The sequence below is a fragment of the Culex quinquefasciatus genome, chromosome 3, assembly GCF_015732765.1.
Source record: "Culex quinquefasciatus strain JHB chromosome 3, VPISU_Cqui_1.0_pri_paternal, whole genome shotgun sequence".
NCBI classification, from domain to species: Eukaryota; Metazoa; Arthropoda; class Insecta; order Diptera; family Culicidae; genus Culex; species Culex quinquefasciatus.
This window is the reverse complement of record NC_051863.1, coordinates 42,098,294-42,242,472: the sequence shown is the minus strand read 5'-3', so window position 1 is coordinate 42,242,472 and position 144,179 is coordinate 42,098,294. Positions and strand designations below refer to the sequence as shown.

At 38.8% G+C, this 144,179-nt stretch overlaps 6 protein-coding genes across 7 annotated transcripts; 1 reads left to right on the top strand and 5 right to left on the bottom strand.

The window, feature by feature from the left end:
* Positions 1 to 30,181: 30,181 nt before the first annotated feature.
* On the bottom strand, positions 30,182 to 76,791 carry LOC119770296 (extensin-3-like). The gene is made up of 4 exons (XM_038264906.1): positions 76,630 to 76,791; positions 55,676 to 56,015; positions 55,346 to 55,610; positions 30,182 to 31,342 (listed from the first exon to the last, which is right to left on the bottom strand). The coding sequence occupies exons 1-4, from the start codon at positions 76,639 to 76,641 to the stop codon at positions 30,418 to 30,420; spliced, it is 1,542 nt and encodes a 513-aa protein (XP_038120834.1). The 5' UTR covers positions 76,642 to 76,791; the 3' UTR covers positions 30,182 to 30,417.
* Positions 76,792 to 102,426: 25,635 nt separating this feature from the next.
* LOC6053275 lies at positions 102,427 to 103,767 on the bottom strand. Of its 2 annotated transcripts, none has more exons than XM_001869354.2 (2): positions 103,216 to 103,767; positions 102,427 to 103,151 (listed from the first exon to the last, which is right to left on the bottom strand). In XM_001869354.2, exons 1-2 carry the CDS (start codon positions 103,589 to 103,591, stop codon positions 102,625 to 102,627), a joined length of 903 nt encoding a protein of 300 aa, XP_001869389.2. In that variant the 5' UTR covers positions 103,592 to 103,767; the 3' UTR covers positions 102,427 to 102,624. The 2 variants fall into 2 exon arrangements, with proteins under 2 accessions (XP_001869389.2, XP_038120402.1); XM_038264474.1 differs by having other exon boundaries at positions 102,427 to 103,148.
* A 13,972-nt stretch (positions 103,768 to 117,739) lies between these two features.
* LOC119768934 lies at positions 117,740 to 119,356 on the bottom strand. Its single transcript, XM_038260754.1, has one exon. The coding sequence runs from the start codon at positions 119,354 to 119,356 to the stop codon at positions 117,740 to 117,742; it is 1,617 nt and encodes a 538-aa protein (XP_038116682.1).
* An 826-nt stretch (positions 119,357 to 120,182) lies between these two features.
* LOC6050691 lies at positions 120,183 to 128,080 on the bottom strand. Its single transcript, XM_001867220.2, has 2 exons — positions 127,795 to 128,080; positions 120,183 to 121,864 (listed from the first exon to the last, which is right to left on the bottom strand). The coding sequence occupies exons 1-2, from the start codon at positions 127,798 to 127,800 to the stop codon at positions 120,674 to 120,676; spliced, it is 1,197 nt and encodes a 398-aa protein (XP_001867255.2). The 5' UTR covers positions 127,801 to 128,080; the 3' UTR covers positions 120,183 to 120,673.
* A 12,374-nt stretch (positions 128,081 to 140,454) lies between these two features.
* Positions 140,455 to 142,880, top strand: LOC119769965 (atypical kinase COQ8B, mitochondrial). Its single transcript, XM_038263893.1, has 4 exons — positions 140,455 to 141,017; positions 141,077 to 142,154; positions 142,213 to 142,405; positions 142,467 to 142,880. Exons 1-4 carry the CDS (start codon positions 140,639 to 140,641, stop codon positions 142,824 to 142,826), a joined length of 2,010 nt encoding a protein of 669 aa, XP_038119821.1. The 5' UTR covers positions 140,455 to 140,638; the 3' UTR covers positions 142,827 to 142,880.
* Positions 142,862 to 143,741, bottom strand: LOC119769966 (general odorant-binding protein 19d-like). Its single transcript, XM_038263894.1, has 2 exons — positions 143,319 to 143,741; positions 142,862 to 143,263 (listed from the first exon to the last, which is right to left on the bottom strand). The coding sequence occupies exons 1-2, from the start codon at positions 143,379 to 143,381 to the stop codon at positions 142,895 to 142,897; spliced, it is 432 nt and encodes a 143-aa protein (XP_038119822.1). The 5' UTR covers positions 143,382 to 143,741; the 3' UTR covers positions 142,862 to 142,894.
* Positions 143,742 to 144,179: the final 438 nt, after the last annotated feature.

Genomic DNA, 144,179 nt, shown 5'->3' with positions numbered 1-144,179 from the left:
GATTAAATTGAGTGCCCGAGTGTCTGGAGTCCGAAGCAAAAGTGTCCGGATTTCAAATCAGCCTTTATCAGTGTCCGGGATTCACAACAAGTCATTTTAATTTTCAAATTCTGATGAAAAATTGTTAGAAAAGTATATGCTACTAAGTGTCCGGATTTCGAGTCATGACGTTACCTTAAACTTTGACGAAGACAACTCAGTTTTCATCCAAATGGGCTGAAATTTTGGCTAGAGGCCTCATTATGATTACTTTTTCTCGCCATATAATTTAAATTTTTATTTGAGCAACTTTAAGTTTCTGAAGCGGGATACTATTTATGTAATAAATGGAAAAATAGCAATAAACGCGAAAATGATTTTGTTTAACAAAATGGTTTGTCAATAAAAATTGAGAAGCCTAAAAAGATTTCCTGAATTTACCTCACTTGATTTGCTACATTGATGTAAATGACACGACAAAATAAACACTTCCCACTGCACTAAATTATTGTTACAGCCGGCACACAATTGCCATCGTTTGCAAAACGTTGAGTACAGTCATCCCACATATTCGGAACACCCACAAATTCGGAACACTTTTATGATGATTTGTCAATAGCATGCCAAAAGTAGCTTTTCTGTCGACCTTACTATTTTTAGAACCTTCATTTGGACATTATCTTGCTTTTTCACTAGTAACAGAGTACTTTTTGAACAAAAAACTTCATTCCAAGACTATTTTGTCCAGAGCAGCAAAACACTGCCTCCAAATGGCCTGTTTCATAATTGTGGGATGTTATTGTGCCTCCCACAATTGTGGAACACCTGAATTTAACTGATATTTTCACAAAAAAAAAGTTATCAAACAATGTATAAAACATCACTAAGCTTGAGTTTCATTGGTTTCAGTGTGTGAAGTCATTATTTGGTAATAAATATGCACTCCTGGAGAGATCCAAATTTTGTTTACATTCGTAAGAAAAAATTGTTCCGAATTTGTGGTTTTCAAGGTTCAAAGTAATTCTTCAAAAACTTCATATAAAAGTTAAAATTTGCAGATGTTCGATACAGCATTCGAAAGATCGCAAGAAAAGCTTTCAAATGAAGGTAAAAGCGAATCATTAAGTTCAATTATCGATTTGCTATGATTTTTTGAACATTGGCCGATCTGGAAACCGTTCCGAATATGTGGGATGACTGTACCTCGCTTAATTAAGAGCTGATTTAAAAAGGTGAAATTGACTGACCAGTGGCAGCATAGCGTGGAGGAAGTAAGCTGCTCTGCCTCACGAAAGCAAAGACTCCATCCACGGGGCTCTTCGGGGAGTCACGCTAGTTCCAAGTTATTGTTGTTCAAAATTAATGCTCGAATCTTGCTCAGGGGGGAGTGCTCGCGGTTCTTCAACACGCCGTGGAATCGGATATTCTACGCGCTAGACGGGGGTGCAAATCCACCTGGTAGCCCGTTCCGTGAGTACCGCTTATTGACAGCTAATTTAACTGCACTTTAGGGGGGTGCCGAGAGGGGCACTTTTTTTTTTCTTCCGAACCTGTTGCCCACGGATTGGTTGTGGTTACATGAAGTCCACCAGCTGCTTTGTGCCTCTTTCAGGCGGAATTTCGCGCGGACCTTCTCCGTAACTTGTTTACAAGCTCATCGATATCGGTTAGGTGCGATTGCTAATGGTGTAATAAAATAAATGCAACTTTATCAGGCATGGCAAGTTAATCGGTATTATCTACATTTTATTTGTACACACCTCGTGTGGATTAGATCAGCTCGCACTAAACGCAATAAATTAGAGTCAACTTGAGTTAAAAAAGTTATAAAACAATGTTTTACGAACCAGCCTGGCCAATTTCACTTCAAATCAGTATGTTTATCGTAATAAAGATCTTTTTATTTGCTCAGTACAAAGTAACTCTGGCATCAGTTCTGAAAATAAGCTTAGTCTGACCCTAACACCTACCTCAGCTTCTCAGAATTGGGCGATTCCAACTGGGCCCTAATTATATTCATTCTTGTATTTTGATCAGTTATGATATATTGCTCTGTTTTGTTATTACTAAAAAATTACCATATTTATTAATTAATTGCCCCTGCTCATGTTTGCTGTCAAGCTTGGTAGCTTCCGACCATCATTACACGCCCCCTTTCGAGCCCCTCCGGCAACAATCTCTCGAAGTTCATGCACTTTTGGTTCAGCACCTCTTGTGTAACCTCCGACGAGGTACATGACCAACCGGATCATTATCATCAGGCTCAAGCCCGAGTGGTGTCAACAATCGATCACGGAGGAATCGGCTTTTTGAGCGGTGACCAAAGCTGCATGCAATTTGCATGTTTCTGGCGTCTTCCCATGGCGGGCGCAAAAAGGGGACATTATTACCGTCCTCAGCCGCCATGAGGGCACTCCTTTGGGCTTGTATTATTATAATTTGAGCTACCCACTGTCGTGAATGGTGTGATCGCGTAATTTATAGGTTCGATTTTAGCGGATTCCGTGTTGATGAACCGGCGTGATTTGATACTCGGGGTTTGGAGTCATTCGAGCTCGGACTGTCGTCACCTTTCATGTAGGATAAAGATTTACGTGTTCCGGAGTAGCAATAACGTCGAATACATAATACTCCTACGAGCTTCGCTATTTTTCCTCTTAATTTCGCTAGCTTAGGTAGGTGTCTGTAAAAATATTCTCACGCACTGTTCTGGGGAAGAAAAGTAGGTCCTCGGCGTAGCTTTGTCGACTTGGTTTACATCGGTAGTAGACGCCACAGCGTAACATGTTGCATCACGCCCAAACGTAACGTGCTACGCAGGTCATAACATGTTTATCATCAACTAGACGAACCAACTTTGAAGAATTCGTACCTGTGTGCGCGAGCGCGTTTGGACCCATTCGGGTACAGCGAACGACACAATTCGGAGGTTCGCTGAACCTACTGGGGAACCCTATCGGCAACTACGTGACCTGCTGGATAAGGTCCGCTTTTTTGCTGTGACCCCACTATTTAAAGACCATAGCAGCAGTTCTGGAGGGTTAGTTTTGAGTCAGTTAGTAACACGGTAGTTCGGTGTGACGATGCTGCAGGTAGCTGTACGGATATTTGCGGTGGCTACCCTGGTGAATGGGGTTGTAGTGTTGAACGGTGCGGGGGATCCGGAGATTAACCTATCCAGTGGTTCAGCGGAAGCGGAGATCTTTTTGAGTCGTGATGAAGATGGAATGCCAGTGGTATCCAAGAAGATGGATACTCCCCAAGATGGGAAGAAAGTGTACATGATTAAACGGTTGAGCTCGATGGGTGGGCCTACAGTGAAGTCAAGTGATACGAAAAAACCATGGAGGAATCTATTTGACCGAATAAGTGAAGTGAGTGAGGAACATGGTCACATGAATCCACCGTTGAGGATAATTGTGAATGACGACGTGGAACAGAGTGAAGAGCTCAAGGACAACAGTGACGTAAAAAGCATTCGTGAACAAATGGAAATTGCTCAAAGGTGGTTTCCGATACTGCTGCGAAGAGCCATTGGTAACATGCTCAACAATAACACTAGAAAAGAGTTGAACGAAATCGTCGAGCAGCTGACCTTTCAAACCTGGAAGTCGGAGGACTTTAACGGTTCGGAACAAAAGTTTGTCGATTGGATGCTGACTGTACCGTTCCACGCTAGGAAGCGAAGCGAATCGGAAGAAGAGTCAGTGCAACGTCTGTTGCAGAAAAGGTCAAGTTGCTGCAGCTGTTGCAACCAGAACGAACGACCCAGTTGTCAACCGTGCGTAGTGAATATTTTCAACAACTCTCACATAGGCTGTGTGGTGGTGGGATCGGACAGCAAACTACCATGTGCAGGCTTTAGTCATAAGCCAGGGGACTTCTCCATAGTACTTCCAAACACGAGTGAAGTGTGTGGTCAACCAAACGCGTTCAACGTTGAGTACATACCGAATTGTGAGTGTCCACCAGTTGTTACCGAATGTGCTACAACAACTACCACAACAACTACGGAGTGCTCAACCACGACTACGGAGGCTAGTTGTGAAGATCCTTACGTGCGGTACGAAACATCGACTCCCGCTCCCTACAATTGCAAATGCTCCACCCCCTCATCCTATCAACCACCTCAACCACCGCCATGTCTCCGCGAGCAGTCCCCACACCCGAGACCAATCTACCCATGGTACAACTACCCCGAACCCGAGTACCGCCCCAAGGCGGCCAGCTACGGGCCCGCTAGTTTCGAAGATCACTACGATCCGTACAAAAACTTTCCGTTCGACATTCCGAGCGCGGAAATCGAAGACTGCAGCCGCGAGGAGTTGGACTACTCGTCCAACTATCACGTCAAGCGGGACCCGCAGTACATGGATAAAGACTGGATCTACCAACCACCAGCTCAGAAAACCACAAAGTACCCTTCGCTGAAACCCCAATCCGATGATGAGTCAGTCCGGCTGATAATCGACTTGCCACCAACGTTCCAATCGCAAGAAGTACGGCAGGATTCGAACCTGAGGAATACGTTGGCCAAGATTGGCCTCTCGCTGAACTCGGAACGACCTGCAGTGGGCAAAGCGCTGGCTTCATCACAGTACAACCGGAAGGATCGAACGTGAGCTTACAGCAGACCTGCCCCACCTTTTTTGGATTAATTTTCATATTTTTGACCGTCCTAATAACAATTCCGAATTTGTTGGCAAAAGTTTGTCAACATATTTTAAGTTGTCGTTTTTATGCTGAAGCTGAAATTTTTAAAATAAACGATTTGCAGACATATTTCTAACATTTTCTGCTAAAGTTATGTTCAAAGTTGATTTGAAAATTGAGCTAAAAAGGTTGGACAGAAGTCAATTGTACACCGTCAGGCTAATTGTTATTATTTTTTTTCTTTTCAGATATCCACCACTCCGAACCCAGCAAACTCCTCCAAAGTTCGACAGCTACGAAATTGGGCTGCTTAAAAGGCCATTTGAGTGATTTTAATATACAAGTTGTTATTTTATTTTTCTTGTTTCTTATTGTGTCCCTTTCACTGGTTTAGAATAGATTTCAATTGCGAATTTTTTTGATGTTGAAGAACGCATTATCGGTACAACTCCTCGGAGTCGGTAGAATTGGCACTTTTTGAGGACTCGGAGTTATAACCTCATGATTCGAAATCCGACACTTAGAAGCATATAATTTTTGTTATAGCTGGCAGATATGTTTTTTCTTACAATATTTCATCAGAATTGTAAAATTAAAATGACTTGTTTTGCTTTGAACCCCGGACACTGATAAAAGCTGACACTTCGACACTCGATTTAATCGCACAAATTTGGACTGAAATGTTAGTGAATGGCATTCTTTAGGTCTCAAATAAGTTGTTAATTTCAAAACAATCGATATTTTATTTAAAAAAAATGCTAGAATTTAAGGAAATCAAAACCAAAACATTCTTCTTTGCCTTCCCGTTGCTTCCGACGCCTATGGAATATTTCAGTGAGATGTTTCAAATATTTAATAAACTTATAATTTTATTTTATTATTTTTGGCATAAACTACAGCGTTCAAACAAACCTTGAATGAAAGTTGATGCTAGAACTCATCAAATAACACAGTTTTGACATTCATAACGCGAACTTATAACGTCATAATACAAAATCCGGACACTTACTAGCCTATCATTTTTGTTATTGCTGACAAAAAATCATGTATCAAGTTGGAAATGTAGAAATATCATCAGGATGTAGTATAAACAGTCAGTCTTAAGTGAATGCATGTCTTTTCTAGCAATTTTTCATCAGAATTTTAAAATTAAAATGACTTGTTGTGCTTCTAATCCCGGACACTGATAAAAGCTGATTTGAATTCCGGACACTCGATTTTTTTTATGAACCGCACAAATTTGGACGGAAATGTTAGTGAATGGCATTCTTTAGGCCTCAAATAAGCTGTTAACATCAAAACAATCGATATTTTATGAAAAAAAATGCTAGAATTTGAGGAAATCAAAACCATAAATTTCTGCTTTGCCTCTTCGGTGCATCGGATGACTATGAAATATTTCAGTGAAATGTTTCACATTTTTGGTTACCTTATTTTATATAATTGTGTTGGCATTAATTACAGCGTTCAAACCAAATTTTAAATGTGTTGATGTTAGAATTCATCAAATAACACAGTTTTGGCATTCATAATGCGAACAAATAATTGATAAAACATGATGAGGTGTCCGGGTTTCGAAGCGTCCGGGAATTCGAATATTGACGTTAGTCGGAGTTGACAAATTCATAAACGAAAAACATTAATCGGAGTTGGATTTAGAGTCGTTAAATCTTCAGAAATCGGCGTAAGAGTCGGCTTGTTTCCAACAACTTGAATCTATGACATTTCCCCGAAACCCACATTCCCGAAGAGACATTTCCCCGAATGCCACATCTCCGAAAAGACAATTTCCCGAAATGTCATTTACCCGAAAATCATTTCCCCGAACAATCCATTTCCCCGAAAGACCACATCCCCGAATGGCGACTTCCCCTAAAAACAATTTCCCCGAATGGCCATATCCCCGAACGGCCATTTCCCTGAACGCCACTTCCCCGAACCTGGTCAGGTGGGAACCGCGCGCCGTTGAATATTATCAACGCCGATTTTGCGTTGAAACAAACCTCGATTTTCTCAATTCCACAAAAATCTTTCGTTGTTTTAAAAAAGTTGCTTTGACGTCATGCTTGATTTTCAAATCAACAAAACGTTTTGTTGATTCAAATATGCCTTTTTTTCTGCGTGAACAAAAAAAACTTTTTTTTATGGAACGTGGATGGTCTCAATACCCCTCACTCTTGAAGCGTTCGCGTGGTTTATGGATGGCCTTCTACGGTTATTTGTTTTTTTAATCTTAAAAAACTCGTAGGAGAATTTAATATTAACGTCATACTTTTATAAAAAAAATCCCTTAACAACAATTTAGTTCATATCAAGGTTATCATTCGGGAGAATTGATTTTTCGGTGAAGTAACCATTCGGGTATATGTAAATTCGGGAAAACGACAGTTCGGTAAAATGGCCATTCAGGTAAATGACATTCGGGGATATGGAATTTTGGGGAAAATGATTATGTGGAATTTCCGGGAAAATGATTTTTGGGGAAGTGGCACTTTTGAGGAAATGATTTTTGGAGATGTGGAATTTTTGGGGAAATGATTTTCGGGGATATGGGATTCGGGAAAGTGGGATTCGGGGATAAGGGATAAAACCCTCCAACTGCTATTGGGTTGAAAAAGATGGAGATGAAAAACAACAAAAAATAATAATGTAGATTTTTTCGAAGAATAACTTAAAATGTTATTAGTCTGTTATTACAATAAAAATCCTATAACAAAATAATTATAACGACGAATAATAAATCTTGTTATAAATAACATAAAATGTTATGGGCTGACACTTTTTTTAGTTTGTACCCCGTTGGTTGGTCAAAGTCAAACTAAAAAGTGACGAACTGTCACTTTTTACCCGGCGCTTACGCTCACTATTAACACAAACGTTTGGCAGTATGTGTGAACTCCGTTTTAAAGGGGTGTCAAACTAAAACGTGACCCCGTTCGTTTGACAACAGTTGGTGTCAAAACATCGGGTTTTGAGTGTATTTTCAAACATCAAAAAATTTTATTCCCAAATTATTTCCGTCTGCTCTGGAAAGTCGGTGGAATCGATTGCTTTCGAAGACGCTACCCTTGTTTGCAGACCTGAGAATACCAAGAGTACAGATAACTTGGACTTTTTATGTACCCAACATAGATGTTATTGTGCCTCCCACTATTGTGGAACACCTGAATTAAACTGATATTTTCACACAAAAAAGTTATCAAACCCTGTATAAAACATCACTAAGCTTGAGTTTCATTGGTTTCAGTGTGAGAAGTCATTATTTGGTAATAAATATGTACTCCTTGAGAGATCCAAAGTTTGTTTACATTCGTAAGAAAAAAGTGTTCCGAATTTGTGGATTTCAAGGGGCAAAGTAATTCTTCAAAAACTTCATATAAAAGTTAAAATTTGCAGATGTTCGATACAGCTATCGAAAGATCGCAAGAAAAACTTTCAAATGAAGGTAAAAGCGAATCATTAAGTTCAATTATCGATTTGCTATGATTTTTTGAATATTGGCCGATCTTGAAACCGTTCCGAATATGTGGGATGACTGTATTTCAGGCGAAAAAGGAAGGTTATAGTTGCACTTAAACATAAAGTGAACCAATCTTATGTTTCAAAACCGTCGAACAAATCAACAGCTCAGCGAAACCTTTACGTTGCAACCCCGCACTGATTTACATTTACAACACGCCAAATCATGATCATTTTCGAATCAGCAACTGACCTTTCTTCCAATATTGATACAACTTTCAAGCCCTTCATCAAGAGGCATTTCGTTAAGCCCCCGCGCTAATTACCAGTGGAACTGGTTCAGATCGGACGCATGGATTCCAAAAATATCGCCCAAAGATGATCAAGTCTGCAAGTGATCTTAGGTGCACTAGTGAGAACCTTGAATCAACGGCCACCGCCGCCGCCGGTAGCCGTGAGAAATGTGATGCACACTGGTGGTACACCACATTGTGGTCCGTTGTGCAAACATCCAGCAGCTGACCGAGTCCAACCGAATTCTGCGCGCATCGCATCGTGAACCTGTCGCAACAACCCCGCGTTGTTACACAGCTACCGCTGTTGCTACTGTTTCTTTTCATTACCTTCGGATCAATCACGTCGACCTGCGCGGGGTTTTTTACCCACCACCCTCCGATCTGTGGTCTGTGGGCTCCGAGAGACAGCTGCTGCCGCCGCCAACACCGCTGTTATTATTAAGTTTGATTTAATTTGTTGTATTCGCTAATTGCGCCCGACTAAGAGCATCAATTAATGCGGCGATCCGCGGATACTCGATCGATCCGGTTCGACCCGTTGGTCTTGATCGCTGCGGTTCGCGATCGTACATCGCAGTGGCTCCACCAAGGACACTGCGATCCACTATGATCCGCCGGACCTTAGTCACGGGGACGGAAAGTGGTGCATGAGTCATGGCCGCGGAGCAATGTTTCGCAATGGTTTCGATCAGCGTGTACGCTCTGTTTCGGTTTCATCACACACGCGTGCATTCAATTGAAGAGGGTTGTTTGTTTAGTTGGGCAGTGTCCTCCGGGGTGCCAACCTCAATTGGATGAGCAGTTTGATCAAGTGTAGAATCCGCAAAGGACGTGGCTGATGTTTCAAGGTGACGGCACTTGCAGATCGCCCAGAGCAGTGACTGTTATGTGGATTTTAGGTAGGTGATTCTAGCCTAGAGCCAAGTTGTTATTAATACGAACACTTTTATGCAGTTTCTTATTATTGATTATTTTTTGTCCTGCTCTCTGAGGAAAATCTATACAGTTAATTTTTTTTTTAATTCTACGTAATTTCAGCTGAGTTTCAGTTTTTAAGGTGGTAGCTGGTAGATGGTATTTTTCATCTTTGGGGCAATGACTGTTGACAATGATGGTTCTGAATTCAGGGTCCAGAAATAGTAAAATGAATGAAAAACGAATCACTATATGTGAAATGTTTCTATAAACATCACAAAGAAAACCATTTTTTTATTGAAACATTCTGAATCAAGATTTGAATGTTTTTCTAAAACAAACATGGCCGCCAAATGGCCGATTGGGGATGATGCCCTCCAGAGCCTTAAATGTATTTTAAATTAAGATAATCCTATAAATTATATATAAAAACTGATTACATAATTTCAATCTTTCATTTGTTTTGTAATTGTTTGCAGTTTACTCTTATAGGTTTTAAACCATTATAAATTTCACTCTCCCAAAACGGTTAACCCCAAATCACTCAATCATTTACGACCATCCAACCATGCGCGACAAAGACCATTTTTCTGGGTCGTCAACAACGCGCTATATCCCATATGTCCCGCCAGCCGAGTGTGATAGTGATAAAAATCTTTGAACACTTTACGACATCTCGTTGTCACACCTCTCGGCGGCACAAGTACGCACAGCAGATTGTAACACTTTATCAATCAGGTTTTGGCTCGGACCCAGCCCACGGCATAACCGCACGATGACATCAGAAGCTCAGGGTGCTGGATAATGCGACGAACCACTTAAATTGCTGTGAACATTTTTGGCAATTATGACCTATGACTGCGCTCGGAACAGATGTTCCGATTACAACGATGCACAATTAGTATAATGCGTTGGCTGAGTACCTAAGTAACTGAATGAGCATGTTAAGTGGACATCGTCTTGTGTAACACGTTTAAAAAGAGTTGTCTTTTTCATCAGTGTGGGAAATCCAGACTCATTTCATACACTTCCCAATAAATGGCCTTGAAATAATTGGTCAATCTCTTGAAATCTCAAAAGTGAGAAGGCCCAACTAGCAACAACTTAATTTAATAAACATCTTAATTTTATCGCAATGGGCAGGTCAACTTGGAAGTCACTCAACTCGGTAATCTCTGTGAACCTGCCCAAACATCTTAACTAAGGCATTATTTACAAACAATGTGCAACGACGGTGGACGCTAAGTCGTCCAAAGTTTGTTACAAATACGGTTAATTACCGGACGCCTCTCGCGTGTTTGGATCTGTAGAAACCACCTGCCAAATGGGCGGGGTGGGCAACATAAACAAAGCATAAATTCATGATTCATGTGGAAACGGAGCTGGAAAGAAGCAGCTTGGTAAACGATGGCCGGACAGACTCTGCCGGACGGATTCGTTGCCTTGAACTACATTTTCAGGCTAATAAGCTGAAGCTGCGTTTGCCACCCCCGGGCAATAACCTTGCTCAAGTGGACGCTGCGAACTTGCACCTGTTGTTTGGTTTTCACAAGTTGTGAATGCTTAGAGCTCTGTTTGTTTGAACCACTTTAGAAAGGTTAACTGTGTTAGTGTAATGAATGAGTACTCCTTTTAATTGTTTTAATGAATTGTATTACCATGACAGTTAGTTACATACTCCGACTTTGACAGGCTATGTTTTTTTTGAAAAATGAAAAATATGTTTTAAATACAATCGAAATGGTATGAAACCGTACTGACCACGGTAGAAAAATGTTCAAAAAATCTCAAGAAGTAGTTTTCAACAAATTTTGGAAAGCTTTATAAGTTAGTTAACTATAATTATGAGAACATTGTCATGTTTTTCTCAATGAAAACAAGTCTAGGCTTTTTTTGCGTTTGAGTTAACGTCATGATTCGAATTCCCGGACGCTTCGAAACCCGGACACTTCATTTTGTTTTATCAATTATTTGAATATAAGTTCGCATTATGAATGCCAAAACTGTGTTATTTGATGAACTCCAACATCAACTTTCATTTAAAGTTTGTTTGAACGCTGTAGTTAATGCCAAAACAATTAAATACAATAAAATTATAAGTTTACCAAAAATGCGAAACATTTCACTTGAAATATTTCATAGGCATTCGAAGCACCGGGAAGGCAAAGCAGAAATTTATGGTTACGATTTCCTTAAATTCTAGCAAATGTTTATATAAACTATCGATTGTTTTGATGTTATCAGCTTATTTGAGACCTAAAGAATGCCATTCATTAACATTTCAGTCCAAATTTGTGCGATTCATAAGTAAAATCGAGTGTCCGGAATTCGAAGCAAAAGTGTCCGGATTTCGAATCAGCTTTTATCAGTGTCCGGGATTCGAAGCACAACAAGTCATCTTAATTTTGAAATTCTGATGAAAAATTGTTTGAAAAGACATATTTTGCATGCATTTTCTTGAAACTGACTGTTTATACTACATCCTGATGATATTTCTACATTTCCATCTTATTTCATGATTTTTTGCCAGCTATAACAAAAATGATATGCTACTAAGTGTCCGGATTTCGAATCATGACGTTATGCGGAGTAATGTTATGAATTCTGCAACATTCTTCAAGAAGACAAATCTCTTCAATATCTTTTGCAAAATTGTTCCCTGGAACACAAACGAGATGCCTATGAGATTTGAAAATATCTAAAATCGTTCAGGTATTGAAAACATTCAAAAAAAAAATCTCACTTCTAGAGCCAGGAGCCAGGTCTTTTCGCATTAAATCTAAATATTTCGATTTGTTCCCATCAATCCCAAAAAAAAAATAAAAAATCAAACCATCCACATTAACGACCCCCGGGTCTTTTGTGGTCTCTATTGCAAGTTTCTGCTCGAACCTAGGAGTCCGAAGGCTTGAATGGGGAGAGCACCCAAACCTCTTTTTACTCCAAGGAACCTTCCACCCCAGTGTTTGAACTGATGACCTTTGGATTGCGAGTCCAACCGCCGCCAGCGATTCCACCGGAGTAGGCTTGGTTTGGTGTGTTGTTTGTACTTATGGCATGGAGACAACTCCTACACCTGGAATGACTTAACGGCCTAACAACCAAGGCCGGGACCGACATTTTACTTCCTCATCCGATGGAAGGTTGCAGCAGATGGGAATCGAACCCAGAAACATCCGCTTACAAAGCGGACAGCGTAACCATTCGGCCACGCACTGCCACGCAATCCCATAGGCGTTATATTCTTGTAATGCCCGTAAAAATGAGTAATTTTGACCTTTTTATGGAATTTAGGCACACACAAAGTAATCTATGACCGAAATTCTTGTCTATTGCTTTAATTTGTCACATGATGAATCTGAACCAAATTTGAATCAGATTTTTGAAGATCTGACTTTCACCTCAAATCAGGAATTTTTCTGGTGCTTTTGTACCCAACCCTCTCCGATTTCAATGCAAATTTTTAGGCATGTTATCCTAGGCCTGTATAAGCCATTTTAGTGTATGTCTAGCCAATTGTACTCAAAAATGACATTTGAGAAGGTACGCCCTAATTTAAATATTTTTGTGTTTTGTAATTTAAAAACTACTGTATCTCGAAGCCGTTGCGTCGTATCAAAAAGTGGACAAAGACAAACTTGTTGGAAATTGGACGGGCTTTCTGAAAAAAAATACACTGAAAGAAAAATACACGCCTTTTCATGAGATTATTCAATTTTTAAGTTTGAAAGTTAAATTTAAATTTGATGCCACTATTTTTTTTCGTTCAAAATTTTTGTGTAAATAGCCTAAAATGTGATAAAAAGACTCACGAAAAATGCAAGATGGTTTGTCTCTACTAAAAAAATACAAAAATCATTCACTGGTACTGTTTTTTTTTTTCGAAAAGTGGTATATTAATCATTTCGAGAAAAATTAGAATCCTGCGCTCCAATTAATCGCCGCAGAAAGATATCGTCGCAATGGAAAATCTATAGAGAAGGCAAGAGAGTAGGCTTCGACAAAAATTTTAAAAACATGTTGATTGTCAATCTGAAAAAATAAAATCGTTGGGACTTTTGGTGATGGCTGTCGGTTTTAACTGACTGATCTTTGGTGACGGAATCTGCGGTTCTACGACCTTTGCGGCCGGCTTGTTGGCATCCGTACATGTGCCGGAATCTGCGACCTTCGCAACAAGCTGTATCGTTCCGTCGAACGGAGGCTCAGCGGGCGTTGTTGGTTTCGTCGGGCAGGTTTCCTCCTCGTTGGATAACCAGCTGCCCAGGCATACGCTAATCGTGGCATGCCCTGAGGAGAACCTCCATGAAGGTTACCCGGGCATGGCCTTTGTTTCATGCATACACTTATGGTTCTGGGGTCTATATGACACAGAAATGTTTTTGGCTTCCAAAATTCGGAATCTCAACCGATTTTGGATGTCTTGGCCGCAAATGAAAGGTTAGGATGTCTTCTTTGCGATTCTGACTGGCAGAACAGGTTTTAGTGGCCACTGTGGCCACCGGGAACCTACTACAACCGAAAAAAGTCATTTTTGAGGACCCGAATTTGAGGACCTTGCAGGTTGCATTTGACGGGTTATTACCTCAACTTTAATCTCACGTATAGATAATTTTTCCAAAGTGGAACCCGTGGAATATACTAAAACATGATTTTTACAGCTTTTGTTACAAAATCAACAGTGGGCCCATTTTTTCAAACGGATTTTTTTTTGTAAATCATCACATAGCTACACTACATACAGCCCCTGATAGTTTGAAATCGGTTCCAGCCAACTGTGGCCAATCTGGAACCGGTTCCAGGGTACCGCAAAAACGGTTCCGATAATGTTCTAGCTAGAAACTCGTCATGTTGGATATTAAGCTCCGGAACCGGGTTACCCGTGGCCACTGAAGGACAATTCCGGAATGTGCGACACATCAAACATCATGGAATTGCAAAATATAATCATCTGTAGTAATGCCGATATCCTCTAACCCAGGCTGGTCACTCCGGAACCGGAAACAGGTGGCCACTGGTGAACACGCCCGCGTTCTGCCCCCATCCGACCTGGTACGGAAACCGACATTTTTCTTAACATTTGTAAAAATGTGACAGCCATGGAAAGTTGAAATCTACACGGTTGCTGCGATGAATTTGAAATACGCTTGCGCTCCTATATTTGAGACCCCTACAAGAAAATCACCAAAACTGATTTTTTCTCAATACGCGCAATAAACGTCAAAATTTTTAAAATCCGATAAAGGGATTCCCCAAAATTTTTTATATAAGTTGACCATTGTCTTATGTCTAATCCTTGTAAAGATACAGCGGTTTTTTAAATAAAAATATTGAAAAATAGGGTTTTTAGTAGTTTTTGGCAATTTCTTTTCGACAGACTTGATTTTTCAGTCTCGTAAATATTTTTACCGAAAAGTTCGTCAAATTTTTTTAATATACACATAAGCTTATTTATTAACAAGGTATCTACCACACTGAAAAAAAATAAACTATTTTCAGTTATGAGTAATGTAATTAAGCTTATATCTGTAAGCCCATAAATCCAATTGAAATGCTATCAAAGACAAACTTAGGGGAGATGGAGGTAAGACGGCCACCCTAAGGGAGAAGTCTAATAAAATTTACCCAACAGATCTCAAATTACGTATATATTGTTCTACTACTAATCCATTATAGAAATGACATAAATTAGTTGGTCTAAAAACCAATTTTCAATACTTTTCAGCAACTAAAACAAAAATTGAAATCGTATATATATGAAATACGCGGGGTAAGACGGCCACCCTTATGGGGTAAGACGGCCAATGCTATTAATTAACTTAATAACTTTGTTAAATCCACCCAAACACCTACATGGTTGGTTCAACAGACTTCTCTGAACATCATAACTATTTTGGTTGAAAAAAATCAGGTTTCAAATGTAAAGAAAAATGCTGTTCAAAAAATTTCATATTTTGGCTCAGTGAATTTCATATTATTGCGACCACATTTTATGAAAATCTATGAATTTTTACTACAAAACAAACACAATTTGATACAAAAAAAAAATAGTTTGTGTATTTCGATTAGAATAAGTAAATCAAAATTATGTAAACAATATTAAATTAGCGATTTTTATGAAAAGTTTTATAGCATTTCATACTATTCAATGAGTTTTGCTATATCACAGTAAAGAATGTTGTCGAAACGGTAGTTAACAGCATTTTGATAAAAAATGGATAGTTTTATTGAAAATGCTTTTCCTTTATCTACAAATATGTTTTAATAGTCAAAAACCGTCAAAAATATAACCTATATCAAATAAAATCTACAAATTACGGGTGGCCGTCTTACCCCCGGAGGAGGTGGTCGTCTTGCCCCCAATTAAATTATTTTTTTAAACATATTTTATAAACAGTTTAATCGCATTTTTTGAACTTTTTCGAGGGACATAATCTAGGAAAAACATCAATTTAACATGAAAAAATATTTGAAGACTGAAAAACATATTGTTATTTAACAAAAATGCATAAGTTGTAATTCATGAAAATAACATCCAGTTCCAAGTTCCAAAAATATTTGTTTATTTTGAGCTATTTTTATACTATTTCAAACAATATTTCTGGCAAAGGTTAAACCATATGCATTATTTAGCATGAGGAACAGTATTGCTGAACATTTTAGTAATATTCATTAGTATACTTATTAAAACAGTGGGGTGGCCGTCTTACCCCGCCTGGCAGTCTTACCCCCAGCTCCCCTATGGGAAATTAGACAATCTTTTCGGGAAAAAATATATACAAGACTGAAAAACCAAGACTGTCATATATAAATTGCCAAACACCATCAAAAAGCCTATTTTTTAACATTTTTATTTTTAAAACCGCTATAACTTTACAACGATTGGACTTAGGACAAAGGTCAATATGGAGACTTTTATGTAAAGTTGTTTGGAAAATCGATTCTCATATTCGGTTTTTAAAAATTTTGTTGTTTAGAGCACTTTTCATAGAAACAGTATTAGTAAAGGATTTTTGAACTTTTTTTAGGAGAGTTCGTGAGTTAACAATTATGAATGATTGTGGGCTCACCTTCAAATTTGACTTTTAAATTTTAAAATCTTAAAATCTCATAAAAGTGGCATGTTTTTTTTCGGAAAACTTTGACCACTATTTGATACGATGCAACGGCTTCGAGATACAGCAATATTTAAATTACGAAATGCAAAAATTTTTAAAACACTCACGCCCTTTTCAAATGTCATAATTGGCACAATATACACAAAAATAGCTTACATAAGCGTATGTTGACAAAGTTTCATTGAAATCGGACAGGGTCGAGAAAAAAGTACCTTAAAAATTTCTGTTTTGGGCTGCAATTCATCCAAAAAAAAAAAAAAAAAAACAAAAACAAAAAAAAACAAATAAATAAATTAATTAATAAATAAAAAACAAAAATAGAGGTATTCCATATTAATTTAAAAGTCATAACGAGTCATTTTTCTATGGGTTGAGCATCCAAATTATTTGGTACTTAGAATTCTTGCACCTCACGATTCGAACTCACGACATTTGGGTAATGAATTTGATTTCCATGTTTGATGAGGCATGAAAATTGGTGACAGTGACGGCTATGATCAACGAAGATCAACTTTTTCAGAACTTTTTTTTATTAAATTGCGATAACTCGTGATGGTTACCAGCAAACCCCTTATGTTTATGCATAAATTTTTTTGTTATCTGCTTTACAACATTGTGGAACATTGTTACACTCTAAAAAATAACCTTGAAAAGTTAGAAAAAAACACGAAATTTGAAAATGATTTTTTTTAAATGAAAAAAATAGCCTTGTTTTTGCAGATTCAAAATGCACATTTAATATCCCTTAAAATAACATATTCCAACATTTTATAAAATGATAACTTAAGCTTGCAATAGGGTGACCACATACTAATAATATTCAATAGAGACTACGCGACCCAAAACTGAATTTATTGCAACCGATTCGAACTTTATACGGTCGATAAACTATTCTGATGAAGTGACAGATACGGAGCAAAAGTTAAAAAAATTAGCAACTTGGCATTTTTGAAACTCTTCACACGTGACAACCTGACTTACGAGTTAAACTGTTTATTATACACATCTATTTTGCAATCTATTGCGAAACTTCATCCTCCTCATTTCACAGGGTGTTGCCGCCTTCATGCCAGCAATGCAGCTAGACTTTTCCTGATTCCCATAACTCTGTGCCGCCGTTGCGACGATATGCCAAAATGCGCCACCTCTTCTGGCAAGACCACGGACAGCCAGCGGCGAGAAAAACCAAAAAAAAAAACCGGGTGGCACAGAAAAGCTGTGAAAAGTCAACCTCCAGTGCCGCCATGTGACGCGACAAGGAATTCTCTGCAAAGGGTGTTGATTTCTAAAAGTGATTGTTATTTTTTTAAATATGAGAATCTAATCTAATCTAATCTAATCGAGCACAAGCGCAGCCAGTCCGAAGAAAGCATCCGGGAAGAACTTATGGTTAGATTACGCCTCAAGTTCTTTCTTGTTATTATTAATGATTGCAGTACTTTCGAGAACCCCCGAAATGTATTACACTCACTAAAGCGGCCCGGACTACTGCGTTGCATTAACCGCAAGAGACAGATTCTATGAACGGAACCCACATTTCATGGAATCATTAGGGGAAGAAGAAGAAGTGGGGACATACCGTACCAACCACTTCAAGTTATTTATAGAATATGGTGTGTGGTGTGTGTAGGGGAATTGTTGGGAGAGGGATTGTTGTAATATTTTAGTAAATGACCTTGTGACATTATTTCACCACTACGGATTAATTCACTCAAGGGGTGGTAACCCCTCGGTGGCCGAGTGGCTAGAACATCTGATTACCAATCCAAAGGTGTGAGTTCGAATCCCACCTGATTCCATGCATTTTTTGTTCATATTCATAGTTCAATTATAGTCGAATAATTTCAAGGAGACCGGTCGGGAATCGAATCCGGAACCTTCCGACTATTTTTTTTAATATGAGAATCGTAGAAAAATTCGATATACTTTTGAAAAGTTTGTTAAATTTCATTTTAAATTTTATTATTTTTTTTCAAGAGAATTATTCGGTGGCCCAAGGTTCAATTTCTTTTTTTGAGTTATATACATACGAACCACGATGTTTAGGATGGGAAATGCAGTAAAATTGCTAGTTAGTGGCGTTATTGTTTCGGCATGCAAATCACAATTATTAGCTGTGTTTTGTGTATTGATTATTGCTGTGCAGAGCAGTTGTGTGTCTTTTACCGATTTTTTGTTGCCGTTTCTTGTGTGTGTGTGTTTAACAAAAATGCTCCGCCATTATTTAAATTTAAATTGCTTTATTTGCCGTGTTGTGTCACTTCGCACCACGTCTTCCAAGTGTCTATGGTTTTATGCAAAAAACATGCCTCAAACATTTGCTACTTGAATTGATGATGTGACAGTAAAGGTTTGAAAAGGTGTAGGGAAAGGTGGGGCAAGACGACCATATGGGGCAAGAGGAACAATCGCTCGCACGGCCGTAATTTTTACGATTTTGATTATTTCCAGTATGAGGAATTGTTGCTAGCAATGCAATTAACTGATTCTACTAGCACATAACCGCTTAAACGACGTAAATGCCAAGGGACATAAGATTTAGTGAAGTTTTTTTCAAAACCTTTGTTTTCTTATAATATTTGGATAGTACAAAATAAGGCTTAGGGTTCGATTTAAGGCTCATTTTATCAAACTGCTATTTTTCCTAGATCAGTAGTGTCCCTACTAATGACTTGCATCTATTATAAAGTACGATTTAACTTCTGGATATTTTTGCTGAGAGCTTTCAAAAAATCTTGTTCAGGTGGGGCAAGTGTGCCATATGGATTTTTAGTATGAAAAAAATACGAATCACTGCAACAACATATTTTATTGAGAAATAAATACATAAAAGTACTTAAAAACTTATAAACAATTGTAAAAAAAATGTCCATGCAAAATACAGTGATATTATGAATGTTTCCTTTTTTTCATCAAAGCATTAATTAATTTTCGTGAAAACGATCTAATTTTTAGCAAAATATTATTATTTAATCTAAAAATGAAAGAAACGTTTCAAATACATTCTAATCTGATGTATCTAAGTGATAACAGTTCTATTGTTAGCAAATTAACATGTTGTTTCATGCATTGTTCCTCTTGCCCCAACGCACAGTGGGCGAAATGGAACCCAAAATCGGACTTAATTGAACGCGGCTGGTTCCCTGGTATGAAACACAGTGTTTCTTATGTAAAAAAAATCGGGGAATCGATTGATGATGGTTTCATCCACCGCACGAAACGGCAAAGGGTCCATTTTGCCCCAATTCCCCATTTTTTACATTTTTTTCTTGAAAATTGGTCTGTATTTCGAGCGGAGGCTTTATGCGGCCATCCAAAATGCACTAAACTTATGTGAAAATGTCCCAGGAATCCAGTGAAAATAACCACTTGCACCGCAAAAATCATCTAGGATCCATTTAACCCCAATTCCGCTATAAAAGCATTTTTGGCCATTTCCAAATGTTAGGTCAGATTTTACAAAACTGAAAATATTTTTATAGGGAAGATCAGACAATTTTACAAAAGAATGATGATTTGCACCTGATAGATTAACATATTTATGTTGTTAAAAATAAAATTTATGTAAAAGGCAGTTTATTCTGCGTTTGGGTAAATTGGCCAAAAACTGATTCTTCAATCGTTTTATTTAGTTTTATTTCTATATCAACATAAATGTGTCAAACAATCAAGTGCAAATCATCATTCTTATGTAAAATTGTCTGATCTTTACGATAAAAATATTTTCAGATTTTTAAAATCTGACCTAACATTAGGAAATGGCCAAAAATGCTTTATAGCGGAATTAGGGTTAAATGAACCCTAGATGATTTTTGCGGTGCAAGTGGTTATTTTTACTGGATTCCTGGGACATTTTCACATAAGTTAAGTGCATTTTGGATGGCCACATGAAGCCTCCGCTCTTAATACAGACCAATTTTCAAGAAAAAATGTAAAAAATGGGGAATCGGAGCGAAATGGACCCTTTGCCGTTTTGTGCGGTGGATGAAAACATCACCAATCGATTCCTCGGAATTTTTTACATAAGAAACTCTATTTTTCATACCAGGGAACCTGTTGCGTTCAATTAAGTCCGATTTTGGATTCCATTTCGCCCACTGTGCAACGGGTTGTTCATCTTACCCCACTAGTTGAGTAGAACGTACGGAAAATCAAAATTTTTAAAATCAATTTTTACATTAAAAAACAGATTTTTTTTAAAACTCATTCTATCAAAGTCTTAGTCAAGACCTGGAATAAGATGATTATTAAAAAATCCGACAGATTTTTAACGTTTTTGATGGGTTATAACGAGCATTTCCTTAGCTTGTTACACTTGCCTCATTTTCCCCTAGTTTGATCTGGAATTAAAGTAGCAAAACAAATGTTGATTTGATAAAAATCTTGAATATAATGTAAAGAAAACGTTGCATAACTCAATCGTACGCAAGTGTTTTCCCAGTCATAATCTGAGTCATGTGCCACTAGTTTTTGATTCGAGCCATTTCATGTTTTACTATCGATTTATTTTAATGTTACAAGCTTCCTTGTCTGACCAGTTGAACCTGCAAGTCCAGCGTCAACCTTAATAATTTGTGACTCAATTAATTCGCCCACATTTCTGTCAAAATATTAGCGCTTTTCAACAAACTGACCACCGCGGTGTCTCTGGCGAACAACATCAACTACTTTTCAAATTGATATTTTTTAACTACTATAAAGGCTGCCATAAACCTCGGCTGCAAAACCAGGCTAATAAAACACTTTTAATTTCGCTACTGACCATCACTGACCAGTGCAGCCGTGCCGCCACACAGCTGATGCTGCTCTCTTGCGTACGTGTGCATTACAGTGCAGAAAAAAAGTGATTACGAAAGGCCATCTCAGCCGGGCGCGCGCGTTGTTAAACCTTTTGCGCGCGCTTTTTTTTCTCTCTCTCTCTCTCTTGGATATTTTTTGATATTTGCGAAAGGTGCATCTCATCTGCGATGCGATCTCCGAGATGCCATTTTCTGCAGTGCACTTTTTCCCCCCAGCAGCATAAAGACTGCGAAATGGCTACTCTGCGATTGCAGTAAAGTCGCGCGAGGATGAAGGAGATTGCAGCCAAAGTTGGGTGCATAGAAATGTAATGTTACATTGTGAAACATGTAGCAGTTTTTTCTTAAAGAATCACGGAAAATTGAACTTTCATCAACTCTCTTATTCGAAACATATGATTTAAAATTGTTCAAAAAAGTTAGTTAGTAGGAATGTGGAGTTGGGTAGTATTTTTTTGGAAAGTTCAGATAATTTTGCATAATAATGTCTGTTTGGACGTTGGTTGTGGTTCCTGCATTGTAAGAATCCGGATTTTATTTCTGAAACAACTATTTGTGTGGCTTGTTTCATAATAGTAGAAAATCCCCAAATACAAGCAGTGCATGCAACTTTCCGAAAAAAATAATTTCAAAAGCACACGATTTAGTTTATGAATTAAAAACTCAAAAAACTGCTAAACAATGATAAAAAATCTAACTTTTTTTTTGTGAAATTATGATAACTTATGAAGAGTACATGCAAACATAATACATCAAATTTATACAACAATTTTTTTGTCCGCTCTACAACTTTGTAGAACATTGTTACTCTTGAAAATAACCATGCAAAGTTACAGAAAATTAAATTCTAAATGAAAAATCGACCCTTCTGAATTATTTCAGATTCAAAAAGTACATTAAATTTTTCATAAAATGACATGTCTTACGATTTTTGGCAGTTGAGTAACGAGAAATGGCAGCGTTTTTAAAACTATTTTTAACTGTTTTGTTGATGAAAAATACGTTTTTTTTTTTGGAATTTGGAGTACGCCATTAAATCAGGCATCCAATTTTACACAAAAGCCCTTTTGATATAAATTTTTTGACTCTTCAGAATTTCGAGCTGCAAATCACCGAAAAACGTGTTTTAGTAATAAAAAAAGGGGTCGGGCCGCCCCACCGTCACGCGATATCGAAAAATGCACCTCGGGAACAAAATTACCCCTTGAAACAAAGTTTCATGAAAATCGAAGAGGGGTCGGGGCAACTTTTTTCGTGTGAGTTGGTGGAGAATTACTCTTATCGATTAGTTTTCTTCATAAAGTAATTTAACTCTTAAGCCCACATTAATTTGGAACCCCGCTTTGAACTTGAAGTCCTGTACGAGTCCAAGTTCATCGCGGGGTTCCAAATTACGTCATCAGAGTCGTACAAAATTTTACATTTTTGTATGACTCAATCTCACTCCGCAGACCCAATGGCAGAAAATAAGCTTTCAAATAAATTCGATTACCTTTAATAGGTATCTTATTTCATCATCGTTACAAGATAGCACACACCAGACGATTTGGGAAGACGACGATTTATTTTTTTGCCAGAATAAAACCAGTTTGGCATAGGGGAAAGTGGGGAAAGTGTAACAAGCTAAGGAAATGCTCGTTATAACCCGTTAAAAAATCATTCGGATTTTTTATAATGATCTTATTCCATGTCTTGACTGAGACTTCGATAGAACAAGTTTTTCAAAAATCCGGTTTTTTAATGTAAAAAAATTGATTTTACAATTTTTATTTTCCGTACGTTCTACTCAACTAGTGGGGCAAGACGAACAAACAATTTGCTAACAATTGAACTGTTGTTACTTAGATACATCAGATTAGAATGTATTTGAAACGTTTCTTTGATTTTTATTTAAAAAATAATATTTTACTTCAATTTGATTATTTTTACGAAAAAAAAATTACTTAGGTAATCAATATAATAGTAAGATTTCATGATATCACTATATTTTGTATGGACAATTGTTTTAACAATTGTTTATCAGTTTTTATGTACTTTTATGTATTTTTTCACAATAAAATATGGGTAATTCTCCGCCAACTCACACAGCAGTTGCCCCGACCCCTCTTCGATTTGCGTGAAACTTTGTCCTAAGGGGTAACTTTTGTCCCTGATCACGAATCCGAGGTCCGTTTTTTGATATCTCGTGACGGAGGGGCGGTACGACTTCCATTTTTGCACATGAGGTGTTTTTAATTTGCAGCCTGAAACGGTGATGAGATAGAAATTTGGTGTCAAAGGGACTTTTATGTAAAATTAGACGCCCGATTTGATGGCGTAATCAGAATTCGAAAAACGTATTTTCATCGAAAAAACACTAAAAAGTTTTAAAATTCTCCCATTTTCCGTTACTCGACTGTAAAATTTTGGAACATGTCATTTTATGGGAAATTTAATGTACTTTTCGAATCTACATTGTCCCAGAAGGGTCATTTTTCATTTAGAACAAAATTTTTCATTTTTTCTAACTTTGCAGGGTTATTTGAAGTGTAACAATGTTCTACAAAGTTGTAGAGCAGACAATTACAAAATTTTGATATATATACATAAGGGGTTTGCTTATAAACATCACAAGTTATCACGATTTTACGAAAAAAGTTTTAAAAAGTTGGTCGTCATCGATCATGGCCGTTCATGGTCACCCGCGACAGACACGGACGACGAAACAAAGAGAAACGCAAAAAGTAACTTTTTCAAAACTTTTTTTCGTAAAATCGCGATAACTTGTGATGTTTATAAGCAAATCCCTAATGTCTATATATCAAAATTTTTGTAATTGTCTGCTCTACAACTTTGTAGAACATTGTTACACTCTAAAAAATAACCCTGCAAAGTTAGAAAAAACACGAAATTTTAAAATGAAAAATTTTGTTCTAAATGAAAAAATGACCCTTCTGGGACAATGTAGATTCGAAAAGTACATTAAATTTCCCATAAAATGACATGTTCCAAAATTTTTACAGTCGAGTAACGGAAAATGGGAGAATTTTTAAAACTTTTTTATTGTTTTTTTCGATGAAAAATACGTTTTTTCGGAATTCTGAGTACGTCATCAAATCGGGCGTCTAATTTTACATAAAAGTCCCTTTGATGCCAAATTTCTATCTCATCACCGTTTCAGGCTGCAAATTATTGAAAAACACCTCTTTTTTCGCATGTTCAAAAATGGAAGGGGTCGTACCGCCCCTCCGTCACGAGATATCAAAAAACGGACCTCGGATTCGTGATCAGGGACAAAAGTTACCCCTTAGGACAAAGTTTCACGCAAATCGAAGAGGGGTCGGGGCAACTTTTCCCGATTTCGTGTGAGTTGGTAGAGAATTACCCATATGTTGTTGCAACAATTCAAATAAATCCATATGGTACATGGTACACTTGCCCCACCTGAACATGATTTTTTAAAAGCTCTCAACAAAAATATTTGAATGTTAAATCATACTTTATAATAGGTGCAAATCATTGGTAGGGACACTACTGATCTAGGAAAAATAGTATTTTGATAAAATGAGCCTTAAAACGATTCCTAAGCCTTATCTTGTACTTTTCAAATATTATAAAAAAAAACAAAGGTTTTGAAATTAACTTCACTCAATCTTATGCCCAGTGACGTCTACGTCGTTTTGGCGGTTATGTGGTAGTAGAATCAGCTAATTGCATTGCTAGCAACAATTCCTTATACTGGAAATAATCAAAATTGTAAAAAATTACTTCCGTACGAGCGATTGTTCCTCCTGCCCCATATGGTCGTCTTGTCCCACCTTCCCCTAAGACGTTTGAAGACGTTTGAAATGTCATTTTTAGAATTCCTGACTAGGTTTTGACAAATCTGGTGTTTTTTTTTTGAAAGATCCAATAAACCAATTTTTCAGTTTTTGTCTTTTGAGCCTTTTGAAACCGCCTTGAGTCAGGGGTATTAAAAAACACCCAAAAAACAAAAACTGAAAATTTGGTTTATTGGACCTTATCAAAAAAAAGTTCAAGATGGTATGTCAGAGACATAACCGAAAGACATAGGACCAAACAATTTGAATGTGTTTTTGGATTGCTAGTGAAATCTGAAATAAGATTATTTTATTTTGTTTCATAGATTTGTCGGCAAAATTGTCATAAATGTTCTCCCAAGGTGAACCTTCTATGAGGGCACCGGCAACTCCAGGTTGTGGCCACTACGGTCGAAATGTCAATTTTCATGTTCAGTATCAAAAACCATGAATTTTGATATCCATATTGCCACAACCAGAGCTGAAAATGTCAGGGGTCCTGACGCGAAAATCGGCGACGCATACACGATTTTTTCAGATCCATTCACTGAACCGCAAAACCGTGACATAAACAAACCTGATTCAGTCGTGAGTGCCCTAGCTCACTGAGCAGCTGCAATGCGAGGCAGTAGTCGACCAACGCTCATTCGACGTTGCACGCACACACATAGAGAAACAAGTTTTTACACAAAAAGTTGGTATTTATGCGTGAAAATGTAATTTTGAATATAAGGTATGGTTGTTTTATGTGTTTTGCACAGTCTAGAACCATTCAATTGTTTAAAAAAAGTCAAAATAGTGTTTAAAGAGGATTTTACGAGTCAGTCATACGACACGAATTGAGTGAGTGTAGCTCATTTTTTCACGTCTCTCATTCTCCAGCAGCCGACCGGCACGAGTCAGGCGGCAGTGGTTGAACGGACACAGTAGGCTTACAGTCACATGCTAGCAGTGAACTGACATTTTGGTTTGCTTCATCTGTACGCTGGGTTGGAAACATTTTGCAGGCCTGGCCACAACTCGTATGGTTGTGTTAAAGACCCTCCGGGCCCCGGGGAAACCTGCTTTGAGATCACCGGTCACTCAAGGTTGTGGCCACTACTGTCGGAATGTCAATTTTCATGTACAGTATCAAAACCATGAATTTTGATACCAATATGCCTCAACTCGTATGGTTCTGTAAAAGTCCTCCGGGCCCCGGGGGAACCAGCTTTAAGGGCACCGGCCACTACTGTCGAAATGGCCATTATGTTCAGTATCAAAAACCATGAATTTAGATACCCATATTGCCACAACTCGTATGTTTCTGTAAATGTCCCCCCAGGCCCCGGAGGAACCTTCTTTGAGGGCACCGGCCACTCCAGGTTGTGGCCACTACTGTCGAAATGGCCATTATTATGTTCAGTATAAAAAACCATGAATTTTGATACCCATATTGCCACAACTCGTATGTTTCTGTAAATGTCCCCCAGGCCCCGGAGGAACCTTCTTTGAGGGCACCGGCCACTCCAGGTTGTGGCCACTACTGTCGAAATGGCCATTATTATGTTCAGTATAAAAAACCATGAATTTTGATACCCATATTGCCACAACTCGTATGTTTCTGTAAATGTCCTCCCAGGCCCCGGAGGAACCTTCTTTGAGGGCACCGGCCACTCCAGGTTGTGGCCACTACTGTCAAAATGGCCATTATTATGTTCAGTATCAAAAACCATGAATTTTGATACCCATATTGCCACAACTCGTATGGTTCTGTAAAAAGTCCTCCGGGCCCCGGGGGAACCAGCTTTAAGGGCACCGGCCACTACTGTCGAAATGGCCATTATGTTCAGTATCAAAAACCATGAATTTTGATACCCATATTGCCACAACTCGTATGTTTCTGTAAATGTCCCCCCAGGCCCCGGGGGAACCTTCTTTGAGGGCACCGGCCACTCCAGGTTGTGACCACTACTGTCGAAATGGCCATTATTATGTTCAGTATAAAAAACCATGAATTTTGATACCCATATTGCCACAACTCGTATGTTTCTGTAAATGTCCTCCCAGGCCCCGGAGGAACCTTCTTTGAGGGCACCGGCCACTCCAGGTTGTGGCCACTACTGTCGAAATGGCCATTATTATGTTCAGTATAAAAAACCATGAATTTTGATACCCATATTGCCACAACTCGTATGTTTCTGTAAATGTCCCCCCAGGCCCCGGGGGAACCTTCTTTGAGGGCACCGGCCACTCCAGGTTGTGACCACTACTGTCGAAATGGCCATTATTATGTTCAGTATAAACGAACGAAACTATTGGCACTACGCCCCCCGGGGCATGGCCTTCCTCTAACGTGGGATTTCTGCTCCAGCGCCTCTGACGAGACAGGAGAAACCGGGACCGACGTTTTACTTCACCATCCGATAGAAGCTCAGTGGATAAGGCGGGAATCGAACCCGCGTCTCATGGCATCATCGGGATCGGCAGCCGAAGCCGCTACCCATGCGCCACGAGACCCACTATGTTCAGTATAAAAAACCATGAATTTTGATACCCATATTGCCACAACTCGTATGTTTCTGTAAATGTCCCCCCAGGCCCCGGAGGAACCTTCTTTGAGGGCACCGGCCACTCCAGGTTGTGGCCACTACTGTCAAAATGGCCATTATTATGTTCAGTATCAAAAACCATGAATTTTGATACCCATATTGCCACAACTCGTATGTTTCTGTAAATGTCCCCCCAGGCCCCGGGGGAACCTTCTTTGAGGCCACCGGCCACTCCTGGTTTTGGCCACCAATGTCGAATTGGCCATTTTTCATGAGAACCGCCGCATCATAGCGACTTTCACGCCGTCCGCTTCGCTCGAATTTCCTCCTTCTGCTGCCGGTGGTTCTTCCTTCTGGTTGCTGGTCCTCTTCTTCTATTGGCCGCTGCTGCTGCTGCTCCGCGCCGGCCCGACGTGCACAGTTCGAGTGCTCGTTCCAAAGTGACTTGCTTTTGCGAAATTTTCTGCTTAAATAGCGGCACAGCCGGAGAACGGCACAAAAGGGGCGCGGTCTCGAATGCATACGCTCGCTCTGATTGGTCATCTGTCCGATTTGTACTGAAAAATTACTCATTTTGATTGCATGTTTTAAGTGCTTTAACTATGTTTAGTCAGACTATCTATGTAGTTAAATAATAGCTGAAGTCTTCCTCTTTCGATTGGTGGTCCAACCATCTGGATTGATTCACAGGGAAAAAAGATATAAGCGTTCAAAATGTCCCCTTTTTTAACGCTTAAAAGTGACGCTTTGGATCGAATTTCTGAACTGGCCCCCCAATATAGTAAGTAAAGACATAGTCCTATGTCAAAAAAAAAAAAAACTCCAGAAATGTTTAATTAAGGGTTTGAGGAGGATGTTAAGATTCAGTTGTAAAGCCTTGATCTCCTATGAAGATTTTCTAAATAGGCCGTAACAACCTTTTACGGAGGCTCTTTTGGGTTTTAATAGTGGTGTAACGATGTTCTAGGGAGGTTGTTATGACTAGGTGGTTTGAATGTTGGTTTTGTCTGATAGGTTTTATAGTGGTTGTAACAGAGATGCTCATTAAATTTAGGGTAGCCTATTTTTCCCAGTAAAACCAATACATGCAGCTTGTAGGAAATTTCATGGCAAACATTTTTCCCTCTGAGAAAATGCAATGTTGACACTCCAGAGCCGAGATAATTGAGTTTTAGTGAGAAAAAAAGTGCCAATTTTCAAAATTTCTCAGAATTCAGAAGCAAGGCCTACTAATTACACGATGTTGCAAGCATGTGTCGCAAAGATCAGGGTCAGGGTTCTTATAGTAATTTTGGCCGCTGAATCTGAATTTGAAATAAAATTTCGTGTAAACAGTGATGTTTTGGAGCTACACCCTTTTGGAATGTTATTTGCGTGTTTAAATCGCTGCAATTCAAATAGCTTGCAAGTTCGGTCATACTTTTTTCGGTTTTCGTTCCACTTTGATTGTTATTTTACCCACAGATCTGTTAAATGTTTTTTTTTACGTTTTGATTAACTTAAGCAATTCGAAAAATCGCATATTGTTATTTGGTGGGGGCTTAGGGACTATCCATAAACCACGTGGACACTTTTTTTTAAATCGCAGAACCCCTCCCCACCAATTTTCATACAAAACAAATCTTTTTGATATGGAGCGTGGAAAATCGCTGAACCCCTTCCCCGCGACAGCCCCCCACATAGTTATGAATGGTCCCTTACTACAATTAAGGATTGATTAATAAATAGAGAAAACTAAAAATTCTGAAGCATTTTACATATATTTTTTTATGAAAAATGTTCGAAAATGTCTTCTACAACTTATTTTAATGCAATTTCCCCAACATTTTTTTCAAAATTGCATTTTCTCAGAGGAAAAAATGTTCGCCTTGAAATTTCCTGCAAGCTGCATTTTGGTTTTACTGGGAAAAATAGGCTACCTAAAATTAAATGAGCATTTCTGAAAAAAGTTTCGAAAAAATGCGATTTTTTCGACATAAATCCGTCTGGGAGAGTCCAAAAACTTAAGTTTTGGCCCAATATTGATAGTGCATCTTAATCTATGGACAAAAACCTATCGTTTGAAGATAATACTCACCAGATTGAATCAGTTTTTGTATTGATTCCAAGTGATTTTAGAAAATTTGTTAAAAAAAAGTGACTTTTAGCAGTAAATTGACTAGAGGGTGCGAGAAAGTATTTTATTATTTTTGCTTGTCTAAGAAAACTAATCCCTAACATCATAATCTATCATTTAAGAAGTGAGCACCTGAAATTCCTCGACATGACCTCAAAATGGGACAGGCTATTGTAACAGCTACGATAAAGCGTAAAATGTTCCTTAGAAGGGCACTGTGACCAATTGTTATGCTCATATTTGAGTTTAGCGACCCCACATTACTTGAATTCGATTGGTCTCAAGCCTGTTACATGTTGTTTAAAAATTAATAATTAATCTCCCATAACATAAAAAATCTAGAAAAATATTGTTTTCTTGATAATAACTATCGAAAATCGACCGTATTGACCAAAAATAACAAAATTCTAGTATATTTTTTGCTCAAGGAAGCAGAAAAGCACTTGAGCCAAATCGGAGGTTTCGGATAATAAAGTAGGACATGTTCATTTTGTAATTTTATTTAAACATTCCGTAGCAAAATATTTACAATTGTCTGATTTTTTGTTTTCACTGTAACTCTAGTGGACGGTTTTATTTCACCACATTTCGAACATCTAACTTGTTATGATTTCGTGATTAGTGAAAGGTAACTGCGAAGTTTCTCGTTCGTATGGAGTTATTCGGGCGTTTTCGTACATCGTCTCGAAACTAAACGGTTAATCTTATCGTATATAAATTAGACTTCTTATTCGGTAAGTTTTGCGAAACGTTAGTTCACCTTCCCAGCAGCCGGTTGCAGCTTCGTGCGTTGCGGCACCGATGGCTTGAATCCGGCGACACTCTCGAGGGCCGGGGACCGCTTGTACTGGGTGGCCGTTTGGGTGTGCGCCAGCGGGACCGAGTACGCGATGGTGTTGTAGAGGGAGGATGCCGCCGGGATGTGAGATATGGCCGTTGGAGTTGGCTGGGGTTGCTGGAAGTGAAGCTGCTGCGGGGGTTGGTAGATTGGGTAGGTCGAGTGGTGGGGAACCGGATAGGAGGGTTGGTAGAACTGGTGGGGTTGTTGAGTCTGGGGTGGGTAGTGATGCTGGGGGTGACGGTGGTACGGATGGTGGTAGACCTGAACTGGAACGGCGGGTTTGGTCGGATATTGGTACTGTTTGAGGGGAGTGAACTGGAGGGCACTGGGGACGTAGGAATCAAGAAGACTCGTGGGGGCTTTGTGTTGTACGCCAAGGTAGTTGAGGATTCCATTGTTTGGCTGGGCCAACGAGGGATAGCTGGATCGGACTTCGTGGTGGATCTGAATGGAAGGCTTGGCTGGCGAGTAGCTGTACTGGACTCCGGAAGTCGGTTGAGCCAGATGGTTGTGGTTGAAGTATATCGCGGGTTCGGCGTTCTGCGAGATGGAGTACTCGTCAGCTGCAGCTGGAGTGTGATGCGGTCGCGGGGGAGCCGGCGTTGAGGAAGGTACCGCTGCGTAGACCACTCCGGGGGTCTTCAACGGAGCCGATGCACCACTGGGGGGCGCCGCTGCAGCTGATGGGCTGCTGTTGCCGGTTTCACCGTGCGAGTAAGCCTGCACAGCTTGGTTGTTGTTGCCGCCGTGGTTGTCCTGGTCGTTCACATAAGCCGCATACTGCTGTGCCGAGTGCGGTGGCTGGTAGTAGGACGATGGTATCATGATATAAGCTCTGCAAGAGAGAACGAGACAGAATGTCAGAGTCCGAGAAACACAAAAAAATCAGATCTTTGAAGATTAGCTCATCTTTGCATAACATAGTTTGCTGCGCTTCTTGTGCGCGCTCGCGAAAAAATGCACACTACTGCCCTGGTCAGCATTTCTCGGCACGGCAGTCGGTCAGAGCCAACAGAGCCAGCAGGGGAGGGTATGAGGGAAAACAGAAATGGCCAAGAAAAATCAAATAAATGGCCAAATGTGGACGCAGTGGCGCACTGTGTGCACATTCGGTGGGCATCATTAAAGGATTTAGTGGTTATTTAATTATTAATACAAACTAGACTCGATTATCTGAAGTCCTCGCAAAAAACTTATATTGATCAAATCATTCGAATATCCGAAAGCCTTATTTCACTTCGGATAATCGAATCACATTTTTCTTTATTTTAGATGGTTCTAGTTGAGTATTTTCAGTGTACTTAAAATACTCAACAATTTTACCCACAATTTCACCCACTGTGTCCCATCAAACTCATCAATGAATGTGTATATTTGTTGTGACTGCTGCAATGGCTAATAAATTGTAAAATACAATAATTGCTCCCGCGCCCCGCATGTTGCCACCATCAACAATCAAATGGGGTGGATTTCCTACCGAAAGCTTCTGCGAGCAATTTAGGCTGATCGTGAGTGATGATGATCATGATGAAGAGCTGATGCCCAGCGAACCGCAAAATTCGCGAGGGGTGGCCTTTGACCACGCATGGGCTCTTCCATAAAAACTCAGAGTTGGGTGCAGTTGTAGGACGGTGGGAGAAATTGCGCGATTATTTGGTGATGATTTTCGCCTCTTGGTGCGAAAATAGATTGGAGCGTAGATATCAGCGGCGAGGATCATCGCAGTGTTGTGAGTCAACGGCCTATTGGGTAATGATGGAGGTCTAAGATGGTTGATGATGATGGTGATGGGCATCGGCGTGGAGCTCCCTTTGATTGGCGTTGATTGAGCTAATTTGGACAATTTCGACATTTTGCGCATTACTGCTCTGACTAGGTGACTGGGTGAAGGTTGCATCTGTGTGGCTAAAGTGTGGTGTGTTATGGTTGCTTGAGTGTTTTTAATCCCTGATTTGCTGAAGCTTACAGTTATTGGAAAATATTTTCTTCCAAATCAACAATTACCAATGCTTTTGAATTTGAGTAAAAATGTCACCCATATTGATTTTTTGCAGCTTTAGAATTATTGTATTTAAAAGACCAGTCTTGATTATCAAAAATCCTAGTTGAATATTCACTTCAGGTGATTCAATGACAAAATAACATCTTTTTCTTAAGAGCGAGTTTTTCACCGATGTGAAACAGGTCGTATCGAGGTGCTCCAATTTGGATGAAACTTTCAGCGTTTGTTTGTCTATGCATGAGATGAACTCATGCCAAATATGAGCCCTCTACGACAAAGGGAAGTGGGGTAAAACGGGCATTGAAGTTTGAGGTCCAAAACACATGAAAAATCTTAATATTGCTCGCATTTCCGTAAAACTTCATCAATTCTAACTCTCTTAGATGCATTCGAAAGGTCTTTTGAAGCCCTTCAAAATGTGCTATAGACATCCAGGATTGGTTTGACTTTTCCTCATAACTTTTGCAAATTACTGTTAAAAATTGATTTTTTTAAAACCTTAATAACTTTTGGCAACAGCCTCCAACACCCATACTCCCATAGGTCAAAAGTTAGGGAATTTCATGGACTATAAGCCTTCGGTATTAACTTTTTGGCCAATCGCAGTTTTTCTCATAGTTTTTCGATTTTTCTAGAACAAACATTTTACAACGTTAGTTTTTGCTCTGTAGGCCTCCATAGCGGCACTTTTTGGTCTCAATTTTGACATATTCGGAATCATCAGAAAATTTTACATTAGATTGAGGTGTTGGAATTTTGAATTTGATTGGAAAAAATGCCATTTAGAATTAATAAAAATATTATTTAGAATTTTGTCGGATTAGGGGTAAACAAGTTTTCGCCTACTTGATACAGCATTTGACGTATTGATCATAGGGTAAATAAGATCTATTTCTTTTTTTCAAAAATGTTTTATTTAATTATTTTTTAAATCAAAATTACAACTCCAATACTTCTAACTTACGTGAAATTGACCGAGGATTCCGAATATGACAAAATTGAGACCAAAAAGTGCCGTCTTCTTGGCCTACAGGGCAAAAACTAACGTTGTAAAATGTTTGTTCTAGAAAAATCGAAAAACTATGAGAAAAACTGCGATTGGCCAAAAAGAAATTCCCTAACTTTTGACCTATGGGAGTATGGGTGTTGGAGGCTGTTGCCAAAAGTTATTAAGGTTTTAAAAAAATCAATTTTTAACAGTAATTTGCAAAAGTTATGAGGAAAATTCAAACCAATCCAGGATGTCTATAGCACATTTTGAAGGGCTTCAAAAGACCTTTCGAATGCATCTAAGAGAGTTGGAATTGATGAAGTTTTACGGAAATGCAAGCAATTTTAAGATTTTTCATGTGTTTTGGACCTCAAACTTCAATGCCCGTTTTACCCCACTTCCCTTTGTCGTAAGAGGGCTCATATTTGGCATGAGTTCATCTCATGCATAGACAAACAAACGCTGAAAGTTTCATCCAAATCGGAGCAACTCGATACGACCTCTAGAACAAACCGAGCAGAATCTACAAATAATGCCTCTTAATTTGCATTGCTTAACTTAAATATAATCCCAAAACACCACCTGTTGTCAAACGAACGGGGTCACTTTTTAGTTTGACACCCCTTTTACACGGAGTTCACACACATCACCAAACGTTTGTTTTGATACTAAGTGTGCGTCACTTTTTAGCTTGACTTTGACCAACCAATGGGGTACAAACTAGAGAGCCTGGAGCTTATTAGAGAACGGTCATCTCAAACCAAAAGTAACAATCGAAGCACGAGAGCTGTCAAACGGAGGTACCAATCGAGCATGACCGTTCTCTTATAAGCTCCAGGCTCTCTAGTACAAACTAAAAGATTAATTGGAAATGAAGTTCGATCTCGGATTCGGGAAGAAAAATAATATTCACCTTAAGATTGTAGATCAACATATAATTTATTATTCCTGACCTATTCACACCATCTAAGGTGCAAATACGTCAAAAATCTTAAAAGGGCTGTAACTTATGCAAAATTCAATTAGATTTCAAAATTCGTAATTGAGTTTGAAAACTGTGATTTTTACGCTTTTGTTGCATGTTTGAAGTCCTTTTAGGAGCATTTTGAATTTTTAAATTTCATTGCACTTTGCCTTAGTTACAGTCTTTTTTTAAGATTTTAAACGTTTTAAAACCTTCAAACATTGTGTGATTTGCCCCACTTCTCGTTGACCTGGAATGCTCATATAAGGCCCAGATGATAGTTTTATGAGTAAAAACATCCCCTGACAAATTCAGCAAGATTAATGTCGACCAAACGACGTCTCATACAAAGGGGTATAAGACCTTGTTCGTGGACTCGCTCCGAAGGCTTTAAAAACTAAGAAATATTTTGGCGTTTCTTACATTTTTTATGGGAGCAACAAAAATTTTCAAAAAAATATCTTCAATTTTCAAAACCTTTGCCTTTTAGTGCAATGCAAAAATGATAATATCCTTGATGAGTTGCTGTTTGCTCTGAGTAAGCTACTTAGCAAGTGAGTGGAATAACTCACCACCAATGCTCACGTGTTTCACTAATCTGCACACAGCAGTATGTTTATTAGCGCTAGCCGCGTGAGTTGATAATCACACAGAGCAACAAACATTTTTTTAATGAAAGACCAATTGCAGAATATTGCTAACTATCAAGAAAACTTGCAGTACAGTGTTATTTTTGCTATTTGACCTGTCAATAAAAACTTTGTTCACAATGCACATACAAATAACCGGAGATTTGACTCGTCGCAGCATTCAAAAGTGCAGAGTCGTCAAGGAAAGACACAATGAACAAAGTTTTGTTCTGTCTCGTGCTAGTGGCTGTTCTAATCGGCGCTATCAATGGCCAACAGGATGAAGATTCGAAAAAGTACTGTCCATCGATTGCCAAACTGAAGTGTAGGAAATCGTGTCTCTGCGTAACCAGTCCGGATAGTGCTGGCAATTGTCCGACCGGATTTCAGCTCAACAGTGTGTGGGAAGAATGTACAGTTAATATGGTGCTTGCCTAAAGGCTAAGATTGATGAAAATCGAATAAAAAGTGATGGAAACCTTCAGAAGTCAACCGCTTTTTATTTGAAATAAATCAATTTCCATGCAGTGTAGCATCCTAAACTAACCTAATTAAACAAACAGTGGCCCGTTCGCTTCTCAAGTCTGTTTCAAATTTTATGTAATAATCCGTAGCATTTACGCCTTTCAAATCGTATCCCTCGAAGTGGTTGTGGTGGTGGCAAAACGAGATAAATCGCCACCGCGATCCACCTGTTTGGAGCGGCAGTCTGCAGTTCCCCTTGATAGCCTTACCTTGCCAGCGTTTGATCCCCTTGGCCAGATTGCAAATTTCCATAGCGAAAAGCGCTCTCTTCCCAGTAATATAGCCGTCGTCATTCCAAACAGCTCATCATCATCGCCGCCACGGTTGTTACGTAACGTCGACTCGTCGGAAATCCAGGCCACCAGCCAGTTGTTTGTGGGCAAGATAATGTGTCCAGTATTTATTATTGAGAAAAAAAAGTGTGGTGAGACCTTCCACATACCCTCAGACGACGACGGATTGGTCCAATTTCCATCACAATAAACGTTTGAGGCGAAAAAGTTATCAGCTGTAACAATATGGGATCAAATGAATGTTATCTCTCGCTGCCGTCACTACCGGGTTTAAGTCTTTTCAATCAAAATAAATTACTGAATGAGACAAATTATTTATGTGTTTATAATTCAATCATTGATCTAAATCTTAGTAATAATCCTAGCAGTTTTTCAAACATGAATGTTGTGTTTGCATAATTCCTTCAAACCTGATCGAAATTAATCGAATGCATGATTGTAGGACTGGTTGATATAGTTCTAATTTACAATAGTAAAACTAATTTCTAAATCAATTTGACAGCAATTTTAGATGATAACTGTCTTTTTAACAGAGCTGTGGAGTCGGAGTCGGCTAAATTGTATGAGCTGGAGTCAGAGTCGGAGCAGGAGTCGTAAATTTCTGATAGACCCGGAGTCGGAGCGGAAGTCGGAGTTGTCAACACATTTAATATAATTTACGAATTTTTTTATTGTTCAATATTTCGTCGCCGTCGTGCTAACTTGTCGCACGTGCATTTTGGGCCAAATTGAGTTAAGAACGCCATTTTGTGCAGCTCACAATGCCTCACCTGACCTTCACAGATTTCAATCCTGAGATATTCAACGAAATCCGAAAAAACTCCGTGCATTTTTGTCAGTTTACATATGAAAGTAGTTTCAATCTTGTCGTGCTATCTAGTCACTCCCTGAAAATTATTGTAAGTGCGACAATTGGCCAAAGGGATTCAGGTAAGAACTCGTTTGACGTACGTACAAGTTAGACTACCGTAAACATTTGTAATAATAACTCGGGACTCCAGCAATCAACTTCAACCAATCTTCAGGACAATGCATAGAATGGTCAACTAAACAAAGCGTGATTGTTATTGTTTGCATTGCGTGCTCTCGGTTTTGTTTATTCAAGGTCAAACATTGAAACGCGTTTTTCTTGGAACGTCGAAATGGCGGGTGCGACAAGATAGCACGACGACGTCGATTTGTTATAATTCAGGTTATATTATAAATTTATTTATTGATTTGCGTGCACAGCGTTGAAATTTTTTGTTTAATTTTTTTTTGGTTCAAGTTAATTATCAGATACCATGATGTTTTCGAAGCATTTTTATTGTGATTGGAAAGCTGACTATCAGTATGTTTAATGTTTGATTATGTTTTAAAAACATTATCAACATTCAATCTTCTACTTGGGACGCAACATGCTCATTTTGTATGTAAATAAAAACAAATCAATGTGTTGTGCTGAAAACATTTCAAGCTGACAAAAAATATCGAAAATAAGTTTGAAACACAATTTTGAAACACAGTTAAACCGGCGAATTTTCTCATGATTTGTATTTTTAAAGTGTGTACTGGGCTGGTTCACACAATGTCCATGTACGTCTTCTCAAATAAATTCAAAAAAGCTTTAAAAAATAGCTACTTTGAAAATTGTTTATTTCAAAATCAGGGTATCTTTGATAGTTACTGCAAACCAATTTTTCATTACTAAATTCAGTTAAATTTACTGAAATCTGCACTACTGAAATTTTCAGTAAATGAAAACTTGCTGAAAAAAAAAACAATTGAAAATAAGTGTAACTTAAAAAAATAATGTAAATTTAAAGTAATTAAATAGAATGTACCAATTTGTCAAACAAACAAAATTCAAATTTTCTCAGAAAACTGTTGTGCTGAAAATGCGTTTTTTTATATTGCGCAATTCTCACTAACTTGGACTTCGCACTAAATTATTGCTATTGATCGCACTATTGCGACTTGTCAAACTGGCTTGGGAAATATAAATTTTCTCAAAAAATAATCAAAGCGAGCCGATGTTGCTCACCTGTCAATCGCAATTTCAAAGTGCGAATGTCCAGTTTGGTGGAAACTGCGACTGGAAATGTAAATAAACAACTGCTGGTTGCCTAGTTTTTGGAAATTTTGTTGTCAAAAGTGCGAGAGAAAAGTGCGGGCCAAATCCAAGTTACAGTGCAAGGATCAATATTTAAAATACAGAATAGGTGTCGGAGTCGAAGTCGGAGCCGGAGTCAACAAATTTTGGAAAGCTGGAGTCGGAGTCGGAGTCGGCTAGAATTGGTAGGCCGGAGTCGGAGTCGGAGCCGGAGTCAACAATTTGTGGAAAGCCGGAGTCGGAGTCGGAGCTGGAGTCAACAATTTGTGGAAAGCCGGAGCTGAAGTCGGAGTTGGAGTCGCTTGGAATATGACCCGACTCCGCAGCCCCGCTTTTTAAACAAGCGAAGTTCTTATGATTTTCTCTACTATAAGTATTACACTACTCGACAAAACAAAACTTGTGTCAAGGGATTGACGATATCTCATCGGTTCCTCAGAGAAAAGGCATCCCCGAATCCGATGCAATCGACAGAATTTGATTTTATGTCCACGCGGACTGACGAGAAGCTGGTAAATTTTTTAACATAAAAAAATCGAACAATTTAAAAAACTTGCGTCTCCTCCCAACTATATGAGCCATCTACAAAAATATGGAGGCGCCTGGTGCATAGCCATTTCCTTTAAGCACAACGGAAACAACCAATACAAATGTATAAAAAGTTGTCAAGTTCGGGGTCCACAGCTAGCATTTTTGTACGATTATAAAAATAAATATTAAAAGTTTAAAATTAAAATATTTGAAAACATTTTTTAAAATATATTTGTTTACTAAAATCTCAAATTTCTCTATGGTCATGGACCCCAGAGGTGTCGAGGACCCCGGAAGATCGTCGGATTACATCGTATAGCAATATGGTAGACTCTATATGAATGTATGGGATGTCCATGGTCATCCAAGGACTCCCTGGTTAAGATCTATGAGTCTATCGCCGTAACAAGCAATCGTCGGATTTGACCCCGGATCATGGCGTATAGCATCAGTGGATAGGTAGACTACTATGAATGTAATGGGATGTACATGGTCATCCAGGACTCCCTGGAGTTAAGATCTATGAGTCACCGCCGTAACAAGCAATCGTCGGATTTTGACCCCGGATCATGTGCGTATAGCATCAGTGGATATGGTAGACCTATATGAATGATGGGATGTCATGGTCATCCAAGGACTCCCTGGAGTTAAGATCTACGAGTCTACCGCCGTAACAAGCAAGATCGTCGGATTTTGACCCCGATCATGTGCGTAACATCATGGATATGGTCTACTATATGGTTGATGTCATGGTCATCCAGGATTCCCTGTTAAGATCTAGAGTTAGCGTAACAAGAGTCGTCGGATTTTGCCGATCATGCGTATAGAATCAGGATATGGTAGATCACTATATGAATGTAATGGACGGATTACTATATGAATGTAATGGGATTACAGGTCATCCATAGGACTGGAGTTAAGATCTATGAGTCATCGCCGTAACAAGCATCATCGGTTTTGACCCCGGATCATGTGCGTATATCAGTGGATATGGTAGACTACTATATGAATGTAATGGGTACCGGTTATGGCAGACTACTCGCGAGCCATGGATGTCCATGGACTCAAGATCCCGAGTTCGATGGTCCGCCGTAACAAGCAAGAGTCGCAAGGGTCGTCGATTTTGACCCGATCATGTGCGTATAGCATCAGTGGATATGGTAGACTACTATATGAATGTAATGGGATGTACATGGTCATCCAAGGACTCCCTGGAGTTAAGATCTATGAGTCTACCGCCGTAACAAGCAGAGTCGTCGGATTTGACCCCGGATCATGTGCGTATCATCAGTGGATATGAGACTACTATATGAATGTAATGGGATGTCCATGGTCATCCAAGGACTCCCTGGAGTTAAGATCTATGAGTCTACCGCCGTAACAAGCAAGAGGTCGTCGGATTTTGACCCCGGATCATGTGCGTATAGCATCAGTGGATATGGTAGACTACTATATGAATGTAATGGGATGAACATGGTCATCCAAGGACTCCCTGGAGTTAAGATCTACAATCGATGTAAAGTTATCGAAATATTTAAGTTTGAACGATGAACAAAAGTCCTTGCTTACCACTTTAGCCAAACGGCGACCTCTTTTTTGTTACGACAGTAGACTCGTAGATCTTAACTCCAGGAGCCCAACACATTTATATAGTAGTCTACCATATCCACTGATGCTATACGCACATGATCCGGGGTCAAAAGCCGATGACCTCTTGTTTGTTACGGCGGTAGAATCGTAGATCTTAACTCCAGGAGTCCTTGGATGACCATGGACATCCCATTACATTCATATAGTAGTCTACCATATCCACTGATGCTATACGCACATGATCCGGGGTCAAAACCGACGACCTCTTGCTTGTTACGGCGGTAGACTCGTAGATCTTAATTCCAGGAGTCCTTGGATGACCATGGACATCCCATTACATTCATATAGTAGTCTACCATATCCACTGATGCTATACTCACATGATCCGGGGTCAAAATCCGACGACCTCTTGCTTGTTACGGCGGTAGACTCGTAGATCTTAACTCCAGGGAGTCCTTGGATGACCATGGACATCCCATTACATTCACATAGTAGTCTACCATATCCACTGATGCTATACTCACATGATCCGGGGTCAAAATCCGACGACCTCTTGCTTGTTACGGCGGTAGACTCGTAGATCTTAACTCTAGGGAGTCCTTGGATGACCATGGACATCCCATTACATTCATATAGTAGTCTACCATATCCACTGATGCTATACGCACATGATCCGGGGTCAAAATCCGACGACCTCTTGCTTGTTACGGCGGTAGACTCATAGATCTTAACTCCAGGGAGTCCTTGGATGACCATGGACATCCCATTACATTCATATAGTAGTCTACCATATCCACTGATGCTATACTCACATGATCCGGGGTCAAAATCCGACGACCTCTTGCTTGTTACGGCGGTAGACTCGTAGATCTTAACTCCAGGGAGTCCTTGGATGACCATGGACATCCCATTACATTCATATAGTAGTCTACCATATCCACTGATGCTATACGCACATGATCCGGGGTCAAAATCCGACGACCTATTGCTTGTTACGGCGGTAGACTCGTAGATCTTAACTCCAGGGAGTCCTTGGATGATCATGGACATCCCATTACATTCATATAGTAGTCTACCATATCCACTGATGCTATACTCACATGATCCGGGGTCAAAATCCGACGACCTCTTGCTTGTTACGGCGGTAGACTCGTAGATCTTAACTCCAGGGAGTCCTTGGATGACCATGGACATCCCATTACATTCATATAGTAGTCTACCATATCCACTGATGCTATACTCACATGATCCGGGGTCAAAATCCGACGACCTCTTGCTTGTTACGGCGGTAGACTCGTAGATCTTAACTCCAGGGAGTCCTTGGATGACCATGTACATCCCATTACATTTATATAGTAGTCTACCATATCCACTGATGCTATACGCACATGATCCGGGGTCAAAATCCGACGACCTCTTGCTTGTTACGGCGGTAGACTCATAGATCTTAACTCCAGGGAGTCCTTGGATGACCATGGACATCCCATTACATTCATATAGTAGTCTACCATATCCACTGATGCTATACTCACATGATCCGGGGTCAAAATCCGACGACCTCTTGCTTGTTACGGCGGTAGACTCGTAGATCTTAACTCCAGGGAGTCCTTGGATGACCATGGACATCCCATTACATTCATATAGTAGTCTACCATATCCACTGATGCTATACGCACATGATCCGGGGTCAAAATCCGACGACCTATTGCTTGTTACGGCGGTAGACTCGTAGATCTTAACTCCAGGGAGTCCTTGGATGATCATGGACATCCCATTACATTCATATAGTAGTCTACCATATCCACTGATGCTATACTCACATGATCCGGGGTCAAAATCCGACGACCTCTTGCTTGTTACGGCGGTAGACTCGTAGATCTTAACTCCAGGGAGTCCTTGGATGACCATGGACATCCCATTACATTCATATAGTAGTCTACCATATCCACTGATGCTATACGCACATAATCCGGGGTCAAAATCCGACGACCTCTTGCTTGTTACGGCGGTAGACTCGTAGATCTTAACTCCAGGGAGTCCTTGGATGACCATGTACATCCCATTACATTTATATAGTAGTCTACCATATCCACTGATGCTATACGCACATGATCCGGGGTCAAAATCCGACGACCTCTTGCTTGTTACGGCGGTAGACTCATAGATCTTAACTCCAGGGAGTCCTTGGATGACCATGGACATCCCATTACATTCATATAGTAGTCTACCATATCCACTGATGCTATACGCACATAATCCCGGGTCAAAATCCGACGACCTCTTGCTTGTTACGGCGGTAGACTCGTAGATCTTAACTCTAGGGAGTCCTTGGATGACCATGGACATCCCATTACATTCATATAGTAGTCTACCATATCCACTGATGCTATACGCACATAATCCGGGGTCAAAATCCGACGACCTCTTGCTTGTTACGGCGGTAGACTCGTAGATCTTAACTCTAGGGAGTCCTTGGATGACCATGGACATCCCATTACATTCATATAGTAGTCTACCATATCCACTGATGCTATACGCACATAATCCGGGGTCAAAATCCGACGACCTCTTGCTTGCTACGGCGGTAGACTCGTAGATCTTAACTCTAGGGAGTCCTTGGATGACCATGGACATCCCATTACATTCATATAGTAGTCTACCATATCCACTGATGCTATACGCACATAATCCGGGGTCAAAATCCGACGACCTCTTGCTTGTTACGGCGGTAGACTCATAGATCTTAACTCTAGGGAGTCCTTGGATGACCATGTACATCCCATTACATTCATATAGTAGTCTACCATATCCACTGATGCTATACGCACATAATCCGGGGTCAAAATCCGACGACCTCTTGCTTGTTACGGCGGTAGACTCGTAGATCTTAACTCCAGGGAGTCCTTGGATGACCATGTACATCCCATTACATTCATATAGTAGTCTACCATATCCACTGATGCTATACGCACATAATCCGGGGTCAAAATCCGACGACCTCTTGCTTGTTACGGCGGTAGACTCGTAGATCTTAACTCCAGGGAGTCCTTGGATGACCATGTACATCCCATTACATTCATATAGTAGTCTACCATATCCACTGATGCTATACTCACATGATCCGGGGTCAAAATCCGACGACCTCTTGCTTGTTACGGCGGTAGACTCGTAGATCTTAACTCCAGGAGTCCTTGGATGACCATGGACATCCCATTACATTCATATAGTAGTCTACCATATCCACTGATGCTATACTCACATGATCCGGGGTCAAAATCCGACGACCTCTTGCTTGTTACGGCGGTAGACTCGTAGATCTTAACTCCAGGGAGTCCTTGGATGACCATGTACATCCCATTACATTCATATAGTAGTCTACCATATCCACTGATGCTATACGCACATGATCCGGGGTCAAAATCCGACGACCTCTTGCTTGTTACGGCGGTAGACTCATAGATCTTAACTCCAGGGAGTCCTTGGATGACCATGGACATCCCATTACATTCATATAGTAGTCTACCATATCCACTGATGCTATACGCACATAATCCCGGGTCAAAATCCGACGACCTCTTGCTTGTTACGGCGGTAGACTCGTAGATCTTAACTCTAGGGAGTCCTTGGATGACCATGGACATCCCATTACATTCATATAGTAGTCTACCATATCCACTGATGCTATACGCACATAATCCGGGGTCAAAATCCGACGACCTCTTGCTTGTTACGGCGGTAGACTCGTAGATCTTAACTCTAGGGAGTCCTTGGATGACCATGGACATCCCATTACATTCATATAGTAGTCTACCATATCCACTGATGCTATACGCACATAATCCGGGGTCAAAATCCGACGACCTCTTGCTTGCTACGGCGGTAGACTCGTAGATCTTAACTCTAGGAGTCCTTGGATGACCATGGACATCCCATTACATTCATATAGTAGTCTACCATATCCACTGATGCTATACGCACATAATCCGGGGTCAAAATCCGACGACCTCTTGCTTGTTACGGCGGTAGACTCATAGATCTTAACTCTAGGGAGTCCTTGGATGACCATGTACATCCCATTACATTCATATAGTAGTCTACCATATCCACTGATGCTATACGCACATAATCCGGGGTCAAAATCCGACGACCTCTTGCTTGTTACGGCGGTAGACTCGTAGATCTTAACTCCAGGGAGTCCTTGGATGACCATGTACATCCCATTACATTCATATAGTAGTCTACCATATCCACTGATGCTATACGCACATAATCCGGGGTCAAAATCCGACGACCTCTTGCTTGTTACGGCGGTAGACTCGTAGATCTTAACTCCAGGAGTCCTTGGATGACCATGTACATCCCATTACATTCATATAGTAGTCTACCATATCCACTGATGCTATACGCACATAATCCGGGGTCAAAATCCGACGACCTCTTGCTTGTTACGGCGGTAGACTCGTAGATCTTAACTCCAGGGAGTCCTTGGATGACCATGTACATCCCATTACATTCATATAGTAGTCTACCATATCCACTGATGCTATACGCACATAATCCGGGGTCAAAATCCGACGACCTCTTGCTTGCTACGGCGGTAGACTCGTAGATCTTAACTCTAGGGAGTCCTTGGATGACCATGGACATCCCATTACATTCATATAGTAGTCTACCATATCCACTGATGCTATACGCACATAATCCGGGGTCAAAATCCGACGACCTCTTGCTTGTTACGGCGGTAGACTCATAGATCTTAACTCTAGGGAGTCCTTGGATGACCATGTACATCCCATTACATTCATATAGTAGTCTACCATATCCACTGATGCTATACGCACATAATCCGGGGTCAAAATCCGACGACCTCTTGCTTGTTACGGCGGTAGACTCGTAGATCTTAACTCCAGGAGTCCTTGGATGACCATGTACATCCCATTACATTCATATAGTAGTCTACCATATCCACTGATGCTATACGCACATAATCCGGGGTCAAAATCCGACGACCTCTTGCTTGTTACGGCGGTAGACTCGTAGATCTTAACTCCAGGGAGTCCTTGGATGACCATGTACATCCCATTACATTCATATAGTAGTCTACCATATCCACTGATGCTATACGCACATAATCCGGGGTCAAAATCCGACGACCTCTTGCTTGTTACGGCGGTAGACTCATAGATCTTAACTCTAGGGAGTCCTTGGATTACCATGGACATCCCGAAGTACCCATAGACCTTTGAGAAACATAAAATTTTAGTAAACAAATATATTTAAAAAAAATGTTTTTCAAATATTTTAATTTTAAACTTTTAATATTTATTTTTATAATCGTACAAAAAATGCTAGCTGTGGACCCCCCGAACTTGACAACTTTTTATACATTTGTATTGGTTGTTTCCGTTGTGCTTAAAGGAAATGGCTATGCACCAGGCGCCTCCATATTTTTGTAGATGGCTCATATAGTTGGGAGGAGACGCAAGTTTTTTTTAAATTGTTCGATTTTTTTATGTTAAAAAATTTACCAGCTTCTCGTCAGTCCGCGTGGACATAAAATCAAATTCTGTCGATTGCATCGGATTCGGGGATGCCTTTTCTCTGAGGAACCGATGAGATATCGTCAATCCCTTGACACAAGTTTTGTTTTGTCGAGTAGTGTTATCAGTTTTCTGTACTAAAATATTAAAAATTATTTCGCAGGAAATTTCTCCACCTCTTTAAAAAAAATCAAAAACCGTAGCTAGGAATTGTTCTCATTTTTATCAAATCAACCCCTGTATTCAGCCTGAACCACACACTTTGGATTAAAATGCTGAACTCTGTCAGACCGTACAATTTATTGAGATTGCGTACCATAATTTCTAATGGTTCTAACATTCCCCTAATGATCGGGATCCAGTTTCCTTCGAGATCTCGCTCACGCTCAGTCTCCTTAATGTAATGTTATTTGTACCGATCATCTGCGGGACCACTTACGTAACTCGGCAGCGAATTAAACAGCTGCTCGAGAGCACAGCTAAAGATTGTACTTTTATATTGCATTTCAATTTCAATCATCGCACCACACCGATCCGAACTCGGTCAACCGGAGAGGTATCATCAACTCTTCAGGTTCACGAAAGCAACTACTTGGTATGCACTCAGCTAGAGCTACCCCAAACCGACCGGTTCAGCCGGCTCGGCCAAGTATGCTTATGTGATCTCCCCGTCTCGATATTAGCGATACAGGCGATTATAGACGATTAGTTTCATTTTTATTCGAACCCGTCGACGCCGATGAATGCTGAATAGCCTGAAACCCCCACACCGTAGCCGTTGACAGGCCCTGGAGTCCCACGCGGCAAGATCGAAACCGAACTTTATTGATTTGTTCCTTTCATCTTGACTCGATCAATGGAGAGCCCAATACATACAGTGCTGCCGATCATCTGTTCGATAGTACTCCGAATTACAACCATACCGACTGCACAATATCCCATGACGAATCCGGTGATGAAGTAAATCGAATCGCGATACAATAGCCACCACCGACCGCGTGGTCTTAAAAACAGGCCTTCGACCGGTTACGCAGAACGCGCGTGGAGCCTCGCGCATATCGGGGTCATCCAAATAGTGATTTGCATGGTTCCGAATTTGCATTTGCGCGGTTTGTTGTTTGCTGAAATCACGCGGTGGCTGTAAATGTCGCGTGGGTCAGAGTCGCTGAAGAAATTAAAAAGGTGCCGTCTGGTAGTGGCACTTTCGATGCAGATTGTGTCAGTTTTTAACGGCTGGTCGTGCGACAACTGACGTAAATTTTGCGGGGTCGATAGTTTGGCAGAGTAATTGCTAGATTTACGACTACTAAAGAGAAAACTTTATTGCAAATAACACGAGACAGCCAAAGCAAATAAAAGTGCATGTGAATTCTTAATTCACGGCACAGCTGAGCAATTTTGTGATATTTCGGTAATTCGATTTTTTTGTATTTTTTAATCCGACTGAAACATTTTTGGTGCCTTCGGTGTGCCCAAAGAAGCCATTTTGCATCATTAGTTTGTCCATATCACATTCCATACAAATTTGGCTACTGTCCATACAAAAATGATACATGAAAATTCAAAAATCTGTATCTTTTGGAAGAATTTTTTGATCGATTTTGTGTCTTCGGCAAAGTTTTAGCTATGTAGGTTCGAAAGGGCGTAATATTGAACTTTTGGCCCTTTTGAAATGTTGGTCTTGATTTTAAAAAATGAAAATATTGTTTTTGAAAAGATCGGAAAATTTCACGAAAGTTTCATACTCTAATATTGAAAATCGGACCATTACTTGCTGAGATATCATCAGTAGAAAATGGTGGGTTGTTTGAATAAGACCTCGAAAACATCAATTTTCCTATTTTTAAACCTTTTGATGGCAATATCTCATCAACTAAGAGTCGCATCAACAAATTTCTAAAAAGCAAAATATAGAGAGATTTTTTCAGCTCTTCGAAAAAAAAATATTTTTTTTTCAAAGGTGGGCAAACATGGTCATCAATTTTAAAAAATGCATAACTGCGACTATTTTCAAATTAAGTCACCAAAAAATGGCTAAAACTTGAAAACGGTGCACTTTACCAAAATTTCACCAAAGTACTTTTTGATTGCCAATTCTATTTTACATCGAAAAATGAAGTTGAAAAATTTTTGCGATCAATATTTCGATTTTTTAGAAAAAAAAAGTGATGATTCAAAAATTCAAAACTTGGCCAAAGATTTTTTGCCCGTTCTGGAAATTTCTGAAAAGTTGGCATTAAATGCATTGATTTTGATGTCCCCTAAAACATATCAGAAAATAAAAAAAAATAAAACAGTGTTTTTTGCAAATCAAGTTTTAATGACAAAAAGTGAAATTATAAAAAAAACCCATTTTTTTTTCCTTGAATCACTCTTTTTTCAGTGTAGTCCTTATCCATACCTACAACTTTGCCGAAGGCACCAAATCGATCAAAAAATTTCCTCAAAAGATACAGATTTTTGGATTTTAATATATCATTTTTGTATGGACAGTAGCCAAATTTGTATGGAAAATGATATGGACAAACTAATGATGCAAAATGGCTTCTTTGGGCATACTGAATGCACCGAAAAAGTTTCAGCCGGATTAAACAATGCAAACAATAAAATTGATAAAAAAAGACAGATTTCGTTGGGGATTGTTCAGCTAGTAGATTTCCAGATACATGTCGAATTTTTAAATAACAGCAAACTTTTAAAAATCAGTAGAAATCATGGTGCAGTGATCCCACATATTCGTAATACTCACAAACTCTGGACACTTTGTTGATAATTTTTCAATAGATTTTTTTCTGTCCACCCTACTATTGCTAGGACCTTTATTTGGACATTAGCATGGCTCACGGATATATGAAAAGGACAAAAGTGTTCAATATCGAGCGCCTCAACCGGATTGTTCAAGCACTATGGTCCCAAAAGCTAGTCTGAAAATTTTAACGCATTTGGTCAAGGTTAAGTTGTTCCACCCTTGACATAAATATTACCAGCCTTTTTTGGTCCAAACACCGTAATTTAAAAGTTTCATTCGACCTGTTCATTCAAATACCTTTCATTTGCGTCCAAGACAGTTAAAATCAGTTGAAATGGCGCGTGGTTATGATTTTTGATATATGTAGTTTTTGCGAAAAGTGACGAAAATGCAAACTTTCGGGACCACCCTAGCGGCCAAACAAAAAAAAGGGTCTCATTGTTTTGGCCTAGGAATCCACAGTTTTTTTTTTTTTGAAATCAAATATTGGCCCATTACCGACTAAATTCCAAATTTGAACTCATTCTGACCACGTGGTCAGCCTAATGGTGGGCCAATATTTCCAGGGGGTATGCCTGAAGAAGCCTGAGTTTGGACCACCCTAATACATAGGTTAAATTACATCATAAAATACACCACATACACCTTCAAAATTTACATTTTTTTACTGTGTACAGAGTTTCTCAACTACTAAAAACCCAAAATAATGGCCAAAATAATTAGACCCGTATTGTTTTGTTTGGCCATTAGGGTAAGTGCTTAAGTGGTACGAAAATGTATAGGTCATCACTGAAATTTTGAAGTCATCGCAGTTTTAGAGAGAAAAGATGATTTTTTGCCGATTTCGTCATTCTTCCGTTTTTGCGCGTGGCGCGTCGAAAAACTCAGTTTTTATTTTCAAAAAAATCATATCTCGAAAAGTACGGTTTGACATCGCCAATTTTTTTAAATGATTTGTAAAATTTTCCGAGGAATCCGATAAAAATATTTTTTGCAATTCTGTCGTGAAACTACTTACTTTTCCTGTCATTCTTGAACGACGAAATAGCCTACTTTTCTGTACCAAAAATAACAGAATCGAATAGCAACACTTTTCAAAATAAATGCTGAAAAGTTCTACTTTTCAGCACTCAAATCGGTGCTGAAAAGTTGAACTTTTCAGCACTTGTTTCGAAAAGTAACACTTTTCAACATTTTTTTAATTTAAACGATTTATTGACAAAATACATGAAAATTTGACATAAAATTTCACTCAGTGTGTGTTTTTTGGAATTGCAAAAAATGTTGTATGGAACTCGTTGCAAAACTTGATTTTTTCAGCACTTTTCGTATTTATCCAACTCGGTGAACCTCGTTGGATAAATGTACGACTCGTGCTGAAAAAATCCTCTTTTTGCAACTTGTTGCATAAACGACTATTTAGACATAGGCTCTATGGTCAAAATGCCATTTTAAGTTTTCATACGAATTTTTCAAATGCTAGATTTTTGAAACTTCTTACTATTTTTCTCAAATAGCTAATCACCATTCTTTTGTGTCTATGACAACTTAAATCGGATGAAATGACGCGGAGTTATGATTTATTGAAAAAAAAATGTTTTTTTTTTTGGCAAAAATTACGAAAATTGCCATTTTTCGAACCACCCTAGCACGCTGTAGGTCACCTTAATGGCCAAACTAAAAAAAAAGGTCTAAATATTTTGGCCAAAGAACCCCCAGAGAAATTTTGAGCCCGATCGGAGAACTTTTTTTTCGGTTTAGGCTCTTTTTAAATGGAATTGCTGCACTACAAAACAACCAATGTTTTTTATGTAAATAGGACCATTTGAAAATGTAAGCGAGAACTTATAACAGCTCAGCATTATTTCTAAGTTTATACAGATTTCAAGCCATGATGACTAATCTATAATTACTTATCTTAGAAAAATAGACGTAGCGTAAGAATTTGAATTCACGGAAAGGAATCTGAATATCTACAACAGAAAAGTGGAACTTTTTTGCCCTTGTATCGCAAAGTATTACTTTGGGGTTTCAGTAATTTTTGATAAAAAAATGCAGGATGTTTCATCATTCTAGAATGTCAGAAAAAAATGTAGATTTACAATGGAGTTACAAAAAATGTATTTTTGACCATTAATAAAATTGAAATGAACTTAAATTATGTGTATTTTTTGCAAACAATCTGTCTGAATATCTGTAAGTGTTCATGTGTTCGACAACCTCTCAATGTGTATGTGCCAATATTGGCTGCACAAATTACTCTTTATCCATCATCATCATCAACATCATAATCCACGGTAGCAGCAGCAGCAGCAGCAGCAAGATTGCCCCCATCTCGGACGTCTCGTCAAAATTGTCTGGCATGCTCGGCCGAGAGAAGTTTTGCGGACCTAAAAGCTCATCTGCTTACTTATTTTGACATCGTGCAATTTCTGGTGGGATCTGGCGCAAGCGCCTCTTCGCGAACATCGGGCCAGCAACAGCAACAGTATACATTTGCGTTGTGAAAATATTTGCGATGACCTTAACGGGTTATTTTTGTTTCATGTTTTTTTTTTGTATGACACAAACTGAAATCCTTTTCGATTTAGTTTAATTTCACTCACAAAACATGGAAAAAATGTAGATGTTTAGAAATAATGTTTGAAAAAGAAGTTTTCTCTGATTTTGGGAATAACATTTCAATATGAATTATGTTAAGTATTTTGTGTTTGAAAAAACTACGCCTAAGCACACCGGTTTACCCAACTGAAGTGGGTAGCAATTTCCCAAACAGCAGCGTAAAACAGTGAAGCAACAGTCAGTGTGTCGCACCTACCGGCGAGAATGTCATTCAAATTGGCGTGGCACGGTAATGATGATTATCGTCGCGTTAAACCTTTCGGCTCGGTGTCATCTTTATTCGCCGCAACTAGAGCACGTCACCTTAAGGTGTAATGTTTTTTTTTGTCATTGCAGGATAGTATTTACCCTCAGTTTGTCTGTTCAGTTTTTTTTTCTATGCAGGCAACCATGATTTAATGACAACGTTTGAAAAGAAATGTGCGCAATAAAGGTTGAGAATTAATTGTTTGGAAAGTTTCGGAACAGCGCGCAGTACAATTATTTTGTCACGTCGTCAGATCGAGTTGACCAATAATTGTAAAATAGGTAATTTTTGTACAGTTTCAGCAGGAATTAAATGCCTATGAAGAGGTGCGTGTCAAATGTTTATGGCAACTCGAAGATGATTTATTCATCGTTGCCTATTGCTTCGGTTGTGTGGCGTTTATGATGATCAATTACTTCCAACAACCGTACATCGTAAACTTAATTGTGTGTTGAGAGCGCGCAGTATTTCGGTGGATCTTGATGATGTTTCGTTTCCACTATTTTGATTGAAAGTTACTATTTTGATTGAAGGTTATCAATAACACTACACGGAGAAAACAGAGTTCCCAAAATCGTGAACAAGCGTTCATGAAAATGGGAACCACGAACAAAGTGTTCAAATTTCATGGTACTTGTTCACGATTTTGGGAACTCTTTTATCTCCGTGTATGTTAAGATATTTGTGTATATTTCTTTCAATATACACTTAAGTGAATGTTGCCTATGACACAGTTACATTTTAGCATCTCAAAACATTGATTTAAAATGTTTAATTTAATAACAGAAGGTGTGATTAATTTTGCTACAAATTACCAGTTCTATTTTTTTTTCGACTAATCTCGTAACGATCCTTGGTTTGATGGCTATGCAATATGCAATCTAATTGATGACACCGTCGCCAACACCAAGGAAATCGTCAATCAGAATCAGAAACACCGCATGGTACGATTTAGACTTTATGGTTACAAATTGAGTCAGGGTTATTTCAATGGGTAATGCGGTCCCTCATTTGTCACATCAGTTGCGTTAGGTTTAATAGGTTTGAATAACACAGTAAATATCAGACATAATTAGTAAGGAAGGAACTTTTCAATTTCAATTTTTTTTTAGGGGGATTGTTATTTAATGTTTTTTTTTATAGCGGTTGGATTTTGATGATGCTTCATTCCATAGCAAACCGGAATTGAGTGCATAAATCCTTAATATAAGAGATTGCGGGTGCGTGATATTGAATGTTTGGCCCTTTTGAAATGTGAGCCTTTATTTGAAAATTTTGAAAATATTGTTTTCGAAAAGATCGAAAAATTTTACGATTGTTTCATATTTTAACTTTATAAATTGGATCATTAGTTGCTGAGATATCGACGTTAGAAAATTGTGGTTTGTTTGGGTGAGACTTAGAAAACATCATTTTTCTTGTTTTTAAACCATTGCATGGCAATATCTCAGCAACTAAAGGTCAACAAAGTTCAAAAAAGCAAAATATAGTGAATTTTTGCAGCTTTTCAATTTTTTTTTTCAAAAGTTGGCAAACATGTGAACTAATTAAAAAAAATGAAAAACTGCGACTATTTTCAAAAAAGTTACCTAAAAATGGCTATAACTTGAAAACGGTGCACTTTATCAAAATTTCACTAAAGTACTTTTTGATTGCAAGTTTGAATTTACACCGGAAAATGATGTTAAAAAATTTTGGCGACCAATATTTCGATTATTTGAAAAAAATCAGTATTGATCCAAAAATTCATAACTCGTTCAAAATTTTTTTTGCGCAGCCTGGAAATTTCTCAAAAATGGTATTTGATGTCCCCTAAAACATATTAAAAAAATTAAAAATTGTGTTTTTTTATAATTAAAGTTTTAGTGACAAAAAGTTAAATTTAAAAAACACCAATTTTATCATGTATCATTATCGTGTATCATTTTTTTTCAGTGTAGTCCTTATCCATACCTACAACTTTGCCGAAGACACCAAATCGATCAAAAAATACCTTCAAAAGATACAGATAGTGGGTGACGAGCGGGAATTCCCGGGAAATCGACCATTTTTGGACCTCTCGATTCCCGAGAAATTCGGTCGAGACTTATAAATTTTAAACTTATAAATATCGAAGCAAAATTATATTAACCTATCAGAAAATTATTTGGAAAATTGTTAATTGTTTAGAACATTGAATATTCAATGATTGATGTTGGAGTTCGAATAAACCAATTCTTCTCTAATCTTCATATTCAGAAAGTATAAATTTTGAATACCAATAATTATAATGGAGCATTTCCATTCGAGCAGTTTTTGCTTTTTTCTACAATGTATTCCTTATAGGAGAACTGTCATTTCTAGCACTCAAATCGAGTGCTCCATTGAGAGAAGCCAAAAAAACGAGGACCCTAAAATATACCTCAAATTATACTTAGCAGTAACATCCCTGAAATGAAATCTGAAGCTTTCAAATTATTATTTTTTGCAATTCCGTCTTGAAACTTCCTACTTTTCCTGTCATTCTCGCGTGACGAAACAGCCTACTTTTATCTACTAAAAATAACAGATTCGAATAGAAACACATTTCAAAACAAATGCTGAAAAGTTCTACTTTTCAGCACTGAAATGGATGCTGAAAAGTTGATTTTTTCAGCATTAGTTTTGAAAAGTAATACTTTTCAACGTTTTTTTTTATTTGAACGATTTATTGACAAAATACATGAATATTCACTCAATGGGTGTTTTTCAGAAATGCAAAAAATGTTGTATGGAACTCGTTGCAAACCTTGATTTGTTCAGCACTTGTCGTATTTATCCAACTCGGTGAACCTCGTTGGATAAATGTACGACACGTGCTGAAAAAATCTTCTTTTTGCAACTTGTTGCATAAACTACTATTTATTTATTATTTCTAAGAGGGTAAAGCTTTTTCAAAATAAGTTTAATTTCCTTATCCTCTCTCGAGTATAGTAATCCTCATAATGTATTTTTTTTAATTCTTCTTCTTCTTCTTTTTATTCTTGTTTAAGTCCGTAAGTTAATTTCGTTGTATCAAGGTTATTTCCTTTTTTGTTGTCTATAAAGTCCCGATCATTTTGTCTTTCACGTCAACCTTAATATCAAATTATATTTTTGGAAAAAAAAACTCTGTCAATCTTTGTAAAGTTATTGTCCGCCAATAATCCCGATCCTGGGTAATTATATATTATTCGTAAACATTTTAAACTAAAATTCCTAGTCAGTCCCATAAAGCTCAAGAAACAATTTAGAATTTGCAGATTCAGAAAAAAAATCAAAAGGTAGATATAGCCCCTCTAAACAATGAGGATACTTCAATTAACGTTTCATAGAATAAGTATGAATTGATTGTAAGTAAATTCATTGAAAAAAAACGCAAATTTATTACTTTTCTTCTTGAATTATTGCCACTATTGGCATAGTCAAAAAACTCCCGGGAAATCCCGGAGAATTGTCAAATTCAACTCTCGATTCCCGGAAAATTGAAAATCTTGAGAATAGGCACCCTCTAGATACAGATTTTTAAATTTTCATACATCATTTTTGTACGGACAGCTGTCAAACTTGTATGGACCCTTGCATGGATAAACCAACGACAAAAAATGGCTTCTTTGGGCCAAATTCAACCAAAACAAAAAATACAAAAAAAAACACGAGCTCGGCATAGTGTCTTAAGAATAATGTTCATGATTGAAAAGAAAATGTTCAAGAAAAGCTTAACATAGATTTTCGGTTATTATTAAGCAGACAAAATTTCAATTTTAATATTCCATAGATATATTTTTTATTTTGTGATTCCATTTCTGTCGGTGGCAATTTATCAAGCAGAAGTGTCAGAAATTAGTTTTGAATTGATGGTTCAATCCCATCATTATTCTCATCCGAACTGGGCAGGAAATTGAGTTCCATAAAGGTCGCACGCATCTTGATGGAGCATTTTGTGGGAAATAACCGTTTTTTGAGGTTCATAACCAAATCACGTGTACATTTCACGCTTGAGCTTTGCGCCCAATTCGTGATGCTTTGATTTTGAGCGACTTTGCGGGTCTTTAGCTTTACTCACTGTTGGTTCTGTGGGAGAATATGCATCAGCGATTGGGCCATGTTGTGGTTCGCGTACTGGTGAACCTGCTGGGGCTGGGCCTGCACGTACACGTACTGCGGCTGGGGCGTCAGCAGATGGTTCGCGGCCGGAGCGCTTCCGCCGATGATCGGCTGGATCAACGACTGACGCGACGGCACCGTGTAGGTCGAGTGGTCTTCATGCACCTGCGGAACCTTCTGCGGGTACTGAGGCTGGTACTGTGCGTTGTACTGGGCCGTGAAAGCTAAAAAGCAGGAATTTGTATTAGAAAATTGAGTTCAAAATACCGGTACTAAATCAAAAACTTACGTTTCGAGTAGGTTATGCCCGGTCCGGTCGGAATTTTAGCGTACGTAATACCAGCAGGTCCCGATGGAATCGGCGTGACATAGTTGATGCCGGCGTGGCTGGTGGCCCCACCCGGGTGGTGTTCGATTTGGATCGCGTAGTGATTGCTACTCTGGGAAGAGGATGCTTGCAGTGGGGGTTGGTATGGTTTCGCTTCCTTCTTGAACGCCAGGTGGCGCTCGCTGTTGAGATTGTCCCGTTCGATGTCTTCCAGGTTGACTTGGCGGTTGGGTTGGGTCTCTGGTTCGGCGGGAGTCATTTGTAGCAACAGGCAAGACCATATCACAAAGCCAATGATGACCTGAAATTTATTATATAAATTATATAATTAATAAACAATTATTTGTTAAATTTGAGATTTTTTTTTAAACAAATAAAAATATGAATCAGATTTTCTATGCAGTTCCCATCAAATGCCATCTTTGGTCAAACCAGAGAAGCTTATAGCTATCGCCTAGGCAGCGGAAACGTTTCCACCGTTTTACCACGGGATTGAAACTCGTCTGAAAAACCTGTATCATTTTCTCAATCAAAACGGTGGCGCCGCGTGGTGGTAGCTGCCCTGTTTATTACACTGTGAAATTATCCTTGGTTAATCCAAGGAACCAAAAGGTGACAACAGAAATGTCCGCCCAAAAGGGGTGCTGCAAAAAAACTTTTTATTTAAAAAAAATCCTAACAAATCAGCAACGAATTACAAGTTTGATAGTCGAACTACACTTAAAAGTTGGTTTTGTTATTAGTTTTTGCAAAACCGCATATTTTTTAACAAAAGTGCCAAAAATATTCGTAACTACCTTTTGCCTCCTGGTGGCGCTTTGTGTTAGTATGTGTGTGGTCGATATTTGCGGACGTGCACGCAGAACACAGAACAGTGAGAACTAGCGAAAATGCATCACTTTCTTCTGATACAAGTCGCCATATTGAAATTGCTTGAAGATTCATACCCGTGGTTTTACTCAATATCAAAGCAAGCACGTAAACCGCTTGGATGAACGAGACTGCAGCCTTCATTGTACCGGTTCGCAGCTAAAATATTGCCTACTGTTTGGCGTTTTTGATCACGCGATGTTTGTGATGATTTTTTGGTCAGTTGAAATATTTCAATTTTATTTCGTTTGAAACAATCAACTTAATTTTTATATCGCTTCTAGAAATTATTATATACAGTCGACTCTCTGGTTGTCAATATTCAAGGGACCGTCAAGGAAAAGAATCATCAGTTTACAGAACGATGCAAAATGAAGACTCGATTGAAATGTGTTTTTTCTTGCTAACCAGCTGTGGGAGAGAATCATGGCAACGCTCAGCAAACAAATACAAAGAAATGTCAAACACCCTTCAAAGCTTCGTTTTTCAAGGAAAAATGTCTATGCAAGCCATGAGAAAGTGAAATTATTGACAACCGGAATAGATGTTTAAAGCAAATAGAATCCAAGGGACCGTCGAGGAAGAGATCCTTCAAGCAAGAGAAAATATCGAGGAATAAAGACAATCGAAGTATGCAATTTGAAGGGACTAAGAATTCATCGGTACATGGAGCAATATTGATATCGAGAAGATCGACAGCCAGAGAGTCGACTGTAGTTTTGAAAAAATAATCACTTTTTTTTTACTTTTTTTTGTTCCTGCCAGAAATGATCAGATTAATAATTTTGAGAGCACTTAATAATTCTATGAAAAAGCATCCGTACATGAAAACAAACAACCCAACACCCTCGCGGCATCGATCGTTCCAAGATCCGCAGATCTCAACCGTGCGATCGCTCCATTTACGCACGTTGGACTCGTAGCAGCACGCGTGATTGGACCAGTTTCGGACCTCTCGGACAAACCCCCAGAGCCTCTGGCGTGGAACAGTTTAGCGCGCGCATCGATTAAGGCGGCAATTCCCAACCGGTCACTTCGGTATAAAATGCAGTCCCCCTGATGGTGGTGGACCCTTGGGGGCATGTTTTAGAAAGAAAAAGAAAGTTTGCGCGAAATTAAATAATACTAAAATGTGCGGTAATACGACGGAGCTAGTGGCTAAATGAGGTAATTTTCATACCACGCTCGGTCTACTCGCTCTTGAAGCGGTTGACTGGCGTGGAAACTTGATCTGAGTGGTTCCATCAGACACTAGATACCACCAGCAAGCATCAGTTTATGTTGCCGGTTGCTTGTTGTTTTGTGGGAGGTTGTCGCCGCCACCGATTGATTCGGGCAATGCTCGAGGAGGAAATGAAGCTGTTTGAGTCCGGAGAAGTGGAACTTGCTGTGCGTAAGGGTACGGTTGTGATTAGAGGAAAAAAAAACGGTCGCTGCGGTGAGCCCCTTGCAGCTAGGTTGGGGTTCGACCTGACAACGCGGAAACCTCGGCCTAATGTGGAGCACGACGTCTGCGTGCCGGAGGATTTTTTTTTTGCAAATGGAATTTCCTTACGCAGTGAGGTTTTTTTTTCTGCGTCTTGAATTATCACTTCCTTTGGGTCAGTGTGAGAGGTGATTGATTCTATCGATTGAGAGTGGAAATTCTCTTTCATGTGTCAATCAAATTTATGTTGTTAGATAACACTGTTTCTATTTTACTTTCAAAGCATGTGTTATCAATTTCAGTAAATTCAACTACTTATTTTCTTATGTTAAATATTTAAAAGGACAAAATAAGGCTTTGGGCTCGAATTAACATATATTTATCAAAATTAAGGCTCTGAAAGATATCATTCACATTTGGCCATTTGGCGGCCATGCTTGTATTAAACATACTTAATCCACCTTTTGGTGGTTAGTGCCTTCCTCACATTCATATAGGGGTCATTCCAGCTCAACTGAGTACACTTTTGGACTCGACCTTCACCGATTTGGACCAAACTTGGAGGGAACGTTTATCTATCGATAGTTAACAGAAATACCAAGTTTGGTGCTGATTGGACCATCCCTCTATTTTTGGCACCGCCCTCTTTTTTGGCGATTTTCTAAAAAACTTTTTTTTCTTTCAATCATAACTTTGCAACTATTTGAGCAAAAGACTTTCTACAGGTTGCATTTTATAGAAAATTGTCCAAGGAATTCGATAAAAATAAAATTTTAACCCTTAAATGCCCACTTATATTATATTTTATCGTTTTAAGTATAAAAATTCAGTTTTGACCAATTGCTTATATTTTTATTTGTTTTATTTTATCACCATCGTGTTTCCCGGACAATTTTACATAATAATCAATGTAGACTTCAAACTAAAATGAACTATTGACGAGATACAGCGATTTTACTGAAAAAAGTTTGATTTTGCGCAGCACTCGGAAGTTCATGGTGTACTTTTCAACAAAAAGGAATGAATCTCGCATAATTCGGTTTTTATATGTGAGAAGCTTGTTTCGGATTTGAATTCATAGGACAGAGTGCAGTGCAAAATCAAACTTTTTTCAGTAAAATCGCTGTATCTCGCCAATAGTTCATTTTAGTTTGAAGTCAATATTGATTATTATGTGAAATTGTCCGGGGAACACGATGGCGATAAAATAAAAAAAAATAAAAATATAATCAATTGGTCAAAACTGAGTTTTTATACTTAAAACGTTAAAATATAATATAAGTGGACATTTAAGGGTTAAAATTTTATTTTTATCGAATTCCTTGGACAATTTTCTATAAAATGCAACCTGTAGAAAGTCTTTTGCTCAAATAGTTGCAAAGTTATGATTGAAAGAAAAAAAAAGTTTTTTAGAAAATCGCCAAAAAAGAGGGCGGTGCCAAAAATAGAGGGATGGTCCAATTAGCACACAAACTAGGGATTTCTGTTAACTATCGATAGATAAACGTTCCCTCCAAGTTTGGTCCAAATCGGTGAAGGTCGAGTCCAAAAGTGTACTCAGTTGACCTGGAATGACCCATAGTGAATACATTCAATCAGAATTGCACCAACTTAAATCTTTCATCAAAATGGTCTTTTGATTACCAATCCAACGATGGGTCTCACGATGGATCCGTACAACAGTGCTCATAACTTTTGATAGGGATGTTAGTTCTTCAATATTTTGGACGCGTGGAAAATGGCTTCTAATTACCCTTCCAACAATGTGTGACCCTAAGACGGATCGAATGAGACCAAAAAAGACAAAATTAGATGAGCCAGTGCCGAGATAACCCAGTGCAAATTTTTTGATCAGCATCCCACCACACACACAGACATTTGCTCAGTGAGGTGAGGAAGGCAAAAACATGTAAAGAGAAGCACGTTAGGCCATTGCAAATAATTATTCAAAGTTTATGTCCGCTTGCCTTAAAATTTGGTCGAAAAGGGGGGAATTTTTTATTTTTTAACTTCAAAATGTTTATAAAAATAGAAGTCTAATCAACTGAAACCAATCTAAAATGCATTTTTCTGCATTGATAATCCTATTTAGTATGCTTGAACCCATTTAAAAATATGTTTTATAAAATTCCGATGGACTGCACCGCAAAAAAAATCTTCATCAAAAATCACTTTTTTATGCTAAAACCATGGATGGAAAATCTTAACGTTTATACTTATTTTTCTTTTTGAGGGACAGTAACTTCAAAAATATTTGCAACGGCCTTATCAACATAAAAATATACATAACTTCAAATCGTGCAAACTATCGAAATTTATGTGGAGTACTCTTCGATTGCAAATTAAATTTTACATCTAAAAACAAAGTCAAATATTTTTCGATCAACGTTTTTAGATCAGTTTTTTTTAATTTCCTGCAAGAATCTCACACATTTGGTCAATATTGGGCGAGATTGGGGAGACTTGATCCCCGGGGCATGGGGGTAAAAAATTAGCTTTGCTCTAGATAGTTGATCGAAATTGACTAAAACTCATTGTAAGAAAACAAAGAAAAAAAATGTTAAGATAGAGTTACACACACTTTTCTAAAAAGTGCTGCAAAAAACCTCCAAGAGATCTTTTTTCTTTGTTTTGATATGTATAGAAAACACCCAAAATTTATTCAAAAAAATATTTTTTTTACTCGAATTGTTTGATAAACTTATCAACTCCAAAACCCATAGGCATTTCATAGGATATTGGCATAACCTTAGATGGTCATAATTTTCAATTTCATGATGTTTGATATGTCGCATGATAGGGTTTTTTGCATACTCTGGAAGTGTCCCCTAGTGTCCACCAGTAACCGGTTCCAGAGTGACCATATTGGGTCAGATGATATCGGTATGACCTTAGATGGTTATAATTTTCAATTTCATGAAGTGTGATATGTCGCATGATATGCTTCCTTGCATACTCCGGAAGTGTCCCCCAGTGGCCACCGGGAACCGGTTCCGGAGTGACCAGGTTGGGTCAGAGAATATTTACATGACCTCAGATGGTCATAATTTTCATAATTTCTTTACGGGAGCTTAAAGTTGAGGTAATTACCCGTCAAATGCATCCGGAATCAACCAGCTATGTGTTATCGTTTCGGAGATACAGGTCCTCAAAGTCGGGGCCTCAAAAAGGACTTTTTTCGGTTGTAACGGGTTCCCGGTGGCCATAGTATCCAAAACCGGTTCTGCCAGACGGAATCGCAAAGAAGCCATTCTAACCTTTCATTTGCGGCCAAGACATCCAAAATCGGTTAAGATTACGAATTTTGGCAGTCAAAAACATTTCTGGGTCAAATAGACCCGAGTACCATAAGTGTGACTTTTTTTCTGGGGGGAACTTCCGGTGGCCACTGGAAGTTTCCATTTTTTCCATTTTTTCCATTCAAATGTGTGTCTTGGTAAGATACACAAAGTCATAAAATTTCAGCTCTATAAGTGTCAAAGGTCAAAACTTAAGATAACTTTTATCATGCTCTTGGGTCATATAGACCCGAAGATCATGCCCGGGTTAAATTTATCGTCATACTATTTTACAATCAATTGTTTTTTAAAAAAGTACGCTTAGGGAGACTTGATCCCTGCATTTTTACAGTCGATGGAATCAGCCTCAAGCTTAATTAATTGGGCTGGGTTTTCGTACATAGTTTCCTTTAGTATAGTTGTACATAACTTACTGCAGTTTGAACCATTTTTCAAATGTTTTGTTAGCAGCTTTTGTAAACATGCTCAATTTTTGGTTTAAAAAAATATTTTAAGTTTTTAAATATTTTACATACTAACCTTGTTATATTTTGAACATAAACGTACAAGTTTTATGTAAAATTGCTGAAACTAATAAAAAATTAAAAATTTGGATGAATAATAAACATTTTGCTTAAGATTTCTTCAAAATGTTGAAAGGGGAATCAAGTTACCCCTAACATTTTGAAAATGCCGGTTTAAAATATTTTTTTTAAACACTTGGCATGATTCGAAAAGTTCATCTAATGAATTACCCTTATCATTCAAACATAATTGAATGTTTAAGCTTTCAATTGATCCAAAAAGTTCAAAGTTTTGTGAGAAATTGACAGAGGTATGTGCGATACAAAAAAGGGGGATTAAGTCTCCCCACTCTCCCCTACAACCCAACCCCGCCTTTAGACGGACTTCGTTTTTAAAAATTGCCAAAAATCCAATTTTCAACCAATTTTTGATCTTCAAAAAGCATTGGAAATAAGAATTCTTAAAATTTAAGAAAATTTTAAAGCCAATGTTTTTAAAATGTCATTTTTAGGGGTCTAACATTTCCTATATTTTAAGTTAAAAGAAGTATGCGGTAATTTTTCTAGTGTCCCAGACTATGCCATTAGGGGAAGGTGGGGCAAGACGACCATATGGGGCAAGAGGAACAATCGCTCCTACGGCCGTAATTTTTACAATTTTGATTATTTCCAGTATGAGGAATTGTTGCTAGCAATGCAATTAGCTGATTCTACTACCACATAACCGCCAAAATGACGTAAACGCCACGGGGCATAAAATTTAATGAAGTTTTTTTCAAAACCTTTTTTTTCTTATAATATTTGGAAAGTACAAAATAAGGCTTAGGGTTCGTTTTAAGGCTCATTTTATCAAAATGCTATTTTTCCTAGATCAGTAGTGTCCCTACAAATGACTTGCCACTATTACAAAGTATGATTTAACTTTTGGTTATTTTTGTTGAGAGCTTTTAAAAAATCTTGTTCAGGTGGGGCAAGTGTACCATATGGATTTTTAGTATGGAAAAATTACGAATTGCTGCAAGAACATATTTTATTGGGAAATAAATACATGAAAGTACTTAAGAACTGATAAACAATCGTTAAAAAAAATTGTTCATACAAAGTATAGTGATATTACAAAAATTTACTATTTATCATCGAAGTAGTATTTTTTTTTCGTAAAAGCGATAAAACTTTTAGTAAAATATCATTATTTAATCTAAAAATGAAGAAACCATTCAAATACATTCTAATCTGATGTATCTAAGTGATAACAGTTTAATTGTTAGCAAATTAACATGTTTTTTCATACATTGTTCCTCTTGCCCCAACGGGTTGTTCGTCTTGCCCCACTAGTTGAGTAGAACGTACGGAAAATCAAAATTTTAAAATCAATTTTTCACATTAAAAAACAGGATTTTTTAAAAACTTGTTTTAACAAAGTCTTAGTCAAGACCTAGAATAAGATGATTATAATAAAATCCGACAGATTTTTTAACTTTTTAATGGGTTATAACGAGCATTTCCTTAGCTTGTTACACTTGCCCCACTTTCCCCTACGCATTTTTCTACAATTTAAATGATGATGGTGTCATTCTAAAGCAGAAAATGTGAAAAACAAGCAAAAAATTTAAAAAAAAAACTGTAAAACATGAAAAAAATAGATAGGCAAAATGTGATGATAGGAGGTGGTAGAATAGGCCAAATACTATCGAAAACAAACATAAACTAAACAAGATAAATGCAAATTAAAAATCATAAAATGAAACAAGAAAAACATAAAACAAAAAAAATTGAGCAGTTGAGAGTTAACCTTAACCGATTTGGCTCAACATTGGCACAGTTCTTATTATTGCCTAAAGAATCGAGCCAGGGGGTAGCTCTTCAGATTTTCCAAAATTTTCAATTTTTCTTGTCACCCTACTGAACAGCCACAAAATATAGTCCTTACTTAGATAGCAAAACTTTTTCGCAAACTTAAAGGATAGTTTGCTAGCTCGTCTGAAAGTGATTTATGACTATGATATAATTACTGCTTAAGAGGCAGTATTTGTAGATTCTGCTCGGTTTGTTCTAGAGGTCGTATCGAGGTGCTCCGATTTGGATGAAACTTTCAGGGTTTGTTTGTCTATACATGAGATGAACTCATGCCAAATATGAGCCCTCTACGACAAAGGGAAGTGAGGTAAAACGGGCATTGAAGTTTGAGGCCCAAAAACATGAAAAATAATAAATATGCTCGCATTTCCGTAAAACTTCATCAATTCCAACTCTCTTAGATGCATTCGAATGGTCTTTTGAAGCCCTTAAAAATGTGCTATAGACACCCAGGATTGGTTTGAATTTTTCTCATAGCTTTTGCAAATTACTGTTAAAAATGGATTATTTTAAAACCTTAATATCTTTTTCCAACAGCCTCCAACACCCATACTCCCACAGGTCAAAAGTTAGGGAATTTCATGGGCTATAAGCCTACGGTAATAACTTTTTGGCCAATCGCAGTTTTTCTCATAGTTTTACGATTTTTCTATAACAAACATTTTACAACGTTGGTTTTTGCCTTGTAGGCCTCCATAGCGGCACTTTTTGGTCTCAATTTTGACATATTCGGAATCCTCAGGAAATTTTACATAAGATTGAGATGTTGGAGTTATGAATTTGATAAAGAAAATAATGAAATAAAACATTTATGAAAAAAAGTCTGATTTATCATACCCTGTGTTCAATACGTCAAATGCTGTATCAAGTAGGCGAATACCTGTTTTACCCCTAATCCAACAAATTGATAAAAAATATTTTAATTCATTCTAAATAGCATTTTTTCCAATCAAATTCAAAATTCCAACACCTCAATCTAATGTAAATTTTTTTGAGGATTCCGAATATGTCAAAATTGAAACCAAAAAGTGCCGCTATGGAGGCCTACAGGGCAAAAACCAACGTTGTAAAATGTTTGTTATAGAAAAATCGTAAAACTATGAGAAAAACTGCGATTGGCCAAAAAGTTATGACCGTAGGCTTATAGTCCATGAAATTCCCTAACTTTTGACCTATGGGAGTATGGGTGTTGGAGGCTGTTGGAAAAAGATATTAAGGTTTTAAAATAATCCATTTTTAACAGTAATTTGCAAAAGCTATGAGAAAAAGTCAAACCAATCCTGGATGTCTATAGCACATTTTGAAGGGCTTCAAAAGACCATTCGAATGCATCTAAGAGAGTTGGAATTGATGAAGTTTTACGGAAATGCGAGCATATTTAGGATTTTTCATGTTTTTTGGACCTCAAACTTCAATGCCCGTTTTACCCCACTTCCCTTTGTCGTAGAGGGCTCATATTTGGCATGAGTTCATCTCATGTATAGACAAACAAACCCTGAAAGTTTCATCCAAATCGGAGCACCTTGATACGACCTGTTTCACATCGGTGAAAAACTCGCTCTTAAAACCCGTTTTTGTGTCAAAGACATCAACAATTGCAGATTTGATTGCCTCACAAAAAACGTATACAGCATCACTTAAAATGTTTTACGATCGTCAAATGCAATCCTTTCTGTTACACCGCAACTGCAATTACGATCCATTCAAATCAAAGTGAAAGATAGTCACACAATTGTCGCTAAACGGTCTCTTCCTACAAAGACCGTCACACTTGTCCACACAGCTCCACTGACGGAGGGGAAGGGGGACAGACATTAAGGATGTTGGCATTAATGAGCATAACACTAATCAATCAACAGCCCAGCCTCTTCCTCACGATCCCCGGAGCTGCGCAGCAGCTTGGTCCGGTTTGGTACTAATTCTATGCCATAAACTAGATTACACAATTCAACAAAAGCTCCGCTATCGGCCATCGATCATGTTATGGTTTAGCTTTTTCAAACGTGCGGTCTTGCCTGCTCACAACACACGAGGGAAGCCCAACTCGAGCACTCCTCTTCCTGGGTTCAGCAGGTTTCGTCGGCACACAGGGCTACTGGACATGGACGGCCAGCGGTGGTAATCCAACACTCACGGAGACCCTCATCGAATCATAAAACAAGGAGAAGCAAGCAAAAAAAATGTGCCTCACAAACTGCCAACCGATCGAGAAATTAAGAAAATAAACTGCACAAACACCGGCTAAGGAGTACAGTGAGGTTTCATTTAGTGCTGTTGAAACATTTCACTTTTTTTTTTAATTTCCGTGGTTGCCTAAAATGATTTCTTAGCATTTGACTCAACATTTACAATTTTAGTCATTGGCAGGAATTTCACTAAAATTTAATTCTGTCGATTGAAGTTTGTTCAGGGAGCCCAAATCTATCATACCTTAACGAAACTGAAGCGTTTACTAACATCAACTTCTAAAACTTCTACTTTTTTTCAACTTCTAAATTTTTATAACATTCCTACAATTTGCCGAAGAATCCAAATCGATCAGAAATCCCGTCTGCAAATACAGATGTTCGGAAGTGTTCATATCCTTTTTGTAAAAACCCTCCCAATTTCTTCATGAGGAAACCAATTATGCACCATGGCCTAGTTGGAATGAAGGAAAGTCTCATCAAAAAAATTATGTAGTCTTAGTTAAACAATTTCCATACCTAACGAAAACTGACTGCCCCTCACACTGCGGTCTCTTTTGGTCCGGTCGCTTTAAGGGCTTCCAAGCTGGGCAAACTTCCAACTTGGAAGTCCCAAGCAGGTAGGAGAGCAAGCGAAGCAAACAAAAAATGATACTAAAAAATACGTTTTTAGTTCCGTAAGTGAAAGTGGTTTGATTTTGATCTTAAATTCTTTCGCTGGCCAGCTTGGGCCACTGATATCATTAGGGATCGTGGGGCAGGTCGGTTGATGCAACAACAACAACAACCACCCCTCGGCTTAGACCCCTTTAATGGGCGGTCAGTTTGCAGTCCACACCGGTTCGTCATTTCCCTAAACACCAGCCAACTGGACCGACCGCGACGTGTGTCAGACGTCCGTCAACGCGTGATGACCAGCCGGACATGCCGGGTCGCTGAGAGTAGATCAGGTCCACAACCAGGCACAGGTTGTTGGTGGTTGGTGCTTGATGGCGGTTGAAACCATATTAGGTGGAATGTCATAATTGTACACATAGTGGAAGATAGCCGAGGATTTGGAATATGATAATCTGTGAGAGTGAAATAAGAGCTTGTTTATTAAATTACTTGAGCTGTGTAAATAATTTCTTGGGGGTGTTTTGGCAAATTTAAACCAGCGAAGTAAAAATAAAAGAGAAAAAAAAATAACATATTTGTTTTAAGATGCAGCAGAATTACAACAATCGAGTAAAAAAATGCTTGGAAATTACCAATTTTTTTGTGGCTTTCTCAAGAGGTGACCATGATGAATGTTGAACAACTATGAAATTGAAATATAACTAGGCAATCGTTGAATCCAAATCTGAATAAAAATATTCTATTAAGCTCAAAATTGAGGAGCTATACTCGTTGGATATCAATATTTCGCCATATTGCATCATGTTTGAAACAGAGATTTTGCTCCTTAAATTTGATATTTTGGGGGGAAATGAGTTTTGACCAATGATTCAACTTAACGTCGAAATTACCATCATGTTATACATCGTTGGTAAGGTCATCAAAAATCCTTTCCAAAGAGTCCAAAACATTGGAGATCTGGCAACCCTATCCCGAGTTATTCCCACTTAAGTGTTATTTGAGTACTTTTTTGAAGCCGGATCTCACTTAAATGTATTTCAACTAAGTCCAGACCCATTATCTGACCCACCATTAATTAGATAATTGAAAAATCTTTCCAACAAGTCCCAAACATTGAAAATCTTGCAACCGTGCCTCGAGTTATGCCCACTTAAGTGATACTTAGGTACTTTTTGAGGCCAAATTTCACTTTTTTTTGAGCTATTAAGTGATATTTGTGTGCTTTTTTATTGCGGATTTTAAGAAAAATTAGATGAAATTTGTTACTGACCAGTCTAAATAGAATTACCAGAATTACTGGCAATATGTCACGAATTACTATGATTTCCCAGAATTACTTGGGATTTCCAGAAACCACGCAGAATTGCTCAAATTTATAAAAATAACTTGGAATTACTGACTAGCTTCCAGCATGTTGAGAAAAGTCTTTGGAATTGGAACGAATGACAGCTGTCAAACGCAAAAAACCACGTGCTTGGCAATAGAGCGTCCAACCCGGGAATTCCCGGCACAAAATTCTTGGAATTTTTATATGTTGTACGGAGAATACCCGGAATCAAACAAAAATCTTTATTTGGCCTGGAAATTACATTAGTCTTACAATTAATAAGTTTAAACTTTTCTATAAGGGTAATTCTCTACCAACACACACGAAATCGGGAAAAGTTGCCCCGACCCCTCTTCGATTTGCGTGAAACTTTGTCCTAAGGAGTAACTTTTGACCCTGATCACGAATCCGAGGTCCTCTTTTTTGATATCTCGTGACGGAGGGGCGGTACGACCCCTTCCATTTTGAACATGCGAAAAAAGAGGTGTTTCTCAATCATTTGCAGCCTGAAACGGTGATGAGATAAAAATTTGGTGTCAAGGGGACTATTATGTAAAATTAGACGCCCGATTTGATGGCGTACTCAGAATTCGAAAAACGTATTTTCATCGGTTTTGAAAATTCTCCCATTTTCCGTTACTTGACTGTAAAAAATTTGGAACATGTCATTTTATGGGAAATTTAATGTATTTTCGAATCTACATTGACCAAGAAGGGTCATTTTTTCATTTAGAACAAAATTTTTCATTTTAAAATTTCGTGCTTTTTCTAACTTTGCAGGGTTATTTTTTAGAGTGTAACAATGTTCTACAAAGTTATAGAGCAGACAATTACAAAAATTTTGATATATAGACATAAGGGGTTTGCTTGTAAACATCACGAGTTATCGCGATTTTACGAAAAAAAAGTTTTGAAAAAGTTACTTTTTGCGTTTCTCTTTGTTTCGTCGTCCGTGGGTGACCATGAACGGCCATGATCGATGACGACCAACTTTTTCAAAACTTTTTTTCGTAAAATCGCGATAACTCGTGATGTTTATAAGCAAACCCCTTATGTCTATATATCAACATTTTTGTAATTGTCTGCTCTACAACTTTGTAGAACATTGTTACACTCTAAAAAATAACCCTGCAATGTTAGAAAAAACACGAAATTTTAAAATGAAAAATTTTGTTCTAAATGACAAAATGACCCTTCTGGGTCAATGTAGATTCGAAAAGTACATTAAATTTCCCATAAAATGACATGTTCCAAATTTTTTTACAGTCAAGTAACGGAAAATGGGAGAATTTTCAAAACTTTTTTAATGTTTTTTTTTCGATGAAAAATACGTTTTTGGAATTCTGAGTACGCCATCAAATCGGGCGTCTAATTTTACATAATAGTCCCCTTGACACCAAATTTTTATCTCATCACCGTTTCAGGCTGCAAATGATTGAGAAACACCTCTTTTTTCGCATGTTCAAAATGGAAGGGGTCGTACCGCCCCTCCGTCACGAGATATCAAAAAACGGACCTCGGATTCGTGATCAGGGACAAAAGTTACCCCTTAGGACAAAGTTTCACGCAAATCGAAGAGGGGTCGGGGCAACTGCTGTGTGTGTTGGCGGAGAATTACCCATAATTTTACATAAATTAGGACCATTTTATTTGTTGTCATTTTTGTTTTTAGACATCTTAAGCCAATTTTCAAGCTGTTTTAGTCATGTCATTTAGAAATAAATTTTAAAAAAAATGTATAAGATACATATTTCATTTGAATTAGAAATGTGCTGCCCCTGATCGCATAAATGTCCCATATGCATTTTCATCGATTTCGAGTTTTTGATGCAGTTTGGTTCAAAATCGTGTGCTCTTTCAAAAGAGCCTATACTGCCCATAATTGAAAATTCGGCTATTATGCCAAATCAAGTATTCCGAGAAAAACGCGTTTTAGTGTTTAACACAAAATCTCCGTCAAGGTAATTTCCCATAAGAGTGGCATATTAGCCGTTTGGTTTTTCGCATCGGCAGCCAAGTCTAGACACTATTTCAGTAAAATTCAAGTTCCAGAAGATGCGTTGGAACGTCCTCTACCACCTGGTGCTAATATCTCGTTTTTGCCAAAAGTGGATATTAGCCGTTTTTTCAATGGTGGGCAGTATAACATCCAGTATTTTGTTCTAGAAATCAAGAGGAAATCCAGTTTTTTCGCGAAAACTTAACACGTAGCCTTATGTATGGGACAAACTTTAAATGCGTTTTTCTCAGCTTGCTGTTTTTGCACATGGGACATTTATGCGAACATGGGCAGTGTGGTGCATATAAAATTCAAAACACAACAGAGAACAAAAAAAAATGTTTTAGCTATCTAAAAACTGCTATCCTTGTTTAGATTGATATTAATAGTATTGAGCTAATTCTATAAATTTAAAGCTTGAAAAACATAGCAAATATAAAGAAAACATGGATTTTATAACTTTTTCAAAAACTTCCCGGGAATATATAAATATTTTTCCCGTTTTCCGGGAAATTCAAAACCTGGGAAAATTGGACGTCCTTCTTGGAAATCATCGATCAATTGGGTAAACATCAACATCACTTTGACAAATTATTTTGGCGTTTGAGTGCATTTAAAAATCAAAGCACAACAAAGAACAAAAAAAATCTTTAAAACTATTGAAAAGTGCTATCCTTGTTAAGATTGATATTAATAGTATTGAGCTAAAAGTATGATTTTAAAGCATGAAAAACATAACAAATATAAAAAAATAGATTTTATGACGTTTTAAAAAAAATCCCGGGAATAAAAATTATTTTTTTCCGTTTTCCGGGAAACTCAAAACCTGGGAAAATTGGACACCCTACTTGGAAATCATTGAAAATGGCGTAGATATCAACATCAGTTTGACAATTGATTTGGACGTTTGAGTGCTTTTTCATCCGAATACATTTGAATTAGAGAACATCCAAATTTGCGAACATTCCGAATCCGCTCTGTACTTATTGCAACCATAAAAGGCATCAAGGAAAAGCAAAATGCATTCTGCCTGTAAAGAATTACTAGTAGTTACATGAATTAATGGGAAATACACGAATTACTGAGTTACTATGGAATTACACGAATTACTACGGAATTACTAGGTAATTCCAGAATTACAGGAATTACTGCAGAATTGCGAAGTAATTCTGAAATTACTAAATTACTTGCTCAAAATCCAAATGATCCCGTATTAGCTATAACTATGATTTCATAAATGAAAATTAATAGGCATTAAATAGAATCATAAAAGGTATATCGAAATTATCTTTTAACAGTTATTTTCAATTATTTTATTATTTTCCGAAGTATGTTTTCACAAAAAAGAATCATGGAATTATCAGGATTACTGGGATTATTGGTAATTACCAGGATTACTCTGGAATTACTCAGTAAATCTGGAATTACGGAATTACTTGCTCAAATTCCAAGTAATTCCGGATTAGTGACCAGTCTGACACGATGCTGGAAACCCTTTGGGCACATACAGTTCTGGTCAAAAGTATATGACATTGGGCGATTTGTCAAACCTAACTCCAAATTCAAATTGCTGATGTTCGTTCTTGTTTCGACCAAATCTCATGAAATTTTCAGCATAAGTATTGCGGGATGTCTTCTTTCAGATGCTTTTTGAAAAACTTAGCTACCTATTATAATTATCATTTGTCGTCCAATGTCATGTCATACACTTCTTTCTATATCAACATTTTTAACCTTATTTTGAATGTTCAAATATAACGCTCAGCTTTGTTTCTAACGTACAAATTCAACCTGACCGACTCCATCTACCTGGTGGACTACCCGCTGGTTTACATTTTGGGGTGGTCGCGCCACTTGTGTCATGTGATTATTTCAAAGAACGGCCGGTGACGACCACCCACTCCATGGGAGCAGGGACGCAGGAGGAACTGTGAGAAAACCGGCTCGCTTGACATACCTTTCGCATTAACCCTTGCGATGGTGATTTTGAGGTCCAACGTCAACTTGAGCCACTTCAGAGGACTACGTGTCGTAATATGAATTGTGAGTAGTGCATAAAGGGAATGCATTATAGTGCGAATTGGGTTTTTGATTTTGACTCGTAAGTGAGTAACTCAACGCACAGTCAGAGATGTAAAAGTTTTATGTTTTAATTGTATAGCCTGGGACAAGTTACTTTTCGAAAAAAGAGTTGTTCACGGCACTGACCCAGGTGACCTGCATGCAACCTGCGGCAGGTAGAAAAGACTTTCCCAAACAAAAGCCAGCATTATCGTGAATGGTCTCCACAGCGACCGTTGCGAATAAGCGAAGGCCTTTCGCCGTGGGACAGTGTCCGCAGGACCGCTTTACTGCACGTGAAAGGGAAATGCGAGGGACTGCGGTTAAACTGCCCCGGCTGCTGGCACGCGGGTTGATCCATTTCTCCGCGGCCGAATTTGGGCATGAATCCGGTGAGTTATGCAATCCAGGTGCACCAGGTAGTCGCATTTTTCGGCGGCGCATGGCGACGCGGTGTGTAATGTCGAGTTGATACACATGTAGAGTATGAGGGAGGGTGCAATGGACCCGCGGACAACCTTGGTGTGATGGGAAGGAGATACTTGCACGTGATGTCTACATTCGAGAGCATGGGTTGGGTATTATGAGATAAGATGAATTATTACCGAAAAAACTTTGCATCTTACATCTGGAAACAGCTGTATGAGTTGGTAGAGAATGACTCAAATACAAGAAACATTCAGAATAATAATGATTTCCCTTAGAACTTCGACCTTTGTAGGTCGTTCAATAATCAAAATTGCCTAAGAGTCACATAATGTGTGACCTAAATCCGTGTAACCGATATGACAACACGTGGTGTCATAATCAAGCTTCTTACATGTTGTCACCCAAAGCAATCCAATAGCTCCGAAGATAACAGTTTTACTATCCCCTATAAAATTTATCAGATCATCTAGATGACACCTATTACTACTCATTTACCACCAAAAATACGAGATGAACCCCACAAACCCATCGATCAAAAACAACAAACCTTCAGATGGCCCCAATGATACACCTCCGACCTGAAGAACTATCCAACTAACACCAAAGGGAGGTATCTCAGCCAACCTTGCACGGGTTGATTACCTATGCCAGCGGTTGGTTTTTTTATGACCCGCCCAGGTCAGCTACATTTCCTCCGTGTCTAGACACGTGAAACGAGCCAACCTTCGCCCAACCCTCTACCATATGGGTAGTCTCGTTGATCGTCAATGAACACCTTCTCCCTCGCGCTCCACCGACTTTGCCACAGCATCAGGTGTTCACAGGGAAGGGAAGTGGATGATCAAATTCGATGGGCGGCGAGCCCATTCAACACAAGAGGGGCCACTTTTCCACTCACTTAACCACGTGCAATTCCCGCGCTGATATGCAATTATGTTCCGCGGAGTTTGCATGCTGAGGCGGGGGACCCGCTAAGCGAAGGGGAGAGGCAACTTAGTGTCACTTTTTGTACGATTTTTTTTCTGTTTGACAGAAGGAGGTGTCTTTGTCGTTTTATTGTAGCCCGCGTGTGAAGGTGCGCATTTTCTAGTGGTTTTGTTTTGGTGCTCCACTGTTTGACCCTCGAGAGGGTGACAAGTGTCTGCCGCAACTCTACATATCCTCGAATGGCGGATGTAAAGTCAATAGCACAGCGTACAGCAAACACAAATATACAGACATAGTCTGGGCAGTGTAGTACGGTAATTATATGTTTGGGTTGTGTAGGTAAATTGGACAGGCTTGTCTTGGAGGGGACCGGATTTCGTAAATTGAGACACTTTTTTTTATCCATCGAGATTGATTCAGTAGAGCAACCCGATGCCGGTGACAACCTTGCGCAGCCCAAGGAAGCGTGTCGAAATTAAATTGATTTTAGAATTGCAATCGATGACTGGACGGATTTGATTATGTTGTAATCAAGTTGTGATAGCTAATTGATTAACATGTTTCCCAACATCCTCTATAAAGGAGAAAAGCTCGGAACTTAACCTCAAAGGTAAACAACCGAATGAACTTTTTTGACAGGTGTCAGTTCCGGGACTTAGCCTTTAAAATAATAATTTTGTTCCGGTTGTTCCGTTTTGTATGGACACAAACACGACCAGGAACACGGCAAGGACACGGCCACGGGAATGGCCAGGAACAGGCACCTACACGGCCAGGGACATGAAAACGGCCAGAAGCACGGGCACGAACACAGGTAAGAGTCCGGACAAGGACACGGCCTAGAGCACGGCCACGGGAACGATTAGGAACAGGCAACTACGTGGTCAGGTGCACGTACACGAACACGGCCAGAAGCACGTACAAGCACACGGGCACTTATACGGAAAAAACTCGGGTTATGACGTTTCGCGCATTCGGAAGCAAATTCAAAATCAAAAAATGCTAAGTCCCGATTTGACACCTGTCAAACCACTCAAATGGCACTCACAAAATGAATACTGAGTTCTTTGAGTTCATTTGCTACGTCACGGTTTTCTTGCCTATAGAGGAGAAAATCGTGACGTCAGAAATGAACTCAAATCACTCAAAGTTCATTTTGTGAGTGACTTTAACATTTTGGCCTAGTTTGACAGCTACCTCGTTCCCAAGTTTTCTGTGGGAGAGAAAAGGAGGCGAATACTTTATGAAAATCATACCTGTCAAAATTTCTAGCCTCAAAATTTTGTCGCGAGTTGCTTTTCTCCTCTATAGAAGAGAAAAGCAACTTGCGACAACATTTTGAGACTAGAAAATTGGACAGGTATGCTTTTCATAAAGTATTCGCCTCCTTTTCTCTCCTACAGAAAACTGGGGACAAAGTAGCTGTCAAACAAGGCCAAACTGTTAAAGTCACTCACAAAAATAATGAACTTTGAGTGATTTTAGTTCATTTCTAACGTCATGATTTTCTCCTCTATTCAAAATAAGAATCTTCAATGCAACTATTTTTTTTAACAATATTGAAAAAACTATTTTTAGAAGTGGAACTCAATCCACTTTAACGAATCATCTTTGCGGTTAACTTAACGCAATAGAGGAGAAAATCGTGACGTCAGAAATGAACTCAAATCACTCAAAGTTCATTTTGTGAGTGACTTTAACAGTTTGGCCTAGTTTGACAGCTACATTGTCCCCAGTTTTTTGTGGGAGAGAGAAAATCATACCTGTCAAAATTCCTAGCCTCAAAATTTCAAGTTGAAATAGCAGATTGATTTAAAATATGGCCAAAGCCACGTGGAGCAGTTAACATATCTTTACAGTGTAACCTATGGTATTTGCATCCCAAGATTAGTGCGATCGTTTGTTCCGCGGCACGTTACGGAGGGAGCACTTGAGAAGGCTTGCGGGCAGAACGACCACTAGCGTAGCTGTCCAGCCCCTACGGACGCTACCAACGCTGCACCGCTAGTTGCGCTAGTCACCGCTAGGAGCGCACGAGATCATCGCAAACGCCCGCCTTGGGTAGCGGCGATGATCAGGACGATGGGACGATGGGACAAAGGAGTCCAGAAGGGGGAGGTTGAGGATCGCTGGGAAAACCCCGCCATTGCAACGGTCACTTTGCCTGGTATTTTGTACAAGAACGGTCGATACCCGTAATATCACCGTTTCAAAAGTGAAGTTTCGGAAGTGAAGTGGAAGTAGATCCGGTAGACGCCATCCCGGAGGAAAGCCGTCCGACGATCTGGAGATCCGGACGCAAGCAGGAGGAGCCTGCGTTGATTTGTGGACATCCAGGTAAATGTCGTTGCTTCCCGATCTATCGCCGTCCAACCTCCCTCCGCCATCGCTAATTTCCGTCCCATTGTGCCCACAGAACCCCTCGGTGTTCGTACGCTTCGCGTACAGGCCGGCACAGACGCATCCGTCCGCCGTAAGCCACCCGACACCCGCGGTATTCCCCGCGCGGTACCCAGTACCGCCGAGCACGATCGCTCACGCACGAGGATCGCCCGCGACACCGTTCCGGTGTGGGAACCGCCCTCGCGACGCCGCCATTTTGGTCTGCGGACCAACCGTCGCGAGATAAGACGCCAGCCTCGCCAGCCGTTACACCAACCGACGCCGGAAACCAGGCAGACCGGTGGATTCGTCCGCCGTAGTCCCAGAGTCCGTCAACACACTCGGGAACGTCGAGGCAGGTGGCGCAGAAGAGGGTCGAGTACGAGAACAGTATCTGACCGCCCATAGTGGTCGCTGAACGTGAGAGGAAGACGTGTCCCGCCCCGGTTGACCGAGTCCCGGAGGTCGGTGGAGGCGTGTAGCCGTTGTTCGAGGAACGCGAGCTGAGAGTGAGCGGAAGCAGCAGTTCCGGAAAGGGGCCCCGACGAAGAAGAAGGAAGAAGGACGTGTGAGGTAGGATTAGCTAGTAAGGAAGTGGGGATCGAGGAACAAAGAACGAGCAGCTTGAGTCTGCGGAATAAAACACGAGTTTCCGGAATAAAGTGGGTTTGTTTTGTCCGTAGGTCCAATCGAGTGTTTCCCTTTCCGATTCCGGATTAACATGCCGACCCTGAGGCAAAGAGGGGGGTCTCACTAATGCTGGGGTAGCCCACCATTAGTTACAACAGTTTAAATTAAATATTATTTAAAAAAACAAACAACATTTTTGCAAGCTTCAAAAAGCATTTTATAGATAGGAACAAAATCTACAAATTGCTTCGGAAAAAATTGCAAAAATGTTGCGTCGTTACAGAAAAATCGACAAATTAGAAAAGCGTAATGCATCGCATTAAAAGAGGTTTCTCTGTATTTTGTTGTTTTTTTAACTGCATTATGAGGTTATGTAACGTTCAAATCATTAAATCACTTACCATTTTGGCCATTTTGCGAAATTTAATCACCGCTACGGTCTGGTCAAAGCACCTGTTTCCCGGTTGATTACTTTCACAAAGAGCTTTTTATCACTCCACCACACCGTATTAGGTTTAGTTTTGGTGTTCTTCTCTCACACACTCACACAATGTCCAACAGTCCACTAAAAATATCCAAAATCACTGCAGATCCAATTTCACCAAACACGACAGCGCCGCAAAAAAAAAACTCAACCAAATCCGCCTCCGGGTCGCCACCAAAAAGTAAAAGTCCTTCGAAGGTCGTCCGTTCGCTTTCTCTCTCGATCACCCCCAAGCTATTCTCCAGATGCTTCAAACGCCAACCGCGCCACGTGCGTCACCCGCGACAGTATCCTTTCGTCCCACGTGTGCGTATGTTTAATCACGCCAACCGCCGGCACCAGACTAAAACAGTTCGATAGGGTGTTTAAGCAATTTATATCCGTCCAGCGGCGGCGGTGTGATGCTGCAACGTTGCAACTTCCAGCCGAGAGACCAAGCGCTCTTTTGCTCGAGTTATTTTTTACACTTTCGTACAGGTAGGCCGTCTTAATTTCGTTTGTTTTTACAACTCACACCGGTTGAGTTTGGCGTCGTGACGGGTCGTGCTGTCTTGTTGCACATTGGTTTGTTGGTAATATGGGCCTGAGTTGTCATTTCCATAGAATTCTCAATCTTCGTATCTATAAGACAAGTTTTCAGACTTGAAATATTTGTCTCAAACAACAACAACAACTACGTCAAACTTGTTGCCTTTATGACAAATGCAATTTGACGCACGTCATACAAATCACTTACCTGCGGCAAGCCACTATAACGACAACAAGCTGTTTGTACTACGCGCGTTGATCAGTCGGCAAATTTCTGAGAAATTATGCTCACGCTCTCCGCGATCATACCTCTCTTTATTCACAGGTGAAGTTTAATCAAGTCCTGCACGCGGAGTTGCATGTAGCAAAACAGAAGGTTCCAAGCGTGTTGCGCGACGCGATTGTAGTGTCACGTCGCGTTGTTGCAAGGAGGTTTTTGAGCGGGATTCCAGTGAAGAGCACACACCGGCTGGTTGGCATTGGAAATTGTGGATCTTTGAACGGTTGGATCTTCATCTTCATAATGCCGGTTATTGATTGTTTTGGCGAACTTGACCATGGTGTTGTTTGGCTTTGGCTTACGTTACAGGGGTTTGTTCGACGAGTTTGATGCATAGAGAATGACAATTTGATGAAAAATTAAGCTTTTACAGTATGTAAAAAAAGTATTTACACCCCTTTGGCATTATGCACATTTTGTGATAAAACATGTTAACAATTTAAAGTTTGACAGAAACCTGGTACTACGTTTTGTTCAGAAACACTTGCCGAACATTTTGCTATAAAAAGCTCATGAAAAGATGATTTCCATAAAAAAGTTATAAAACAAATACTATTACAGAAATAAAAAAGGTGCAAAAAAGATTGTACACCTTTCGAAAAATTAACATAAATAATGTCATTTGTTGACAAATCACCATAAATCCAGTCTCCTAACTCCAAATAGGCATCCTTGACTGATTAAAAAAATAATTTGGATTGAATATAAAGTTTACTAACTACTTAGTATAAAAGTTTATACAACTCTGGAATTTCTATATAAAACTTATCTAAACATAATGTTGCAAACTTTTAATTTACCTAAATGTCAATATATTACCATATAATTGCTAAATAAACATTCTGGAGTGGGTATAAAACCGTTTTAGTGGTCTTTGTATCGCTAGAATATATTTGTGCAAAAAGTAAGTTTGATCCACGAGAACAAACATTACGAAATTCCATACATTTTTGGCAGGTTGCTCAAACGAAACCATAACAACGTTTTTGCCTAGGTATTTAAAAACGTGGGTTTTATAGAAAACCTAGATGTATGGGTATAAAAAGATTGGAAATTTTATGCCCTTTCCGATGCCACATAGGTTGACTTGTGAATTGAGGACCGGATCGGATTTTCCGACGACGTAATTCCGGGTTGGTACGAAATTCCAACGATAAATGTATTCTAGCGATACAAAGACCCCCAAAACAGTGTTATACCCACTCCAAAATGTTTATTTAGCTATTCTATGGTAATATAATGACATTTAGTTAAATTAAAAGTTTGCAACATTATGTTTAGATAAGTTTTATGTAGAATTTCCAGAGTTATATTAACTTTTGTACTAAGTATTTAGTAAACTTTATATTCAATCCAAACTATATTTTTAATCAGTCAATGATGCCTATTTGGAGTTAGGAGACTGGATTTATGGTGATTTGTCAACAAATGACATTATTTATGTAAATTTTTCGAAAGGTGTACAAACTTTTTTTGCACCTTTTTGATTTCTGTAATTGTATTTGTTTTATAACTTTTTATGGAAATCATCTTTTCATGAGCTTTTTATAGCAAAATGTTCGGCAAGAGTTTCTGAACAAAACGTAGTACCAGGTTTCTGTCAAACTTTAAATTGTTAACATGTTTATCACAAAATGTGCATAGTGCCCAAGGGGTGTAAATACTTTTTTTACATACTGTACGTAAGTTATGTAGTTTATTTAAGTTATTTATTTTCATTTACCTTATTTCATACTACTTCACATATTCACGATTTGTTGAATAAACTTGAACGAATGTAAAAATTACGTATTTTTTAAAATTTCCAATCAATTAGCGTAATTATGGATTTTTCTGCTGTTTTTGAATTCAGAACCACAGATAAGAAAAGATTTTTAACTTTAGGAAAACTTTAATTTTGTACTTTCAATGATATTTTGCAAATGATCGGTAACTGTTAGCAGATTTTTACTTTTTTCTTCACAATTTGTTTTTTTTGTTCCACATAATACTCTTTTTATGATAGGGCAGTTCTGAAATTATACTGGATTATTTTTAGCACTTAAATAAATGTCAACGTAAAACCGCTATTTCGACTTATATTCAAGTAAATCAACCTGCAAAGTTTATGGAGCTGAGAAAATTTATTTCAATGCGAGTCGAATAGAATTTTGAAAACATTAATAGAATTTCTTCACGTTTGGTACCTTACCAATTTTAAAACAGTTAATATTAAGTGAATCGGATGTATGGACTACAGATGTAAGCATAATTATATTGCTCATATTTGAAAATAGAATCTTTTTTTCGGTGTGGTAAAAACCTGGATAGTAAATAAGCTTACGTAAATAATAAAACGAGTCAAATTGAAAAGCTGTTGAAGGCAAACTGAAGGGAAATTGGACGAGCTTTCCGGTTAAAATATTTACGAGATTGAGAAATCAAGTCTTCCATATAGAAATTGACAAAAACCATAAAAAACCTATTTTTTCAACATTTTGCCTTCCTCACTGAGGTAAGGCTATAACCCTGCTCGAAAAATGAACTTTTGAAAAACAGCTCGTAGACCTATATTCATGTATACCTATCGACTCAGAATCGAAAACTGAAAAAAATGTCTGTGTGTGTGTGTGTATGTGTGTGCGTATTCCCCTTGGTGCTCAAAATTCTTGCCAAGTTTTCTCGGCACTGGCTGATGCGATTTGAGTCAAATAAGTTGCATTCGATCTGATTTGGTGCCCCATACTGCACTATTGAATTGTTTGAAGATCCGATAAGTAGTTCAAAAGTTACGTATAAAAAAGTGTCAGAGTTGCGAATCGGATCTCACATAAATGTATGTAAACTATATCCAGACCCCTCACTCGACCCATCGTTGGTTAGGTTATCAAAATACCTTTCCAACGAGTCCAAAACTTTGAAGTTCTGGCAACCCTGTCTCAAGTTATGATCACTTAAGTGATATTTATGTACTTTTTTGATGCTGGATTTCACTTAAATGCATGTAAACTATGTTCGGATCCATCATCCAATCCATCGTTGGATAGGTAATCGAAATACCTTTCAAATGAGTCCAAAACATTGGAGATCTGGCAACCCTGTCTCGAGTTATGACCACTTAAGTGATATTTATGTACTTTTTTGAAGCCGGATCTCACTTAAATGTATGTAAACTATGTCCGGATCCATCATCCAGCCCATCGTTGGATAGGTAATCGAAAGACCTTTCCAATGAGTCCAATACATTGAAGATCTGGTAACCCTGTCTGAAGTTATGACAACTTAAGTGATATTTATGTACTTTTTTGAAGCCGGATCTCACTTAAATATATGTAAACTATGTCCGGATCCATTATCCAACCCATCGTTGGATAGGTAATTGAAAGACCTTTTCAATGAGTCCAAAACATTGAAAATCTAGCAACCCTGTCTCAAGTTATGACCACTTAAGTGATATTTATGTACTTTTTTGAAGCCGGATCTCACTTAAATATATGTAAACTATGTCCGGATCCATTACCCAACCCATCGTTGGATAGGTAATCGAAAGACCTTTCCAATGAGTCCAATACATTGAAGATCTGGCAACCCTGTCTCAAGTTATGACCACTTAAGTGATATTTATGTACTTTTTTGAAGCCGGATCTCACTTAAATGCATGTAAACTATGTCTGGACGATCTTCCGACCGATCGTTGGTTAGGTAATCAAAAGACCTTTTTAATGAGTCCAAAACATTGAAGATCTGACAACGCTCAGTCTCAAGTTATGACCGCTTAAGTGACATTTGTGTATTTTTTTATTGAGAAACAAGCCTTACCTGACAAAGTTCGTTCTGCCTTTTTTCGTTTGTTGACGTTTTCAGCCTCCTGTGATCAAAACTTAATTTTAACCTTTCCCATACAATCTGCAAATTTTCCGGAATCGGTTGTAAATTTTTGGCACTCACGAACTTACCATACGAACCCAACGCAACAAAGAGCACCTCGATCGGACGTTCCGTGTTGAATTGATTAACGTTCGAACAAAACCGTCGAAATTTTGAATATATATAGAAGATAGATAGAATTTGTGTCCAAACCCATCATATCACCGAATGTTGGTAAAAAGTGAGGAAGGCAACAACCACATAGGTGGATTAAGTTAGTTTTTATTTTTAAAACCGCTATAACTTCACGAGGGTTGGACATAGGATAATGGTCAATATAGAGACTTTTATGTAAAATTGTCTAGGGAATTCCCACCATCGGTTTTTGAAAATTTTGACGTTTAGACCACTTTTCAAAAAACCGTTTTAGTTAATGATTTTTGTATTTTTTTTTTAGGAGAGACATACCATCCTGCATTTTTCGTGCGTCTTTTTGTCACATTTTAGGCCATTTTCACAAAAATTTTGAACAAAGAAAAAATCGTGACATCACCTTCAAATTCAACTTTTAAACTAAAAAATTTAAAAATCTCATAAAAGTGGAGTGTATTTATCTTTCAGTGATTTTTAGAAAGCCCATCAAATTTCCTACAAGTTTGTCTTTGACCACTTTTGATACGATGCAACGGCTTTGAGATACAGTAATTTTTAAATTACAAAATACAAAAATATTTAAATAGTTTTGAGTACAATTGGCTACATATACACAAAAATGGCTTATATAGGCCTAGGATAGCATGTCTAAAAAGTTCCATTGAAAGTACCAGACAAATTTCCGATTTGAGCTGGAATTGCTCAATAAACAAAAAGGTTCAACTTGTAGTCTCAATTTACTTTATAAGTAAGATGCTTTGAAAGCGATTTCCAAAACAAGTGGCTAAAATATTCATAACTAACCAAGGGCACCTTGAATGACATAAACTATCTTGATTTATCTGCCCTTCATTTTCGAAAGGTCACAGACCTAGATCCGATTGACATACATTACATATCTTAAAGACATCAATCGCTCAGAAACCTTCATCCGATTTTCGGATGACCAAACGCTTTGATGGGTCACCTTTCAGATAACACGTGACTGCGGGACAGTTTCCCACTCTCCTTGGGTCTTGATTTATTGGCCTGTTTATCCACGAATTGACGAGTCAATTAGCTTGGTATCTGTCGTCTGCTGTGTCCATTACATTACAACAACCACTCTATTTGGAGTTGTCTAACAGTTCGTTTGACTATCATTAAAGTGATAGTTTAAGTTTTTCACTCAGACAGATCATCACATTATCCATAACTCTCTGCTGGAGATTTCTGGCGAAATTAAAGAAGAGAGTTACAACCGCGATGCCATGGTTAGTTCACTTCTCAACAAAACGGTCATAAATCCAACAATTAATCACCAAAAAGCAGAGAAGTTGTCATTTGCAGTTCCCCTCTAATCTAACTTTTATGCATACTTCTAATTGACGTTGTGCAATTTTTAGCATGATGTTAACGGTTAGGTAACGGATTATTTTTTTCTGAGTTAGCAAATCTTTCTCATTTTGGAAGAAATCACGTGGCGAACAAAGATTTTGACCAGCTTTTGCCAATCAAAAGTTGTTTCGCGAACTCGGACTTAGGTTTTGTTTTGGCACATGCATTCTCTTCAGGCAAGGCAACTTTGGTTAATTTTAATTTGCCTTAGGCCAGTTATTCGAAACATGCGATTTAGTTCGTCACCCTTGAATGATGCATTGAATTTTAAACGGACAACATTTTTGTGTATTGTCAAACCGTACGCAAACAAGTTCATTCCATCAGTTATAAATTCGAAAAATTATTGGTTTCAACTTATTCCGCCTCAACTAGACACGACAATACGACGATTTCATAATCAAACGCACACACCTCAATCATAAATGTTTCAATCTTTGATTAATCCAATAAACCTACCGGTTCGACCCCATACCGATAGTGTCCAGGCACATCTAAAACAGCCTGGCCTGAACCTGAACCAATCCACCCCCGGCTGGGCGTGCTAAAAAGCTCTCGTGACTTCAAGCGACCAGCGACTACCGATCTGGTCGATGGAGACAGCAAAAAAAAAACATAACGAGGGGCACGAGCCTTTGAAGTACTGCGCGCGTGCCAGCCGGCTACTCTCCAGATCGATCAGCAGAAGCTCAAAATCGTGAAGTCTCGCCCAAACGACTTGATCGCTGTCATCGAAACACTGACCAGCCGTTTGCTTGACGGGGGTGTTTTGAACAAAGATAGTATAATTGATGCTTTTTGCTCTGTCTTTTGCTGTGGGAGATTGGCGGATATAATGAGTTTATTGGAGCTGTGTGCTAGCATCAACATTAGGCAAGGCGGTGGGTGGCTTGAGGTGGGCTTGACAGTGAAAGTGATCATTTGAATCTGAAGAAAAAGAAAATTACAAATAATATGTACAGAATTGATTGTATATCATATCTCAGAATTTTACTAGACAAATTGATCTGTCCCACAAATTCGAGCTCTGTAATCGACACATTCTTCTGAAATATATATTACACAACTCGACATTTTCGAAGATGATGTCAGCAAATGTTTCAGTTTCGCCAAGGTACGTACGATAGATGTGGGCTTCTCGGGAAAGGTTTTTGATCCGGATAATTTCTCCTGCATCGTCTTCCGCAAGCATAATAATTCTGCTGATTGTTAATTCAGTGCCTCTAAAAACAAACTTTTAATTGGAGTCTCAAACTCACTTTCACAAAATAAAAACAAACGAGACGAATGCTAATTATTCAACTTAATTTCGGTTAACGGTGTGCAGAATTTTTGTAAATTAGTACAAATTTGACAGCCTTTGCAAAAAAATATTTTAATTACCAAAAAAAAACAAAAACAAAAACAAAAACAAAAACAAAAACAAAAACAAAAACAAAAACAAAAACAAAAACAAAAACAAAAACAAAAACAAAAACAAAAACAAAAACAAAAACAAAAACAAAAACAAAAACAAAAACAAAAACAAAACAAAAACAAAAACAAAAAAAAAAAAAACAAAACAAAAACAAAAACAAAACAAAAACAAAAACAAAAACCAAAACCAAAACCAAAAACCAAAACCAAAAACCAAAACCAAAACCAAAACCAAAACCAAAACCAAAAACCAAAACCAAAACCAAAACCAAAACCAAAACCAAAACCAAAACCAAAACCAAAACCAAAACCAAAACCAAAAACCAAAACCAAAACCAAAACCAAAACCAAAACCAAAACCAAAACCAAAACCAAAACCAAAAACCAAAACCAAAACCAAAACCAAAACCAAAACCAAAACCAAAACCAAAACCAAAACCAAAACCAAAACCAAAACCAAAACCAAAACCAAAACCAAAACCAAAACCAAAACCAAAACCAAAACCAAAACCAAAACCAAAACCAAAACCAAAAACCAAAAACCAAAAACCAAAACCAAAACCAAAACCAAAACCAAAACCAAAAACCAAAAACCAAAAACCAAAAACCAAAAACCAAAAACCAAAAACCAAAAACCAAAAACCAAAAACCAAAAACCAAAAACCAAAAACCAAAAACCAAAAACCAAAAACCAAAAACCAAAAACCAAAAACTAGTAAAAATATCGCTCTTAATGTTTGAGCATTCTAAACATAACTATTTAATTAAAATCTAAGTTATCGCAGTTTTTTTAAAGCGTATTGCGAATAAGATTGCCTCAGTAAAGTACAAGATGTAAAAAGGGTAGCATTTCGACCATAGGCTTACAAAATATAATTGATTTCAATAGTTTTCGATCTATTTTTTTTATTAAACTGCATTTAAAGTTTAAAGATTGTGTGGTTTCGAAAATATATAATTAAGATTTGTGTCAATTTTAAATCCTGAATTTACTCTTTCATCGATCTCAAGATCGAGCCCTTTTTGTTTCACTTCTTTCGCCGTCCTTGGAACCATTATCCAAATATGACCAACTGATTCACGCCATGAATCACTCATGGTTTTAGCAGCCATGCATGCATGCCACTCGTGGCCAATGTAAATTCGCCCGCAAATCGAATGCCCTCACGCCTACCGTTAAGAATTAGTGTCTAATGAACCACATGAGAGTGCCTTCAAATCACGACCAGTTAAACTTCTTTTTAGGAGGAGGCCATCTTCGAGATGGTCAGTGCCCCTCAGCTATAGTGTTTAATGGACCTCCACCGCCGAATGAGTCTGTATCAACGGCATGAGTCGTGGGTCGGTTAATCCACACAACAAGTTGGAGTGGATAATCGATTTATTTGCTTGCCCATCCATCCAAAGTGTGAATCGAAACATTTTTACTCAATGAAATGAAAACATCTCAAACATTTAAATAACATACTCCCAGCGGAGCACAAGAGTTGGTTGGCGATCGATCGTGGCCGGACAGCAAGTGCAAATTAAAGCCCCACATTTGCTCTATATTGGGCTGTGAGGTCGTTATTGGGCTTGTTTTTGCGCTGCTTCGATGAAATGACTGTTATTATGATTGTTATTGTGCCATTGTATCCCCTCGGGGGAGGTCTACTCCGCTGTGAGTCTCCGCAGATGAAGAAAGGGAATGTCGTAACACTTTGGGGTGGAGCGCAAAGTTGCCGCCGAAGAAACAGTCACCTTCCTCTCTTTGGCATGTCACCTGAGCCGGAGAGAGAGGGTGAGACACTTCAAGAAGCCCGAAAGTGGTGCAAACTATGATTGATCGTATCGGTTTGTGTCAGTTTTCGGAACCTGTTTCGAACCGGACAGGAGAAATTTCGACGTACAAAAAAGCGCCAAATTGCCCTCATTATAGCACAAAAGGGTATTGGGTAATTCTCTACCAACTCACACAGCAGTTGCCCCGACCCCTCTTCGATTTGCGTGAAACTTTGTCCTAAGGGGTAACTTTTGTCCTTGATCACGAATCCGAGGTCCGTTTTTTGATATCTCGTGACGGAGGGGCGGTACGACCCTTCCATTTTTGAACATGTGAAAAAGAGGTGTTTTTCAATAATTTGCAGCCTGAAACGGTGATGAGATAGAAATTTGGTGTCAAAGGGACTTTTGTGTAAAATTAGACGCCCGATTTGATGGCGTACTCAGAATTCCAAATAAACGTATTTTCATCGAAAAAACACTAAAAAGTTTTAAAATTCTCCCATTTTCCGTTACTCGACTGTAAAAATTTTGGAACATGTCATTTTATGGGAAATTTAATGTACTTTTCGAATCTACATTGTCCCAGTAGGGTCATTTTTCATTTAGAACAAAATTTTTCATTTTAAAATTTCGTGTTTTTCTAACTTTGCAGGGTTATTTTTAGAGTGTAACAATGTTCTACAAAGTTGTAGAGCAGACAATTATAAAAAATTTGATATAAAGACATAAGGGGTTTGCTTATAAACATCACGAGTTATCGCGATTTTACGAAAAAAAGTTTTGAAAAAGTTGGTCGTCATCGATCATGGCCATTCATGGTCACCCGCGATAGAGACGGACGACGAAACAAAGAGAAACGCAAAAAGTAACTTTTTCAAAACTTTTTTTCGTAAAATCGCGATAACTCGTGATGTTTATAAGCAAACCCTTTATGTCTATATAACAAAATTTTTGTAATTGTCTGCTCTACAACTTTGTAGAACATTGTTACACTCTAAAAAATAACCCTGCAAAGTTAGAAAAAACACGAAATTTTAAAATGAAAAATTTTGTTCTAAATGAAAAAATGACCCTTCTGGGACAATGTAGATTCGAAAAATACATTAAATTTCCCATAAAATGACATGTTCCAAAATTTTTTACAGTCGAGTAACGGAAAATGGGAGAATTTTTAAAACTTTTTTAGTGTTTTTTTCGATGAAAAATACGTTTATTCGGAATTCTGAGTACGCCATCAAATCGGGCGTCTAATTTTACATAAAAGTCCCTTTGACACCAAATTTCTATCTCATCACCGTTCCAGGCTGCAAATTGTTGAAAAACACCTCTTTTTCGCATGTTCAAAATGGAAGGGTCGTACCGCCCCTCCGTCACGAGATATCAAAAAACGGACCTCGGATTCGTGATCAGGGACAAAAGTTACCCCTTAAGACAAAGTTTCACGCAAATCGAAGAGGGGTCGGGGCAACTTTTCCCGATTTCGTGTGAGTTGGTAGAGAATTACCCTATTAGAAAACAGGACAAATTGGCAAACAGATCGATTGAACTGGCATCTACTTTGCAAAGCCGCCCATGCGATGGCAACATTTCCTTCTCATCAACTTTGATACAAAGCTCGTTCGCACGATTAAATGGATAAAACCATCAAATTAGCATGGAAAAAGTGCACAAGGTAAAATGTCTCCAATCAAAAGCTATTAACTTCATTTTTTCTCCGATTACAGCATTCCGGCAGTGGTGTCATTACACGAACACAATTTCTTCCGAAAGCAGCCGCCGGGGTGGAGGCGATTGCTATCGGAACTAACATTCCATCGGTTTGCTGCTGGGAGGTAGTGAACGAAATGGTTCACAAAATTATACTAGGATTTGGACAACCTATGCAAATTGCTTTTTTCATAATAGGTTTTAAGTCTTAAAATTTGGGAAGACGTGACTGACCATGATTTGACTTTTAGAATGTAGTTGGGCATATCCACCCACATATTTTTCAAACAAATTCTTACTTCCTGTACATGTTTGCTAAAAAAAATGATGACAAAGAATCTTTTCAAAAAATTCCTTTCTTTTTTTTTGTTTGAATTCGCTAGTAACTCGTCAGGGTTGACTCGGATCGTAAGAAGTTTTTTGACAAAGCTATTTATCAGACATTTTTACTCAAAAATCTCACATTTGACAATGATTCGTCACATTTAACGCCACCTTTTAGTAGTCTTTTGAAATTCTTGCTTTTCCCCATACATTTTTGAGGGTTTTTTCATAGAAAATTCAACGATAAAAAGGGACCCTTATACCCAGTGTTGAAAATCCGACGACTATGATTAATGTGGTGATTAATCGCTGCCTGTTACACCTCACGAATAAGACTGCTGAGAATAATCTTTATTCTCAAATTGCCACGACTAGCTGTCATTCGTCAAGAGTGCAGACGATGATTGTAGTTATACCTTAACCGATTTGGCTCAAAATTTACACAGTTACTTAATTATACCTAAATAATCAAACCAGGGGGTATCTCTTAAGATTTTTTGATTTTTTTTGTCACCCTAATATACATTTTATTCTTATGTATGTCATCTAGGGAAGAGCAATCCGGTTTGTTATACACAGAATAAAAAATCATGGTAATATTACAACTGGGAAGTGATTTAATGTCAGAAAAAATGGTGTTTAATGTCAGAAAAAATATGTGTAATTTTACCTCTGAAAATGTGTAATTTAACCACTATTCTGGTGTAATGACACTTTTTCAGTCTAAATTGAGGTAAAATGACATCATAAAAGAGGTAATATTCAACCTTCCAAATTTACACAATTTTTTGCTGTGTAACAGGACCTAAACCCATAATCACAATTATGTTGATCAAAGTTTTACTCGAAATTTTGTTCAGATATATTGCAAACCAATCCAAGTATTTAGTATAATATTTATTTTTCAAAATTAGGTTAAATAAACTGCTATCATTGCGGTACAAATTATATGCGAAATGACCTCATGTTATTATCTCGCAACGCCCGCGAATTAGCTAATTACACTCATACCTGTCCGACTAATGGGTGTCTAGGCCTTTCGTGAATCGTGCACACACCACATCCATTACATCCAGTTCAACGCTACAAATAACCAATTACGCTTGAAATTTGGCCCAAACTCTTCATGCGACATGATCCTCATTAACCGCGGGGTGAACCTCGGGGGCAAACTGAACTAAATTTTGCCCGCAAAACATCTCGTTTCACGAGTACTTCACTGTATGCTGCCGCCGCGCAATAAAAGTAACAAATTTATCCTCCGAAACAGTTGTTGGGTTTGTACGCCAACGGAACCCCCTTTTGGGCTCCTTCATCGACAGCTTTGTGTCATGTGTTTAAGCGCGGCGGCGGTATGCGTTTATTACGCGCGAGTCGTCATCAGGGCAATAGCGCGGATTACGTAAGATTCGCAGGCGCAAAGGTTGCCGGCGCACAAGTCAAGAAAGTGTCCCCGCCGTCGTCGTCGAGGGTCCCCCGCCATGGCGGTGCAGTTTGGAGTGATACACATTTCCAAATGAATCTGGAGAGTATAGAAGCAAGTTGCGTTGAGTTCGCCCGGTGCTGTACGCATGGTACCGCGCTAAGATCTCGCGAATCTTGTCCTCTTTCTGGGTCGCGTACAGATATCGAAAGTGGCCTGCAACTGCTGCTGAGAGACTTAATTTATTCATCTTGGGGATGGAAGTGGGTATGTGTGTTTATTTGGAAACACGTGGGCCAATAAATGTGGCATGATTGGTAGATCTATCAATGAATCAATTTTGGTGCCGGTTGATTCGAGTTGAGTGCAAATATGGATCAACTACCAACTTGTTGTTTAACATAAAAGATTGATATAGATGTTCTAAAAAAAATCAATTCAAATTATTGGCTCTACAGCATGCTTTGGCGTTCTCGATTGCGATATTCCTACTAGAAACTAGGTGTCCGAAGGCTTCATTGTTGAGGCAATTGCAAACCTCTTTTGAGCAATTCCATCCCAAAATAAGAATTTTTCAGGTACTTTTTCTCAAATCTCTCCGATTTCAATGAAACTTTGTAGACATGTAATCCTACGCTCATGGAGCTAGTTTAACTCGATAATGGCATTTGAGAAGGGCGTAAGTGATTTAAATATTTTTGTTTTTCGCAATTTAAATATTGCTGTAACTCGAAGCCGTTGCATCGTATCAAAAAGTGGTCAGAGACAAACTTGTTGGAAATTTTACGGGCTTTCCGAAAAAAATACACTGAAAGAAAAAAAACACGCCACTTGTATGAAATTTTTCAATTGTTATGATTAAAAGTCAAATTTGAAGGTGAGCCTACGATTTTTTTTCGTTCAAAATATTTGTAAAAATAGCCTAAGATGTTACAAAAAGGCTTACGAAAAATGCAGGATGGAGCAACTCACTTAAAAAAATACAAAAATCATTTCAGTAAAGTTAGTAAGTAAGTAAGTATTTAAGTAAACAATTTTTTTGAAAAGTGCTCTAAACGACAAAATTTTCTAAAACTAGATACGGGAATCAATTCTACAGACAATTTTACATAGAAGTCTCCATACAGTGAAGTTACAGCGGTTTTAAAAATATGAAATAATGATTTTTCAGTCTCGTAAATATTTTTACCGGAAAGCTCATCCAATTTCCCATCAGATTGCTTTCGAGCTCATTCAATCGTCAAAAAAACGAGTTATTTTGAATAGAGGTCAAAGACGATCTTATGGGAAATTGGACGAGCTTTTCGGTAAAAATACTTACGAGACTGAAAAATCAATTTGTCATAAAGAAATTGGCAAAACCACCAAATTTTTCAACATTTTGCCTTCCTCACTGAGGTAAGGCTATAATTCTGCTCTAAAAATGAACTTTGTATAAAAACGTCGTAGACCCACCTTCATGTATACATATCGACTCAGAGTCGAAAACTGAACAAATGTCTGTGTGTAAGTGTGTGTGTATGTATGTATGTGACCAACAAACTAGCTCATGTTTCTCGGCACTGGCTAAACCGATTTGACCCAAACCTGTTGCATTCGTCTTGGTTTAGGTTCCCATAGATCGAGTTTTATACAGATTGAAGTTTCGATAAGTAGTTCAAAAGTTATGTATAAAAATGTGTTTTCACTTATATCCGGATCTCACTTAAATGGACGTAAACTATTTCCGGGTCCATCATCCGACCCATTGTTGGTCAGGTTATCAAAAGATCTTTCCAACGAGCTCAAAACATTGACGATCTGGCAACCCTGCCTCGAGATATGGCCACATAAGTGATATTGATGTACTTTTTGGAAGCCGGATCTCCCTTAAATGTATGTAAACGATGTCCGGATCCATCATCCGACCCATCGTTGATTAGGTAATTGAAAGGCCTTTCCAATGAGTCCAAGACATTGAAGATCTGGCAACCCTGTCTTGAGTTACGACCACTTAAGTGATATTTATGTACTTTTTTGAAGCCGGATCTCACTTAAATGTAAGTAAACTATGTCCGGATCCATCATCCGACCCATCGTTGGTTAGGTAATTGAAAGGCCTTTCCAATGAGTACAAAACATTGAAGTTCTGGCAACCCTGTCTCGAGTTATGACCACTTAAGTGATATTTATGTACTTTTTTGAAGCCGGATCTCACTTAAATGTATGTAAACAATGTCCGGATCCATCATCCGACCCATCGTTGGTTAGGTAATTGAAAGGCTTTTCCAATGAGTCCAAAACATTGAAGATCTGGCAACCCTGTCTCGAGTTATGACTAAAAAAGATGATGAAACCACTCATATACCCATTTTTGGTAAAAAGTGAGGAAGGCATCAACCACATAGGTGGATTAAGTTAGTTTTTGTTTTTAAAAACGCTGTAACTTAACAAGAATTGGTTTTAGGACTGTGGTCAATATGAAGACTTTAATGTAAAATCGTCTGTAGAATCGATTCGGTTTTGAAAATTTTGACGTTTAGAGCACTTTAAAAAAATAGTTTCAGCTAATGATTTTTGTATTTTTTTTTTTTGAAGAGTTGCATTTTCAATTCAAGTAGTGTTTATAAGATTTTACCAGTTTTTCTCCAGGATGTTACATTTGCAATTCAGAGATTTGGAAAACCTTTCAACTGAGATCAAGCCTTTACAGGGAGGGTATATGTTACTAAGTTTATATTTTGCTAGCTGCGTGCTTTTTTCGGGAAGAGTTGCTTTTTTCATTAGCCTTTTTGTAACATCTTAGCTATTTTCACAAAAAAAAAATGAACGAAAAAGAAACGTGGGCTCACCTTCAAATTTGACCTTTAAACTTAAAAAACAAAAAATATCATAAAAGTGGCATGTTTTTTGCTTTCAGTGAATTTTTTCGGAAAGCCCGTAAAATTTCCTACAAGTTTGTTTCTGACCACTTTTATATACGATGCAGCGGCAATTACGAAACACAAAAAAAATTAAAACACTTACGTCCTTCTCAAATGTCTTTATTGAGTGAAACTGGCTCCATATTCACAAAATGGCATACAAAAGCGTAGTTTCATTGAAATCGGAGAGGGTCCGGTACAACCGATTCCCTATTTGACATGGAATTGCTCTTTTTACACCTAAGCTTCCATCCACCCCGAGATTCGAACTGACGACCTTTGGATTGTGAGTCCAACTGCCTATCAGCGACTCCACTGAGATAGGACCCAGGGAGACGACTCCTACACCTGGACTGAGCTAACGACCTAACCCTAGGTTAGACTAGGATAGAAGATAGAAGATAGAAGATAGAAGATAGAAGATAGAAGATAGAAGATAGAAGATAGAAGATAGAAGATAGAAGATAGAAGATAGAAGATAGAAGATAGAAGATAGAAGATAGAAGATAGAAGATAGAAGATAGAAGATAGAAGATAGAAGATAGAAGATAGAAGATAGAAGATAGAAGATAGAAGATAGAAGATAGAAGATAGAAGATAGAAGATAGAAGATAGAAGATAGAAGATAGAAGATAGAAGATAGAAGATAGAAGATAGAAGATAGAAGATAGAAGATAGAAGATAGAAGATAGAAGATAGAAGATAGAAGATAGAAGATAGAAGATAGAAGATAGAAGATAGAAGATAGAAGATAGAAGATAGAAGATAGAAGATAGAAGATAGAAGATAGAAGATAGAAGATAGAAGATAGAAGATAGAAGATAGAAGATAGAAGATAGAAGATAGAAGATAGAAGATAGAAGATAGAAGATAGAAGATGAGTTAATTCATAGAATGAAATTTCGAGTGAAATCCCCTCGACCAATAACTCATGTTTTCATTGTTAAATCACGTGATACAGCAAACATCACTTACTTCCACTTCCAGTGGCACACGCAGCTTGATACCTCCTGCACCTCTCATTGATCCGTTGAGTTCCAATTAACAGAACGACATTCCCTCCGCACCCGGTACAAACCAGCGGCCAGAAAAGTAGCCGCGACCTGCTCTCGTTGCGTAACACCTCTTTTGCGCACACACACCTCAATTAACTTTGCAAAAAAAAAAAACGAAATATCACAGAGGAAATGAAACAAGCTGTGTCACCGCGAACCAATCTGCAACAAATAATGTGAGTGAGTGTCATATATGGGACATCCTGACAAGTGTCGTGAAAGAAATGTTGTGAGTTGAGTAAGCAAAAAAACCTACAAATCTGTCGCCTTTTAGTCGTAATAATGTTTTAATTACGCAAACTACAACCGTAATACGGGCGTGAACAGCCGGGTGAAATGTAACCAAATCAGCGAACCTCTACACGGTTTAAAAAAAGCAGCGCGCTCAGATTGTTTGTCTATGATATAGTTGGAACAAAAAAATTAACTTGGCCCACATGATGTTGGGCCAAATTTCTTTTGCTGACTTCATTTGAACAACCCACGGTAACTTTGGTAGAAAGCTAGTTCAAAACGAATACTGTCTGAGTATTTTTGTTTTTATTTTTTTTTTTTTTTCATTTTTTTTTTTGCTTGGTCAATCCTAGCTTGGTTAAGATGAGGTTAACAATTGCATTGAAATAAAGTTGAAACTTACACTTACCTTTGACAATTATCAAAAGATTTTGCCAAAAGGGGTAAAATGGAGTCTAGGAGACAAAACTCTCTGTGAATATTGCAAACAGGTTGTTCAAACAAACGTGCCACTAAACTTTTCGCCGTTTGGACCTCAGTGGCACCCTCGGCGAGGTGTTGTCCACACTCCGATCGAATTAATCTCATTCTTTCACCAGTCCGATTCGCCGTTTCGCCGCTGGATGCTGGGAAACTTTTTTTAATAAAGTTGAAAGAAAGCGACACGCCGTGCGCCGAATTGACAAGTTGGCCGCGGCGTGCGTGAAATTGAAGGCTGTAACCGTACAGCAGTGGTAGGTCCTGCCCGAGCAAGAGCTCTGCAGCCGAAGGTTGTAGGTTATGAAATTAGATTTACGTGCCTCCAGGGGGAAACGCACACCGGCAGTAAGGCCTGCGAGGAATGTGCGAGGTGTTTCGGCGAAACGACATGTGTTTTAGCACAATCTTTTTATGGCGTTCGGGTCTAGCTGACTTTTTTTGTTAAGGTTTTTTTTTGTTTCGTTGAAGTTTACAATAAATGTTATCTGAGATTACTGTAAAAAGATTAATCAAATGTTCAAATCAAATTTGTATTCCGCCAAACAAAAAAAGTAGTAAACAAAGATCAAGAGAAGATAATTTTACACCTGCATCATCAAGTTTTAACAGCTCACGTCTTGACTGAAAATAAGTTAATAATTGATAAAAAATGTAAGGAAAAAAGGTAAATTTTGAGTCAAAATAAAACTAGCCCAATTTTATTTTTAAATATATGTTCAATCAGCTATTCCAGAGTGCATAATTGGCAAAGGGAGCGCGTGGTCGTAAAAAATATTCGGAGTGAAAAGTGATTTTTTTTTGTGTGTGTGCCTTTTGTTTCGCATATTTGTCGTGAATTGTGTGCTGCGAGGAGAAGATTACCCTTTGAAAATGCATCGTCATCAGTGCATGATTGGCAAAGGGAGCGCGTGGCCGTGAAAAATATTCCGAGTGAAAAGTGATTTTTTGTGATTTTCAAAGCCCTTCCTATATCAACGTTGTGGATTGTGTTTAAATTTTTCGAATAAGGTTTTATTTTTTGCGGTAAAAAAGCCATTTCTATATAATGATCGAAAGACGCACCGACAATTTGGATCGTTGAGTTAATAGTGGAGCAAAATAACTGTGTGTGAGTGATTTTGTATGTTAACCAGAAAGACCTTCACATAGCATCGTTGCTCGGAAGGCTCGCCGACGGGTCTGTTATGAAAGTCCTCCCCATAGCGTCGTAGCTCGGGAGGCATCGAAAAGCCAGTACCTTATCCTACTAACCAAAAAAAATTAATCACGTAATGCTTGAAAAAGATGCTGTGGATTCAACGGTCTCTAGCGGTATCAACAAGTATATAGCGAAAAACTATGTGTTTGATGAGTCTGCCACTTCAACTATCGGACTTACATTCCTCCCTTTCGTTGAACTGCAGGCTTCTTGGGAGGGCGCCGGTATTGATTAATAAAGTAGGGATCTTCAGAGGTTAAACAGTGAACGGATGGTTGGCTCCCATTGATCATTTTTGATTCATTGTTTAACTTCAGCTGATCTGTCAATAACGGAGTAGCAGCTCATTGGCAGTCAACCATGCTCATGCTCATGCTCATACGTTGAATCAGCTATTCCATAGTTTAAACTATGAAATTTGCACAAAGATAATTTCAATAGAAAATTAAATGGAGGAATTTATAAAAAAAAGTCCCTGATCAAAAATGTTTCAAAATAGTAAATAAGCATTATGTACCACTTTTCAAAAAAAAATCAGCATTTATTCCTTTAACAAAAAAACTTCTGTTCTCTAAAGTTAAATTAAATAGTAAATTAGTAACAAGAGACTTGCCCACAATTAAGCGACGAACCCTAAAGAAGCGGTACCAAGCGTGGCGTCGCCGGAGCCCATGCGCCTTTCGTTATGCAACAAACTGTGCATGCTTTGGTAGCGCTCAACATAAGCAGATGGATGTTTTTATGCTGATCCAACATGCTTCCAGCAGCGTTTACCCATCATGTTCATTATGGTTAACAAGTCTGTTAACAACCCACCACGATTTCATTGAAATAAAGATTACGATTTGTTTTGTTTTTTTCCCCTTAGCTTTTCTATTCTTCAAGTCGTGTTGATAACACTACTCGACAAAACAAAACTTGTGTCAAGGGATTGACGATATCTCATCGGTTCCTCAGAGAAAAGGCATCCCCAAATCCGATGCAATCGACAGAATTTGATTTTATGTCCACGCGGACTGACGAGAAGCTGGTAAATTTTTTAACATAAAAAATTCGAACAATTTAAAAAAAACTTGCGTCTCCTCCCAACTATATGAGCCATCTACAAAAATATGGAGGCGCCTGGTGCATAGCCATTTCCTTTAAGCACAACGGAAACAACCAATACAAATGTATAAAAAAGTTGTCAAGTTCGGGGGGTCCACAGCTAGCATTTTTTGTACGATTATAAAAATAAATATTAAAAGTTTAAAATTAAAATATTTGAAAAACCTTTTTTTTAAATATATTTGTTTACTAAAATTTTATGTTTCTCAAAGGTCTATGGGTACTTCGGGATGTCCATGGTCATCCAAGGACTCCCTGGAGTTAAGATCTATGAGTCTACCGCCGTAACAAGCAAGAGGTCGTCGGATTTTGACCCCGGATCATGTGCGTATAGCACCAGTGGATATGGTAGACTACTATATGAATGTAATGGGATGTACATGGTCATCCAAGGACTCCCTGGAGTTAAGATCTATGAGTCTACCGCCGTAACAAGCAAGAGGTCGTCGGATTTTGACCACGGATTATGTGCGTATAGCATCAGTGGATATGGTAGACTACTATATGAATGTAATGGGATGTACATGGTCATCCAAGGACTCCCTGGAGTTAAGATCTACGAGTCTACCGCCGTAACAAGCAAGAGGTCGTCGGATTTTGACCCCGGATCATGTGCGTATAGCACCAGTGGATATGGTAGACTACTATATGAATGTAATGGGATGTACATGGTCATCCAAGGACTCCCTGGAGTTAAGATCTATGAGTCTACCGCCGTAACAAGCAAGAGGTCGTCGGATTTTGACCCCGGATTATGTGCGTATAGCATCAGTGGATATGGTAGACTACTATATGAATGTAATGGGATGTACATGGTCATCCAAGGACTCCCTGGAGTTAAGATCTATGAGTCTACCGCCGTAACAAGCAAGAGGTCGTCGGATTTTGACCCCGGATCATGTGCGTATAGCACCAGTGGATATGGTAGACTACTATATGAATGTAATGGGATGTACATGGTCATCCAAGGACTCCCTGGAGTTAAGATCTATGAGTCTACCGCCGTAACAAGCAAGAGGTCGTCGGATTTTGACCCCGGATCATGTGCGTATAGCACCAGTGGATATGGTAGACTACTATATGAATGTAATGGGATGTACATGGTCATCCAAGGACTCCCTGGAGTTAAGATCTATGAGTCTACCGCCGTAACAAGCAAGAGGTCGTCGGATTTTGACCCCGGATCATGTGCGTATAGCACCAGTGGATATGGTAGACTACTATATGAATGTAATGGGATGTACATGGTCATCCAAGGACTCCCTGGAGTTAAGATCTATGAGTCTACCGCCGTAACAAGCAAGAGGTCGTCGGATTTTGACCACGGATTATGTGCGTATAGCATCAGTGGATATGGTAGACTACTATATGAATGTAATGGGATGTACATGGTCATCCAAGGACTCCCTGGAGTTAAGATCTACGAGTCTACCGCCGTAACAAGCAAGAGGTCGTCGGATTTTGACCCCGGATCATGTGCGTATAGCACCAGTGGATATGGTAGACTACTATATGAATGTAATGGGATGTACATGGTCATCCAAGGACTCCCTGGAGTTAAGATCTATGAGTCTACCGCCGTAACAAGCAAGAGGTCGTCGGATTTTGACCCCGGATTATGTGCGTATAGCATCAGTGGATATGGTAGACTACTATATGAATGTAATGGGATGTACATGGTCATCCAAGGACTCCCTGGAGTTAAGATCTACGAGTCTACCGCCGTAACAAGCAAGAGGTCGTCGGATTTTGACCCCGGATCATGTGCGTATAGCACCAGTGGATATGGTAGACTACTATATGAATGTAATGGGATGTACATGGTCATCCAAGGACTCCCTGGAGTTAAGATCTATGAGTCTACCGCCGTAACAAGCAAGAGGTCGTCGGATTTTGACCCCGGATTATGTGCGTATAGCATCAGTGGATATGGTAGACTACTATATGAATGTAATGGGATGTACATGGTCATCCAAGGACTCCCTGGAGTTAAGATCTATGAGTCTACCGCCGTAACAAGCAAGAGGTCGTCGGATTTTGACCCCGGATCATGTGCGTATAGCACCAGTGGATATGGTAGACTACTATATGAATGTAATGGGATGTCCATGGTCATCCAAGGACTACCTGGAGTTAAGATCTACGACTCTAGCGCCGTAACAAGCAAGAGGTCGTCGGCTTTTGACCCCGGATCATGTGCGTATAGCATCAGTGGATATGGTAGACTACTATATGAATGTAATGGGATGTCCATGGTCATCCAAGGACTCCCTGGAGTTAAGATCTACGAGTCTACCGCCGTAACAAACAAGAAGTCATCGGCTTTTGACCCCGGATCATGTGCGTATAGCATCAGTGGATATGGTAGACTACTATATGAATGTAATGGGGATATGGTAGACTACTATATGAATGTAATGGGATGTACATGGTCATCCAAGGACTCCCTGGAGTTAAGATCTACAATCGATGTAAAGTTATCGAAATATTTAAGTTTGAACGATGAACAAAAGTCCTTGCTTACCACTTTAGCTAAACGGCGACCTCTTTTTTGTTACGGCGGTAGACTCGTAGATCTTAAATCCAGGGAGCCCAACACATTTATATAGTAGTCTACCATATCCACTGATGCTATACGCACATGATCCGGGGTCAAAAACCGATGACCTCTTGTTTGTTACGGCGGTAGACTCGTAGATCTTAACTCCAGGGAGTCCTTGGATGACCATGGACATCCCATTACATTCATATAGTAGTCTACCATATCCACTGATGCTATACGCACATGATCCGGGGTCAAAATCCGACGACCTCTTGCTTGTTACGGCGCTAGACTCGTAGATCTTAACTCCAGGGAGTCCTTGGATGACCATGGACATCCCATTACATTCATATAGTAGTCTACCATATCCACTGGTGCTATACGCACATGATCCGGGGTCAAATCCGACGACCTCTTGTTACGGCGGTAGACTCATAGATCTTAACTCCAGGAGTCCTTGGATGACCATGGACATCCCATTACATTCATATAGTAGTCTACCATATCCACTGATGCTATACGCACATGATCCGGGGTCAAAATCCGACGACCTCTGCTTGTTACGGCGGTAGACTCATAGATCTTAACTCCAGGGAGTCCTTGGATGACCATGTACATCCCATTACATTCATATAGTAGTCTACCATATCCACTGGTGCTATACGCACATGATCCGGGGTCAAAATCCGACGACCTCTTGCTTGTTACGGCGGTAGACTCGTAGATCTTAACTCAGGGAGTCCTTGGATGACCATGGACATCCCGAAGTACCCATAGACCTTTGAGAAACATAAAATTTTAGTAAACAAACATATTTAAAAAAGGTTTTCAAATATTTTAATTTTAAACTTTTAATATTTATTTTTATAATCGTACAAAAATGCTAGCTGTGGACCCCCGAACTTGACAACTTTTTATACATTTGTATTGGTTGTTTCCGTTGTGCTTAAAGGAAATGGCTATGCACCAGGCGCCTCCATATTTTTGTAGATGGCTCATATAGTTGGGAGGAGACGCAAGTTTTTTTTTAATTGTTCGAATTTTTTATGTTAAAAAATTTACCAGCTTCTCGTCAGTCCGCGTGGACATAAAATCAAATTCTGACGATTGCATCGGATTCGGGGATGCCTTTTCTCTGAGGAACCGATGAGATATCGTCAATCCCTTGACACAAGTTTTGTTTTGTCGAGTAGTGTAATCTGAACGCTGCTTTACGACCTCTGCCAGATAACCATCAGCCTACCATTTTGGTCAAGTTTTAAAAACAGAGTGGGATGCCTTCAGTTCGACCTTGCAGAGAGATTTATCTTCTCTTCTCAAAGAAACTATAACTGAAACGTGAGGTGACACTTGATGCTCACCGCCGGTCGGTCTCTTTTTTTGGTACCGTTTTTGTCATTCATCCGGCGACGCCACAGTCACTGCAACAGTCAGCGACTTCTGGAGATGGTGCCGATGGCACTTTTGAGTCGCGTGTGGACGTGCGCTACGTGTGTCTAATTGGTTAATCGAGGTGATTCATCTCTGCTGCAGACTGTAGACCTTAACGTTCACAATGGAACAGCGAGGGGCAAATTATGTTGACAGCTTGTCACCGTACGAGAATTGTTGTTGGCTCAATGGGATGTGGTTTGCCACTGCTGAACTTGGGGGCCGTTAAATGGACACCAGATTGCAGATCAGGTGACGAAAATGTTATGAGAGTACCCCTAGGGGGTTTTGAATGGGATTGCTATTGATTTTTGATCGATATATCGGTTGATCCTTGGAGCCGATATATTGACTAATTATTGTATCACGTGCTGTGGTGAAATATGATAATTAAGTTTAAAAAACTGTTTGTTTGACCTTGAACCATCTTTCATTTTAATTTAAGCAGTTTCACAATTCCGGCCGAATATGTCGATTCAACAAGGATTTATTGGTAACATTAAGTTGGAATAAAAGAAAGATTTCTTTACAATAAACAGAATTTTAATTTATTGTTCATGTTTAAGACATTTGTTTAAAAATGATTAGAGCAAATACATTCTCTAAACATTTTCTAGTGACTAATTTTCTTCAGTTTTTTTATTTATCCCGTGTTTAGGAGGTCATTTTTAGTATTTTAATTTGAATTTATTTTATTTAGCTTTGTTTGTTTCTGGGCTAATTCTACCATCTCCTATCATAACCATTAACTTTTTAGTTTTTTCATGTTTTCCAATCACTTTTCGATATTTTTTTGCTTGTTTTGCACTTTTTTGCTATAAAATAACACTAAAATGATTAAAATTGTAAAAAAAATGCTAAGAGGCATAGTCTAGTTTATAACAAAAACTTGCTGATTTTGGATAGAGCCTTATGGAAACCTATCGTTGAGAACGGATCGAATGAGATAAATACGGCCAAAATCCGTTCAGCCAGTCCGGAAATAGTCGAGTGAGAATGTTGTGTCCTTATACCTACAAACACCCACAAAGACATTTGCTTAGAACTTGATTCTGAGTCGATATGTATACGTGAAGGTGGGCCTAGGAAGTCAAATTAATAAGTTCATTTCTCGAGTGATTGTATAGCCCTTCTTCATTAGAGCGAGGTTGGAAAAACACAGCCAAAATGGACCTGTGGAAGAAAAAAACAATAATATTTCCCAGGTCAGATGCATTTGATGCCAGATTGATTTTTGGCCCGCCTGCGACATTGTTTGTAGACTTGAATTTTATGATTATTTATGTTGTTTCTCTTGACGGTATCCATGAAATAAAACTACACTGTATTTGACATTATGTTCATATATTTTTTCGAAAATTCTTACAAAAAGCATTTTTTAACGATATTCAATCAAAGAATACCACAGGAATGCATTCAACACCTTAACACTGGAACGCCCAACGCATGTCCAACTTACACGGACGCCCAAGCCTCCCGAAAAAAGGTGGAACTTCAACTCGCTGGTTCTCGGGCATAACTCAGTCAATCAGGACGATTCTTGTTTCCAGTGATTTGTAGGAATGTCTAGATGATCCATAAACGTTGCAGAACTTGATTTGAATAAATCTGTAATTTCTGCGACTGAAAACATCATTCCACCTTTTTTAAAACGACTGCCTGCGCGGAATTTTTAGCGAATTTTTTTTACACGCGAAAAAAAAAGTTGCAACGATGTTTTTGATCGCAAAAATTACAGATTTGATCAAATTAAGTTTTTCAAAGTTCCAGAATCATCTAGACATCCTAACAAATCACTGAAAAGAAGAATCATCTTGATTGGTTGAGTTATGTCCGAGATCCAGCGAGTTGAAGTTTCAACTTTTTTGGAGCCGTTTCAACTTTTTTGGAGCCTTGGGCGTTGGAATGTTAATCATCATGATTTTAGACAAATTGAATTTGTTTTTCAGGGAATCAACAATAATCAAACTTTTGTTAGTATGGTATCAATATTAGTTGGATTTGGTTGATTCTTCATCTTCGTTAAATACTAGTCAACAGCACATTAAATATCATAAATAATGAAATCTCAACACGACAAAGATTAAAAACAAGGACAGAGTTCGCTTTGGGAGATCGCTACCACAGATTTTTGCCGGTGGTTCCTAGGCCCGGATCGTCTTGACGCCCTTGATGAACACGTGGTCCCCCGGGTTGGGCATGTACTCGTTGGTGTTGAGCTCGCCGGGCCCGTTGATCAGGGAGATCCTCGGTGGGGCGGCGAAGTAGGACAACATCGGGCTCGAGTACTGGCCAATCGGGTTGGTGTAAGCTGGTGCCGCGGCCGCCAGGTGGTGATGGCTAGGGGACGGAACCGTTCCGTACTGGTGGACGGGCTGCTGCAGCGAAGAGGGCTGGAAGGGCACGAAGCTGGACTGGGTGGTGGCGGCGCTGGGCGTAGAGGTCGGCGAGGGTGGCACCACGGCTCCGGCGTGGGAGTAGTGGGACAGGGAATGGGAATGGTGCTGGTGCGGCTGGTTGATTCCGACCGTCGGTTGTTGTACGTAGGACGGTTGGACGTACTGGGTGCCGTACGGGTTGTACATAACTGGACGCAACAGTTGGATGTACTGTAGGCCTCCGGTGGGTTGGCCCTGTGGGTTGATGTATTGCATGATGAGTGGGGATGCTGCTGGAAGGAGAGTGAAGATTTGTCAGCGATTATGTTGCGGATAATCCACGGTCTGAAATCCTACCTGGAGCAAGAACTTGGTTTCCGGTGGCATGTGGAGTGGCCATAGCCATGTAGTACTGGTTCAGGTTCTGATTGGACGTAGTCGGCACGTATTGGCTGTTCAGCGGACCCGGCGTTACACTGTACGCTTGTCCAACATCAGAACTCTTCGTTGGCAATCCAATGGGCTTCAGCGGGATTTGCTGCACCGAGGGAGCCACCTGATTCTGGAGCTTGCTCAACGTTTCACTGTCCGGAACCGAGATCGAGTTGTAATTGCTTGGTCCATTAACCGGATGGCGCGCCTTCCGGGTGTCCGGCGTAACCGGTTCGGGATCAGCCCGGACATGGCCCAGAACGACCACCAGACAGCCAATCATGCACAACGTAAACTTCATTTCACTCACAGCCACCAAAACCACAGCAACAAGTTCGTCGACTTGAATTTAAAATCTGCTCCAACTTATTCACGATCTGCTAGGCACCATCAACCGCGCACAATTTTCCTTATGATTATGCCACCTCAAAACACGTGCTGCACTTGCACTTGCCACTACTACTGCTTCTGCTTCTGCTGCTGCTGCTTTGTGATTGATAAATGAATGCAGTGCTGATATGTGCAAGGTCTTTTATATTGCAGAGGGAAAAACTAAACCAAAACTTATCATACCGTGCTCCGATATCCGCGCCACCAAGACCAAAAGGCACCCACCAAGAAAGTAGGGGCCCGTCTCCTCCATAGCCTTCAACTACCGGAGTAGGAAGTTGGTATCGCGCCACCACCGTCCCACAGCAAATCTCACCTTCGTCGGAGGATACTCGGCGAGTGAGATGCAGGGAAACCCGAGTCAGAAACTGTGCCAAAAATTGATCGAAACTTGCTCAAAAAGACTCATCAATTTAATTTAATTTTATGCAGTTGATAGACGACAATCCAAAGCAATGATTTTCCAAAGATTATATTATATGAAGGTTTAAAAAAAAAACCTTCTTGTATGGACACCTGCCAAAATTATATGCTTTGTTTTCTTTGGTAATAGAAAAAGTAGTTTCATCAAAATAAAAATAAAAATATATAATCGCTGTCCAAAGTCTCAGTGGATTGCTCCTCTATAAAATGTTCATGCATGTAACTAGAAGAATGTATTTCCAAATTCACCATTGTTTTCTGTTCGGAATCGGAAACTAGGCGTCATCCATAAAGTATGTCACGCTCTAGGGGGGGAGGGGGGGTTTGAGCATGTGTGACATTGCGTGTTATAAGTATAGGAAAAAAGTTGAAATTTTGAAAGTTGATTTTTTTAATTATCTGATATACCTTCTAAAGGACTTTGTTTAAAATGGTTAGAACTATGGGATAATTTTGACCAATTTCGTCAGGGTCATTATTTTGGCCATAAAATGCTAAAATTATTGTATTGTTGTCCTTAAGCTAAAATTATTGTAAAAAGTTGAAATTTTGAAAGCTGTTTTTTTTTTAATTATTTGATATACCTCCTAAGGGACTTTGCTAAAATTGGCTAGAACTATGAAATAATTTTGACCAATTTCATCGGGGTCATTTATTTCACCATGAAATGGGGTTTCAAGCTAAAATTAATTCGATAAAATTAACTTTTGAGAGTTCATTTTTTTTTATTTTGTTCTATTCCCTAACGGAATTGATTTATTTATTGAGAATTTTTGAAGTGTGAATAACAAAAACTGTTATTATTTTCACAGAGCCAGGAAGTCGGAGCTGACGTTGAAGTTCGAGCTGGAGTGAGACCTCGGAGACTGCATCGGATTCAGCAAATTTTCAGCAACTTTTACTTGGAGTCGGAATCTGTGAAGTCGGGTATTTTTGGAGAGCTGAAGTCGTCGTTGACGTCATATCCTGCATCCAGAGTCGAAGTTGTCTTCAAAGTATGGATTCAAAGTCGCTTGGAGGTACCCGACTCTGCAGCCCTGACTAGTACAGAAGAGTGATGGCAAATGGCAAATACACCAAAAACAAAAACTTTTTTTGTTATGGAGACATACAAGTTCAATAACATTTTTTGTTATTATGCTGCTCCACCTCTCCACACAAAATAACAAATCTTGTTATTCCTTCATGATTCCTTCTGTGTTATTGGTTTGTTATTGCAATAACAACATAACAACAGTTTAAGTTATTCTTCGAACAAATCTTTGTAATTGATTTTTGTTGTTTTAACAACTAATCCGATCATCCCAATAACATATTTCGATTTTCTCACAATATCAAAAACTGACCTTCACAAGTTGTTTCCGTCTGCTCGGGATCACCACCATATATCAGCTTGACATTTCGGTCAAGTAGGTTTCCCATACCGATGGGCTACATGTTCCAGGGTGTAATATTACATAGAATTTCATAAAATAATGCAAATTTTAGTTTTTCACGCAGCTGGACTACTACCTTTTTTGCTGTGTAATCACAGGAGAGGGTACCGTTACACAATTGCAAAAAAAAAATAATTAAAATCTACCTTAGTGAAAATTCATAAACCAGATGAATCGAAAAGTGGGCTCCACATGAATGTTCAAGAAACAAAATCAACCAACCATCAAATTTTCTCATCAACTTCAGCTCGGGACACGGTTTCAAGTGTGTGGGATATATCAACAACGCGCGGAGACCCACAAACCATCGAGACGGCAGCATCCCTTCCCTCTCGAAGGTGCACTAGGAAGCAAAACTTCCTCGTTAACCATCTCGCAGGCCAACTCCGGGCGGCTACCGTTTGTCGTCGCCGCACGGGCTACCTGCCAGCAATCTGATAATTTATGTCATATCAATTATCGCGGACGAGAGCTGCGGACTCACACCGAACTGGATTCCTTATCAACACTGTAAAATTCAGCGGAACGAGGCGTGAGCTGGGCAGATAATATGCAAATACCTAAAGTTGTGAATGAAATCAAGAGCCTGGGTCCATCTCCGGTGCGAGCCATTTGATACGCTGCTGCATGGTGGTAAGCTTACCCGGCTGCGAATGATAAAGTTTCAAGTTCACTATCCTGCCGGTCAACTGTGAAATCCATGCAAAGTGGCTTGCAACGGCAACGGCTGCTTTATGCTTCTGTACGGCAGAAAGAGAGAGTGAGTGGAGTGTATGTTGCAATGATTTGCCACCGAAGGGAAGTTCCAATTTGAATTATCAACAAACAGATAGTTCAATTAAATCGTGAACGTGGGACTTGATTGACTCGTTGGATTATTCCAATTGATTGGACGACCACAATTGGCTTATGGGGGAATGGTTAATCAGTTGCTTGAGGCTTTTACGTAGAGTTTGCAGGCATACCTGGTTTTATTGATTTCTTGTATTTCTTTGCAAACAGTTTGCTATCCATGATTTGCTGATGACTTTCTGATAAGATTCTACTTTTTTCGCACAAACCACCAACTTATTTGAGTCATTCTCAACCAACTCACACAGCAGTTGCCCGACCCCTCTACGAAACTTTGTACATTTGTCATGAGTCTGAGGTCCGTTTTTTGATATCTCGTGACGGAGGGGCGGTACGACCCCCTTCATTTTTGTACATGCAAATAGACGTGTTTTTCAATAATGTGCAGGCTGAAATTGTGATGATTTGGAAATTTGATGTCAAAAGGATTTTTATGAAAAATTGAACACCCGACTTGATGGCGTACTCAAAATTCCACAAAAACGTTTTTTTATTGGGTAATTCTCTACCAACTCACACGAAATCGGGAAAAGTTGCCCCGACCCCTCTTCGATTTGCGTGAAACTTTGTCCTAAGGGGTAACTTTTGTCCCTGATCACGAATTCGAGGTCCGTTTTTTGATATCTCGTGACGGAGGGGCGGTACGACCCCTTCCATTTTTGAACATGCGAAAAAAGAGGTGTTTTTCAATAATTTGCAGCCTGAAACGGTGATGAGATAGAAATTTGGTGTCAAAGGGACTTTTATGTAAAATTAGACGCCCGATTTGATGGCGTACTCAGAATTCCGAAAAACGTATTTTCATCGAAAAAACACTAAATAAGTTTTAAAATTCTCCCATTTTCCGTTACTCGACTGTAAAAATTTTGGAACATGTCATTTTATGGGAAATTTAATGTACTTTTCGAATCTACATTGTCCCAGAAGGGTCATTTTTTCATTTAGAACAAAATTTTTATTTTAAAATTTCGTGTTTTTCTAACTTTGCAGGGTTGTTTTTAGAGTGTAACAATGTTGTACAAAGTTGTAGAGCAGACAATTACAAAATTTTGATATATAGACATAAGGGGTTTGCTTATAAACATCACAAGTTATCGCGATTTTACGAAAAAAGTTTTGAAAAAGTTACTTTTGCGTTTCTCTTTGTTTCGTCGTCCGTGTCTGTCGCGGGTGACCATGAACGGCCATGATCGATGACGACCAACTTTTTTAAAACTTTTTTCGTAAAATCGTGATAACTTGTGATGTTTATAAGCAAACCCTTATGTATATATATCAAAATTTTGTAATTGTCTGCTCTACAACTTTGTAGAACATTGTTACACTCTAAAAAATAACCCTGCAAAGTTAGAAAAACACGAAATTTTAAAATGAAAAATTTTGTTCTAAATGAAAAATGACCCTTCTGGGACAATGTAGATTCGAAAAGTACATTAAATTTCCCATAAAATGACATGTTCCAAAATTTTACAGTCGAGTAACGGAAAATGGGAGAATTTTTAAAACTTTTAGTGTTTTTCGATGAAAATACGTTTTTCGGAATTCTGAGTACGCCATCAAATCGGGCGTCTAATTTTACATAAAAGTCCCTTTGACACCAAATTTCTATCTCATCACCGTTTCAGGCTGCAAATTATTGAAAAACACCTCTTTTTCGCATGTTCAAAAATGGAAGGGGTCGTACCGCCCCTCACGAGATATCAAAAAACGGACCTCGGATTCGTGATCAGGGACAAAAGTTACCCCTTAGGACAAAGTTTCACGCAAATCGAAGAGGGGTCGGGGCAACTGCTGTGTGAGTTGGCGGAGAATTACCCTATTCTAAAAAAAACTCATCCGTAATTTTTTAGAACATGTTATTTTTAGAGATATTTCATGTACTTTTTGAATCTACATTAACCCAGAAGTATCATTCTTCACTTAGAACAAAATGTTTCCTTTTTAAATTTTGTGTATCTTTTTCATGAGCTACTAAGCACCATACTCCTTTCGGGAATACGGGTCTGGTTTTTATAAAGCGTTTAACGTGGATTTTTTAGATAACAAAATTAAAAAAAGGTTTCCCATACAAAATTCCATGGAAAAAAATTGAATCGTATTGCGCTAAGTGAAGACTTAACCAATGGTCAATTTTTTAAGGATCCTAAAAATATGTTGTCTTGAGGAATTTAATGAAGATTCTACATCTGAGAAATGGTAAGAATCTGAGAACTATGGCGCCCTCTACAGATAAAAAAGTAAAGCTGTTGATTTTCTCCATACATTTTGACGATTTTCCCATACAAACTTCAAGCGATTAGAGGGAGGGATTCCCGTGGTCAGAATGAGCTCAAATTTAGAATTTAACCAATCTTTGATTTCAAAGACCGGATATGAAAAATCAAATTATTCGCTCTACAGCATTGCCTTGGCGTTCTCGATTACGAGATTCCTACTCGAAACTAGGTGTCCGAAGGCTTGATTGTTGAGACAATTGCAAACCTCTTTTTACACCTAAGCTTCCATCCACCCCGGGATTCGAACTGACAACCTTTGGATAGTTAGTTCAACTGCCTACCAGCGACTCCACCGAGGCAGGACCCAGGGAGACGACTCCTACACCTGGACTGAGCTAACGAACTAACCTCTAGGTTAGACCGGGGCCAACATTTACTTCCCTGTCCGACGGAAGGCGTGGTCAGACAAATCTCGTCTCAAAATCTGCCACCGGGACCTTCTGGAATCAAACCCAGGCCAACTGGGTTAGAGTCAACCACGCTTACCCCTACACCACGGTCCCGGCCGGATATGATCCACCTTATTAAACAAAAATTTGCATTAAAATTTCTTCCAAATAAATATTTTTCTGCTTCAAGATCTTGTTATACATTTCAATAAATAAATTCATAAATTATTACTTAATTGTCAGTAAAATATTTCATATTAAATGCAATGCATCAACGATTTCATTTAAGAGGCAGTATTTGTAAATTCTGCTCGATTTGTTCTAGAGGTCGATTCTGATTTGGATGAAACTTTCAGCGTTTGTTTGTCTATACACGTCATATACTGTATCAAGTAATTTTTAACAGTAATTTGCAAAAGCTATTAGAAAAAAATCAATCCAATCCTGGATGTCTATGGCACATTTTGAAGTGCTTCAAAAGACCTTTCGAATGCAAATAAGAGAGTTAAAATTGATGTAGCTTTACGGAAATGCGAGCAATTTTAAGATTTTTTAGGTTTTTTGGATCTCAATCTTCGAAGCCCGTTTACCCCACTTCTCTTTGTCGTAGAGGGCTCATATTTGGTATGAGTTCATCTCATGTATAGACAAACAAACGCTAAAAGTTTCATCCAAATCGGAGCACCTCGATACAACCTGTTACACATTGGTGAAAAACACGCTCTAAAGATTTTTCATAACAGTAAAATTGAGTACTAAAGCCCTATGTCAATTTTTATGTACAACGGTAAGAAACATAATTAAAAACCATTTCTAATCACTTTTTTTTTCATTTTAATGCAAAATTTTTATCTGACAAGACAACATTTTTTCGATGGATAAACTATGGCCCCCTTGGAACGAGCTGTCAATTAGGAGCTTTTCTGTCAAGAAGGACCGCGAGGATAATTTTCCAAAATTGATTTAAAAATCCATTTTAAACTCTTTGTGGTCGTACAAAGGGTCATTTTACTCAGAAAAATATGTTTTATCGCTGTAAACAATAAAATCAGCAATCTAAGCTTCATTTTAGGACCCAATTATTGAAAGCATCTCAGTATAATAAATTATCAACAGTTGAATAACAGAGGCTCTGGTTAAATTATGGTAAAACCATCTTCCAAAAATCCTCTCAAGTGGTAGATCGGGGTTCAACCGGTGATCTTTTCCATTCTGGATTCGATAGCTTAGTAAAGAAACCTTAGGAAGACAACCTATGGAATGTAAACATTAACCATAACATGTTAACATTAAGTTGATTAATAAACTGTCACTGAATCCGCTTTGTAAATGCCGGCCCCGATACTCTTCACGGGTGTTCAAAAGGAACAGGGAAAGATTTATTTTTACTTATTCCAAAAAAATGTAAACCATCATCCCCTCCCTCATATTATAAGACAGATAAACATTGAAAAAATGAAAACAATCTCAAAAAAAAAGACTGGGCTCGAAAATAATTCCAATTAGGCCAATGCAAATATTTAAAAAAGTTTTTGTCCCTCGGCCCTGGCCGAGGTCAAGGGGGGAGGCAAAAAATAAAAAAATATAAAAATTTAAATAACAAGCCATAGTCTTCACATTTAAATGAAAAAAAAAAGTGTTTTAAAATGCATTTTACACTAGTTCAGGTGATTTGCAATCATTAGTTTTCAAAATATCTAAGAGCTGACAAAAACTAAAATTGTATCGAAAAAAAAGATTTTGCATCGTAAATTTTCAAAAAATCTTAAGATTTTTTAATAAACCCAAACGTGCTAAAAATGATTTTAAACGCAGGAGAATGTATTTTAATTTGATTTCAGCTGGTTGCACTTGAATTTTCATTGAAATTTTGAAGTTTATTGTAAAAATATTTTTTTTGCCCCCTGATTTTTCGGGCCAATTTTGAAGGGGGGGGCGGGGTGACAAAAACTTTTAAAATATTTGTACCAGCCTTAGGGAAAAAATATGTTTGCTTTTGAGAAACTAAAATTAAAAAAGCAGAATATTCATCATAGAATCAATTTTTGTTATTTTTCAATACAAATTCAATTTAAAGTTTTCAGTAATTTAAAGAATAAACTAACTAGTTACTTAAAAATAGGAAACAAATTAAAATGTTTCGAAAATAATTGATAAATTTTCCACCTAAACGATGCCGATCGACACTCGTTAGGTACACTCACGCAGCCATAACGAAAAATTAAGAAATAATGCAAATTATGCTCCAGGAACACATACGGCACGCGTACTGGCAGATACGGCAATCAACCATGCAAAACAGAAGAAAAAGCACAGCCCATGATGCCTTGGGTAGATGCAATTACCATTCGCGATAAGTTGAATCCATCATGCGGTGGTGGTGATGACGACCACCGCCATGGTGCCCCACTTGCTGGGACAGCTCTGAGTGCTTCCTGCGCTAAACAGTTTATATCTGTGAGTTTTGAGACTTAAACATTGATTAACTGAATTCATGTCCATATTTTAAGACGTATTAACTTTGATTTTTAAGCTGAGATTGCCACAGTTTTTAACATTTCTAATTGATTAAATAATTTTCTAATTTTCATCAATTCATCCTTTTGAAAACATACGCCATACACACTTACAAGACGAAAAGTTCGTCTACCCATGGGTACGCCAATTTGGTCAGAAAACTGGACGAAACGAGAGCGAAAGTTGTTTGAAGCTAGCTGTCGCTTTCTTGCACCCCCTTACAGGGCACCCGCACGCGGATTGTGCGGCTCCGGAAAAGCAGGCGAACCAGAAGCATAGACCTGGCTGGACGAACATGGTCATGTGTGCCATATTTATGTCCGCGGTTTTCCACGATCTGACCGCGATCCAGTGCAGTGATGACAAGGAGTTGTGGCGATGAGATAACAGTGCTGTAAATGAGGACAGCATGTCGAGCTGTCCATGTAGGTACGTAGGGGTAACTGTGGCTGTTTTGAGTTTACTAAAATTACTTTCACGGTATTCGTTTTTCACTTTTTGGGTCTTTGAATTGTCTGTTCTTATTGGATTTTTAAAAACTTTCTGAGGAAAGTTGCATCAACTATAGATCATAGACTCATAAACAGTCTGTTGACCAGGTCATTCACTTCAAGTCACGAGTATTTCCGCATCAACAGAACAGAGAGTGAGCCATTTCTTCGAATGTGTTTTACCAAATAAGTCACTTGATTGAATCACAAAAAAAACTTTCAATTGTAAAAATTAAACAAAAACCTACTAAAAATTATTACTAAAATGACCAAATTCAAAAAAAGAACTAACAATAAATCGAACTGTAGAAATGATCCTAATGATTACGCCAGATCGCTACCATAAACAACTCAACACGACTCGTGACTGGCGGAGTAAATTATGGCACTATATCGACTAAATCTGTTCGAGAAAACTGGAAAGCTCCGCCAATGAACACCATCAGCACTAGCAATTCATGAATTGCGTTTTTTTTTTCTTGTCACTTTTGGACCAACACCGGAAATGTTGGCTTCTGGTGGGATTTTCCATCGCGTAACATAAATCTGGCGGGCTGATCTTTATGGTTTTATTAGGAAACCAAGCAATCGGGGAAGTCGTCGGCGTTTCTGCGACGTTTGGAGGGCGCAACTATGGAAATTAAGGCGTGAGAAGTGGAAGTGGGGAGTTTTGGATTGACCAACGATTAGTATGAAACAATGAGGTTGACCTGCGTTGGACGACACGCAAAATTGAAGCAACGTAGATATAGGTTTCAGTTTATCAAGTATGACCAGGAGGAAGGGGAAAATTAAGATGTAAATGTGCGTGTTTCTGAAGATAATGCTTCGAGGGTTTGGACAAGCTAGTAATTAAATCATAAATGACGATACAAATTAAGTAATTTCAATGTAAACCTATGCTATATTCAAGTCTACTGGAAAAATAAAAACAATGAATAAAAATAATGTTGATAGAAATATAACTAAGATTTTTATCACCATCAAGACTAAGGAAGTTTCAAAGTTTCTCCAACCCCCACATAAACCAATATAAACACATCCCCTTTTATAAAAAATGCAAATATCTCGGAGAAAATTGTCACATCTGATCAGAAATGTGTAATTTAATAATACACACAACTTTTCACCCAAGAGACCATGTCCCCATACAAAACATGCATGTATGTTTCTATGGAGATTACAATACTATGGTAAATCGGTTGATTCTCTGCACTTTCTAACTAAATATCTGGAGTTTTTTTTTTTAAAGGGCCAATAAACCAAATTTTCAGTTTTTCTTTTTTGGGTGTTTTTTTATACCCCATATTATACATTTCTGGAGTTTTTTTTGAAAAGGTCCAATAAACCAAATTATCAGTTTTTGATTTTTGGGTGTTTTTTAATATCCCTGACTCAAGGCGGTTTCAAAACCACCCAAAAAGCAAAATGCTTATAACTTTTAATAGGGTCGTCAGATCTTCAATCTTTCGAACTCGTTGGAATCAATATTTCAATACCTTTCTAAAAATCTGAAGTTTTTTTTTTAAAGGTCCAATAAACCAAATTTTCAGTTTTTGCTTTTTGGGTGTTTTTGAAACCGCCTTGAGTTAGGGATATTAAAAAACACCCAAAAATCAAAAACTGAAAATCTGGTTTATTGGACCTTTTCAAAAAAAACTCCAGAAATGTATAATATGACTGGGTTTCTTACAAAAACCACCCTTTTTACAATCTTCCGGACTAATGATAAAATTGTTTTTTTAAGCATAACTTTTGAAGTACTTAACTAAACTTTATAATTTTCTATAGCGACTTATGGGACCCCAAGACGATTGAATGAGACCAAAACGGTTCAAATCGGTTTAGCCAGTACCGAGATAATCAAGTGCAATTTTTTTTTATCACATCCCACCACACACACAGACATTTGTTCAGAATTTCATTCTGAGTCGATATGTACACATGAAAACGGGTCTAGGAGGTCAAATTAAGAATTTCGTTTTCCGAGAGATTTTATAGCCTTTCCTCAGTGAGGTGAGGAAGGCAAAAATCAATCATAATTTTATTTTCTTATTTATTTTCATACAGATATTCATATTTTTGCAATGTTGTAATATTGCTTTTTGAGCAATTCATAACGATTGATTTCACAGTCTAACATGTATTTTACTTCGTTATCAGAATATGTGATTATTGTAAAACTTTACTGATTTATTCAACATTTTTCCAAGAGCAGAAGTACGCCCTTTTGAAATATTGATGTTTAATATCAACTTAACAATCTATATGTTTATTTTTATTTCGATGAAAAAATAAATCAACTTTTCATTTGCATTTCATAAAAGTTTTTCTGCGCTTGACGATGTTCTCATAAGTTGAACTTTGTGCAACTCAAAGTAGTTGGGTAATTCTCCGCCAACTCACACAGCAGTTGCCCCGACCCCTCTTCGATTTGCGTGAAACTTTGTCCTATGGGGTAACTTTTGTCCCTGATCATGAATCCGAGGTCCGTTTTTTGATATCTCGTGACGGAGGGGCGGTACGACCCCTTCCATTTTTGAACATGCGAAAAAAGAGATGTTTTTCAATAATTTGCAGCCTGAAACGGTGATGAGATAGAAATTTGGTGTCAAAGGGATTTTTATGTAAAATTAGACGCCCGATATAATATATTAAAAATCAAACAATAAAAACATAAAACAAGAGAAGTAAAGTTTTTCGTAGAAAAAAAGTTGTTCAAAATGACCTCCTGAACACAGGAAAAATACATATCTTCGAAAAATAATTTGGGCAGTAGAGGGTTAAATATAAAGTTCAATTTTAGAGCAGGATTATAGCCTTACCTTAGTGAGGAAGGCAAAACATTGGTTTAAAGAGTCTGTTTGTCTGCGGTATTTCTTTTTCTTCACACTTTGGGCGCCACTCAGTTGCAGTGAGTCCACTCGACCCGGCCGAGCCATCCACCGGTTAATTGCGGCATTCCGTGGGAAATTGGCCGCATACTCGGTGAACCACACTCGCGTTCGCGCCTCGACGCTTTTCTGCCTGACGCTTCGAGTAGAAAAGATCAGGTTCACGGCTAAACGAGAGTGAATGAAGCGCAGCGAAGCTTACTACAGTAAATCACTCAGCCCCTGGTGAGTGCCTTCTTCACAAACGACCAGTCGGCGAGAAATTGCCAGCATAAGTCTTTCAGTAAACCATAAAAATAGGATAGTCAAAAACTAGTTAAAAAAGTCCCTTAAAATATTTATATTTGTCCGCTGGGAAAATCACTAAACAACCCTTCTAAAGGTTCACATTTCCCGAAGAGACTTGCAAGTCACATACAAGCGATGAACCCGGCAACTGCCGTCCACTTCTGACTCACTTGCAGTGGCTTGAGCTTTTCGAGGGCACTTTAATTTCCCTGTTTTGCTGATTATGAGCATCGTTTCCACGTGTACGAGTGTACATATCTTGTACTGCTCGACGGAAAGTGATAGTTCATTTTCAGTTCAGTTTTCTTCGTGATTATCGTTTGTTTTGATGAAATAAGTGCAGAGACCTGGAGCGAGACCAATTTCATCCGCGACAGCCAAGGGTTGACCGTACAGCACACGCGAATCTTGGTTCGATCGGCGAAGGAAAGGTTAGTTGATTGGATTGCTGGCGTTGAAGTTGTTCGAACTTTGTTGATCTCAATTTAAAGTGTATCGGCAGTACCGGTAGTTACGCAATTCTTTCACATCTTGTTTGGAGTGATTTTTCATCAACGACATTGTATTTATTCTTGTGTAAGCAAATATTTTTATAGGATTGTTTCGTTTAGCTGATACATTAATGAAGGAAAATTAAATTATAATACGTGTGGTAATATTACATAGAGTTTTAAGGGTTTAATTGTACATTAAATTTGAAGGTTCAGCTTTAAAAGCTGTAAATGGTCTCCATATCTCAATTAGGACCAAAGGGCAATTGTATCAAGTGAGCACGAGCAGGGAAATTCAGAAATAAGAAATAACAGCATTAAATTAAACGACAAAGAAAGTTGAAAATTCTATAGCGAACAGTTACTTCAAATTAAGTTAAGCCACAAATATTACGCTACTCTACTCTACTCTACTCTACTCTACTCTACTCTACTCTACTCTACTCTACTCTACTCTACTCTACTCTACTCTACTCTACTCTACTCTACTCTACTCTACTCTACTCTACTCTACTCTACTCTACTCTACTCTACTCTACTCTACTCTACTCTACTCTACTCTACTCTACTCTACTCTACTCTACTCTACTCTACTCTACTCTACTCTACTCTACTCTACTCTACTCTACTCTACTCTACTCTACTGTACTCTACTCTACTCTACTCTACTCTACTCTAACTCTACTCTACTCTAACTGAATAGTACAAAATTTCACTACTTTTTTTTAAAAAGTAATATTTTTCCGCTTATCGCTTTGACTGTCCGAAGGGTTCTTAGGAACTTCAGACAAAATCAAAGAACAGAAATAAATCATCATCGTAGACTAAACAAATATTTTCTTGTTTTTTTTTTTTAATTATTTTCACAGTTCTGACATCAAATTCGAGTTCTGTGACAACTGTGACCCCATTTTAGTCAATATTTTCAGGTAATCGAGTTTGGTCTGAATTTAAAACAGTGGTACCGTTGTCACGGGTGACATTGGGTCTGGGGTGAGATCGGGGCATAAAAATTTCAGCATTTTTGTATGACCCAATCTCACCCCACCGACCCAATGTCGCCCCTAACGACGGTATGTTGTAAAATTGTATAACAGTAAGAAATTCACTTTTTTATATAAATACTTGAAAATAATGTAAAATGATTAGTTTACCAATTGCCGGGACCCGTATTGTAGGGGTAAGCAAGGTTGAAAAAAAATCTCTTCGAGCGAATAATGATTGCCTGAAGAAAGGCCCTCTGAGTATGCTTTGATCTCGTTTTTCCTGACTGCCACTTGATCGCTGGATGTGGCAGAGACGAATAAAAATTAGAATGATTGGGTTTAGTCATCAACTTGCTGCGATCAAGATCCAATCTTGCCCCTTTACTGCCAGCAGTCATGGGTTGTTACAATCATCGACAACACTCTTGACGAATGACAGCTAGTCGTGGCAATTTGAGAATAAAGGTTATTCTCAGCAGTCTTATTCGTGGGGTGTAACAGGCAGCGATTAATCGCAAAATTAATCATAGTCGCCAGATTTTCAACACTGGGGGTAAGCGTGGTTGCCTCTCACCCAGTCGGCCTGGGTTCGATCCCAAACGGTCTCGGTGGCATTTTACGAGACGAATTTTGTCCGACCACGCCTTCCGTCGGACGGGGAAGTAAATGTTGGCCCCGGTCTAACCTGAAGGGTTTAGGTCGATAGCTCAGTCCAGGTGTAGGAGTGGTCTCCCTGGGTCCTTCCTCGGTGGAGTCGCTGGTAGGCAGTTGACTCACAATCCAAAATTCGTCAGTTCGAATCCCGGGGTGGATGGAAGCTAAGATGTAAAAAGAGGTTTGCAATTGCCTCAGCCATCAAGCCTTCGGACACTTAGTTTCGAGTAGGAATCTCGCAAACAATTTATTTTATTTATGTTAGTGTACTTACTTACTTTACTTTATCAGCAACAGGTCTATCGACCCAACGCTGAACTAATCGAAGATTTCCAGGATGCTCGATCTTGGGCCGCTCGTCTTCAGTCGCCCACAATGTTGGCCGCTCTTGCATCTTCGTCGACTGCACACAGCCAACGCGTACGAGGCCTTCCACGAAGCCGACGACCCCGTCCAGGTTCGCTACTGAATATCGTTTTAGCCGCCCGCTCGTCCGACATTCTGGCTACATGTCCAGCCCACTTCAGCCTGTCGTGCTTGATGACTTTTACGATATCAGCATGTTTGTAGTCTTGGTACAGCTCGAAGTTCATGCGCCTGCGCCACCGGTCTCCTACTTGCTTGCCGCCGAAGATAGAACGCAGGATTCTCCGCTCGAAGACCCCAAGTGCTCTCTGGTCAGCCTCCTTTAGCGTCCATGACTCGTGACCGTAAAGAGCTACAGGGAGTATCAAGGTCCTGTACAGCGTGATTTTCGTAGGCGTCCTTAGGCTGCGGGACCTTAGCTGGCTACGAAGACCGTAGAAGGCCCTGTTTGCAGCACTAATCCGCCGTTTCACTTCGCAGCTCACATCGTTGTCGCACGTCACGAGTGTACCAAGATATACAAATTCATCCACCACCTCATATCTTTCTCCATCTATTTCCACCTCCGAAACACCATCACCTGCACTGCCACGCGCTCTGCCAGCAACCAGATACTTGGTCTTGGCAGTGTTAATGGTCAGTCCGATCTTCGCAGCTTCCCGCTTGAAAGGGACGAACGCCTCCTCCACTGAACGACGGTCGATACCAATGATGTCGATGTCGTCAGCGTATCCAAGCAGCATGTGCGATTTAGTGATGAGTGTTCCGTTTCTTTGCACGCCTGCCCTTCGCGCAGCACCCTCCAACGCTATGATGAACAGTAAGTTCGAGAGAGCATCGCCCTGCTTCAATCCATCCAACGTAACGAAAGCTTCAGATGTCTCGTTGGCTATTCGCACGCTTGATTTTGCTCCGTCGAGCGTTGCACGAATCAGTCTTATAAGCTTCGCCGGAAAGCCGTGTTCTACCATAATCTTCCAAAGTTCGTTTCTTTTGACCGAATCGTACGCCGCTTTGAAGTCGATGAACAAATGGTGTGTTTGCAGGTTGTACTCCCGGAACTTGTCGAGGATTTGTCGCAGAGTGAACATCTGATCCGTCGTTGACCGACCCGCTCGAAAACCGCACTGGTATTCGCCGACAAAGGTCTCGGTCATCGGTCTCAGCTTGCTCCACAGGATGCGGGAGAGTACTTTGTACGCTGCGTTGAGGATTGTGATGCCTCGATAGTTGGCACAATCGAGTCTTTGCCCTTTCTTGTAGATTGGGGTGACGAGCCCGTCTAACCAGTCGGTCGGAAGCTGTTCTTCGCACCAAATGCGTAGGATGATTTGGTGCAGAATCTCGGTCATCCGCGTACCCCCGTGCTTGAAAAGTTCGGCCGGAAGTTCGTCATTTCCCGCGGATTTCCCGTTCTTGAGCTCTTTAACAGCCTTAGCTACTTCCTCCAACGTAGGCGGGTCCACAGCTTTTCCATCTTCCTCAACGTGTATTCTGTCCTCGACGATTCCCTCTCGTGCCTCACCGTTCAACAGCTGCTGGAAGTGCTCCTTCCACCTAGCCGCCACCGCAGTCTTGTCTGTCAACAGGTTGCCTTCCGTGTCGTTGCACATCACAGGGAAGGCGTGGTTTTCCTTCTTACACCGTTGACAGTTGCGTAAAACCTCCGCTTATCGTTCGCGTTGTACTGTGCTTCCGCTTCGGCAAGTACCGTTTCGTCGTACTCCCGTTCTTTTCGGCGGTGGATTCGTTTCTCTGCTCTTCGCAACTCACTGTATCGCTCACAGTTTCGGTGCGTACCCTTAACGAGCATACGCTTCCTGGCCTCGTTCTTCTCGTCCGTCACTCGCTGGCACTCCGCATCGAACCACCCTTTGGGTTTGCGTCCTCTGGTCGTGCCGATCACTTCGGTAGCCGTTGTGTTGACGATGCTTTGGAGGGCTCCCCATTGCTCGTCCAGGTTACCCGTAGGCGCGTCCTCGTTGATCCGCTCGTCGAGCTTCCGACTGTACTCTGCAGCAACGTCGCTGCTCGCGAGGCGCTGGACGTTCAACCGCGCTACCCTCGCAGTCCGCGGGGTCAGCACGTTCGACAGCCTAGCTCGGATTTTACACGCTACCAGGAAGTGATCAGAGTCGATGTTCGGTCCTCTGTACGATCGGACGTCCATCACGTCCGAGAAGTGTCGACCATCCACCAAAACGTGATAGATTTGTGTGCACGATTCGCCATTCAGGTGTCGCCAGGTGTGCTTCCGAATGTTCATGCGCGCAAAGAAGGTGCTACAAATAGCCATTCCTCTGGCTGCGGCGAAATTGACCAAACGTAGGCCGTTGTCATTCGTGCGAGGATGAAGGCTCTCCTTGAAACGTTTTAAAGAGTTTGATTTGAGTTTTTTCTACACCAATTTTTGAATAACAGAAAACAAAATAATACTAATTTTTCTTGTATGTATTTATTCATGTTTTATTTCTTTCTTCTTACGTTAAATCAACAAGTACAATTCGGTCAATTAAATATACACTCGGAGCAATCGCTCGGTAAACCTATCGCTAGAATTACTTCATCCGTAATTCTGTAAGATTAGTTCACTTCGTTGCGCAAGAATCGCGCCTTTTTTTCGTTTGATTAATTCCGCATTCACAGTGCTCGATATAAAGAAAATGGCATTATATATTACGACCCTATCCGGATGGCGTTTGTTCAGTGTTCAGTGCATCACATTTGGACATGAATCTCTTAAACTTAAGGTAAGCTTCAGAAGGGAACAATAACTTATCGGGCAAAAGTTTAAGATTAAATGCTTGCGTTGGGAGTGTGGCAGAAGGTGCGTCATCACCGCGGAGTTTCAACAACAGCAAAATATATTAAAGTCTTTGGATGATCTTCCGCAGCCGGGCGTGATCGACGGCAGGACAGCGTCCCATCGTCTAAGGTTGCCACGGGTGGTGGTGAGGCTTGGCCGTAGATCCGGACGGGGCCGACGCGTGGTAATCGTACGCAGACTCGTTGGACTCTTCCGAGCTGTGCGGTGGTTGCAGGTGTTGGTAGTGCTTGACGTTGTCATCGTTCGAGCTCACCGGAATGTAGTTGTGGTTGGGAGATGCTACTGGGAGGTACGTGTTGGCCGGTTTTGGCGGTGGTAGATATCCGTTGTTGGTTTTGACTGGTACTGGCGGCAGGTAGGACTTGGAGGGCTGGTCAAAGGTTATTTTGTTCTGAGGTTTGGCTGGCGGAAGGTACTGCAGAGTAGGGGCAAGGTAAGCATTGTGAGCGGATGATGAGGTGGGTGTCTGGGTTTGGGTATAATCGGAGATATCGTTGGAAGATCCAAGGTAGGTTGAAGGTTTGAATGGTTTCTGGGCGTGGATCGAGGTGTGCAACGGGGATACAACCTGGGCCGGAGTTTGGACGTTGATTGGCTTGATGGCCGATATGTACTTGTTTCCGGAGTAGATGTCCGGAACGGGTGCATTGACCGATGATGCGTAGTGCCTAACTCCCTTTGCTCCAGTGGGATACGTTGGTTCTGATAGTTGTTGTGGAATACCATAACTCGGTGGAAGGTAGGGTGTTGCCAACGGAGCTCCATAAGACGGAGATATCTCATGAACTTTGTACATTGTTGGCTTATAGTGGGCAAACGCGTCATAACTGTACGGTGTATCCCAACCATGACCCGTGGGGACGGCCTTGATCGAAATTGCTGGACTCGGTGAGTGCAGCGCCTTGATCAGCTCGGCAAGTTCCTTCGAGCCAATGCTATACTTTACCGAACTGTCCGCGAGCGAATTGAACCCATGCTGGCTGACCGGAGCAAAAAATGAACTCTGCGGAGCGGCAGCAAACTTGTACGACGGCATGCCAAAGTACTTGTGGCCCGAGTACTGTGGCAAGTTGAACGAGGGCTGCGCAATGCCATAACTGTATCCGGGATGACTTGGTGGGATGTAATCCATGTGACCGTATCCGACCGGGGCTTCACGTTTTCCGTGCGGGGTTTTGGCTGGTGCTTTTGGTGAAGCAGTCACAGGTGTGGCCTTGGTAGGTTTAGGCTTTTGTGGCTCCTTAGCAGCCAAAACGGCTGCCGATAGCAGCACGATGGCTGCCAGTCTGAAATGCTGTGAAATAGAAAATGAAAGAATAGCTTAATGTAAGGCGTTAAAAATAGATTCAAAGATTTATTTTTTATAAACACGGATTCTAGCAGAGTTCTAACAGAGCAGGATAATCTAATGGCATTCAAGCACAAAAGTTCCAACAATTCTAGCTGGATTCTAGTTACTGTCAACAAATTTCAAAATATCTATAGATATATAGATGAATTCCATAAAATATCAGATTGTATTGCATCAATATTTGAAGTGAGATCAAAAAATTTCCCCGTACAGTCCTAGATTGTATTGCTTAAATTTTCGATGTGGGGTCCAAAATTTAAAAAAAAATGTTAGGAGCTTAATAATTCTCTATTTGACAATGCACAGTGGTCCAGAACGCAAAATTAAGTGGAAAATGGATTTTCCAAAAAATTGCGAAGTTTTGGAGCTTTGGTGTCTTCAGACGAGTTGTTGCAAATAGAAAGGGGCAACTTTTGATTTGGTTGAAAATTAGGGTGGTTCACGATTAAGGTGATTTTCAAAATCTAACCTTTCAGGAATATTTTTGGGAATTTTTTCGTCTTCTAGAAAGTTGTCAGGCTTGCCATTTCATGCAACTTTGTCGAAGACATCAAAATTTTATCTCGTAATCTACGCCTTCTACGACCAAATTTATAGAAAGCATCTGAGCAAACCTTCAAAATCCGTTTTTTGAACGTGGCAATTCAGGGTTGAGTTTTAGAGAAAAGTAATGTTCGGGGCACTTTTAGAACTCTAAAAAACAAACATTTTTCTTATTTGACATAATTTTTAAGGGAAAACTATATGGGACCTCCCTAACGAAATTCGAAAATTTTCCTAATATATGTTTTTCCATGTAATTTTGCCCGAATCTGAATCTTCCCTCAGAATTGAGCCAAAATGTCGAAAAATCGATTTTTGGTCATATTTTGGGTTTAAATGATAATTTTACATGGAAACCCAAAATATGATCAAAAATCGATTTGTTGACAATTTGACTCAATTCTAAGGACAGATTTAGATTCAGCGCACAGTGGTCCAGATCGCAAAATTAAGTGGAAAATGGATTTTCCGAAAAATGGTGACGTTTTGGAGCTTTGGTGTCTTCAGAAGAGTTGTTGCAAATGGAAAGGGGCAACTTTTGGTTTGGTTCAAAATTAGGGTGGTTCACGATTAGGGTGATTTTGAAAATCTAACTTTTCAGGAATATTTTTGGGAATTTTTTTGTCTTCTAAAAAGTTGATGGGCTTGCCAATCCAAGCAACTTTGTCGAAGACACCAAAATTTTATCTCGTAATCTACGCCTTCTATGACCAAATTTATAAAAGCATCTGAGCAAACCTTCAAAAATCAGTTTTTGAACGTGGCAATTCAGGGTTAACTTTTAGAGAAAAGTGATATTCGGAGCACTTTTAGAGCTCTACAAAACAAACATTTTCATTTTTGACATGTCAATTTGGACTTAAGGGTCAAAAGTTACAGCCATTTTAAGGTAAAAAAGATGCAAATTTAAAACTTAAATATCTCAAAATGGCGCAAGCCAAATTTTAAGCACTAGGTTGCATTTGAAAGAAGAGATCTAGCACTACAAACGCTGAAAAAATCTCAGGGGTGTTTTTCTTTAAACTTGAGATATCTTCATTTGAAAAAGTCTAATTTTCAAGGGAAAACCATATGGGACCACCTAACGAAATTCGAAAATTGTCCAAATATATTTTTCCATGTAATTTTGCCCGCTGAATCTGAATCTGCCCTCAGAATTGAGCCAAAATGTCAACAAATCGATTTTTGGTCATATTTTGGGTTTCCATGTAAAATTATCATTTAAACCCAAAATATGACCAAAAATCGATTTGTTGACATTTTGGCTCAATTCTGAGGGCAGATTCAGATTTAGCGGGCAAAATTACATGGAAAAATATATTTGGACAATTTTCGAATTTCGTTAGGTGGTCCCATATGGTTAAAATTAGACTTTTCAAATGAAGATATCTCAAGTTTAAAGAAAACACCCTGAGATTTTTCAGCGTTTGTAGTGCTAGATCTCTTCTTTCAAATGCAACCTAGTGCTCAAAATTTGGCTTGCGCCATTTTGAGATATTTAAGTTTTAAATTTGCATCTTTACCTTAAAATGGCTGTAACTTTTGACCCTTAAGTCCAAATTGACATGTCAAAAATGAAAATGTTTGTTTTGTAGAGCTCTAAAAGTGCTCCGAATATCACTTTTCTCTGTTAACCTGAATTGCCACGTTCAACTGATTTTTGAAGGTTTGCTCAGATGCTTTTATAAATTTGGTCATAGAAGGCGTAGATTACGAGATAAATTTTGGTGTCTTCGACAAAGTTGCTTGGATTGGCAAGCCCATCAACTTTCTAGAAGACAAAAATTCCCAAAATATTCCTGAAAAGTTAGATTTTCAAAATCACCCTAATCGTGAACCACCCTAATTTTGAACCAAACCAAAAGTTGCCCCTTTCCATTTGCAACAACTCTTCTGAAGACACCAAAGCTCCAAAACGTCACCATTTTTCGGAAAATCCATTTTCCACTTAATTTTGCGATCTGGACCACTGTGCAGCGGGCAAAACTACATGGAAAAACATATATTTGGAAATTTTTCGAATTTCGTTATGGTGGTTCCATATGGTTTTCCCTTGAAAATTAGACTTTTTCAAATGAAGATATTTCGAGTTTAAAGAAAAACACCCCTGAGATTTTTTCAGGGTTTGTAGTGCTGGATCTCCTCTTTCAAATGCAACCTGGTGCTTCAAATTTGGCTTGCGCCTTTTCGAGATACTTAAGTTTTAAATTTGCATCTTTTTTACCTTAAAATGGCTGTAACTTTTGATCCTTAAGTCCAAATTGACATGTCAAATAAGAAAAATGTTCGTTTTTTAGAGTCCTAAAAGTTTAAGGTCATCACTTTTCTCTAAAACTTAACCCTGAATTGCCACGTTCAAAAAACGGATTTTTGAAGGTTTGCTCAGATGCTTTCCATAAATTTGGTCGTAGAAGGCGTAGATTACAAGATAAAATTTTGATGTCTTTGACAAAGTTGCATGAATTGGCAAGTCTAACAACTTTCTAGAAGATGAAAAAAATCCCAAAAATATTCCTGAAATGTTAGATTTTGAGAATCACCCTAATCGTGAACCACCCTAATTTTCAACCAAATCAGAAGTTGCCCCTTTCTATTTGCAACAGCTCGTCTGAAGACACCAAAGCTCCAAAACTTCACCATTTTTTGGAAAATCCATTTTCCACTTAATTTTGCGTTCTGGACCACTGTGCAATGGCCAGGATTATGATGCATTTTGAAAATTAAAAAAATATAACTTATCACCGTTTATTTTCCCAGGCATTGGTCAATGGAGGAAGGGAACTCACGGTGTGTTTTTTAGAACAAACTAATGATAAAAGCAACTTTTTTTTTTGAAGATAATTTTTCGATTTTATGGGAAATTTATACAAAAAGTCACAGAAAATCGGTGCATTCATGTTGATATCACTCAAACTTCTTATGAATATGCCTTGGGGACTCTAACCAACTATAATTGACCAATTTTTGACCACCACAAGAAAAAATTGAACCAAATTTACCAGATTGCTAGCATTCTTTGAAATTACTCCAAAATCCACACTGGAAATCCCGATACGACCGAAAGTAAATCTTTTCTTTGTACAATTTGTCATTAAAATACAGCAACACATTGTCCGGATACGAATTTGAGCATTAAACAATACAAAACATATATTAACATAACATAACATATATTAAGCTGTTTATTATCCAATAGGTTCCGAAAATTATTGTTTCAATCCTCTGCCACATCACACTATTACACTTTAAAACATTTTAGAATCTTTCACATTGTAGAGAACAGTTTTCAGAACAAGTTCCATAACAAAGTATCAGATTTGGTTCAATATAAGCAGAGATATGCCCAATTTCCTGAAAAAAAGTGCCTTTCTCAAAAAAAATCTTAATTTATTTACCTTTCATATGATGGGCTCCGCCTACTAAGATATTTTTTATGATGATAATATTTTATTGAAACATAAAAATCATAACAAGTTTAGACGAAATTCATGAAAATTATTCAATGCCATTCATTACAAAACTCAGTAGGCAGTGACAATCGTGTGAAAGGTAATTAATCTAAGAAATTTTGAAGAAAGGCACTATTTATTTCAGGAAATTATCATTTCTCTGCTTATATTGAAACAGAACTGATACTTTTTTTTGGAACTTGTTCAGAAAACTGTTTTCTTGATTCTAAAATGTTTTATAATGAAATGGTGTAATGTGGCAGATGATTGAAAAAAGATAATTTTCGGAACCTAATGGGTAAAGAACAGCTTATTAAATAAATAATCTATGTTTTGCATTGTTTAATGCTCAAATTTGTATTCGGGCAATGTGTTGCTGTAATTTCATGACCATTTGTACAAAGAAAAATTTAACTTTGTATCGTATCGGGGCTAGAAATCTGTTGAATTTGGTTCGATTTTTTATTGGAGGTCAAATATGGGTCAAATACAGTTGGTTAGAGTCCCCAAGGCATATTCATAAGACGTTTGAGTGATATCAACATGAATGCACCGATTTTCTATGATATTTTTGAACAAATATCCCATAAAATCGAAAATAATTCTCAAAAAAAAATTGTTGCTCTAGATCCCCCGACGGAATTTTTCGGTATACCCCGCAAAATGTTGGAAAAAAAAATTAGACATACCCAATTTTTTTATCTTTGAGGTCTCAAAAACTACACCGTAAACTCAAATTGATTTATTTCCGGCTGTATCTCGGCGAAAACTCAACCGATTTGGATTATTCTTGTTGCATTCGATTCGGAAGGATGTCAAGAATCACCTACAACGAGGTAGTTGCATTTCCAACTTTTTTGACCCCCTTGGTGCTTCGCGTAAGTTTGACCCCGTTGGTGTTACAAGTGTTTAGTTGGTTGGCAATTTAACAAACTAAAACATGAACAAATTACGTTTTTCTGTTAACTTATTTTTATTAGGTCCATTTAGAAATACACAAATCGAGTAAGGACCGAGGGACCAAATTACTTTTTCATCATAAAAACATAAAATCTAATAGGTTTTAGGTAGCTTGATTGTTCATGAGAATAAAACTATTTAATTATTTGAATAATTTTCAAAATGATTCAATATGATTAATTTGTTTTTTAATCATAAGTTTTCATCAAATCTAAGTTTTAATGCATAATTTTTTTTTATGAAATTAAGCCCTTTCATGGTGCAGTACATCATTTTTATTGTTAAAGACAAAATGTGTTAAATTATGTCAAAATGAAAAGCAACACAGACAATGCCTTTTTGAAATGAAATCTAGAATTCATCATGTAATTAGCTTTTACAAATGACTGAATAAATATTTTATAAAAAAAATAGAATAAATTTTCTGCTGATTACACTTCAATTTCGGTGAGATTTGGCAGTTTATCTTGATGTTCGAAGACAGTTTTTAGGGAGTTGAGGAGAGACGAAATTTTTTTTTTTTTTTTTTGACAATGTGTCAATAATTTTTTTTTTTTGCTGAGATTCAAATATTTTGAAACATAAAAAAATCTGATAATTGTCCCATTTTATTAAACAAATTGTCACTTTTTTGCTCAAGTAACTTTATCATTTGAGTGAGATATTATTGTTTGTTCAATTTTGAATATTCAATAAACCCTTTTTAGCACTCGGGACATGTTTAGCAAATCTTCACAGTTCACAGTTTCGTTAAAGTTTCACACTTTATTTGACTATTTATTTAGCATAATTTGAACAGAACGTTTCATTCCAACTGAGTCACGTATACTTTTGATCATTAGGGGTGAGTCTCTTTCATCCAAAATAAAACTTCATTTGTTCGTGCATCTTCTCTGGATGACTATTTTTATATAAACTAACCATCATCCCAAACGTCACCAGGTTTGTCTTCTTGAAATTCACTGATACACTGCACAACACAATACGTCTCTGTACGCCAGCATCCAACGGTTCACCAAAATCCCCTTCAACTTTGCCCGCAAATCTCCGAATGTCCTTCCAGTCAGGGTCCCCAAACCAAATCTGCTCCAACCACACCACTCGGTACCACCCCAAAAAACTATGAAACGGATAGAAAATTCGAAACGAAACAATACACACGCCGGCAGTGCCGTTTTCCGCGCGCGGTCGACAATAATGAAATGCGACCGAGCTGCCAAAAATCACTTGTTTATATATACAACGACCCAGTTCGCGGTCGGCGCCGCCACGGCTTCAAAGCCAATTCCGATGTCCGTCGTCCCGATGGCGTTTCGTTGCTTGCTTGCTGCAGCTGAGGCGTCGCGGCGTCCGTCCACGTGGTTGATGGTGGGCATTCTTTGCGAATCTCCCGCCCAAGATCACCCTCGCTTGGACGCCCATTTTGGGGGGAGGTTGGGTTTATTAACGAAAGATTTATATTTTTTTAAATGTACAAGTCGACAAGTTCGTCGATACCAGTGCACCGTAGGGTGTCCATAATAAGGGACTTTTTTCAAAGCCTCGCTTCACAATTTAAATATAATTCCTTGAAGTAGATCTCTGATTGAAATTTGGGTGGAAACATTAACCCATTCATACTCGACGGAGAAGTTTGTTTGGGAAAAATCTTTAAAATGTATCAAAACCCCAATTTGCTAACGGTTTTTTTTCTGCAGGGTACTATACTTCAATCCTAATATTCCCAAAAGTGAGATTCTCATCGGAAATTGAATGTTCTACATCTATGTCCAACATGTCAAAGCTATTAAATTCAATCCTGCTAATTGGAACTTGTACACAGCCAAATTAGGTAAAAAGCCTTGATCACACACATACGCTTTCTCATATGACCCTTTCGCTGACTTAAGAAGCTATTACACTACGGCAAACAAACAAACAAACTCACACTTTTTGACAGTTTGCCTGCTTTGTTTGTTTGCCTAGATTTGTTTGTACAAATGTCAACATTTTGCCTTGTTTGCGAGTTTGTTTGTTTGTTTGCGATAGTGTAATAGCTCCTTTAGTCATTTTCACTGATTTTTTAAGACCTATCCAACTATAATTTCCAAAACATTCTCCTAATTAATGAGTCTCCGCCCAAACTTCAAAAGTGTTGTTGTAAATGGGAAGGGGCAACTTTTGGCTTTTTAACGAAATTAAAAAAAATATCCAACTATTTGTAAATCCTTGTAATTTTGCACGCTGAATCTGAATCTGTCCTCAGAATTGAGCTAAAGTGTTATTATATCAATTTTTGTTTACGGATTGGGTTTTTTCAGGACATGATTTTACATGGCGCTAAAATATGTCCTGAGCTTTTTCAAGATACTTTGCATGAGCTTTGTGCGAAGTTCTTTGTAATGTTGGTCGTGTGTAACATAACCTCCTGATTTTTTTATGAAACATTGTAGAGTTACTGTTTAAAGTGTAACAGTGTTAAACAAAGCTGTAGAGCAGAGAAAATCATAAATTTTATGTTTAAGCATATCGATGCCTCTGTCTGTCTGTGAAATTGAGTCATACAAAAATGATGAAATTTGTATGACCCAATCTCACCCCCAGACCCAATGTCACCCCCTGGTGACGGTAACTAAACAGGCATACCAGCAAGCTTAGAACAAGACAACACAGAGGCATATGGGTCTGCAATAGGGCGACAATAACAAAAAGCTACATTAGGAACTCGGTCAACTCGGATCTTTTTGCACTCTTCGACAAAGTTGTAAATGAGTTTTCCAGAAGAATCTCACACATGTAAAGTTTAGGACAAGACCTGCGCCATCTGCTGCAAAAAATCTGAAACGATATTTTCCCCATACATTTTTGTGAATTTTCTCATACAAACTTCAACGACCTTAACCGATTTGGCTCAAAATTGGCACAAGTCCTTATTTTTGCCTAAAAAATCGAGCCAAGGAGTATCTCTTGAAACATTCCAAAATTTTTAATTTTTCTTGTCACCCTAGTCTGCAAGTGTTTTTTTTTAGAAAAAAGTGTTTTGAAAAAGTGGTGATTTTGACAAATTGTCGCTTGTGTGATATCTTGTGACATGTCTGCTGTAAAAAGATAGAATGTGTCACAAGATAGCACACAAGCGGCGAAATATGACATTTTTTAAAGTTTTCACCCCATAAACTAAATCGAGTGCTTTTGAAATTACTTTTTACGGAATGTTCAACAAATTTAGCATGAGAATGCTTGAATCAGGGTATTTTGCTAAAATAAACAAGCAATATTTTTATTTTCCAAATAAATTTAAACAATGTTCTCTAAATACCCCAGCATTCCCTTTTTTCTCCCTCGTCTTTCTTTTGTGTATGAAATCTGTCTTTTGGGCAAAAAATCAGAGTACGATGCACAACTTTATTAGCATTAGGGGTCCACATTTTATACAAGATCATAAAAGGGTTTAAAACGTATATTTTTGCAATTACGTTTACCTGCATTCTTTAGTAAAGAAATGGTCTACTTGTCATTATTATAAATAACAGTGCTGAAAAGTAAATTATAGCTCACATTGAGTGCTGAAAAGTTGAGCACTTGCACTATATAACAAATTGCCTTTTTTAATTATATAAAAAGTCCAAAGAAAACATCCCAACTACACCCAGTTAACAAGGGTGGTGTTTTATGGCTTTTCAGTGCCCAACAATTGAATGGTAAAAGGTAAAAAGCAATCACCTCCTCCGGACGGGCCGTCACTTTCCAGTTTGCTACTGCGCCTGCTCTGATTGCCAGCAGGCGACGGTGCAGCAGAACAGGTGCTGCAAAAGTGCATCGATAAGGTTAATTTCATTAATAGGCATGATTGAATGGCCGGGATGAGAGGCGGCTGCCGCAAGGAGATAGAGATGAATCTCGGTCGGCTGGCTAATTGACCACATCGAAAGGCGTTACGTAACCAGACAGCCGTCGAACCAACGACTTGAACGGAGTTTGCTTTTATGGAGGGCTCAAGAATAAATTACCCGCGGAACGAAATTGGGATGGTGCAATTGCTTTTCACTTTTTGCTAAGAAGAGAGAAGGCAATAGATTATTGATGAATTTTGAATCAAACTTTTTATTTTCTATCACTGCCATTGCAAAATTTTAAGCCACTTTTCTACAAGTGCCGTTAAAGTTTACAGCACCCAAGTTTCCATTTGGTATTGTTTTGCTCGATTTTGCTCATCACATTTATGTTCATTGGTTCACCTCCAAGGGATTCAATTTCGGCTTACAACTTTTGAAGTTTTTTTAAAACAATTTTTGATTAACGGAATGAGTCCTCTGTGATTGTATCACACAATCAAAAAGGGATTACGATTTCACTTCAAGCCATGAGTGTAATTTATTCAAGCTGTTGATATCGAAAACTGAAGGATATCTAATTTAAATTTGAAAAAGCTCTATAACATGTAAAGATCGAAAGAAGGTAAGAATCAATGCCACAGCGAAACGTGTTCCAACCACACCAATGTGATGTCACTCATCAGATGCAAGATGCAGAGTTTAATTAGATATCATGGTCCATCTCATTCAAATGTTTTGATATGTTCAACGGTGAATAAAACGATAGTAAGATTTAACCATGTTTATTAGATAAGATCAAACAGGTTTTTTTGGCAAAAGTAAAAACACTGTTACCTAGGTGAGCAATCGTCCGAAAATTTGACCTACACCCATGCAATGCACCCACACCGGCCAAGTCGGAGGGAGGACGGTCAAATGTTACTTTCCGAGGGTACTTCTGAGAACTGTAATTAAAACAATTTTCACTGATGGATGCACTCTTTTCGCATGAGAGTAGATTCAGAAGAACAGAATAAAACCTGAAAGAAGAAGATGCACAACAGAAAACCCAAACATTGAATGAGGAAACCTACGTACTGCCAAGAAGCACACATTCACAAAAAGAAAAAAAATAAAATAATGAAAATTACCTTCCCGAGCAGACGGAAATAACTTCTAAGTTCTACTTTTCAGCACTGAAATGGGTGCTGAAAAGTTGAACTTTTCAACACTAGTATTGAAAAGTAACATTTTTCAATATTTTTTGTTTTGAACGATGAATTTAATCAACACATGAATGTTTGACATATAATTCCGCGTTTTTCGAAATTGCAAAAAATGTTGTAAGCAACTCGTTGCAAAACTTGATTTTTTCAGCACTCGTCGTATTTATCCAACTCGGTAAACCTCGTTGGATAAATGTACAACTCGTGCTGAAAAAATCTTCTTTTTGCAACTTGTTGCATAAACTACTATTTTGCAATTCCGTTGTGAAACTACTTACTTTTCCTGTCATTCTTGAACGACGAAATAGACTACTTTTCTGTACCAAAAATAACAGAATCGAATAGCAACACTTTTCAAAATAAATGCTGAAAACTAACACTTTTCAAAAAAAAATTGATTTTAACGATTTATTGACAAAATACATGAAATTTTGACTACAAATTTCACTAAGTGTGTGCTTTTTGGAATTGCAAAAAATGAAGTATGGAACTCATTGCAAAACTTGATTTTTTCAGCACTCTTCGTATTTATCCAACTCGGTGAACCTCGTTGGATAAATGTACGACTCGTGCTGAAAAAATCCTCTTTTTGCAACTTGTTGCATAAACTACTATTTAGTTATTCTTCGAACAAATATTTGTTATTATTTTGTGTAATTTTAACAACTAATCCGACCATCCCAATAACATTTGGTGATATTCTTCCATAATAAGAAATGTTATTCCAACGTTGTTTTGGATTTCAACAAATATCAGACCAATAACAAAATTTGTATTATTATACCCTTATGCAGAAATGGATTTTTCAAGAAGATTCCATAACAATTTCTGTTATTTTAACAGTATTTGTTATTGAAATGGTATGAATTTTGTTATTACCGTCTGCCCGGGTTCCTCCGATTCAATTTTGGAAGACGAAAAATTCAATGCGTTGGTGGTTTGCATACATACTTCTTCATAAAGCCGAAGTGTGAAAAATTCGTTTGATTGTAGATTTATCTCAGATCGAACTGGATTGCAGAACTGAAAAACCTTGCTACGGATTTAATCGGCACAATGCACTCAGTCGATGCTTTGAAACATTTTCTCGTCTTTTCAAAACTTTGGAGGAATTTTTAGACGTTTTAGTTGAAATTTATTCAATAAAATAAAATATAAGGTGATGCTTATCGAATCACTGTATTACCTATGAAAGTAAACGTCTTTCTCTCAATTAATATTACAGATCACCTAGGGTCGAATTAAATACAACACCATAGTAATCATGCTACCCCGATCTCTAGAGAGCACCGAAAGTGAGATGTCTATGAAAACCCAAATGAGTCATATTTTTGGCACGGCTTCAGCCAAGCTTCTGATGTGGATTTCATGAGGCAGGTTCAGTTGGTGTTGAAGGAAATTTAGAAAAGTAATTAGTTTTGGTGAATGAAAACAAACCCCGAAAGCCAGTGACCGAGACGGTCTAGTCAAAATATTCAAATGAGCTTTAATCGTAGATTCAAACGCCGACTCAAAAGAAAATATCAAAAACATTAGTGCAACAGAATTACGTAAAATAATCCCACAAGTAATAGTTTTATGCTGGAGTGAAACTCGAAATACTTTTTATGCCTGAACCAATCATATAGAATTTTGCCTTGCCTACTTGTGACATTTTCGATCCAAACATATGTTTTAAAAGATTGAAGAATCAGTGAAAAAATCAGAATCAATAAATTTTATAGAAAATTGAATAGAAAATCTGAAAAATATTTTGAATGTAGTTGACAGACCTAATTGCACCTGTATAAAACCAGGCCAAAACGAACACAGCGAATGATCGTAAAAAATGAGTTTGACCTGTATCGCACACATGCTCAAGAAAAAAGGTTTAATAGTATCAAACACTCAAACGATCGCATAACAGCACCGCCTATATCTGGTTGCCATATCTTACGTGCTGACGGTTGATCTATTCGTTTTAAGTGCTGTCAAGTTTTGGTTATTAAAATTTACTCGCAAAACGGATGGCTTATATAATTTTCAAGGTGAGAAGTGAACTAATTTTTTGCTGTTTTGAGATAATTTCGATATTTATTTGAAGTAAACACGATGTTTGAGATAGTGTTCAATTTGGCGGCTAATTTTGAGAAAAAAAGTTAAGCATAACTTTACGAAGCCCGAAATTGCATTTTAATTGCAGGTATTTAAAAATTTGCAAAAACTTTGCAGGCTTAATTTTGAACAAAAGTGCAGAAAATTTAACAAAAGATTGAGTGTTGTGAGTGTTCTGACACTGATAAATACTAATTTTTCAAAACATTCTAACTTCAAGAGGATGTATCCACAGAGTAAGACAGAGTCACTACTGCCATTTGATTTTTGGTTCCACTTTGTAGTACATCGCAGGTACATCGCACGCCTGCTACCAGCAAACCTTATGGAGCCAAAAAATAAAATGACATTTCTTCGGACTGCTCGCTCTGTGTTACTCTGTGATGTATCTAAGGAACCAGCAAAAAAATGTGTAAAATCATTTCCGATTGCATTGATTTTATTTTGCATTCAACAATTATATTTAAATTTTTATTGACAATAATTCTGATTAATTCAAAATATCTTTTGGGCCCAGATTTGGCACCATCTCAAACATGAGCGCAAAAGGTGCCTTTTTAGTACCATTAAACATATCAAAAATCAAAAATTAGGGATAAAAAGTCAAAAAACAATTTATTTCGCGTACTATTTTATTTTAATTCTTGTTCATAACCTGCAACTTTACTAAAAAAACAAAATTGATCGGAAAATACCTTCTCAAGGTACAGATTTTTGTATAATCACAAGCCAATTTTATATGACCAGCCCGAAAAAATGTATGTAATGCTGCATAATGGATTATTTAAACCTGCGATAAAGTTTCTGCAGAAAACTCTTTAAAAAATCACTCTGAAAATGAAAAAAAAAGTTTATCTCAAAAGCGCTGTTCCTACAACTCTTTTTATATCTTTGGAAACAAATCAAATTTTCATTGTTATTCTGTAAATTTGTGAATTGATCGAAAACCGTTAAAAAACGGATTTGTTTACATTTGGCGCTTAGGACCTTTTGAAAACTAACCCGAGACATGTTGCAGAAGACAAAAAAAAACATCTTTTGAGCCACGGAAATGAATTAATATTTTTCAAAAAGCTTGACTTTTTTGTAAAGAAATGTGAATTTTTAAAGTATTGCAAGGGAGCTCAAAAAAATCTTCCAAAAAATCATTTTAAAGAAGAAAAATCATATGTTCTTTTGACAGAGAACAAAAATTAAAAGTTTTTCGATTACATACCGAACAATATGACGGAAAATCGCATGAAAAAAGAAAAGTCAGTTGCCCACTTATTGTACACCGGGAGAGCAAGAGACCCGCGCTTTACCCCCACTTGGCTCTGAAACTACATATTAAAAGTTAGCAGGATTTATACCAATAGGAAGTTGGAAGTTTTTGTAAAAAAAAGGTTTATCATACTAACTACGAGTAATCTAACATCACATTTTTCATAAAATAACGAAAATTTTATTTCAAATCAGTTGTGAATTACATATTTCCATCTTTCAAAAAAAGTGTATTTTTTCAAATCTAATATGAAAATTGTCTATTTTTTTAAATTTATCAAAACATACAGATTAAACTTGACCAAATTTTATGGTCTTTTAAAGTCCATTTATGTCAAAACTCGAAATCGCACATGACAAGACGTTACCGTGCGCGGGCCCAATTACATAATTATTTGCATAATTCGCCAAGTTCCAGCCTGCAAATGCAAACACTTTAAAGAGGTAATCAAGTGCGGTCATTTCATGCCTTTCTTGCCTTGCCTGACTGAAGTGTGGCTGCAATTTGTCACTTGCGAGACGACATCGTCCACCACTTGTCACTGGCTGCGCAGGGATGCCATCAGCTCTAGTCTTTCTTCTGGACACACTCCAGTTGGCTGGATCTTTGCCCCTTTTGCGACAGCCATGAAAACGAAAGTTAATTGATACGAGCACAATTGCTTATTGTCTAAGCGCGTTTGGTTCCCGTTTGATGTTTGTGGGCTCGTTACTTGGTAAGAAGGGTAGAGTAGCTATTTTCGTGATTGTTTTAATTTTGGCCCATTTATATAAGCTTGCGCAGGTCAACCAATCGAAAATAGGCGGTTTGCCTTTAAGACTGGTAAAAGTTTGTAACCAGGCGCGTAAGTATGAGCGAACGTCTCGCGTTGTAATCGTGGCGCGTAATTGGCGCAAAAAGTACCAGCATTTCTCAATTACCAGGTCGAAAACCAGCTCGACTCCATTTCGGTGCGGTCCCAAGCAGTGTAATGGGATTGGATCTGCTCGATACGCGGATTTCCCTACCGCGACTGTGACATCTCTGGCCACGAGGCTACCGGACCGGAACGACAGTTTGTTTAGTTTGAGTGAGAAAGAGTTGCAAATTTTTAAGGGGTGATTTCGGACGCGCTCGCGGTTGCATAACAGTGGAGGGTATCCGTGACACAAGGATCGGTTGCAGTCACGGTCAGGGTTCGGAAAATTTATCGATGGACTGAAGATCTTAATTAAATTAGACCGTTTGAGAAATGGATTGAGCTATTGCCTTGTTGGTGGAAAAATAAGTATAAAGTAATTTTCTATCTATGAGTTGACCGTGAAATCGCGCCAAAGATCTGACACTTTTCGCCACATAAATAGTTCAATTCGGTGAATGATTGCCTCCGGTCACGGCATATTTGCATTGCATCACTTCCATAAATGCTTCCAATTCTTCGCCTCTAATTGAATAATGACAATCATTTTGCATTTTGCGCTCGAAATAACGCAATGCGTGCACTTTTTGTGCAGAGCATCGAGATGAAAAAAAAAAACAAAAAAAAATCGAATCTCTTCTCACTCAGAACCATGCTGCGGATCCATTTGTCGACCCAGTGTCAGTCTGCCAGTGATGAGACCCTCTAGCTCTATAGATGAACCGATAATTGCAGCTCGGCTTCAGACATCTTTCGCAACTTTTTGGCGAACCCATCAGAACGGTAGCTGTACGGGCTGAAACTTAATCCAAATATTGATCAGTTTTTGAAAAGAGAATAAGAGTTCAAAATAAAAATATTTCAAAAAGGTAAAGTTTGCAAATTCCTTCAAATTCTTCTTTGCAGCAGAAATTTTCAAATTCAACATTTCAAAAACTTAGTCAGTAGTTGAAAGGGTTGTTAATTTTGAAAGCTGTGGTTCTGTTGTAACTGTCAGGTAAATTTACAGCTGGTCACTTCTTGGAGGTTCTTTTGCAGAAACGATCTCTTCAAAAAGACTTCCGTACGCGTCATGAGAAGCTAATTAAGACAACTGAATCCCGAGCTCTGATTGCTTGGTGCGAAAACAACACACGAAAACTGATATTTTGATATTGAGATATTGATTATCTGTAAACATCATAGCATTCGTGATCACATCAAATTTCAAATTTATAAACCAGACAATCACAAAATTGATGCGTTCTCACGATTCAAAAGATTCATTGGAAATCCCCGTCAAACCGTCAATGGCAATCAAATTGTTCGACCAGAAAGAAACCTGGTGATAATTAATTCATAACCAGCGATTAAAATAACCCCCACAACAAGCTGACCACCTGGAGATAGTGATAATTGCTGCGGTGGGTAACAATGTCCAAGTTTTTGTTGAAAAAAGGACAGACGAGTACAATTCAAGCAATGTCAAGGTCATGGGAGGGAACCGATTAAATCACAATGCTGCTTGAAAACTGGTGAGATATCGTGGGATTGTGAATGGCCGGTTCCGGTTTGTATTGGGAGTTGATTTTGCTGTTCAGAACAGTTCTAGAGTTTTTTCAAAGGTCCTATAAGCTATTGTGTTTTATATATTTATAGGACCTATTCAAAAAAAAAACTCTAAAGTTGGACCTTTTGAATTGAACAGAAAAAGCTATCTCACAAATAATCAACATTCCGCTTTATCATAAATCAGTGTAGGATGCTGGAAATAGATTATACCAATTTTGGAGACGAACAATCGGAAAAATACGAATTTTACAGTATATAAGACAATTGCAATTTTTATTTAAAATAACCCGCCACCCATGAGTACACAAAAATTAATAAATATTTACCAAAAATAAAAATACAGAAAAACCATGCAAAATCGATTGTGAATTAATCAGAATATATCTTATAACGTTACACAAATATAGATTTTTGGGACCCAGACCGGTACAAAACGTAATCTGATCGTTGATCATGAATTACAGCTTTTTTAAAGGGAATTTGACTGTTCCAAAGTAACAAACCGCAATGAAAGTTAGCAGGCAACTCTCCATTGTTGATGTATTTAAAAATGTTGGTTTAATAGCGGAGAATTGGTCAAACGGCTTAGAGTGATTAAAATGGGTATATTTCTCCTAGCATAATTGTAATGATGCATAAATATTTTGTGATACCTTTACTTTTAAAATTTAGAGAATTAGGCTTGAAATTTTAGGTTTAGTAATTGCTCCCCCTCTCGACCTGGACTAGAGCCGATGAACAAAAACTTTAAATATAATTTGTGGGGGAGTGTGGGGTAATTTGAACACCCTAATGAAATTGCTCTGCCATAGGCTACATAGACACTTTAAAGCAGTGTTTCTCAACCAGTGAGGAATTCCCCCTGGGGGGGAATTTGGTCATATTTGGGGGGAATGACGTTGCAATCAAAATTCTCTGTTTTAAACGTTTTTGCTAAAAAACTTTAATCTTTTTAAAAAAGATCTTTTAACTTCTCGTGAAATAGATTCATTTATTTTTTTTCCTTCGTTTTCTTCTTTGAAGATGTCTACGATATATTTGGCGCAAAATAAAAATTTAAAAATGTTTATTGAAGAAATAGATTTCCCTGGATTCCCTTATAAATAAAAACATGAACAGGTCATCAATATTTTGCTCTAGTTTTCAAAAATTAGCCTAATTAAATGTTTGCGATACAGAATTCATAACAAACTTATAAACATGAGCAAGGCTTTAGTTTTTTTTATATATTTTCCTCGAGTTCTCGGATTTTTTTTTTCGATTATGAGATGCTCTTTTTTTGTAGGAGGTCTTTCTGCAAGACTTTTTTATATATTAAATCAGGTTATGCATTACATTAAACATAATCAAATTATGAAAAATGGTTAAAACAAATCCTTAGGAATTTGTTCTTTTATTGCAAGAGTTTTCTATTTTGTACTGAAAAATTCAATCATTGTACATTAATTATCTTGACTTTTGTGAATTGATACTAAATAAAAAAAATTGAAGGGGGGAATTAAGGTCTTGACAATATTATAAGAAAGGAATTGATCAAAAAAGGTTGAGAACCACTGCTTTAAAAGAATGTTGATGGCATCTCTCGAAGGTACACGCCGCGCGGCATTTCAGAATGTGCCGCAGACACTGTTGCCAGCGATTTTCTGCACATTTGGTGCAATAAAAAACATTCCCGGCAACAATGCCATGCAATTCGAAGAAGAAGATCAAGAAAAACAAAACGCACAGTATGGGATTTGACAGCGCGCATTTGCCGAAAGTGCGGCGCGTCGTTTCGAGGCTGGTATGCCGCGTGTCTTTTTCGGGAATACTCGCAATATTAGAGATTATATTCGATGATAAATGACATTCATTCCAATAAATTCCGATAAAAAGCAACAATAATATGTTTTTGAAATGAGGTGTCTAAACTACCCTCGCTGTCCATGTTACCCCATACTCCTCTACCAGCCTCATTGATAAAAAAAACAAAACCTTTTAGTTTAGTGCAAACATTTGTCAAGGTGGTTGCAAAAAAAACAAACGACTACATTATTTTTCAAATTCAAGCTAGAACGAGCAAAACAAATAAAGCAATTGAAATTTCAAGCCATGGTTTCAACATGTTAAAGCATAAAAGGTTGCAAAAACATTCCATTGATCCTTTCATTGTACTGAAATTTCCATCATTACTTTTGTTTCTCCGTTCCAAAACAGTATCGAAAAGTATCACTGTTATGTATCAAATGCCGAAAAGTATTTTTTCAGAACTGTTTGCGAGGAAAAAAGGCCGTTTGGTCATTTGAGAACGTCATTTTGGCCTCCAGCTTGGATTTAAAATTTTAAATCAAAAATAAGACAATACGATGTGATTCGATTATCCGAAATTAAGTTTTATCAAATCCTTCGGATAATCGATTGGATTGTAATTACAATTCCTGAGTTAAAACGTTTCACAACGTAATGTTGCTACGCCGGGACTTTTCCATCACTGCAGCATCGCAACACTCACGCAGACTTCATGCGTACACGAAGCACGTGGTGCTCGACGCGCGCACGAAAGGGACGACAATATAACCACGCGCTGGGGGACGGGCTGTGAATTACGTAACGGACTTTATTTGGCGGTTGGTTTTTATGATTCTAATTAAAAATCATGAAATCTTGATTTTTATATTTTTTAAATTTTAATTTTGTAGTGTAATTTTTGAATGATTCACCCTTGTTTACAACTTTACATCGCCTGTGTTAGTGCCCATTCATGAAGCGATAAACGTATTTGTAAACTATGAACATTCGAGCAGCTGTTTGACACATCCAGCTATCTAACTCTGCCGTTTCATCTGTTGTGAAATTCATTCAAAAGAGTAGTGTTATGAATACGCCGCGTTTCGCCGACACGTCCCGTTAAGTTTAAATTGCAATTACTAAGAACCTGCAACAACCTCACTAGCAAACAATGTCTCGTGCTCAGGACGCGATTGCCTTGCTGCGTGCGGTGAAAATCGTGGCCGAGGCAGTGGCCAAAACTCAGGGCGACCATGCCCGGCATCTGCTGGCCAACTCGAGCATCCGTGAACTGCTCGAAAAACAGCTGCGCCAGGGCGAGGACACGGTCAAGGCACTGCTGGCGAACCCCAACAAGGAGCTGGAAAAGGCCGGCGGGCTGTTGAAGGAAACGCTGGAGCGGACGGCTGTGGTGGCCGAGGGGTTGAAACAGCTGTCGGCGATATCCCTGCCGAAGGTGGGGTCACCGGGGCCGGCGTTTGAGTTTGGGAAGGCGGTGTTTCCCGCGCAACAAGATGGAGCGATTCCAAAGGAGAAAGCTTCTGATATTGGTGCTGTTAATTAAATTCGTTACCTTTGACATAAACTTACTGTTGATTTCTCGTTTTAGGAAGCTTGGACATATCACAAATTACGCTCAAAGAATTGGAATCAATTCTATCTGAGCACAACAAAAATCGTCAGATCAAACTGTCCTACGATAACGGTAGGACTCCAGAACCGACGGTCAAGAAGACTGACCCGGAGCCTCCTGTGCAAACGGTTAAACCGAAGCCCGTTGAGTACAAGGTTCCACCGCCGACAACGAAGGATGAAAAAGTGATAGCAGACATGATGAAGGTAGTCTCCTCGTACGGACCATCTAGCTCACCAGAACCAACAGCCACACTTACACCAATCGATCTACCTCAGCTAAGTTCAGTGGCCAAACAGCGCAAGGTACCGTCCTCCCGAGTCGCCCGTCTGGCCTCGTTTGGAAATCTGTTTGCCGGTCTAGGACTCGGCACAATCAACGAGCTCGCCAAAGGTGCCCTCGGCCTCGGGGGAACGCTCGACCCCAAGCAGGCCCTCTTCAGCCCTGCGAACGCCGAACGAATCGTGGACACGCTGTGCAAAGTTCGCGGAGCGGCCCTCAAACTCGGCCAGATCCTCAGCATTCAAGACTCGAACGTCGTCTCACCTCAGCTGATAAAAGCGTTCGAGAGAGTTCGCCAAGCAGCCGACTACATGCCAGATTGGCAGGTCGAGAAACAGCTCGTGCAGGAGCTCGGGCCGGATTGGCGCAAGAAGCTTGCCACCTTCGACAAGACTCCCTTCGCGGCGGCCTCCATCGGCCAGGTGCACCGCGGAGTGCTGCACGATGGGACCGAGGTCGCCATTAAGATTCAATACCCGGGCGTTGCGAAAAGCATCAGCAGTGACATCGACAATCTGGTGTCGATGCTCAAGGTGTGGGACGTGTTCCCCGCGGGCGTGTTTATCGACAACGTGGTGGCGGTGGCCAAGCGAGAGCTCAACTGGGAGGTTGATTACACCCGGGAGGCGGAGTACACGGAACGTTTTGCCGAGATGATTCAGCACATGCCCGAGTTTAGGGTGCCCAAGGTGATCCGCGAGCTGACGTCGCAGTACGTCCTGACGACGGAACTGGTGCCGGGGGTGCCGATGGATAAGTGCTTCAATTTGAGGTGAGTTTTTTGCGTCGTATTTTATAGTCATTCAACACATCAAATCCCCACCTCCTAGCCAGGACCACCGCGACCACATTGCCCGCTCGGTTATGAAGCTGGTGCTGAACGAGCTGTTCACGTTCCGCTGCATGCAAACCGACCCCAACTGGTCCAACTTTCTGTACGACGCCAGCACGCGGAAGATCATGCTGATCGATTTCGGCGCGACGCGCTTCTACCAGAAGCCGTTCATGGACGACTACATGAGGGTACGAGGAATCTTATTTTTTTGTTTATTTTATGATTCAATTTGATTAAAATATTTTGTAGGTCATTGAAGCCGCCACCAGAAACGACCGCCAGCGCATTTTGGAGCTGTCGCGCAAGATGGGCTTCCTGACCGGGTACGAAACCACGGCCATGGAGAATGCCCACGTGGACGCGGTGCTAATTCTGGGCGAAGTGTTCAGCGTGGAGGGTGAGTTTGAGTTTGGCAAGCAAAGCACCACCAAGAAGATTGCCGCGTTGGTTCCGGTTATGATCGCCCATCGGTTGTGTCCTCCACCGGAGGAAATCTACTCGCTGCACCGTAAGCTGTCCGGAGTGTTCTTGCTGTGCGCCAGGTTAAACGCCAAGATTGACTGCCGGCCCCTGTTCAAAGAGGTTGCGAGCAACTATAAATTCGACTAAATAGTATTTATTAGAGAGAAATAAAAGTGTTGCAGTTTTGCAAGATCAGCTTAAGATTTATTTCGCGCTTATTCCTTCGATCGTAACCCTCTCTTCTGCAGTGCCTGTTTGACGCAGATCATAATATCGATCGCCAACTGGCAGCGATCCTCGTTCTCAACCCCAATGCATTCGTCTGCGGCTTCCTCGACGATGCGCTGTCTCAGCTGGTCCGTTCCAACGACCACCCGCATAAGTGCCAGATAGCCTTCCTTCAGGAATCGCCTCCCGTCCGAAACGCCATGCTGCTGCTGAACACACGACTGCAGACACTTCTGAACCCTCGTTACGGGCTCAACCGCCGTTATCAGACCCTCAACGTCCCCATCGGAGGCACCTTCCCGTTGCTTGCAACTTTGCGCCAAGTTTCGTCGTATTTCAAGCACCTCATCGTCTGTCTGGAATTGATGCAACTGTTGTACACTCCCTAGCCTCACAGTTCAACGTGGTTACCTGCGCAAAAGCGTGAGCAGCTAGGAAAAATACCAGAGCGACCGCTAATTGCCAACGATTCATCTTATCTTTTTTCGCACCGTCTGACACGCAAAACAATACACTGCCGAATGGTTGCCCTCGCGGTTTCTCGTTGGGTATTTATAAACTTTTGTTCGAACGTACCCCAACTACTCGCATTCTTTTGAGGCACATAAAGTGGTTCTAAGAGTTCAATCATTTATATGCAAAGCTTTCCCGCTTCAGTGACATCTTGGTCAAATTATTGTAATTATGTATCTTTATTATACAACAATCAGGGCCACTTTTCATCTCAAGAACATTAACATCCATACCAGGGGTGCCAAAAAGACGCTCAGTTTAAGCGTTCGAGACTTGAATGGTGATCCGAATCCTCCTTCCACTTTGGGATTCGAACTGACGAGCTTTGGATTGCGAGTCCAACTGCTGACCTGCGACTGTATCGACGGACCGATATGGGACGACTTCATACTAGATTTTTGAAATGCCCGACAGATTAAAGATTAACCTATTACACCATCAAATTTTGACAGATTCTGCCAGGCAGATTGGCACTGAACTAATGAGCTTACCTCTTAACAAAGCCGTGGACGACTCATTTGACCCTCGTCACCCTTTAGTCAATATATGAAAATTAAGATTTTTTTTCTCCAAAAAATCTCAGAATCATGGCCGACGAGCCGGTGAGTCAACGAATAATCTCTGCGGTAAAATTCACGCACAAGGCCTGGCCACGTTAACGTTCGTGATGCTTCCATGCATTCTAGTGGAATGGCACACTATAAATGTAAATGAATTAAAGGAATAAGACTAAACGTATTCTAACCTAAGGCATTCTCC

Excerpts from the sequence above, each read along its gene's own strand:
- LOC6053275 (XM_001869354.2), bottom strand. The coding sequence starts at position 103,591 with ATGAAGTTTACGTTGTGCATGATTGGCTGTCTGGTGGTCGTTCTGGGC. Across the intron at positions 103,152-103,215 it reads AAACCAAGTTCTTGCTCCAG|CAGCATCCCCACTCATCATG; the intron begins GTAGGATTTCAG and ends CTCTCCTTCCAG.
- LOC119768934 (XM_038260754.1), bottom strand. The coding sequence starts at position 119,356 with ATGTGCAACGACACGGAAGGCAACCTGTTGACAGACAAGACTGCGGTG.
- LOC119770296 (XM_038264906.1), bottom strand. Across the intron at positions 55,611-55,675 it reads GGGCATAACCTACTCGAAAC|CTTTCACGGCCCAGTACAAC; the intron begins GTAAGTTTTTGA and ends CCTGCTTTTTAG. Across the intron at positions 31,343-55,345 it reads ATTCTCCCACAGAACCAACA|AGCTTATATCATGATACCAT; the intron begins GTGAGTAAAGCT and ends TCTCTCTTGCAG.
- LOC119769966 (XM_038263894.1), bottom strand. The coding sequence starts at position 143,381 with ATGAATCGTTGGCAATTAGCGGTCGCTCTGGTATTTTTCCTAGCTGCT. Across the intron at positions 143,264-143,318 it reads CTGCTCACGCTTTTGCGCAG|ACAGACGATGAGGTGCTTGA; the intron begins GTAACCACGTTG and ends CATCAATTCCAG.
- LOC119769965 (XM_038263893.1), top strand. The coding sequence starts at position 140,639 with ATGTCTCGTGCTCAGGACGCGATTGCCTTGCTGCGTGCGGTGAAAATC. Across the intron at positions 142,155-142,212 it reads GATAAGTGCTTCAATTTGAG|CCAGGACCACCGCGACCACA; the intron begins GTGAGTTTTTTG and ends CCCACCTCCTAG. Across the intron at positions 142,406-142,466 it reads TCATGGACGACTACATGAGG|GTCATTGAAGCCGCCACCAG; the intron begins GTACGAGGAATC and ends AATATTTTGTAG.